General features: G+C 42.1%; 15 protein-coding genes across 21 annotated transcripts; 9 read left to right on the forward strand and 6 right to left on the reverse strand.

Annotated features, from left to right (window-relative positions):
• Nucleotides 1-17,586: 17,586 nt before the first annotated feature.
• tbcd (tubulin folding cofactor D) lies at nt 17,587-40,828 on the reverse strand. Of its 2 annotated transcripts, none has more exons than XM_080511503.1 (40): nt 40,707-40,828; nt 40,266-40,549; nt 40,121-40,171; nt 39,941-40,038; nt 39,736-39,837; nt 39,456-39,602; nt 38,445-38,500; nt 37,324-37,456; nt 36,243-36,288; nt 35,928-36,060; nt 35,635-35,765; nt 35,492-35,552; nt 35,324-35,398; nt 34,939-35,033; nt 30,231-30,387; nt 27,248-27,305; nt 27,132-27,161; nt 26,663-26,748; nt 26,042-26,122; nt 25,896-25,969; nt 25,678-25,795; nt 25,452-25,512; nt 25,337-25,359; nt 25,225-25,256; nt 25,072-25,134; nt 24,912-24,988; nt 24,674-24,755; nt 24,365-24,483; nt 24,180-24,268; nt 23,799-23,939; nt 22,985-23,068; nt 22,206-22,364; nt 21,953-22,091; nt 20,221-20,342; nt 19,513-19,590; nt 19,341-19,427; nt 19,160-19,247; nt 18,023-18,132; nt 17,851-17,935; nt 17,587-17,768 (listed from the first exon to the last, which is right to left on the reverse strand). In XM_080511503.1, exons 2-40 carry the CDS (start codon nt 40,447-40,449, stop codon nt 17,760-17,762), a joined length of 3,564 nt encoding a protein of 1,187 aa, XP_080367629.1. In that variant the 5' UTR covers nt 40,450-40,549; nt 40,707-40,828; the 3' UTR covers nt 17,587-17,759. The 2 variants fall into 2 exon arrangements, with proteins under 2 accessions (XP_080367629.1, XP_080367628.1); XM_080511502.1 differs by having other exon boundaries at nt 17,587-17,771.
• Nucleotides 30,990-34,847, forward strand: znf750 (zinc finger protein 750). Of its 2 annotated transcripts, XM_080511512.1 has the most exons (3): nt 30,990-31,213; nt 32,637-33,902; nt 34,006-34,847. In XM_080511512.1, the coding sequence occupies exons 2-3, from the start codon at nt 32,653-32,655 to the stop codon at nt 34,553-34,555; spliced, it is 1,800 nt and encodes a 599-aa protein (XP_080367638.1). In that variant the 5' UTR covers nt 30,990-31,213; nt 32,637-32,652; the 3' UTR covers nt 34,556-34,847. The 2 variants fall into 2 exon arrangements, with proteins under 2 accessions (XP_080367638.1, XP_080367637.1); XM_080511511.1 differs by lacking the exon at nt 30,990-31,213 and having other exon boundaries at nt 32,500-33,902.
• A 1,093-nt stretch (nt 40,829-41,921) lies between the features above and the next one.
• Nucleotides 41,922-43,836, reverse strand: fn3krp (fructosamine 3 kinase related protein; the record flags this gene model as incomplete). The annotated part of the gene is made up of 6 exons (XM_080511516.1): nt 41,922-42,562; nt 42,670-42,792; nt 42,917-42,999; nt 43,146-43,237; nt 43,314-43,465; nt 43,696-43,836. The coding sequence occupies 6 exons, from the start codon at nt 43,834-43,836 to the stop codon at nt 42,224-42,226; spliced, it is 930 nt and encodes a 309-aa protein (XP_080367642.1). The 3' UTR covers nt 41,922-42,223.
• A 306-nt stretch (nt 43,837-44,142) lies between these two features.
• On the forward strand, nt 44,143-45,519 carry arl16 (ADP-ribosylation factor-like 16; the record flags this gene model as incomplete). Its single annotated transcript, XM_080511520.1, has 5 exons — nt 44,143-44,220; nt 44,743-44,796; nt 44,866-44,982; nt 45,088-45,203; nt 45,347-45,519. 5 exons carry the CDS (start codon nt 44,143-44,145, stop codon nt 45,510-45,512), a joined length of 531 nt encoding a protein of 176 aa, XP_080367646.1. The 3' UTR covers nt 45,513-45,519.
• A 719-nt stretch (nt 45,520-46,238) lies between these two features.
• epn3a (epsin 3a) lies at nt 46,239-57,161 on the reverse strand. 4 transcript variants are annotated; one of them, XM_080511505.1, is made up of 12 exons: nt 56,888-57,161; nt 56,688-56,786; nt 54,270-55,019; nt 52,072-52,190; nt 51,352-51,429; nt 50,802-50,897; nt 49,143-49,226; nt 48,881-49,010; nt 48,564-48,725; nt 48,372-48,455; nt 48,055-48,291; nt 46,240-47,225 (listed from the first exon to the last, which is right to left on the reverse strand). In XM_080511505.1, exons 3-12 carry the CDS (start codon nt 54,856-54,858, stop codon nt 46,930-46,932), a joined length of 1,875 nt encoding a protein of 624 aa, XP_080367631.1. In that variant the 5' UTR covers nt 54,859-55,019; nt 56,688-56,786; nt 56,888-57,161; the 3' UTR covers nt 46,240-46,929. The 4 variants fall into 4 exon arrangements, with proteins under 4 accessions (XP_080367633.1, XP_080367631.1, XP_080367632.1 ...); XM_080511506.1 differs by lacking the exon at nt 56,688-56,786 and having other exon boundaries at nt 48,564-48,722; XM_080511504.1 differs by lacking the exon at nt 56,688-56,786.
• A 4,802-nt stretch (nt 57,162-61,963) lies between these two features.
• Nucleotides 61,964-63,096, forward strand: rasd2a (RASD family member 2a; the record flags this gene model as incomplete). The annotated part of the gene is made up of 2 exons (XM_080511515.1): nt 61,964-62,477; nt 62,588-63,096. 2 exons carry the CDS (start codon nt 61,964-61,966, stop codon nt 63,094-63,096), a joined length of 1,023 nt encoding a protein of 340 aa, XP_080367641.1.
• A 1,182-nt stretch (nt 63,097-64,278) lies between these two features.
• Nucleotides 64,279-67,186, reverse strand: rsad1 (radical S-adenosyl methionine domain containing 1; the record flags this gene model as incomplete). The annotated part of the gene is made up of 9 exons (XM_080511947.1): nt 66,954-67,186; nt 66,729-66,862; nt 66,419-66,623; nt 65,980-66,345; nt 65,590-65,653; nt 65,366-65,513; nt 65,013-65,067; nt 64,751-64,854; nt 64,279-64,432 (listed from the first exon to the last, which is right to left on the reverse strand). Exons 1-9 carry the CDS (start codon nt 67,080-67,082, stop codon nt 64,279-64,281), a joined length of 1,359 nt encoding a protein of 452 aa, XP_080368073.1. The 5' UTR covers nt 67,083-67,186.
• A 1,024-nt stretch (nt 67,187-68,210) lies between these two features.
• Nucleotides 68,211-69,557, forward strand: LOC308141379 (GTPase IMAP family member 7; the record flags this gene model as incomplete). Its single annotated transcript, XM_080511513.1, has 2 exons — nt 68,211-68,229; nt 68,533-69,557. 2 exons carry the CDS (start codon nt 68,211-68,213, stop codon nt 69,555-69,557), a joined length of 1,044 nt encoding a protein of 347 aa, XP_080367639.1.
• Nucleotides 69,558-69,973: 416 nt separating this feature from the next.
• On the forward strand, nt 69,974-73,936 carry btr02 (bloodthirsty-related gene family, member 2; the record flags this gene model as incomplete). The annotated part of the gene is made up of 8 exons (XM_080511948.1): nt 69,974-70,065; nt 71,288-71,560; nt 71,647-71,724; nt 71,824-72,072; nt 72,152-72,278; nt 72,359-72,485; nt 72,859-73,192; nt 73,829-73,936. Exons 2-8 carry the CDS (start codon nt 71,291-71,293, stop codon nt 73,934-73,936), a joined length of 1,293 nt encoding a protein of 430 aa, XP_080368074.1. The 5' UTR covers nt 69,974-70,065; nt 71,288-71,290.
• cldnk (claudin k) lies at nt 73,349-75,980 on the forward strand. The gene is made up of 2 exons (XM_080511518.1): nt 73,349-74,100; nt 74,924-75,980. Exon 2 carries the CDS (start codon nt 75,115-75,117, stop codon nt 75,760-75,762), a length of 648 nt encoding a protein of 215 aa, XP_080367644.1. The 5' UTR covers nt 73,349-74,100; nt 74,924-75,114; the 3' UTR covers nt 75,763-75,980.
• A 2,268-nt stretch (nt 75,981-78,248) lies between these two features.
• On the forward strand, nt 78,249-88,002 carry hgs (hepatocyte growth factor-regulated tyrosine kinase substrate). Of its 2 annotated transcripts, none has more exons than XM_080510710.1 (20): nt 78,249-78,381; nt 79,845-79,929; nt 80,016-80,091; nt 80,201-80,293; nt 81,677-81,794; nt 81,916-81,968; nt 82,123-82,191; nt 82,296-82,420; nt 83,834-83,945; nt 84,037-84,135; nt 84,225-84,320; nt 84,424-84,462; nt 84,548-84,712; nt 84,823-85,036; nt 85,255-85,427; nt 85,507-85,647; nt 85,816-85,999; nt 86,124-86,260; nt 86,342-86,524; nt 86,636-88,002. In XM_080510710.1, the coding sequence occupies exons 1-20, from the start codon at nt 78,345-78,347 to the stop codon at nt 86,735-86,737; spliced, it is 2,301 nt and encodes a 766-aa protein (XP_080366836.1). In that variant the 5' UTR covers nt 78,249-78,344; the 3' UTR covers nt 86,738-88,002. The 2 variants fall into 2 exon arrangements, with proteins under 2 accessions (XP_080366836.1, XP_080366837.1); XM_080510711.1 differs by having other exon boundaries at nt 84,826-85,036.
• Nucleotides 88,003-88,216: 214 nt separating this feature from the next.
• LOC308141736 (methyltransferase-like 26 B) lies at nt 88,217-90,990 on the reverse strand (the record flags this gene model as incomplete). The annotated part of the gene is made up of 6 exons (XM_080511949.1): nt 88,217-88,267; nt 88,347-88,425; nt 89,337-89,404; nt 89,507-89,566; nt 89,654-89,816; nt 90,791-90,990. The coding sequence occupies 6 exons, from the start codon at nt 90,988-90,990 to the stop codon at nt 88,217-88,219; spliced, it is 621 nt and encodes a 206-aa protein (XP_080368075.1).
• Nucleotides 90,991-92,161: 1,171 nt separating this feature from the next.
• Nucleotides 92,162-95,864, reverse strand: LOC308141737 (cytochrome P450 2K1-like; the record flags this gene model as incomplete). The annotated part of the gene is made up of 9 exons (XM_080511950.1): nt 92,162-92,361; nt 92,444-92,585; nt 93,253-93,434; nt 93,521-93,662; nt 93,741-93,920; nt 94,582-94,607; nt 94,728-94,877; nt 94,962-95,118; nt 95,688-95,864. 9 exons carry the CDS (start codon nt 95,862-95,864, stop codon nt 92,162-92,164), a joined length of 1,356 nt encoding a protein of 451 aa, XP_080368076.1.
• A 966-nt stretch (nt 95,865-96,830) lies between these two features.
• Nucleotides 96,831-100,072, forward strand: mrpl12 (mitochondrial ribosomal protein L12). Its single transcript, XM_080512075.1, has 5 exons — nt 96,831-97,015; nt 98,701-98,899; nt 99,003-99,077; nt 99,226-99,363; nt 99,488-100,072. Exons 1-5 carry the CDS (start codon nt 96,957-96,959, stop codon nt 99,602-99,604), a joined length of 588 nt encoding a protein of 195 aa, XP_080368201.1. The 5' UTR covers nt 96,831-96,956; the 3' UTR covers nt 99,605-100,072.
• Nucleotides 100,073-103,943: 3,871 nt separating this feature from the next.
• Nucleotides 103,944-114,070, forward strand: slc25a10a (solute carrier family 25 member 10a). The gene is made up of 11 exons (XM_080511648.1): nt 103,944-104,297; nt 104,773-104,892; nt 104,987-105,101; nt 105,225-105,273; nt 107,440-107,481; nt 107,588-107,631; nt 107,784-107,854; nt 112,122-112,214; nt 113,091-113,168; nt 113,365-113,421; nt 113,507-114,070. Exons 1-11 carry the CDS (start codon nt 104,208-104,210, stop codon nt 113,606-113,608), a joined length of 861 nt encoding a protein of 286 aa, XP_080367774.1. The 5' UTR covers nt 103,944-104,207; the 3' UTR covers nt 113,609-114,070.
• Nucleotides 114,071-140,848: the final 26,778 nt, after the last annotated feature.

A 140,848-nucleotide genomic window follows, 5' to 3' on the forward strand; every position in this document is an offset into this window, starting at 1 on the left:
GGTTCATGGCGTATACTGGTGGAGTATTAGAATGCACCCAGTCCACAAAAGCCCACAGCCAGCCTTTATTCACTGGAGGAGTCCATTCATAATTGTATTAAGTGATTTTCCATGGAAGAATTCATATTAATCATGCAGGGGAATTTCTAGACATTGAGAAACGGTTTGAGAGGATGAGAAGGAGCTGGATACAGTGAGCGTGGTTGGGAGATACTGCAGCGTGATAAAGCTTTTTATGGTAGTGCACCATGTGGTGGAAGGCAATCAAACTTCCTGTGCGGACCTTGATGTGACGGGTAATCGTCTTTCAGCATCAAAAATGGGTCTGGAACTCACTAGCGACAAACTTCACGCATGCAGCTTACACGCACATCCACCCAACCACCTTAACATTGACCTAACCCCATCTATAAACCTGCTTCTACTATGCTCTCCGTGTCCCGAACAACGCTCCCTTTGTTCCCCATGTGAGGGGCGGAAAACGGAGGAGTCTGTGGTCCCATGCTGTAAATCATTCCAAACAGACGGGGGTCACAGGTTTGGGGTTGTAGTTTATAACAGCTATGCTTACCACGTATCAGCCCCGGGAGCAATATCTATGAGCTGAACGCAGGTCGCCTGGCAGGGAGCACATGCTCGGCCCCGTGGCATGTCAGAGGTATTTATTTGAACACACAAAGCAGCTCTCTGCAGAGGATTCAGGGCAAAACATGCAGCCATACATCTCCTGATATAATCCCCATGATGAATGGTTGAGGACAAATTGTACATAAGGCACGTTATTTAAGAAGTTTGCCTCCTCCTGGATGTGCATTTTAACTTTTTTTTTTAAGTACTTATGTAATCTTTAAACGGCGGTAATAAATGTATTAAAACTTATGTACGAATACTAAAACCACCATTGCAGGTTCACAAAGCTCCATAGTGTCTTGTTGTGGATCACGCATTTACAGTTTTTGGGTTCGTCTCACAGTTTTCCAGTGCCAAAAAGACAGATGGAGCCATTAGTGAGTGCATTTCATGAATGAATGAATGAATGAATGAATGAATGAATGAATGAATGAATGAATGAATGAATGACAAGTACATAAAGACTAAAAGCACCGGGAATATTTGTGAAAACTTGCATCAATTTCATGAGTTTAACGCCTTGTCCAAGCCATATTTTCACCCATGAATTCTCATTGGTTTCTGTTTGTTAGAAAAAGGTTATATTTTGCGGGGGGGATGGTGGAAAATAGGAGAATCACAGTGGTGCAGAGCAGGAAAAGTGACTTCAAGAAGAGCAACAAGCAGAGACAGAGAGAGAAAGAGAGAAAAAAAAAAAAAGAATCAACGTGAGCACAGGAGACAAAGTGAGCAAATCCAATTTAGCCATATGTGATCCGATCTCCACGGCAACTCTTTGTGTCAGCGGCGAGCCGTTTGTGGGCTTTGGCAGCGAGCGACTCGTCTCCCCATGTCAGCCCCTTCCTAACGACCATCCCCGAAAAGACGAGCGGACAGATCGAGGGGACATGATGAGGGGAAGAGATAAAATGTGGGGCAATGTCGGGAGCGGGGGAGAATGAGACAGTGCGAGAGGGGAGGAAAAAATAAAGAGTGAGTGGGGGATCGGGGAGGTGATGAAGTGAGTGGAGACTTGAGAGGGGAGTTGGAGGACATTCCTGAGCCAGCTGTGGGTTGGAGGGGGAATTCTCACTGAATGCCTGACAAATAAAACAAGACACAGGCTATTTCAGTATTCCAGAAACCCACTGGCACATCGCAACGCACTGAGGGGGAAAAAGAGATTTTGGCAGGAAAGAGAGGGTGGCTAATGAGAGAACCAGCAGGCTGCACGGTCCGGTAAGGCAGGCCTGTAACCGCAGCGGTCCAGCGGTTAACCTTTTGCTGCCTCTCCCTCTCCTGTCTTCTCCAAAATGGAAGCAAAAAAACCTGGCAGTGGGAGCGGGGAACGGTTTCTGGGCTCTGACAGCGCACACATTCCTCATGCACAGACAGGTGGTGGGGTTGTTTAATAAATACGGGATTTAGTGGAGGGGGTCATGCGAGGAGGGGAGGAGTCAAAGGCCATCGCCGACTGTAAACAGCAGAGCCGGGTCGCCATATTGCGGCTACTGCTTTTCAGGAGATACATAATGCACACAGAGGTCGTTATTAATGACTCACATTTCCGACTAAAGCCCTTTCGACCGCCTTGGTGGGATATTGTTCTTTTGAAATGATTCACGGTTCACTTTAGTAAATACCATTTAAAGCCTTGAAGGTTGACTTCCTTCCACAGCTTAGCGGCTCATCGACGTAACCAGTTGGGTCAGGATGTGTCTTATTTTCACTAAAATAGCTTAAAACCTCACAATTTATGGAAAAAAAACAACCTAATAATATATTCAATAACACAGTTTTAATTGTCAGTTGAGTTTCTGTTATTTAACCTTGTGCTTCTCTCGACTTAAAGCCCACGTTGTTCAAATTGACAAGCTTCACTTTATTAGGAATGCTGAAGTTCCTGTAATTTGACTGCAGCCTCATTGCCTCACAGCAGCTGTCATGATAAGATAATGTCATGTCATCCAAACTGAATCAAAAGACTATTGTAGATATATTACATGCATTATATTTACAATATATTTTTACAGTTAAATGCATCATTTTCATCAACAGGTAGTTAAATTACAGCTAATATGATTTCACATCAGTTCTTAACTTCTTGATACAGATTTCCCAATTCAGGTGGGACACGCAGCAATCAATACATTATTTTTACAAGATTTGTTTTTAATTTTGTATTATAAATATATTTGAAGCTTGTACAATCTAATACAAAACACCAAGACAGCCAGCAAATAATATGAACCACAGAGTTTGTTTTGATGCTGTATCAGAGGTGAACTTGGCTCTGAGCTCACAAGTTTTCATTGTTTCAGGATGTTCACAATGCTCTTGTGTCCAGGGAGCATTTCGCCAAACAAAAGTTGCTCAAACCCTCGTATAACCACAAAGATTTAAAAAAAAAAAAAAAAGTAATGAAGAAAAGCTGTGCCCAACCTGGGATCATGCTAAACTTATTCTCATGTAATTCAGTCCAGAGCTGCAATAAATGTTCTCCACTTCCCCTCATGTGGCGCTTCCTACCACCTACACAACGTGTTCACTTTCACACCGATTCATCTTGAGAATCAGTCAGCGTTTTTCCCCGTTTCCCTTCACTTCACTTTTGACATATTTTTAATCGACCTTGTTTTCTGATCACTCTTCACCTTTGTAAATGTACTTTTTCCATTCTTTCTGTTTTCTTGTATTTTGTCTTGTCTATTTCACTGTGAAATGCACAAACTTGCATGAAAGGTTATATAATTCAACTTTCATTGAGAATTACTGCTAAGACGTACTCACATTGTGATGTCATCCAGCTTCAGTGAAGCCAACGCGCTTTGCCATCAGAGAGCATCAATATCAAAGTTTACACTCAAAGTGAGGAAGAAAACACACGGAAAGTCAGAAGGACCACACAAGAGGACAAGTGTTTGTATTTTCATCATCATGGATTTCTCACCATCATAACAAACACTGTGAACGCAGCCGTTGTTCCTCTCGCATGCGGCGACTTGTCTTTTTTACCACAACTAACAGAGAGCGCGCCAGCGCGTGCAGGAGAGGTTAAGCTGACAGCATTAAGATGAGAAAGCCACAACAACTTGTGACAGGCTGACTGCACCTGAACAACAGCCGTGATCTTACAGATTTATAGGAGTGACAGAGTTTAATTAATGGTTACAGCAGCACTGTGTTGTGTGTGTGATTTATATCATCAGCACCAGTATTCAGCCTATAAAGACACTCTGCTGCGTCCGACTGAAGCCTTTTAAATTCCACTTTAGCAGTTAATTGTAGCTTCTGGAAATGCCATGTAAATACGCATGTCATTGACTATTTATTTATTCATTGATTAATGTTGTTTGAGGTTAGACGAGTGAAACTTGAACATGCAAGATGTAAGATTGAGCTGGTTTCAGTGTAACCGACTGTAGTGACAACCTGGTGGAAGTTTTGTGCACTTTTGTGGCAGCAAAAAGTTTTATTTTATGTTCGTATGGAATGAGGGACGATCGATTCACTAATATTTTACTGTTTCCAAGGAGATTACTGAATCATACACATTCTACTTTTTCAAGGAATAATATTTTTATTTCATTTTTTTAATTATATTTTTATTTATATATTTATACTTTACTTGTTTTTTTGTTTTAATTGTATTTCTTTCTTTCTTTCTTGTTTTATTTTATGTAAACGTTTTTATTTTACATTGCCTGAAATACGAGACAAAACCATTCAATTGTACGATGCCACCTGCTTGTCACTCCTTAGTTTTCATTTCACTGACTGTATGCTTGATGTGTAAAAAAATACACTAAACAACAGCAATGTAGAGTTACATCACTGTATCTATTAAGAGCTATAGGTAAACACATTTCATTTGAATAGCATTTTTCACAAATAAATATCACAAACTACTTCACAATAGAACAAAAATAAATACATTACAGCATTTCAAAAAAGTTAAGTTTAACTAAGTTAAGGTTCTCTGTATAAATTGTCTTAGTTCAGGTGCTCAGCTGGTTGTTTTTTTCTTTTCCAAAAGGTAATTTGGTCCAATCATGTTTCTTCAATAGTGTCTCAATAACAGCTTTTTCCTTCTTTTTTTTTTTTTTTTTAATCTGGGAACTGAGCCATTGTTTATTGACATATTTATCAGTGAAACAATACATGACCCACTAAAGTCAAAGACACTACTGAAAAAGGAATTAGCCACTGTAAACAGTCATGAAATGTCTGTGGTTTCTAATTGTAGTTATTTTAGTCAATTAAAGTGATATAAATCACATATTGTATAAAGTGATGAGCTTGTCAAAACATTTTAAGGCGAAATATATTCGGAGGCATATTTTAGAGCGTAAAAATGGTTCTATTTGTCATGAAGGTTTCAGACCCCGGTTCTCCACTTTGTCACAAAATGATGGAGACTGTTGTGTTGTGTCACCTCCAGTTGTTTGTATCTTCACACAGCTCTGAGGAGGAGCGCGGACACAGCTCCAACACTCTTCTGTCAGGAGGTTTTGGGGATTTCCGGCTGAGCAGAGCTTTGCTGGGAGCACTCAGAGACATATAACAGTCCCCATGTGCAGCCTGCCGCCACATCACAGCCGCCCTCCCGCCAAAGTCTCTGTGATCTTCCCAATGGCGTGCGCGCTCACCCGTGCTCCGGCACACGCTTTTTCCTTCCTCTGCTCCCCCGTTAACCACATACATGAGAGGACAAGCAGGAAGAAGGAGGATTATTTCATGGAGGTGGGGTGGGGTGGGGGGGTGTAAATCCCACATCCTGCAATTTTATCTTTCTTGTCTTTCTGAGGAGCCCCACTGAAAGAAAAAAAAAAAAGTTAACAGAATAACAGAAGGGGTCAAGAAGAAGAAAAAAAGTGGGGTAAAGAAGACGTCGGTCAGGGAAACACAGTTTAGCAGAAAGAGGAAGAAACTGATAAACTACTGGAGTAAGAGCAATGTGCACACTTCCTTTTCTCCGGACTGTATGTCAGAAGCCACTTCCTGGAGTTGAGTCACTCATTCAGGATGACAGCAGCTGGTAGACCACTGCGACCGCATCCACTGTCCCTCCTTCCTCCGTCCACTCATCTTACAGTCTGCTCTTCAGCACTAAAATGAGCCAGAACACGTTGGATTGCGTGGCACTTCAGTGACAATTTGCAAGCCTATTCCAGTAACAGGAGTCGTGCAGAGGTCTCCACTCAGGACATTAATGACGATGGTAAATGTGCCTCATGGAAACAGCACAAGAGCACAAGAGGAGTTCGTCCCCCGCTACTCCGTCTCCCACATCACTGATGGCAATGATTAGGTATATTGGATTGTAATTTCACCCCCAGCGGTCTGGCTCTTAAAATAGTGGGAGAGAGAGGAAGGCGGCTGGTCGGGGTTCATGTCTGAATTCCCCTGATTGGAACAATTTCTTATTAGACTGATGACTGCTCGTAACCACAACAGCCGGGCGATCTATGTGGAGGCGGGGGTCACGTCATCAGTGACTCAAAGGTCGCACTTCTACGCTGAAACTCTCTTTGTTTTATTTGCAATGAAACTTGGTGGTTCGTTTGTCATGTTCAGAACAAAAAGCAGAGGCATTGATATGTACTGTAAATGGAAATGTGACACTATGCTTATGGATTCAAATACAAAGTCAATGGCTTTAGGAGTCATGTTTTGGTTGGTTCTGTGTCACTAAACATTCATTTCATAGGGCTGCATTTTATAAAACATGTGTTTTAGGGTTCCATTCACAACTGCGAGTGACTGGCGGTGGCGTAACCACTGTGACATCTATCATGTTAATAACTCACACAGGTCTGGCTCAGCGTAACGGCTCTGGTTATTGTGCTCATTGAAAGCTGGTTAAAAAAATGAGGTATGGAACTTTTCAATGGAAACGATACTGACTGAGTGCACTGCAAACACCTGAAAATGCCAGCACCAGCCCTATTATCTGGACCACTACACAAGAAATAAAAAAAAAAAGGGGGGGGGGGGAGTAAAAGATTATTTTTAAAGCGAGGATTAACAATGTCAATCAAAGCAGCAATGTTTAGAATGTTATAGTTCAAAGAAAAGCAAATAAGACTGAACTGAGATAGGGTTCTGAAAGCATATGGAGTATCACTTCAAACCACCAAATGTAAACTCAGGGCTTTTGCAAAGATCGCCTGTTTGAGTCAGATGAGTTTTGAGTTTTGATCGTACCTCTAATGGCATGGTGCAGCAGATGCACCCAACCACAGGGGGAAAAAAAAAAAACGTATTTGAGAAATGGCTTTGATCCGCCCTTCAGCATCGCACTGGGCTGCAACGACTCGCGACCAGTGAGGGACACTGAAATGAGAGAAAACACTTGAATTTGAAACAGGTTTCACCTGCAGCCACACTGAAATGGTGCTTTGTGAATGTTGCATGAATGGTGCACACACTCCAGGTCAGATTTGACATGTCACACAACATTTGCAGGACCTTTACACATTATCCATTCAAGGTTCACCAGATAATAGAGGAATTGCAACATTACTAACAGTCACGTGAATTCTCGACACTACAGCTTAATGTGTCAACTGAGAGATTTCTTTTTTTTAATAATTTTATTAATAGATCTGGTGAAAGCAAACAGGAAGACCAGACTGACTTGCTGGAGACTCACTTTTACTCGCACTTCCTAATTTGCTAAACTAAATTAGGAAGCATTTCACACAGGTTTAAGACATCTGTGACAAATTCAACACTTCTTTGCAAAAAACAAAAATCTATATTTTTAAAACATGTTAAAAATCTAAGAGGCTTTATAAATGTTTCAAGATATTTGAGGAAATCCTTTGTGAGTTCTGTTTGCAATTTGTCGCATCCCAGTGAAAAAAAAGAGCTGGATGATTTTGGTTTTGTGACCTTTAACAAACAGTTAGAAAAACATAAAAAAAAAAATTAAAAAAAACACTGGAAGCATCTGTGATTTAAATAACAGACATATTGATAATATTGCGACTTCCTCCCTGCATCACATGATCGAAGATTCCAACAGTGGAAAATGCCGTCAACATGACATCAAAAAAGACTTTAACAACCAGGATATCATCTGATCTGTGAGTCCTGTGATGATCTTCAAGCCCTGCAGTCGTGAAGCGCCGGACGAGATGCGTGTCACAAGTTCACGACCAGCCGCGGTTCGAGCGCCGCCCCGGAGACACCGACTTCTTTGGCTGCGCTGCCATCAGATACAGTCGTTGCTGAAACCTCATCACATGCTCCGCGCAGCAAACAAATATCTGCCTATGACTGCTTTCACACTTTTAATTGCTAAATGTAGAATTTGCCAGAAAACAGATTTATTGCAAGCCGGAGGCCTCAGGGCTTTCCAGCTGATGTGCGCACTGATACAGAAGACGTACGAGCGGAAGATGATTCATATCACCTGAAACCTGTGAGCGACACAGTTCCCGCTAACTGATCTTATCTGATGTGATTCATCTGCCACACTATTAATTTCTGGTTAACTGCAGCATGTTAGAAAATATTTATTGAATTTGCGTCAGAGCAGAGCTTTTTAGGACAGCTTTTCCTTTTAGGCTTCATTTATCACTGTTTTATGGACATGGATGTGTTTTTGTGTTAATGCTGGCTACTTTTAGGTTGTTTCTCACACAGCGCACAGATACCGGAATATCACTGGAAGTTTTCACCAACTGGGAAATGTAAGAAAAAAAAAGAAATGCAAACACCAATTTAAGCCAAGACCTACTCAGGATTGTCAAACACTATTTGAGAGAAGTGGGATGAACTCAGTCTGACCAGGTATACTTCTTGGAGATGGATGGTGAAACTACAATCAACCAGTGTTTTATGTTTCTGACCTCTGAATGAAGTGGCCAAGAGCTCTTTAAATGATCAAGGTGGGTCCAGAGTTGACCTCCAGGATCAAAATAAGACCTTCCCAACATGACAGATGTTTCTGATCGCTTTTTCTTTCTATTTTTTGTTATTTTTTTGCAAAACCACAACTTGAAAATACACCAAATCATACCCCGGAGAAACACCTCTTAGCAGTGCACACATGAAATCCCAATCTCTCACAGAAACAAGCCTGAAATAACTTCAGAACCTCATACGTGGTCCGATGGTCTGGAGGGCTCCCACCTCCCTGTGTGCATCACATCAAACTGATCCGCGGATAGTGTTGTTGATTTAAGGGGACGGTGGAGAACGTCTCGTTTTAATTATCAGAAAAGTCCAATTACATTGGCTAATGAAGTCCAAATGGTAAACCTGGGCAGGAACGGGTGAAGTGTTGAAGGCCACGGGGGGAGCGCGAGATCAGGAGGAGGAGGAGATATGACTCCCTCTCAGGTTCTGACCTCTGGCTGCCCTCATGCTTGTGTGCTTTGCCACAGATTGAGACCAGATTGACTCTGTTAGCCCGGTCGAAGACTGAGTGACGGAGGCCTGCACACTGCTCGCTGGAGCTATCCTCCCCTCAGGGGCCATCGTTTTGGGGCTGTTGATACCTTATATGCTCCAGAGATCTCTAAGTCATGCTGATGTGACTGATAGTGCAGCATTTGGCAGGTAACGTTGCTGAAGCTAGCAGCTCAGAAAGCTTTTCTCCAACACAAGAAACTCATCAACATTTATCTCAGTGGAGAGAGCTGAATGAATAATCGTTTGTGAGCTGTCCTCCTCTCTATTCCCAGGACATGCTGGGTGCTCAACAAAGACAGAGAGATCTTAAGGACCGAAGGCTTAACACTAAAGCAGAAACAACAGAATCACACAAAAACAAAACACAAGCTAATCATCATGGCTCCAAGCACATCACACATACATTCACACGCATGGACTACAAGACCACCCCTGAGAGCTGACCCGGCCGTGCCCCCCACCGCTCAGTGCTGGCGTGTGTCCAGAACAAACTGGGCCTCTCCGTGGGGAACGGCGCAGGCCTGAGGCCGTGCTGCTTAGCAGGCGCCGAGGGGGCGGCAGGCTGCCAGTGGTCAGTCCGTGGCGGAGCTCCTGGGAACCGTGTCACACTCGCAGTAATCCTCGCACCGGCCGCCGTGGCCCGGTCGCAGGGCCAGGTGAAGGGGGTCGAGGAAGAACAGCGCTCCTACGGCGGAGCGGCAGGACGCAGCATCATGGGTGAGCTCATTCTGGCCAACGTCCAGACGAGAGGCGGGCCAGACCCCTGACGTCTGCGTCGTCCCCACGAAGACACTCGACAAGCACACATTGACAAAGAGCCTCAGCGGCAGCAGGACTCCTGCAGACGGGCTCATAAACACTGTCATGAAAATGCTGGAGGTTCATCCAAGGCCAGAGTGATGACAGGAAGAGGATGAACTGCTCTACCGAACAGAGACTGAACTTAAGGAGATGACACTGGTGCGGAGAAGAGAAGTGACTTCACATTGTTGAAGGAGAAAGGCGGCTTATAACAAAGAAAGCTGCTTGTCTTCCAGGTTACTTTAGTCTTATCATCTCCCCGACCAGGTTTCTCCGTGTGAACTTAACAAATCTCTTCCAACACGAAAGCCTTGACAGTTTGTTGTTGTTGACGTTAAATAAGCAGCTCTGAACCTCTTTCACCAGGGGAGGACGTTACCCAGAAGGCAGCAGCTCAGTATCATTTCAGCTGTCTGACACTTTCCTCTCCTGCTTCAAACAACAGATCAGACAGGTATTAGTGCACGGTAAGCACGAGTGCACCCAGAAATCCATCAAAATGTGATTGAGGAATCTGGGAGGTGCCGTGGGTGATAGTGGCTGTCAGACTCCTCCAGGAGAGCAGAGATAAGGAAGGAAGGATAATCAGGTGCTGCAGACTCTCTAACAAGGATGGTCAGAAAAGAAAAAAAAAACAGAAGGTTAAGTAACTTAAAGAGAATGAAGTCACATTTTCTTTTGACAAGTCATGTAATAACATGGTCAGACCCGAAATAAACGTCCACTTCAAAATTCGGAGAAAGATACACTTTGATTTGTCTCATCTTTGCTGGTAGCTGCACTTTAAAAGAAAGACAACTGCAGCCCTGCTTTCTCGGGCAAAATGAAAATAATACCCTTTCATCCAATTAGCCATATAATCTCCATGCATTTGTACGTGTTGTTGATATGAAAGTGAGCCGACCATTAACCTGCGGTCTATAAAGGGATCACGGGCTCCGCAATTAACCCACATTCCCAAACTTATCCAGCTGCCTCCATGACCAAATGACTATAATTTCAAAGAACGTGGTAATTTCCGAGGCAGAGGACACATGCCTGGTGTGTTGCTGATTATGGCTTTTTGGAGACTTATAAAGACCGTGGTTTCCTGGAGGGAGACCACATCAGCTGTCATATTCATAATTATAGCATTTCTGCTATTTCTATCAATCATATAATTATTGTATCTCTGCTATTTCTATCAGTCGTGTAATTTTCATTTTGGGTCATGTCTTCTTGTGCAGCTTCCAGGGCTTTTTGCAGCATTCGGCAGATTACGTGATGCTGTGCATTTCTTTTTCATCTTATTTTGAGTGCACTTTGCTTTGATAGTGACAGATGTAAATCCGATATTTGAGGATTGTAAAAACTTCCCTTTCCAAATCATAATAGCGGTTGAGCTGGAAAAGCTCTCTATAAAAGTTGTCATAAGTCCCAAAACTCAAAGCCAAAGTTGTGGCAGCCGCTCCGCACCACCAACTCCACCCCATAAATGTAGGACAATTAAAGTCTGAGCTTTGCTAATGAAGCTGAGTAACCGGCAGGAGGAGGGAGGCCTGCTGCTCCGGCACCAGGTGTCGAGTCCATGAGCAGGAAGTCCCAGCAGGAGTCACACCTGGGAATAATAAACTCTCCATTCAGACATCAGCTCCAGCTCTGGGCCCGAACACAAGGAAAACATGCTCCAAGCTCCAAGAAAACACAGTAATGAAGATAAATACCTCGGCCGGTTCACTTTAACCACAATTAGGTTACAATACTGGGAACAACAGACTTTTTAATCATGGAGTGATGCCTATTCACTCTTCCTACACTTGTGCCACGACATATTTCAACTGCCCGAATGCCAAAATCCCCACAGATTGAACAACAGGTTGATCAATCGCTGCACTGTTGTGATCATTTAGTCATTAGCAGGAACATTACAATTCTAAAAGTAAGATAAGAAAATGGTTTTAAAAAGGTGTTTTTTTGATTTTGATTTTTTTTATGATAATTCTTTGTAACAGTTCAGTGCATTATACAAAATCAGACAGTAACTCCCCTCCTTGTTCTGGGCCACGACTTAATGTGAACAATATAGTCTGATGCAAGTTCATGTCAAATTGTAATTAAATTTTTTTGTTGAGTGAATTTTACTGAAATAATAGAATATGTTCTATGAAGTAAATGTTGTTTTTATGGATTTAAAAAAAAACAACAACTTTGCTTCTGTACATTTCAGAACTGGTACTTTAATTGCTTCATGAATGGAGTTGACTTAGTAATTCTACGGTCATCACAGTCCTATTTAACACAATTATAAAATAATGTGAGTACCAATGACTCCTTTGACGATGATACTTTGTGACATCGTACTAAAAAAATAAATAAAAAAAAACTACCGGGAAGTCATTTATCCTAGTTACTCATCCATCTAACTAGTTTTAAGCAATGAGTAAAGTACACTACCACTCAGGTTTTAAAACACACCAGTTTATCGAGTTATTTATTGCAGTTCAAGTCATTCAAGTTCAATGAGTTGCTTGAACTGGCACAAATGTACATGGTGAACTGCCAGAGGTCTAAAAAAGGTAAACTGTCAAAAATAATGCGCATTTCAGAATTTTACACAAGAAGCCATTTTCAGGTAAGAAGAAACTGGTTTACGACTTAAAGAAGTTCTGCAGCAATGGAGGCTGATCAAGTCTTGAAAGTTGGTGCTTCTAGTTCCTCCAGGTGTCCCAACTGGTTTACTTACAACCCCCTCAGTCTGCATAAAAGCAGAAAAAACACTGTGGGACCAAACCCTTATCTGTTGAGCAATTCCAATGGAAGAGAGACAGAGCAGCATAACACCGAATACTGTATGTCGGTTTTTTCCCAGGGAAATGACAAAGAAAGTCAAGGTGTCAAAACAGTTTCCTTTGATAAAAGAAAATCATTCAGAAACTGTTTGAAACTGACGTCTGATGGAAAACTCCTGGCAACCCCAAAGCCACAGCCCTCTGGTATGAACCTATTGGTCAGAGCTTCATCCCACAGCAACACAACGACCCAGAGCAGAAGCCGAAGCTATGCCACAACTACATTAGTAAGAAATATCAAGATGGTGAACTTGAAAACACGCAGCCTCCAGCTGTTCTATGTCTTTTGACCAGTAGTGTAACTTCACGACTGAATGTAATAAAAGAGTACACTGCTCACATGGCTCACAAGTTGAACTACTTTAACATTTAAGCAAAACTTGTACATATTCAACGAAATACCACAAAGCAGAAATGCTAACAAATGGTCATTTCCTGGGAGTCGACTTTTGTTGGCAGACAGTTCCAACATTGTCAATCTGCATTGTTCGTTGAAAGTCCCTCTATGCTCATTTCTATCTTCAGACGAGTGCAGGAGAGCACCGAAGGGCATTGTGTTGTGCTTTCTCATATGGACCATCATCACCTAACCCAAACTAAAAATATGTGCATGAGGAAAAAAAAAAAATTAAATATGGATGAAAAAACAAAAGGTTGTCCCAAGGGCAAAGAGCATAATATTTGCGCCACAGTCAAGTCATTGATGGCGAAGCGGGAAGTGATTTTGATTAAATGAGCTTCAGCCATGTTGTTAGCAATCACCGGATCATGAGGAGAATTAGAAGCACACAGTTTTTTTTTTCTTTTTTCTCTGAGCAATAATCATAACAAAGTGCTCTAATCGAGCCGGACGTTATTTACAGTAAAGCTGTGCACTGTCCTCCTGCAGGCTGGCTCCGGCGGCGTGACGCACAACACAAGGTATGAACTATAATCGAAATCATTCTCCCCATATTATTCGGTAATCTGCTGTGTGCTGTTAGATAAACGCTGCCATCATCGAGAGCTGTGGCTTTTAAAGCTTTCGTCTTAATTCTGGATAAGAAATCGTTAGAAAAGAAATAAAGCTGTCGATTATCCCATCAAAACATATTTTAGAACCAACATCGCTTTTGTTTCCAAACATGAGTCAACCTGTATATAATTTATAAAGACTTACCAGATAATACAAATTAAGGATATGACTATTATGAAAATAATTTTTTCCCTTTGAATTCCTGTGACATGTTTCAAAATGAAAACCATGAGGAACATGGGTATTGGGACAGATTAGAAACTGCCTGAGAGCTTTGGCTGATTCTCTGTGAGAATCTCTTCACACACTTTGAAAACCGTCGTTCTAGAACGATAGACAAATTCCATACTTTCCACCAATTAAGAAAACACATTCATCATATTAAAGCCATATTCAACCTCGAAAATGAGGACGTTACAAAGAATAGCGTATATACTTTAGTTATATACAAAAAAACCTCCACTGAACTAATGTTGTGTTAATGCTGAACTACAATTTAGAATTATTTTGCTATTTTAGTTACTTTCAGTGTCTTTGTAGCCATTTGAGTTATTTTACCCTTCTTTAACTATTTATTGTGGTTTTAGTAATTTAAGAGCTTCAAATCTAACTTTTTGTTTTTCCTCTTCACAAATCAAACATACAGGTAAACCAGCATTATTACTTTGTTCTTTAATTGCATTGAACCATGGCTGGGATGGGTGGGTTCAGAAACATGCATCAGCTGAAGTGAAAGACTCTGTGTCACATTTTTCACATTGAAAAACAAGATAAGAATTATTTTGACGGTTCTAATAGTTTGGTGTCCAAACAAAATTCCTTTTGTGTGTGAATTTTGAGAGCAAGTTGTGAAAGCTTGCCGGAGCTGCTGCAGAGGGGCTGAAGTAGCTCCAGGGCTGCAGCTTGAAGACCCCGCCCCCTTCTTTGTCTTCTGCCTTCATCTGGGCAAACAGAATGTTAAGAAAGAAAAATTTTCTCAGCACTGTTGACTATTGAAAAAAAAAAAAAGAGAAAGAAATTCACTTCCACTAATACAGGGTGAAGGGGGATATTTCCCGCTCTGGTTATTTTGGTTTACCATGACATTTATTTATTTATTGGGTGGGGGTGGGCATTGAGATAATATGTATTTCATTCTATAACATCACTTTTCAATCTTCAATATGAAAAAAAATACAGCGTAGAGTGAGTCATATGTCGATGTTCAGATCTTGTTCTTCACAGAGAAATCTGCCTTTCTGCAAAACTGCCCCTGGTCCTCTCCATTATCATCAACTTGGGCAAACTGCTTTGAGCTCCACTTAAGCCTATAATAACCAGAACAGTGGAAAGTGCAAGGAGGTCCTTCCTAATATCACACCAAACCCAGTCCATGAAGGAGCAGCCCCCCCCCCCCCATCCTCCCCTCTGCAAACCTCCAAAAAGGCCACCATTGTGCGTGCAGAATCGCCATGGATACTGCCGGCGAACTGTAAGCCTTTTAGAATTATTAGCATTCCTCTCTACCCCGAGCACTGTAGCAAAGCCGCTCGCTTTACCATCAATCCGCCTTAAGAGAAACACACCGTTTCTTTCATTAGCAAAAACAGGAATTTCCATCTGGCTGGGAATTAATTAAAGTCGAATTATGGGCCGCGGCAATATTGGACAACCCAGACAAATTCACAACACCTACGGAGAGCAGGAGTGAATGTGGCCTTGTTAATGAGCTCAGGCTCAGCCGCTTGTCAGGGACGCTGACTCAGCAGTTATTGGGCAAGACAGTGATAAGACAAATGATATAATAGCTTCTTTGTTGTGGCTGCAATTCTTCAATAACCTTTACATGCCATCGTCAATGCAACAGAAGTGCTTTGTGTCAAGGGTCTGCACTGCGTGGCTCTTCAGCTCCCCGAAGCTTTCATAAAATCATTTGTAAATAAACACTTTTTTCTTTTTTTTCATTTTTGTTCTGTTTTGAATGCCACTGTGATTTTCAAAAAGTCTAATCTCCAGGAGAAATCCATTCTGTCTGCTTTAGCAGGTAAAACCGGTAAAAATAAAAAACCCAGAATAGATAGAATTGCTAATATATATATATACAAATCCTCAAAAAACAAAACAAAAATTATTAAAGTGAAAAGATCCACAAAATAATGGTTTAAAAAAATCTAAAAATGGAAACAAAAGTTTCAAATATAATGAAGCATATCGGAATTGAACCTATGATATTTTATGAATGCAATCAGTTTTTCTATGTGTAGCAATTTTGAAAAAATCGTTCTTAATTTCAGAAAATCCTCATGTTTTGCGGCTCCAGACAAATGTTATTTGGTGGGATATCCTGAAAGACACTTTTGCTCATAAATGCTGCAGACCTCTGGTTCAGTGCATGTAAATGGAGAAAACACACAGAAGTAAGGCTCTCCAATTAAACAACCACAAACTTGACTTTGTATTGCCAAATTCTCCAAGTATGTTGACAAGAAAAGCCCACGGAAAACTATAGTTTTCACACCAAGGCTGTACAAATACTTACCCTAGTTTACTTATTGATGGAACATTAACAGAAGGGTGATGACTTACATATAAATGAACTTCCAAGTACGAAAACCATATTCAGTTAATATTGCCGAGAAGGATGACTGGCCTGTCTGACGCGATAACGTCATGACTCAGAGGTTTGGTTTCTGCTTTCTATGGTTCAGGGTAACGAGTAATCTGTATTTGAATCTCACCCAACCCATGACCCCGGAATGCAGGCGGGGGGCTGCAGAATGACCGTCCTCTGTTCCTCAGGGATGAGTTAAATGCAGGAAACAAATTTTGCTGTACGTTTGCTGTAAACATGACAAAAACAAAAACAACAACAACAAAGCGCTTCATGTGTCACAATGATTTCCAAGAAAATAGCATGAAAGAAAAAGTGAGTGTTGCACAAATATGACAAGTGAGGGAAACACACGGACAGATGTTGTGTTTACGTAACTTCCAGAGACTTGAGATTGAGTTACATTCATTTCCTGCAGACTTATTTTAAACGCGGCTGTAACGACTCGCCAGACCGTAACCTCAAAACATGTCTTCACCTAAGAATGTCATGATTCTGAGATTGACCCAAAAGCTTCACTGTGACTGTTGCCGCCCCCAAAATAATACAGATGATGTGAACTCTTTAACCGCCGCTGCTACACCACACACACACCACATACACTGCAGAAACCAACATCTTGTTACAAACACTTATGAAGAAGAAAAAAAAAAAACTTCACTCTCCATAGGAAAAGATAATCGAGTTACATTAATTATATTACACTCTGCAGAGAAATGTAATGCAATCTAGTGATTACCAGCTCGGGGAGTTTCTGACATGTTTGACGAGCAAACAACACCACCTAATTCTGAAATAATGAAACAATCGTATCTTTGTCAGTCGAGCTGTCTGAGACAATGTGGCCACTATCAGCCTCTAATGAGAGAGTCTGGACTAACGCTGACACAACAGGCTCTGTCCCACAGGCCCGAGACTCCTCCAGCTCCCGGCACCTCCACCGATGCAGAGAAAGTAGGTCTGCGCGGGACCTCGGGGGAAACCGGGCCTCAGCGGCATTCCACGCTGTGTGCCAAAACCGCTAAATGGCGAACCATTTCCCCGGAGTGGACGCGAGCCATAGTTTAAGTTTCACCTATCGGCAACGTTCGGGTTACAAGTAGACAGGCTTGAAAGAAATGACTTCCAGAGTGTCACCAGACTGTGACCTGAAATGGGACGCGTAAGGAAAGACCGGAGTGCAGGAAGTGACAATGCCAGCTTTATGCAGGTGTGGCTTGGGTTGCAACAAAGCAGTGATCCAAAATGATTGTTCAAAATGCTTTCTGAGCTGCCAAAAGAAACAGTAACGAGGAAACAAGTGAAATATTTTTGTAATTGAACCTTTATTTTCATTTCAACTGAGAATGAGGCGTTTCTATCGATTTATCTGGACGAAGCGGTAACAAGGAACAACGTCACCGTTCCTCAAAGTCCTGCGTCAGTTCCTCAATGTAATCATTAACCTCAGAATTATCCCTCTGCCCTTTTTCTGCAGGTTTTCAAAGGCCGATCAGGAAACCTGCTGAAAAGAAAGAAAGAAGGGAGTAAATAAAGAACCTTTTCGCTTCATTTGTACTCAACGAATAGTATTGACTGTTTACCTTGTTAACCAGCCGCGGCCTGGGAACTCCTAACCAGTCGCACATCTGGTTTCTGTGTGCCTTTACCGTTTCCAGGTCACTCTCCCTGCAACCCACAAGGGGCACGACCAGCATTTAACACACTGAACCGACCGAAGCTACTTCATGAAGAGTGTGCGGCGTCGCCACCGACCAGTTCGTGTCGCTCAGCAGCGTCATCACGTCGTCCAGCACGTCCGCCTCAATCACGTCGTCGTAGGTCAGGAGCATCTCGTACATCTCGCCGGCCGTGACTTTTCTTATCTAACGGTTGCCGGAAAGAAAACGGTTGCGGTTCAGTCTCGGTTCAGGCTCGTTGCTCGGCAGCTCTGTGGCCGCTAACATCAGCCTGATGTTAAACAGGTATGTTTACCATACGCACTAGTACTCGTAATAAACAAGAAGAACCGCCGTGCCTGGTGGGAACGTCGTGGGATTTGCAGGTATAAACAGAGGATTAGAGTAATTACGTCCTCATGACGGCGTTAAACAAAATGTCAAGTTGTTAAAAGTCACAGCGGGGGAAACACACGTCCAAAGCAAAGCTTTCACGAATTTCAGTGATGTGGGGTGAAACTGAGAGCGCTGAACGCCGCTTATAAATATCATTTCACCCCCGATGTTGACTCTATAGAAGTCAACGAAGTTGAACTAGATAAATATTACTACACTGCTTCATAAACAGTTGGTTGTAGGTAAATGTGGAAGTCCAGGCTACGGCTTCCACTGTGTCCATAAAGTTGTTTTGTGAATGTCTTGTCAATTCGTGTTGTGTCAAATTGTTCGATGTTTTCTACAAACTGTGCTTCACCTTCCACTCCAGTAAATCAGTACTTACATGGTCACATTCTGCATGATTCATTAATTATTTTTGTATCGTGCACACATTTTTTTGGGGGGGGTCATTATTATACACATGATTTTGTCATGTGAAACTAATTCAATTCTTTTCATTTGATGTATAATTTATTTTTCAGTCCAGAGCAACCAGAGAGCCACATGTGGTCCTCGGGGCCCGTACATTCTCCAGGTCTGCTCCAATGGTGATGACTATTCCCACAAAATGTCTGGAAAAAAGCCGTCAAACAGTTCTGGACATATTTCCACCTGAATTGAAGTGGTGGACTGGCTGACGATGTCAGCACAGGCGATTTGCATCCTGGCAGCGTTACTAAAGAACACGAGAGGCTCAAAGCCTAACTTGATCATTTTGAGAAGTGTATGTGTTCCAGAAGAGTTGAGGGAAGTCTTGCGAACATCTGGTACAGATTGGTGTGCACTCCTATCTTACCACGGGGTATGAATGGCAGAGCAGCAGCAGCAGCTGGGTCAAGACTTTCTTCCTGACATCCCCGTGAAACTGCACCAGGCCACAAAAACTGGAAAACAACGAACGCGGCGAAGTCAGCTCCGACGGTTCCTTTTCGCGCTGCACATCGTGTACACATTTATCGATGAGGTGGGCGACTTACACAAATATGCAGGCCTGCAGTTTGGAAATATCTCTGGATTTTTTGAAGTCTTTGCAAAGGGCCAACAGTTCCACACAGAGGGGATGACTGAGAACACCGAGAAAGAAAACGTCAGTCTTCGCAGAGATCCGCATCTTTTTTTCTTTTTACGGTCAGCTGAGATAAAACTCACTTCTCCTGCGTGGTGAAGATTTCAAAGCAGCCGTTAGTGAGCATCTGATTGAACATCTTCAGGAAAGGAACCGACACACTAAAGAAAGAGAAATATGGTGAACGGACAGTTCTGAACACTCTCTACTTGCTTTTATTATAAATAACCCATATCACTTTTCAAAACTCACAAAGGCAGCAAATACAACACACATCCATGACTGAGAGATTGCTGGTTCAAATCCCTGCCCGGTAAGAGGTGCCTTGAAAAGTGAGAAGCAAATGTGTGTCCCCACCTTCACCACCACTACTTTGGGCCCTTGAGCCATGACCTTCAACTGCTCCTATCATGTGACGCTGAGGTTAGCTCAGGAAAGGAAGGGTCAAATGTAGAGGAATATTTTTTGTAAAGGGATCAACAAATAAACTTAACAAATGGAGCGTAATGTATTTTTAAAGCTTAAAATTGGAGGCCGTGGTGTCAAACGCATTTTAGTTCAGAGGCCACATGCAGCCCAAATTCATCTGGAGAGGACCAGAGCAGTAAAACAGTGCCATAATAACCTTTAAACTCAAACTTTAACGTTTTTCTTTGGTGTGGCTCAAAATATATACATGATGAGAAATATCAATATTTTCACAAAACTAAACAAATACTACAGAAAAAGACTACAATCCCATCATAGAGCATCAAACAAAAGCACATATCTGTAATGGGCTGAGTGAGTACCGGTCGTTACGAAGATTGCCTCTGAAGATCCTCAGCAAGGTTTCTCCGAACTGTCCCAGAGCAGCGCTGTCCTGCTGGATGTTTCTCACATAGTCAAACAGGGAACGGGAGGAAAAATTCACCTGAATGAAAGAAGACGTGATGAGAGGTAAAAATGGAAATAAGATGGATTTTGAACATTAGGAAAAAAAAACCCCCGAAAAAACACAATTGTGCACTCAGCGCGCATGTGCAGCAAATAATGACTGTATTACAGTATAAACATCTCAAATGTGACTGTAAAACTAAACTAGTGTGTGGTTATAGCTGAATATTCAAACCTGGACAACACTGGGAAGAAAAAAACTAAACTACAGGGGATTGGTGATATGGGACAGCAGGAAGTGTTAAACTTTGACACTTGGATCATAGAAACACAACATTGCAACACAAGATCCTGTAAACAAATGAAGTTGTATACTAATACGTCAATGGGCTCTGCTGCTTTTGAGTTGCTTTCAATAAATCCAGTCGTGTGTGTGCGTGCGTGCGTGCATGCGTGCGTGCACACGGTCGACTGATGCTGAGATAATTCCTCAAGAGTTGGTAAACACTCCCGTCCCTCTCTGGCCGGAGTGTGTGTGTGTGTGCCTGTGGTGTGAGAACAGTAATCTTGGCCCGTGGACCGATGCAGCCTTGGCTCCGGCTCCTTCATGTAACCCTGTACAAACATACGAGTTTTCCCCGTCTCCGAGGACGTCTCTGTAGCAGAGAAAGGCCGGAGTACTGCGACTTGAAAGCGATCGTCTCTGAGGGAACGGGTCTCAAACCTCTATTGGCAGTCGAATTCAACTTTACTGGCCTCGCTGCTGCTGTTACAGGCCCGCACATTATTTTCTTTATTACACACTTTAAATACTAGAGGGTAAAAATAGCCTAAGCCTCTCAAATGCTTGGGAGCAGGTCCTCTTCTTAATGACATGGGGTTAGGTCTTCGGGGAGGAGGAGGAGGAGGGAGAACCTGATCGACTCCAGTTTCGCGGCTCTGGCTCAGCATGACGTTGAACAGAGTCGGGAGAGAAAAGGAGCAAGCGTATTTTTAAGATAAGACTGCAGATTTCACTACGATGGGGAATTCTTGAGTACACCCGAGTCATCGTTCCAACTCAAGGTGATTGGCACAGACGAGTGAACGCTGGCAGGGTGGAAATGAGTTACTCCGTCTGATATTTGACAGGTGCTTCACACACGCCCGACAAATTTGAGTGAATTTGACAGTAGACACAAGGCGCCCTCTGCTGGTGCAGACACTTCCTGAATGACAATTCTTCCCATCTATGGTCTATACTAGGTTATCCAACAAAAGCAGAGGCAACACAAACTGAAATTCACACTAATGTTTCATTTAGAAACCCCAATGAGGCTTAAATGTATGTTTTTTTTCACTGTGGGAGGAAATTAGAGTAAAAGAAAAATAACAACTGCATGCGCAAGGGAAACATGCAAATTTTACATGCAGAGGCCCCCAACTGGACTCAAACCGGAGATGTTTTCACTGCAGGGCTCACACACTAACCACTGGACCTGTTTGGATCCCAGTAGAATGAAAGATAAGTTGTAAAAATAAAGAATAAAAGATGTACTATCCACACCAGGTGTGTCTTTTCTTGATTTTCTGTGTTTTCCCTTCAAGCCGTCATCAATCTGCACACCCCACTGCTGCAATTCGATGATACTTTACGAGTAGACTCACTGTGGACTCGGTGATCCCTCCCACCGACACGGTGAACCCCAGCAGGGTGTGGTACTGATACTCAGGCAGTCCCAGCAGCTTGGCAATATACTGGAAGGCCTGGGATGGAGCATTCCAGTTCAGGCTGCTGGAGGTCTCACTTGAAACACAAACCAAAAGGAGATAAACTGTCACTGAGAGCTGATGCATCTGAGAACAACTGTTTCACATCAAACTACCATATTCTGAGTGCATTCATCGACAAGAGACTCACACAGGAAAAATATCCAACAGCTCCTCCCGGTGGGGAATGTGCGGTACAGCAGGCTCTGAGCTGTACAGGAGGCGAAGGAAGATGTTGCCGGCGTGGGCTCGATAACGGTCGATCTTCTCTGCTCCCTGCTGAGCAAGGCAGCACATCATAGGCTTTACCCTGCATACAGAGAGGTCAGAGATAAACATGCGCGCTATAAATAACATGCACGGTGTCCCTCCCGGGTCTACAAAACTGTTGGGTTATTTAAATCAGGGCAGAAAACATTATTGTTCTCATGATTTTAATACAATGCTCCTTGTAATCTAATTTGATTGGATTCATTTTAAATTATTTACTACTTATCCTCCTTTTAATTGCCTTTTGAAACCACTTTTACTTTCTTAATATCTTGTTTTATTTCTTTCATTTTAATGTAATTGTATTAATTTCTTTGCCTTTGTACAGCCCTTTGAATCGCCTTGTGTATGAACAGTGATATACAAATAAACTTGCCTTGCCTTTATATTATAAAAATGCACAGAATGCTGTTAATCAAAGTTGCAAAAATATAAATGGTCCTGAAAGTGTAATTTAATGACACTCTAGGGTTCAAATTTCAATGCATGTCCTCGAAAAGGTAAAAAAAAATGGTCTCAGTCTGCTTGATTGGTGGGCCTCAGGGCTTCGACAAACAAAGCGACAGCACCCCAAATTATACGACCCAAAAGGTGACACCGCGTATAGACTGTACAATCACTATGAACTCCTCGTCAACCATCAATCAAATCACTACTCACAGGTCTGGTGAAAGAATTTCTGGAGCACTGCTGGCCACGAGCAGAGTTACATCCATCAGACCGGTCATTGCAGCTTCTCTTACCCTGGAGAAAGAGACAAACGGAGGACAGATTATAACCCGTTCATGGCACTGGCTCGAATCCAGCTTGTACTCACAAAACAAGGACATCAAATACTAAACAGCCATGTGAAAGGGAAGAGTTTAAAAAAATAATAATCCTAGCGTCTGGAAACCATTCCTTTGTGTGAAATACTGATGAGGACATTCATCTAAAAGTCGAAAACACAGAAACAGGCACAAGTAGCAAGTGAAACTCTTGATTATTGTCACCCTGGCGCTCGATTCAAAGAGAAATGTGGGATTGCTTGTGAGGGGGGAAAAGAAAGATGTAATCTTGCAATTGTATGCACACTAAAGGGAAAAGCCAACAGATAACTGCTTTCCTGTGTGGGTGTGGGTTGAGAAATGCATGTGGCGGTAAAGAAAAGGATAGTGGCGGAGAAGGTGTGAATGAAAATGAAGCGAAAACGCAGATTTGAAAGAAAGGAAAGAAAAGGTGAGCAGAGAGTGTGCGACAGGCAGCCCATCCCATGTTCTGAGGAAAAGTGACAAGCCGGGTGACATTCCTGGCGAGTCGGTAAGCGTGGCCTGAAGCTACTAGTGAGACGGGCATGTGTATCATGGCCCTATGCAGAGGGACAGAAAAACATCAGAGGCCTCAGGCGGGGAGCATTCTTAATCCCTGAGGCAAGTCTAAAGAGTGAGTGAGTGTATGCGTGTATGCGTGCGTGTGTGTGCGCGTGCGCACTCACCAGGCCCCCACGTCCCCCCTGCTGTCTGTCGTGTAGTCGCTCATGCTGCTGAGCAGCACGCCGTACACCTGGGCCACATTCTCGGAGCACAGCGCGGAATCCGGTGAGCCGTGTGCGCTGACGCCGGCCTTCAGGCACACCCTGAAGGGGGATTAAAAGGCAGGAGTTGAAAAAGTATTTCCAGCAAAAAGACGAACTACAATCAGCGAAACGGACCGACGTGCCATTCAGGTCCTGCAGGTAGAGTCAGTCGATTGTTTATTTTAGCATTATTTTAGCCCACACAGCTGAGAGTTTAGACTAACAGACAACACAAAGAACGGGGGGGGAGCTTCTCGCCATAAAATCGCACCATCAAAAGTAAAATATATCAATTCTCACTGAGCAATGGCTTTCACGGCATCCCTCCTGGCTTCAGGAAATCTCCCCTCCTGTGTGAAGGCACACAGCTGCTGGAGGCCTCCGAGAATCTGGCAAAGACACACAGACGAACAAAGCACGTCGAGCGTGAGCGCTGAGGCAGTGAGGCGTAAGGCTGCTCGGGAAAACGTCCCCGCGGTTCACACCTGCTTGAGTTTGCCGTGGATCATGAACGTCGGCAGGCCTCCGAGCGCGAGGGCAGAGCCGCACCGAGTCAGCATCTGAGGATTCTGCAGGCCTTCGATATACTGAGACACCAGGACGTCTACACGCACACAAAGTCAGTCCGTGAAGAGAAACCACACTGTGCAGAGGCTACTTGAGTAAAATCAGAGATCGCAGAAAAGAAACTCAACCTGCTGGGTCAACATAGTATCAACACCTGCTTCTAAATGGATTCTATTTTTTCGTTGCCGCAACTGCTTACATGTGACAGTTTAATAAAAGGAACCTACCTTGCATTTGCGAGTCTGCCTGACCGTCCTGGGTCTGGTAGTTCTCCTCACACAAGGCAGTCAAGGCCGATACTACCGCGAGCTGCACAGACAATGCCGAGTCATGAAAAGATCAATCTTCTTGTACAACACCTAAAAAGGGCTCAAAAAAGGGCTCAACTGCCATGTGAAATAAAATATCTTTATTCTCTGTCCTGTGGTAATGCTTTGCTTCTATATAAAGAACTACTGCGTTTACCATGACAACGTCCTTCGCTTTACTAGAAACCAGATGAAGAGTGTTTATGGTGTCGTCGATGATTCCCTGCCAGCCGGCTGAAACACAGAGATATTTTAGCTTTGGTTTTACTAAAGAAAACAAAGAAAAACAAGAGCAGCTGATTAAAAGAATTACTTACTGATCACAGGGTCATTCTTAAAGGGCATTTTGGACAGCGACAGCTTTTCAATGAGGCTACATACTGTAAAAAAAAATAAATTCAAAAGTCATAGTAAGTAATCATACCGCACTGCATTGTGGGTAAGCAGCATCTTTTGCAATTGACACTTACTTGCTGGTCTCATTAGCTCTCCACCAAAACCCCTGCGCAATAAGTGCAACACAAACGTTAGTTTATTTGAAAATCATGCCAGCACAAATCAAAAGTGACAATTTCTGCGTACCTGTATCGTTTTTTGTCGTGGAGCTGAGAATGTCAACAGATGCAAATTAGCAGGACTTCCTCTTCACTTTAAAATCAACATTTCTGTTCATTCTGTCACTCTGTGCTCCACTTACTTTCTGGTGAATGAGCTTCAACGCTTCCACACATTCTGGAGAAATAAGGTCCACCACAGTCCTTTATGGAAAAAAAATAACAAGAATACAAATGTGGTCAACATACCACTATTTATTTTAAATTATTTTGTGTATTGCAATGGCTCCATTGTCAGCAATCATCACCACTGCCCACTTTTAGTTTTCGGTTTAAATAATGATGTGACAAATGTATCTACCGACCAACCTGTTGGTCTGAAGGCCCACTTTGTACAGAGCGTGGATGATCTCACCACACGCCAGGATGGCTCCATGTCGACCGTGGAGGTCGATCCCCACCGCCAAGGGCAACAGCTGTGGCAAAACTAAAAACCAACAAAGGAGAAGGAGCTAAGTGCATGCGCATGCATGTCAATTATCTGTTTCAGCCATTGACTGGGGAACAGGTAAGGTGACATTGTTTACCTCTGGTTGCCATATACTCGGGCGCTTGAGGCGTCAGGTTATGGAGGGCTTGAGTGGCGCGCTCTCGAATCACGCTGCCGGAGATTTCAAAGTTGTATTTCTTTGCGAGCGAGGCAAATTGACCACAGCACAATTATAGCACTCACCCATCCCAGTGGTTGATCTTCATGGCTACTAAATGGTCGATCATGGCGTTGGTGTACTCGGGGAAACCAGCGATGTAGACGCTTTGGGGGAAAACAAAAAGCCTTAGCGGCATCAAAAAACAGTCCCGGCTTTGGTCACATCGCCATAACCACTCAAATCCTTTGAGCCAGCATTAATTAGGTCTTGCACGCAGTTCAGTGTGCATTCGTACCCCGAGGCTATCATCTTCCATGTGTCCTACTTAATGACTTGCTCTGCTGCATGCAACAGTTCATGTCAGAGATGATGATTGCTTCTCCTTTAGCTTTGAGTCACACATTTCAGACATGTATGACTCAGCAAAAACTTAAATCCTCGTTTACTAAATATGCTCTCAATTATGAGTAGTTCGAGCAAAAGCAAGGTTTGTAGGAGATCGCTGGGAGACACACAAGGAAACAAGAATCATTTCTACCAGTGACATTTCATACCAACATTTTTTTTGCTGTGCCGATAACAAACCAAAAATCTATTGCAACTCCACTTCAGTATTTAGTCACTGTAGATCAGGCGTTGTGCAGTTTAAACTCGACTTGGTCAAACCCTCAACAAGTAAAAATGTTGTAAAGACTGTTTCTCACCTGATGTTCAGATAGCAGTTGGTGAGCTTTCCAACAGCATAATAATCTGCTGCTGTCACAATGTCAATACCGTGAGGAAACGTCCCCTGTTGACATACAAGAAAATAAATGGGTTTTATTTTCTTTTTTTTGTTTAAAGGAAAAAATAGGAAAAAAAATGTAATATTTTTATTGCATTATATTTAAGCACAATCAGTACTTTTGAACAAAAAGCAAATAATCATGAGGCATTAAAAACAATTTGTGCTTTAGTTCCAAATGTATCAAGCATTCAGGATTCTGAGGGGTAATGGCTCAAGGTCAATTGGCTAATTGGATATCCGCCACAGGAAGACTAATTCCTCTGCTTCGAAAGCTTTCCCGGACAAGGCAAGTTGTGGCACGACGTGGAGATTTGGCAACAAATAAGCTTAAAATCACAGTCATTCTGTTCACCGGCATTCAGGTCGTCAATACTTCAGTCACAAACCTGTCTGCCGACATTCTCCTGGAAGGCGGCCTGGGACAAAATGAGACATAAAATGAAATCCAGGAAACTGTATAACCTCGGGTAGGTGAGCCTAAGATGTTGACTGGAGAACTTACAGAAGCGGCTCTGCGGCAGTTGATGTCCCGGTCGAACACGGCAGTGATCAGTAAAGCTCTGCAAACCAAAAAAAAACACAGAGTGACGGGAGGAGACCTTTCGCTTCCTTCTAGTGAATGATTATTTCATTATTTATTTTTGGTACTTTCATCATTTACATGTAAATTTGGCTATTAGGCCTTTGTTAAAATCTTGTTGCCACGTTATATAATCTTTGGTCTGAGTCGGAGGTTCAGCCACCTACTGAGACACCGACAGGCGTAGTGGTTAACCTGCTTGTCTCACATTGAGAATGTTCCCGGTTGGAGTTTGCAGGTTGTCCCTGTGCGAGCGAGGGTTTTCACCCGCTTCCTTCCACAGTACTCTGATGTGGTATCTGCACAACAAACTCACAGCAGCCTACTTACTGTAGTGACACTGTCATTATTTCTGCACTTTTCTCATGCACCAACACTTTACTGACAGCTTATTAATTTGATTAAAATTGGTGAGTCAGAATGACATCGTCTGAGTTTGGATTGCATCATGACCACAGCGTCGATTTCTACTGAGACACGCAGGTTTCCAGTGAAAGCAGCCACATTGTGACAAACCATGACTCCACTGCGGTGCTGCAGGTTGTGATTACTCACATGTCAACCTTGACATCCCTCCACAGCTCTCAATACAAATGGAGACACAGGCCAGGGATTTACAAGTTGGGCTTCACACCCTGAACCTAATACTTTTAACTTAGCATGAACAAAACATTTTTTGCAAAAGGGAGTCGTCCTGCAGACGGAAGCACGCTGAGATAAAGGTCAAATAAAGAGCAGTGTTGGCCTCGAGGTTATAGAGGCCAATTTGGGATTAGAAGTTCACAGGTTCAATCCCTAATGTGGTGCCATTAACATTAATATCCTATAATCATGCTATTTGAGGGAAATTGTGAACATCTCTGTTTGAGACTATTCATTTCAAATGAGGCCTATACACCAGCATGTTTTAATTTTATTGCACAGCATGGATTTGGTGTATTCCCCTGCTTGAGACAGCTAAAAATGGTAAGAAAATGTCTGTGATTATAATTATAGTTCTTTAATTTCTTGATTTCAACAAAAAACCTGGTTTCACTTTACAAAACAAACCAGGAAAAATGTAAAAGATGTGTTATGTTCATCTTCAGGAGTGTTTTGCAGCTTCAGTCGATTTAGATGTGGTGGGAGGGGCAATTATAATGAGAGGGGGGGGTGATGGAGATTGGAATCTTACAGCAATACACTGAAACTAACTCATGCTGGCTTTCTTCATCCCTTGTATAGCTTTGTCAAACATCATTATCCAGCCGTCACTAACTGAATATGCCTCATGAGCTTGAAAACAACACACCTGATAACTTTCTGAACAACGCTGAAAAGCATTTTCTCACTTTTCTTCAACTGTTAAGAATAAAAACCTCTGTGTTTGTGCGTGTGTGTGTCTTCAAGTCACTCGGTCCCACATGCAAAAAAGTGAGCTTTCTGTAAATGTCATCAAGCTGTGACGAATAGAGCAGGAGCCAGCTTGTTTTTGCATTTCTTGCCAAACGGCGACCGAAACCTACAACAGCAGGCGAAACCCGGCAATCCTGCAGGCTGGGGAGAGGGAGGGTGTTGTCGCGCCTGCTGATGCTAATTTGCTGGGGTTCAAACTGACGCCGCAGAGCTGGTCTGCACAGTTAGAAGCCGCAGGTCTGTACACGCACGGCAGGAGGACCGAAAATCTGGATGAGGCAAACCGTTACTATTGACAAAGACTGAACATAAGTCGTTGGATGATGGTGCACTTCTTTGCACTGGTTCAGCTCGCTTTTGAATCTTTCGTTTGGATTTTTTAAGCTGCCAGCACGGAGAGGAAAATACTTACTGAAAGTCAGTGTCACACCTTTGGGATATTCTGAAGGAAAGTTCACTTATAACAGGTTTAAAACTAAAAAAAGAAGACTGGAGTCCCAGCTATCATAAATTCACACACAGTTTTAGACTAACATTAAGGTATTTCTGGTGCGGGACTAACGTGCGTGATAATTCTATCACAAATGCAACACAACACAAGTAAAAACTGCACACTTGAGCATTAAATCGAAAGGAATCAAACCCAAAGATGGATTGAAATCCTCAAACTGTTGAAGTGATTTCAATAAATGAGTTAATGTTCTCTCTACCACAGGACCCATAAAGGTTTTTTTCCAAGCAGTTTAAATGTGACTTGCCTAAAAATGTCGAGATGTTTTATATTTGGTTGTCTGCTGTTTATGTATGACTGGACATTAAACAATACAAGACCATATGTTCTAGTTACATGGGGACAGGCAATACTATTGCGGCACAGGGAAAAAAATTACTTTGAGTGAAGTTCTCATGCCAATTGTAAATGACGTGTCGTTCACAACGAGCTGCAAACAGAGAAAATCCTGCCTATTTCATCGGCTGTTTAGTAAATGTTATGATCTTTTGATAGTAGCACTTGTTTTAAGCAGCTAAGAAATGTGCAATCAGTTTTAATAAGTGAATTCTGTTTTCAAGTAAAGAGTGAACCACTGTTGTGGAAAAAGACATATGAGATGATATTGTGCGAATTGTGCAGGTGCGGTAATTGTAAAAGAAAAAAATTGTTTCGCATCAACAAAGTGTTTTCAGAGTGGCCAAAGCCAGGAAGTCTGATTCTCATTGGTTATTCAGAAATATATTGGAGTGAAATATGCTGGAAACATGTAAAAGGACAGGCTGTGTTCGCAAACTGACAAGACTGTGAGAAACTGTGTTTCCATCGACTGCAATTCATTCAAATTAAAAATGACAGAAGTTGAAAGATTTAATTATGAAATATAAGTGAGACTAATTGCAACCATCCGCACAGATTGCACAATTAATTAAACCTTTTTTTTCATGGAGCACAAACACATTCTTGATGGAGTGAAGCAACAAACACTACAAACAAAAGTGAAGAGAGAAGGGTGTTTACCTGGCAATCTCCGAGACAAAAGACACAAGCTCCTTGGGTTCGTACGCCCTGGCGAAAGACCAGCACACATAACAGGCGGCATCCCGCACGTTGGAGCCGACGCTACACGCGCCCCGCTTTTCCTCGTAGATCAGTGACTTGATAATGAGCGGCACAACTGCAAACAGAGTAAGCAGAGATACGAGTTGATTGACATCAAAAAAAGATTTTTTTTGAGATTTTGCTCCACAACATTATCGACTCAGAATAATTTGATTCTTAATCTGACTGAAGTGGCTGTTTAAATCATCATCAATCTATTGAAACAACTAAAGCAAATATGTATGCTGGTGGAAAATTGTTCACTGGGAAATTTTTCTATTAAAGAAATCGTTTTTTTTAATCAAGCAGGTCAAAAGCATGTGTTCATGATTGTGTTCACGATCATGAACACAAGCTTGTGCCTAATTTCTACTGCCGAAGCCATCAGTAATACACATTTCTGATTTCAAATCAATGAATCAGAACACAATTTATGATGGTAATAAAATGGACGATATTCACAAGAAAAGTGCACTTCTATCAACTTTTAACATTAAGCATAAATATGCAAATATGTTGTTGTCAGCAACCTCAGGGGAACTTTAAACATTGTCATCAGACAGAGGAGAGAGTGGTCAGTCCAGAAAAAAAGACAAAGATGGAGCGACAAAGAGCAAGCAGGAGAAAGAGCCCCCCCCACCCCCCCCCCACCCATGTAAATCATTGCTTGAGGCCTGACTAATATCGGGTACATCAACGTTGCCCGAGGGCGCTGCTGTTTGGGCTGAAACTCCGCCCACGACTGAGACAACACCTCAGAGAGAGGAACTCACCACACAAGTAACATCAGTCACAAACGAGCTGTGTGAACTCAAGAGTTCATATTGAGACGGGACATCCACGCTCCGACACCGGTTGTGAACCGGAGAGCATTCTTCTGCTTCTCCTTCTACAAAAAACAGGTAATCTTTTGGGTTGGTTTTTTTTCCTATTCTTGTGCTAATTTGCTACCAAAGAAGCAAAAGTCAGATTTATTTATGGACTGTCGATCACCGTTCAAGCCTTTCTGTGTTGTCGGATGAGACATTTGCAGTGGTTCTGTTCAGCAGTTTGAAAAGTGTGTTCATGTGCAGGTGGAGGCTCGGCGTGCACCTGTCGCTGCTTCTTAATGAGCCGCTGCTTGAGCTCCTGAGCTGACTCCACAACATTAACTATCGGGCACTGCTGAATACTTTCTCACAAAGGGAGAAATACTCTGATTAAATGTTCTTCATTTCAAAATGACCAGTTCATACCAATAGAGCTGAAAATATACAGAAATATTTTTAAGGGAATTTTTTATTATTTTTTTTTTTTTACTTTAATTTAGTTTTCAGAAAATGTTATAAAAGAGAATTTCCATCTGAATTGTATGTTCTTACGAGGGGAGTGGCTCTGCCTTGCTACCACAGTTGGAGAGAAACTTGAGTGACAACTTGTTGCGACAGCACATGACAATCAGGTTCCACCATGCACACCCAGAAACACAGCTTTAGGTGATATTTCATTTCAAAAGAGGGCCCGAGGGGTTTCGGATGCCATTGCCTTCCTCTACTGAAATGGCTCATTTCAGGAGCGATGACTTGGCTCTTTCAGCTTAATGAGAATGGTGTTACTGACATAACATCAGACAGTTACTTTAAACATTTTCTGTATTTCCACGGCTGGTGAGCTCATCAAATGATGAATGCATCCCGCAGGTGTAGTCATGGGAAGCAGGTGGCTGGTGGTTCCCACGCCGACAGCGCTGAGTTTAGTAAGGTTGAGGTGGAAAGCAAGTCCCTGCATGCCCTCCGGGGTCGGTGCTCGTGTGCGCAAAGTCTGCCTGCCTGGTGCCTTAGTGCCTTGGCAGCTCTTTTAACATCTCTGGACAAATGAGCCCAGCGATACCCAAACGGACTGACAGGTGAACAAGCAGAGCGAGCGGAGCCGTTCGCGGGCTGCTGCCAATCAAGTCCGAACTAAACTCAGATCCTATTGCACCTATGCAAATGAGCAAGTGACTATTTTGCATACAGGTATTCCTATTTAAACACTTCTCTGTTTGGTACACAACCCTGTGCAAAGCAACAGTTACAGAAATACATTAGCCTGAGGGTGCAGTGTTTTTGCAGCAAGAGATTTTTTTTTTTTTTTTGCCAAGCAGCTGAAGCAGGACTCGGAGACAAACCTTATGAAAGTTTGATCCTCCTGAACCAGTCAGACGACTCTGAACAGACTCAGTATTGTCAAGCTCAGTGACAATCTAAAACAAAAAGTGCAATGATGTGACGCTGCTCGTATCTTTCACTTCAGCCGAAATTCAAACATTTACTAACGCGGTCACTGTATGTCTTGCCTTCTCAGAAACTTTGCCATTCAGATGGAAACCGCCAAGGAACGCAAGCCAAAAAGGCCCCACTACATTCCCCGACCGCCCGGCAAACCCTTCAAGTATCAGTGTTTCCAGTGTCCGTTCACCTGCAATGAAAAGTCCCACCTCTTCAACCACATGAAGTATAACCTGTGCAAAAACTCCATCTCGCTGATGTCGCAGAAAAATGGACAGACAGCTCGACAGATCAAAACTGTAGCTAAGGCAGCCCCAGTCAGGCCTAAGGATTGTAGAGACACATCCCCAGCAGCTCAGACTGACAGTCCTGAGGAACAAGAAGTTGTGGAGGACAAAGACGAGAGCCAAGATGACACGGAGGAAGTTGATGTTGGGCGTGACAGTCCAGTAAATAAGGACAATGAGAGTGTGGCAAAATCAAATACGGCGACAGACGGTGAGAACAGGGAGTGTGACGACAACAAGGATCTGCCACGGCCGTCTGCCTTCTCCCCTGTCACGCCCAACCGTGACGGGGCAGAAGTCTTCAAGCCGCCAGTGCCACATGCAGAGGATTCACAAAACCCCGTCCCGACTTTCAACCATCCAGGCTTCCCTTGGGGCCCGATTCCACCACACCTTCCCTTAAAACCCCTCCCCGCTCTCATGGTACCCGAGTACCCTCCGTACCTCCTGCCTGACCGACCCCTGTACCCACCATACTACCTCCCAGGAAACCACCACATGAATGAGCCAAACTCTTCTTCCTACCCCACGGAGTTTCTGAAACATCAGAGGGCTGTGGTTCAACAACCCATCACACAACCTCACACTGCCCCGTTTCCCCCTTACCCATACAGATACTGCCACCCGCTTCACCCGGGAGCCCCGCTCCCGTACACGTTATACAGACCCCATGAGCTTCCATTGCCAATTGCAGGACCTAGATATCTTTCTCTGGATGTGTACAGCCCAACCCTTGGCCCTAAGAATTATGACTTGTACATGCATTCACGTTCCACTGACAACCACCCACAGACTTCTCCACCTGAAGATGGCCACCATGGCCAAAGTGGAGACAAAGCGACGAGGCTGAGCCCTAAAGAAGGCTGCTCCGCACTGGGGTCCCCTGATAGACCCAGTCAAGCACACATCATCCAAAGAGACACAGAAGCCCCCCAGTACACCCAAATGGGTGAGTCGCAGACTCCTCCTCAACCAGGACACACGCCGGCGCAGCCGCTCAAAAATGACAAGAGAGAGGATGCCTCAGTGGAACAGTCGCTGCAGGTGGATGAAGGGTGCGTGAAATCTTGAGTTCTGTTCATTTTATTGAGCACAGGCGTTCATTATCTGTACTTGAAAGATTTTGTTTAACTTTTGGTTTTATCGTTTCTTTTCCAGGTCAAGTGAGAGCAGACTATACTCCTCTGTTTCTGACTCAGGTCCTCACACACGAGTGCAAGAAGATTACGCGGACGGCACGGACGACCTGGCCCCCCTCAACCTCTCGACAAGGAACCAGGACAAAACAAAAAAACCTGATCAGGCATCGAGGGGCTCTGACGCAGAGAGATTAAAGGAGAATGAGGTGCCTCTGAACCTGAGCCTTCGAGCTCCTTACAGCAGCCCCGTGCACATCTCCGCCCTGAGCGGAGCAGGCAACGAGCTGCAGGAAGAACCTTGTGACCAAAGGCAAACTGCAGCTTTGGCACTTTGTCAGCTTGCCATCGCGGGCTCTGCGGTTTCTTCATGTGACTTCGGCTCTGTGGCGAGGCCTTCAGATGATGCCGTGAGCGCTGCTTCAAAACAAAACGCCAAGCAAAGGAGCAGGGTTACGGGAAGAGGCCTGAAAAGAGCAAGAAGTGGTCATGTTGAAAGTAAATGCCACAAACCAAACAAGAGAGTCAAAGCACACGGGAGGGCTCTGCGGAAGAGGCCTCGCTGCTGTTAGCAGAGCCTCACTTTGACTCGTGTGAAGGACTGAATATCTCTCGCTTTTATTGCTGCAAGCCTCAACAACAAAAGATTCCAGACTGCCTTCATGAAGCACTGAACATTTCTATTAGTGTAGCAGGAGTTGATGTGACATGTCAACAGCACTGCCACAAGGATATACATTAAAATGATGTTGGTTAAACACCTGCTCTCAGCTCGCCTGTTTTGTTAGCAGTAGAATCCATTTTCCAGAAGTGTAAAGCTGTTATTGTAGTGTAGAAAACGGACCAAAAAAAAAAAGTGTAGTGTTGTATATCTTGTCAATATGTTGAATAAAATAAAAAAAAGTTTGAAAGAAAAGCAGTCTCATTATTATCCATCCATGTTCAGTGAACATACCGTCTTTTAGTCTGGAGGGCAGCAGCAGTCCTCTTCTCCCAAGTTCGGCCAGTGCCAAGCAGCCTCCATGCCAAGCGTTATCTGTTTCCTGAAAGCTTTGAAAACAATAAACATGCAGAAGCATACAGCATGTTAGAGAAGATCTGGGCACTGCACCGCCCGCAGGCTGCGTGCAACTCTTTGGTTTCACTTGGAAGTGGCCAACTGAAGGTCACAGAGAAATTAATGCATCACATAATTTGTGCACATGATGCAGCACAATTGCTTGGCCTGACATACACTGTAATCTGTGCACCTGTCAGTGTTAGCTAGTGGCACCCACAATTAAAAAGTAATCAAAAAAAAAAAAAAAAAAACACCAACAAGCCTCTAGCATAAAAACTACCTGAAGCAGTCCAGCACTGATCCAACCACCTCATCGGCCAGCTCCTTGGGAAGCCTCCCAGTCACCCGCCCAATGCTGAAGGGTTAGAAAAAAAAAACACAAAATAATTTCAGAGGATAAAAAGAAATGTCAAATATATGGAGTACCATGCAATATTTGAACTGTTACCCCTTTGCTGCAGACCAGCGCACAATTGTTTTCTTATCTTTCAGTCCCACCAGGAGATGCTCTGTAAAATAAGTCATCAAAGGTTTGTTTTCTTTCACAACATTGTGTAAACATTTTGTAATTTAGTGGAGACATATACTGACCAATAACCATCTCCAGTTCCTCAGGAATGTCATAGTCCTCCTCTTGTTCTTGTACTTCCATGTCCGGACTCACAGCAGCCGACTGAGAGATGGAGAGGTTTGCTGCAAGGGACCGGCTGCCTCTCTGGTACCTGCAAACAAAAGTGTTCTGATGCACTTCTTTCAGATCCAGTAATGCATCAATGAAGAAAAAGATTTTATGCAACAATTATAACCCAATATGAGACACTGCCACAACCATCACTAAGTACTGAGGCGTGGCCTTGCATGTACTGTATAGTGTGGCGTCTGACCTCCAGCCAGCCAGTCGTGGCTTCAAGAAGGTGAGGCCGAGCCTCTGGATGAGTTTGATGCCGAGCTTCCTCAGCATGGCCTCACTGCTCTCAGAAAGACGTCTCTGCTCCAGACACTGCAGCACTGTCGGGGCTAGGAGAGCAAAATACCCATAAGCCATTTACATTGAAGGAAGTTTGTGAAAGTGTATCAATAAAATATAATAATATACAATACAAGAAACAAGATTTACATCCGAGTTTTTTTAGTCTGTTGCATGTAGTCTTTCTTAAATAAACCATTGCTGATGAATAAAAGGCAAAAGAGGAACCTACCATGGGATAGGAGGTCATCCCGTTTTCCATGTTTGAAAAGCTTTGCCTGTAAGAAAGAAACAAAACTATTGAAATGAACTGAGGGAGAACGTGGGAATAGTAGCATTAAAGGATGAGTCTATCCATCTATCCATCCATTGGCTATGTCTAACTCAGGGTTGCAAGTGGTTGGAGCTGCTCTCTCCGGACAATATGCAAATTGTACAATGTGTACACCCTAGACACGTTGTCAGTCATTCACAAGGCAACCACAGGCAGTCGCACACAATTTTATTTGTGCATATGATGAATCTAAAGACGTAAATACACCTTTATTTGTACTGAATACTCCGGGAAAACCTCTCCTTCTCCAAGTAGAAAGTGCAAACGCCAAACAAAAAGGCACCACAGCGTAAAATCAAACTGGGATATTCTTTCTGTACAGCACACATATAAATGTATGGTCATAACTTAGAAAAAAAGTATTTTAATTTGAGAATTCACACCCTTTCTAAACATTTTTTTTGAAGGTGTGCTGAAGCACTGATGAACTGAACACACGGAGCCTGTTTTGAATGCCCGGAGCAACACATAGGCACCAGGGTTCATATCCAAGACATTGGGTAAAAGAACACTTTTTAAACATGTTATTCAAGTTCATGTGCCAACATTATGATCACAATGTCCTCGCTCTAGGGCTGCATTACATTAGATTAGCTTACACAAATCAAACGGAAAAGATGCACTATCATTTACAAACATATGCAAATAGGGATATTATGTGGCACAAATATGTTTTATAATTATACTACGAATCCTCCATGTCAATCATTTAGCATTGGAACAAACGCACATCAATAACTTGAAGCAACAGATCCCACAAACGCAACAGGTGCATTACACACCTGTTAAAATCCCATGGGGTGTTGTAGGAAACATACCAGTCATGTCAGCTCTTGTAAGCTCCACAAACTACCGTCTGCATATTTGAATACAGCGCCAGCAGATTACAGTGGCTTAAAAAAAACACACACACACGCACACACAAACAACTGGGCATGCAAACAAGACTGCTGCATGACTCCAGGGTTTCTGTGTTTACCAGAGACTGCAGAGCACCGTCCAGGACGCTAACGGTGTTTATTGAATCATCCTTCGCCTGGGAAATCGTAGTTAGACTCCAGTCCAAAAACTCCCCCAGGCACTTTTGTTGCACGTCAGGGCGAGCCAAGAACCTGCACAGTCACACATAATGAGAATACCTTAAAATGATTAACAGACACAGGCAAAGACATTTCAAAAGCAATCCTACCCTCTACTGGCCAAGAGAATTAACTACATGTGACCGGTTCAGATCTGACGAGAAGGTTTTTTGCGGGACATGAGAGAAGCCAGATCACCTGTAAGAGACCCAACAGAAAAGCTCTCGACAAGTTTCAAGCCTGAGCCTTCATGTTGTGAGGCGACAGAACAAATTAACCATACTGCTGCACTGATTATGCAGAAGATAAGGAACTATGTCCCTCCATCCATCCTGGGTGATAGTTTAATTAAGTGAGGGTTGCAGGATGGTTGAGGTCATCCCAGCAAACAGTGGTGAAGATGGAAAAACAGAGAAGTCAAACAATACCACAAACTGTCATTCAGCAGTTTCCACAGTAGGCGCAGAAGACATAATAATAATCATCATCATCATCATCATAATAATCCCTTGCATTCCAATAGGGTCTCGCCCAGCACGGCTTGGGTTTGGACCCAAATCATCATAAGTGAAACAGAGACACACTTCAGTGTTGTCAAGTTTCTACAGAGTTTGTCAAAAACCTGTTCAACATTAGACTTAATGCTTATGTCGACGCAGCATATAAAATGGAAAGTCCAATGAGAAAATCTAATCCAACTTCAAACAGTCAATTATTCTAACATCGCCTATTTGGATTTTAACCAAACCAAAACAATCACACAGTCACAACTGATTAAACAAAACGAATGATTAATGCCACAAACCTTGTCCACGTTTATGCATTACATCACACAAAACTTGACATAATCTATTACAGGAGCTATAATTTCTATTCACTGGCTTTGTGAAATGATCGACTAATGTAAGTTAAAAGTTGTATAAGACAACACTTTATATAATCCCCATGTTGCAAATAAACTCTGACGTGACTCGAAATATTACTTTATAGTTCATTTCCAGTCTGATATTGAAGCACTTACTTTGACACCAGAACTGAGGCAGCGTCTCTGGGAGTGTCGACCACGACAAGATAATCCTGTAAAAAAAATAAAAAAATTAATCCACACAGTATGAAAACAACTTTGTCAAAATAGAGTGATACATGTACAAGCTGGTACATAAAAACAAATATATATACAGACTTTGTAAGGAATAAATACAAAGCTGGTGCATTGTTATTAACTTACCATAAATGTTTATTTGATCACTTCAGTTTGAACAGATTTACTGTTGTTTTGTGTCGGATACTATTGAGAAATGTGTTGTTGTTTCTTTAAGGTATGTTTTCTTTGAAATGTTTACAATTGTCTTGGTGGTCAGATTGGAGCCTCTTAGATTTTGTCCCACAGGCCTGATGTTTGATACCCCTGTTTTAGGCTACGATCATATTGCAGGTCTTGACGCTCAATTACGATTTCTTGCCGAGATCCAATTTCTTTGTGTGACCTCCAATCCGACTGCAGTGTGAACATTGTTCGAGGTGTGACGTTACTCCCGATTACTCCGTTTACAGAAGTAAATATGGATGGACAATCTCTGACACAAAACCTCACAATTTTTCCAAAGACTAATCATGTCACCTGTGTCTACCATGTCCGATTCTTCGTTTTTTTCCCCCTCTCAAATTTTGGCAGTGCCGCTTCCTCAGGCAGATTTGTGTTACGTCTCATGTCTAAGATGTGGAAGTGGCATACATGTGGCTCGACCGTTCAGATGCAGTCACATTGAAAGACTTCAGCTACACATCTGATTTGGTAGGACATACAATCAAGGCCTGAGTCGGGGGTGTAGAAATCTGAATTGCAACGTTCACACTGCCACACAACAGATCGGACACGTCACTTCAGAAAATCAGAAAATCAGAACTGGATCACATTTGTCTGCCGTGTGAACGTGGCCTAGACAGTTCTTTCAATTGTTGTTGAAAACGCAGACAAAACAATAGCTCCAAGACAGGACGTGTACATTGAAGACATTGTAACTAATCTTACCTTTGCAATAGTTAGAATACGACCCATGGTTGTCTCCCTGGGTTTTCCACTGTCTGACTCCATGTGACCGTCCAGACGAGAAAGATCAAATGGAATGAGGCACGTCATGGACAGCCACAACAATAGCATGTAGCGAGTCTCCCAAGTCTGGAAAAAAAAAAATTGATGAAGAACTCAAGAACTGAGAAAAAGCACACTAACCCAGGATGATGAAGTTAAACTATGCTGCAAATGCTTAACTTGAAGAGTCTCTTTTTAATGTAAAGAATCACAGCCTCACCTCAGAGTGTTTGGGATCCTGTCTGGACAAAAGGTCCAAAACTGGTTGTAAGTCGGCCACTTCGTGAGGGAGAAGCTGCATGAAGACTTTATAGCCTCTCACCTACACAAACGCAAATAAGAAAAGTTTATACAAAGTGATGGCAGAATTTCAAAGCAGGGACAGTGAATAAGATGAACAGTGTTTAGGGTTATTCATGACTGACCTTGCAGATGATGTAGAGAAACTTGAATCCCAAATGTACCAATGGTGGCGGAGACTGTTCATTTTTGATGATGTCTAATATCATGCTTAGCATCCACTCTAAATTAAATATGACAGTTAAACAAATGAATGAAAGGCACTTTATCACACATGCAGCACGCTGTTAGTAACAGTTGTGTACCGAGATGAGGATCCAGGAGACGAGGTTGCTCCTGGTACCTGTTCAGAATCACTGTTGGGGGAGAGACGAGAGAGATCTATCACCAGCAGCACTAATATTGCGATGCATCTTTTTTATTTGGGGTTTTGCAGACTGTGTTTCTCACGTAAGAATGTCTGTGTGGCTATCTCGCTCTGCACCATGTCTCCGTGAACTTCCGGCAGGCTGCTGATCAGAGCTCGTGCCTCTGCGCTCTCACTGAAGCCGCCCAACACACAAGTCTGAACAATAGCATCCTCTTCTTCTACTTCACCACCGGAGCACCCGCGCTCCATCTCCGGCAAGGCCATCCCTGATCGCTTTTCTCCGCCACACAGAGTGTTTCGATTCCTTGACGTTCAACTATTTTTCTCCCCCAGTGAGTCAGTTAGTTGTGGTCCTGGGAGGATGCTAATATTATTAGCATGTATGTCCCACAAATATACAAATCCGGATGAAAGAAATCACAAAGAAGCAACATTTAGCTACGAATGAGAGCTGATCTGGAAGTTATCGGTTTAGAAAATGACTTCAGTAAAATTTAAATGAAACAAAAAATAGAAAATACCTGTCATGGGCGTATTGATGAAGCTAACTGCTTGAAATGCGCATGAAATGCCCCAGTACGGAAAGAGGCGAGGGCCATCTGGAGCGTCTGTCACGTGACAAAACAAATCATACAAATTCAGTATTTCCTGTTGAAATCATTCCGCAACTTATCTCTATTGACGAAACAACCTGGTCGGCAGTTATGAAGGAAAGAAACGAAACTAGAGGTTTGCATTTCAAGAAGAAAATGCAAGTGTGAATGCTGAAAGTGTAAACGTTGTCTTTCGTCTTCCTCTTCACCCGAGCTCAACTGCAGTTTGTATCCGTGAATTTGCACTACCGCCATCTGCTGGTTCCAGCAAGTCCATGCCATTCCCACAGCTCGAAAGAAAGAAAGAAAAAAGAAAGAAAGAAAGAAAGAAAGAAAGAGGGAACAGTTGGATATGGAGAAAATATCTTGAATGTGTGCAAACTCAGGCTTTCCAATCAAAATACATTTTACTTATTTTAATACCTTTTTCATAAAACCTTTAATTTATTTATTCTCCTTTGTATTCCTGTCTTAATCACTCCGTTTAAAGTATTGTATGTTCTTAATAGTGTAAACACAATTAAGTGGTTATTTTAACAGTTTAAAGTATTTTCAGGTCATTATGTTTCCAAAAATACATTAAATACATTAGTAGTTACTGTAGTAAATCACTCTTCTGTCCACACTCTGGAACAGGTTAAGAGATTGGTACAAATACATCTCAAATTTCTTGTGGTTGGGGAATTGGTGAAAAAATAAAAACGCATATTATAGTGACAAAGACACAATGTAAAACACATCATCAGCTGCATCAGAAAACAAGAACATATGGTGAAAATTGTCAAAATAGAGAGATAACGAAGTCGACAAGAATGTTATCACAAAGCATTGGGTGTATTATATATTGAATGATAAGAGGTATGCCTAATTATATATTGTCATACTAGATAAATATGAGTAAAAAAAACACTTCTCTCCTAGAAAAAGACATTATATCATCTCAGGATTTATTGATTAAGTTGTGGACAAGCAGGCAGATATAAATATATTGGAAGAACTGCAAACATTCAACATCCTCTTCACAGCTGCAAGTTTTAATCTGGTCAGATGAACAAGGATTAAATTATAACTTCCTTGTACAGGTTTCTATCCTTAATATCTTGGATGGTGTTGAGTATCTACTTCATTTTCATTAAGTACCTAATTAGTAACTCATTGATACACTTTGTAAAAACAAACAAACACAATAACAGTTAGTGACTGATAGAAAACGAACCTTTTCCTAAAACTGTATTTGGTGTAAGGTGAACAAGCAAGATGAAGTTGCTTATACAATATTGGTTTTGTATTAAATATGCTCTAAAGCAGACATCCCAATGTTAAAATGCTATGTTTGGTATGTTAAGAAACAAGCTACATTGTTTTTGGTCAAATTTGCAATATATACATAATACTGTGCTCAGTTTTAAGACTGTAAGGTTTGCTACTACTGACCATCAGCAAAGTTATTTCAGTAGGTTCTTCATGATTCTGACTGAAGAGCCTCTGTAGCTCCCACCAAAGTGGTTCCAGTGATTCAGGTAGTGGAATAGTTGGTAAAGCTGATTCCTCTCTTCAAATCCTGGTGCTTTAGGGATCTTTGCATGATACGCAGAGTAGAAAGAGCTGTTGAATCCACCAAACATCCCAGCAATACCCAACTCATACTCTGAATGACCATAGAAGCAAGCAGGATCGAAGATGACTGGGCCATCAGTGCACTCTGCCACATTGCCTCCCCATAGGTCTCCATGGAGAAGTGCGGGGACAATCGCCACATCTTTGAATAACTGAGGGATCTTTAGCTGTAAATGACAACAACAACAACATGTACATTACACAATTTGATGAATGATGCAAACAAAACAACTTGTGTACAAACATTTCTGACAGAATAACAGAGTAGGTATACCTGTAGCTTGGACCATAGCTCCCGAGCCTCCCTGTCTCCATACGATTTCTCCACCATGTTAAGCTGGTGTTGCAGCCTCTGCTGGGAGTAAAATGTCACCCAGTCATCTTGCCACTCGTTTTCCTGGAAAGGCACAGGAAAAAAAAGACCAGAGTGTGATGTTCCAGAGGATGCCTGTAATGTCACAAAGAGAGCATATACAGATGGCATGGCACATGTGTATTTCTTTCAGTATTTACCCACGTACCTGTGGTAAATATCCACAACATGTAGTTACACTGAAGCCAAATCTTTTGACAACAGCCACATCTGACTGAGCATGTCCTTTTCCTGGACAGTCAAACATAGAACTTGATCAATCAGTGGTTAACTATCATCTAAAAACAGCATACAATGAGTAGCAATGATAATAATATGTTTACATTTGTCCAGCATTTGACTTTTCTATGTATTAATGCCAAGTCTAACGTAATTACCTACAGTCTGCTGCTCTTTATTCACTTTCTCCATTTGTGTCTTGTTGTGGAGGTGGAGGTCTGCCAGCTGCTCTCCAAGCTGTTTTGAATACCTGCTCAGTGAAGTTAAACATTGAGTAGTTCATTGGAAACGTATCAAGAGGCTACAGTTGAACTGCAGGCTCTTACTTGGTGAGACCTCTCATGTCCACATGTTCCATCACACACACGCATCCGCCTGTGTCCAGCACAATCACTTTAATAGGGGTGGGCACTTTGACAGTTTGTGTCTTAAGAATGGCATCCAAACCGGCCATCTCACCATCAAACATCAACTTGGCCTGGATTACAACAAGAAAAGCACAATCGGTCAGAAGCAGTATAGTTGCAGCTGCAAAGTTAATAAGTCAAAACACGCAGTTGCATCACATCGTCTCAAAGTCCACTATCACTGCAGTGCCGTAAGAAACACCACTGAATGGAGACCGAGATTTGCACAGTTGGACTGGATAAAGTAACAACCCAGTGACATTGCATTCTCACTTAAGTAACGCATACGCAGATTTAATACCTCGCTCTTGTGATTTATCTTCACGAACACTCTCCCGGTGTCCGTGTCATAACTCTGGCCCTCGCTGATGCACCCGCCTCCAGAGTGGCCTGTGGATTTCAGCAGGGTGGTCCCCAACTCTTTCTTTATTTTTGTCTCCATGGACGTTCTGAATAATTTCTCCCAAAAAACACTTTACTGACGCTCTACCAGGTTAACAGGGGGCGAGACATTTCAGAGCTTCCGCCACGGGAACCAATAAGATGTCTTGCTTCTGTTTATCACCACGTCATTTTCATATGGCTGAAATGTAACCAATCAGAATGTAGTTAGTGATGATTGACGTGAGCTTTGCTCAATTGCTGTGGAGTATCATGGTCACGTGAGCGTCACCATGGTACCAAGCGAGGCTACTCATGCTAACAGGCTAATATGAGCCTTTGCAATAGTTTCCTGTGTAGAGACGAAATGAGCAGAAAAGAAACGTGTTTACTTCTCGGAGCGACCGGCGTTGGAAAGACATTGTTGATCAAACGTCTACAAAATATCCTTTGCGCACGTCTGAATGTTTATATTGAGAATGGGGAGAAGTAATCCGCACTAAGACGTAGCTGAAATGGACAGCTAACGTACTGCTGGTAAAAGCTAAGGCATTTTAAGGTGCAATTTAGCCCCGACGTGTGACATATCGGCGTGAATATAAAGATCTTATGTACTATATGACACTTTGCAATGGTGTATCATTAAAAAACAAAACAATAAATGTTGCTTTTAGCATTGACTCGTGGCTCAACGTGGTCATATCGGTACCAAAATCTACCTCAAATTCATACAAATTACCCCAAAAAATACAAAATTACTAAAGAAAAACTCACTTTTTAAGTTTAAAAAAAATAATAATAATTACCGCACAGTATCTTACGATTGGCCACAAATGACCGAATAACTGCAGAGACGACAAACACGTCAATTTACATTTCATCTTTCTGAAAACCCGCCTTATTCAAAAGCCGTATCAAGTTGAAGTTGTGACGGTTGTTTATTTTTCCTCATGGATTGTATTCACAGTTTAGTAGGAACAGTTCAGGTGAACTCGAGTCAACTCCTCCAACTCTGCCCACAGTAAGTAGGGGTGAATTGTATCTTGACACTTCAAGTTAACTGTAACACCTCATATATGTTTTGTCTCAGGTTGGAACCAATCTGACAGACCTGACAATGAAAAAGAAGAAGGTGACTGTGAGAGAACTGGGAGGCTGCATGGGCCCCATATGGCCCAGCTACTTCAAAGACTGCTCCTCTGTCATTGTATGACCTATATGTCTGTACAACCATTTTGCCTTGATACTGTAAATGAAATTAATTTGTTCTAAAAACATTTTTTTTTAAATCTCTTTCTTTCCTATTTCTTAGTTTGTGGTGGATTCAGCCCATACAGCTCAGATTTCCTCTTCTTGTATCCAGTTATTGTCAGTCCTCTCTGCCGAGCCTCTGCACAATGCCCCGGTGCTTATTCTCTTCAACAAGAGGTGATGCCGGCTTACTAAAGAAGTGACAGTCAATATATGTTTGTCTTATCACGAGTTTATTGTTACAATAAATTTTTTTCCACAGGTAATCCTCAATGTTTTTGCATTTTCTGATATTCGTTTTCCATTGCAACTCTTTTTAGGGACATGCCTTGCATTATGAGCCTTATAGAGATAAAGTCACTGTTCAGGATGGACGATATCATCGCATCTGCAACTCAGCCAATCACAGTACTGGAAATGAGTGCCCGATCAGGAGAGGGACTTAAAGAGGTGATGAGCTGGTTGGAGTCTGTTGCAGTCAAATAATGTTTTCTTAACAAAGTTGTGAAAATGTTTTCAAGCCTTCTGTTCAGCTACATCAGTATTATCCTTGAAGAACAAAAAGTTTACAGTTTTAAAAGGATTTAATAGTGTGCTTAGTGTTGAACAGTATCACACTGTGGCAGAGAACATGACGATAATCATACTGTATGATTGTTAATTTGGGTGATTAGAGATGTGTAAGAATTTTATGGATGGTAGTATATGGTGGTAAATTGGCCTTTCTGACAGTTGCTTAAAACAATATCACAAAATGTATCGATTGAAGTCTGATGAAATAAAAATGGAATTTCAGTCGAGGAAGTCAGAGAACTTCCTCTTTGACATGATTTTGACAGAAGCAGAAAAAGATTTTCCTGCTCTGCCCTTGTAAATATCAGATTTGCACATCAAGTGAAAACATGATATGGTTTATATAATCTCCTACAGACCTGTTGCAGCTTTTGTGTATTGGTGGTGTCCGGCAGCGTTTGTTTCACTCTGATGGTTTGGGGACAAAAGGAATCTGCCACATTTGTCAAATGGAATTTGTGAGGAGCCCCATTGAAAGGAGGCTTGGGGCTTCAACTGTATGACGATGTATCACCAGCAGGGGGAAACATGCACAACAAACACAGGAACTGTTGCTGGGTGTGTGCTTCATTTGTGATGACTTCATATGAAATGTATTGATACCAAGAGAAATGACAAAATGTGAAGAATGAAACATTTTGTTATAATCATACCATTGTATTTGATGAGAATCAGTGGTTCACAAGCAATGAATAAAACTCACATTCAAATAACTCTCCAATGCAACTGTACTTACTACGAATTCAGAAGCACTTACAATCTCTCCCAAACTTTAATTTCATTCAGCAATTGATTTCTTGATAGTAAAATTGCATATACGCTGATATTTTTTCAGCAGATCCGAACTCCACATAGTTAACAGTGTTGATGCAGTCACAAGTCAGGCACTGGACAGGTGTTAAGTAACTTTTCCCTTTCACTTCCACAAACAATTCGCCTATTTGGGTACATTTCGCAAAGAGTGGTCATCTGAGCCCATCGCACATATGTATGCCTACTATCTATGGCTGAGTTTATTGACAACAAATTAATCTGTGCTTTTGTGTAGTTTGTAGTGAGTAGTTAACAGGTTATGGTCTTGGAAGCAGTTTTACATGACGGTAAAAGTTTTCGGTAAAAATTGTTATCTAGTTGACACATCATAACTGCATTCATTAAAATAGAAGCAGGATATGTTGTAGCTGTGAGGCGCAGAACCATCTTGAATCGATATGTTACCGTATTGTCTATAAAAACACTGAGGAATGGATTATTGTACAAGTCCTTAGATGCTGCAGAACATGATGGCGTACCCCTTTTTAAAGGACGTTTGCTCCAATCCAGTCGGCCCTCACAAGAAAGGGTTCTGACTGCTCTGTGCCAACTGTGATCCCTGAGTACTGGACATGGAGAAGGGCAGCAGGGGCTCCGGCAGCGCCCCCGGCAGGTCCAGACCGGGCTGCGTGGGGTGAGTGAGAGACGAGGGGAGGCTGGCACCCTGGTGGCTCATCGGCAGGGGCAAGGAGGTGCTGTACGGAAGGGAGGAGGCCTGAGGAGCCACAGTGGCAGAGGTGGAGCCCATCTCATTCAGACTCAACTTTGGCTGCTCCAGTTGGAAAGGGTTGGTGGTTGAGGGGGCATTAAGGCCTGAATAAAAAAAAAAAAAAAAAGTTTTAGAAGTCTACTCGAACCATCCTTTCAAGAACACTTTCAATTCTTCAAAATAAAAATTCCAGGGTTATATCACAGACGGCCACATGGGAGAAATACAAAAAGCAAACTAAACTGTTTTGTATTATTGTTCCATCTGTTGACAAAAAAGTAAAACATGTCAGAAGATGACATTTAAAAAAAAATAAGATGCAAGGCTTTTTTTGAATTCCTGTACCAAGACCTTATTTTTTAACAATGTGATGCAAATAGTAGGAAATATTTGTCTTATTCCTCTGACTTTATACAAGCTGTAATACAGGATTAGGAAAAAATGAGAGTACAGTGTACAGGTCTTTAAAATGTTCTAAAAATCATGACAATGGTCATCAGTAAGTCAGCGTCAGAAAAGGCTCCCTGTGGCCATCAGATAGGCCTCGCCTGTGGAGAGTTTTAAAGTCAAACTAAAGACCAGCACATTTACTGTTAGATTTCATCCTTAAACTGTGTTTATTGTCTTTTGCTTTGTCTTTTAAACTTTTTTTTTTTAAACAAGTAGAGCACTTTGAAGGTACTTTATAAACAAAATATTACATGTAGAATGAGTTAAAATTCTATCAACATATTATATCAGTCTCTGAAAGCAAAATGTATGTCATAAAGTGGTAAGTAGGAAACAAGTTATTTATTCTGCACAGTAAACACAGACAGTTTCCTCATGTAACAATGTACACATAATTTCCATGTTGGAGGCTCTTTTAAAGACCAGCTTCAGGACAATGTACCCATTGGCTGTTGCATTTGGAGTCGGTAATACACTAATTACCTGATACAAAGGGGTTCTTGGCCATTGCTGGGGGGTTTCCCGGGATCAATCTGTCCAGGTCCACCAAAGAGGCGGCTGTGGGGTCCAGGAAAGTTTCAGGGGTCCGACATGTGCGAGGGGCGGGGTCGGCGAGGCTTTCTCCGAGACGGGACAGGTCGAAGAGTTCAGGACTACCGTCTCTGCGACCGTTCATACTCAGCAGACCGCCGTCCATGGCCTCGTCAAACAGATCCCCATCTGGCAGCAGGAAAAGAGATCATTATAAATAGTTTGCACAAACCCAGAGTGAAAATATGACTATATGTTTTGTTACCTACCCGAGGGGCTTCCAGTTCGTGGAGAAGGTTCTCTGAAAGGGGTTCCTTCTGATGGAGCCGAGAACGGATCAACCCCTGAAGAGGCTATAAACATATGAAATGACACCATTTAGCTTTTGATACTTCTCGTCTTTTCAAGCACTGGTATGATGTCTGTAACGCTCAGCTGAGCATGTTCGCACACACGCTCACCTGTGTTTGAGGCCCATGCTCCGCCCACATTGTTGAGGTTGGAGACATTGTTTTGTGGTGCATCCCAGGGGTTGGCCGGCGGCTCCCACGGTGGGGGAGGACTGTTTGAGGGCGGAGGTGCCATCCAGGGAGAATCCGCTCTCGGGTTGTAGGCACTTCCTTCTTGTACAGCAAAGCAGAAAATTACAGTGAGAACCACATCTTTAAACCGTACACTGTATAGTTACATTTGTTTAGAAAGTAGTCTTATCCTTGTGTATCTGACTAGGAAAGACTCCAAATTATGACACTTGGCTCGGATCAAACTCAAGGCTCACCCAGTGAGTCCCAGGGGTCTGTGCCTCCAACGGCAGCAGCTGCCTGGTGTTGAGTATTAATCCAGCGGTTGTCACTCGGAGGTTGCTCTGCTGGCACTGCAAACACATCTACTAGGTCCATGAAGGCCGTCTGAACACAGAAAGAACAGATTATTTCAGTATATAGCTCGATATAGTAACCTTCATTCATATCTATAACATATCTGTGTTTGTATATGTTTGCGTCCATTTCTTCTCGAGTGTCTATTGAGATGTTTCGTACCCCGCCTTTCGACTGCATTTCACGTTTGCTCTCCTCCAAAGCCTTCTGGAGCAGAGATTCATCTCCTTGGCGACTGAGTTGCTCCTGTCAACACAAAAGGAGCGAGAGAGACACACAGACGCCATTGGGCATAATGGCTTTTGGCTAAATTCACATATTGTCACATCATTTTATATTTATGACTCAGCAACCAGCAGAGAGAAACCAGTTAGCTTGCATTCTCCCAATGCACTATCTATGCATGCCGTTGGTACGATCCAGAAAATTCTCTGGTCAAAGAGAGGAGAGAGCGGAGCATCACTGTGGTCCCTAACAGAGCAGTTCTTTTGTGCTCCTGTATATTAGCATAAAGAGAAAATAGGGAGGGAAGAGACAATGTGCCAGAATGAAAACAGGAAGGGGATTACAAAGGGTGCAGAGATAATAACACAAAAGGATTTATACAGCGATTTGTGGGGAAAGAAAAGTGATGTTTTATAAAGACAAAAAGCAAAAAACAATAAAGTAAAGAAGAAAAACTGTTGGCTAAGAAATGAAAACAGTCCATTATCTCGGTTTAATTTAAATTCTTAAAAACACTGGCTGATCTTAAAAGGGAGATGTGACAACCAGTTGAAACAAACCCACTACATGTCCTTCAATTTTTATTTATTTCTTGATGCTCTCTGAAATGCCAGTGGCAAACTCCACTAACGCTATTATTGTCACAGGTTTTCACATGCAAACTTCTCATAACCATTACACTGAAACAACTTACAATATCTAATTGGTTAAAAAAAAAATAGACCTTTGCTTCATTATAATAGCCAATGTGGACTGCCAGTAATATCACAGACAAGACTCGTCTAAACATCTCCGTCTGTCAAATGACCGACTCATACCATCAAAAACACAATTATCCTGAAAAGCCTTCTGATACTGAAAGTTACAGTGAGCTTTTAAAAATAGACAGACACACTTACTCGTACTCTTTTAAAAAAAAATTCTATCACTAGTGAAAAAGTGTTCAAAGCTTGAGGACCACGACTCTCCAACACAATGTGAGAAGTTTAAAAAACATATATTTAAAGTTGCTGCGAGAATAATCCTTTTCGCTCTACATTTTTTTTTTCTCTCCAAACATTTGTCAGTGTGTAATCTTTAACAGTGTAGGTTTAAATTAACACACTTTTTGTTTTCCTGTTTAGTGATCCAAAGATAGACAAAGATGGCATAAAATTCCCCACTGATAGAAATACAAACTCGGATTAAGATTCAAAAATGCTCCTGCTCTTTAACTTAATCCTCTGCCTATACAAAGTTTGTGTGGGTTATTCATGGGTATAGTTTACAATAGAATAGAATAGGTGTTCTCATTGCAGGATCTTAAAGGTTGTTTAACAGCTTCTCTATTGTCTCTGCTGTTTTAAAATGCTTGTTATGGCTTTGTACAGAGTTGAGTCAGCTATTCAGGTTTTAAGTTTCATCAGCAAATAATAGACAATATAAAGCAAAATCAGCAGTCTCTCTTCTGTCTCCCCAGGTAGTCAGTATTGAGGCTAGTTCAGATAATACTGGCTGGCGGTCTGCTCAGCTGTAAGGACACTTGTCTAAAACGTCCAGCATTACACTGCATTTGCTCCCGAATTACAAATGCAGCCCCCGCCCCCCGGACTTTACCTGCTGGTGCTCCTCCTTGCTGAGGTTCAGGGCTAACTGCAGCTGGGAGTCATCGTCCGTCCCCGGGTTGCCAGCTGCTGAACGTGGTGGAGCTGGCTGCAAGTGTTAATCAGTTAAAGGTCAATTAAGGTGCCCATGATGCTGAGAAGTTCTTAAGAGTTCTCTTACATGCAATTTGATAAGTACCAATGGAGTCAGTAATGTGTCATTTGTTTGTGGTTATTTTCTTGACACTTCACTCAGTCAGTGTCCGAGATGTCTACCTCATCCAATCCCGCTAAGAAGAGAAATCTATTTGTTAGTAAAACGGAAGAATGAAGCCACAACCTGTTAATTTCCGGAGAACAATAAATGTTATTTTTCTGTTCAAAAAATTTGAAAATGGAGGAGGTTATAGGTCAAACCTGGGGATGAGAGAAAGCGAGTTGTACATGCATTTTTTTTTTCTCAGAAGGGAAAAGATGAGAATGTAAAGTTAGTTTCATTGCACAGAGCAGGAGATGTGCTGGAAGCAAAGGAAGGGTCATTACTACTCCCAGTGTACTGGTACCTTCTGGGCCTCCTCCTTGCTGAGGTTCATAGCGATCTGGAGTTGTGTCTGTTCATCAATATCCAGTGTGGTAGGTGGCTAGGGTCAAGCAGTAACAGTCATGAGGGTAATTATGAGGAAGACCAGTCTTGATTTTGCGAGAATAAAACTTTGAAGACGCATCAAGATCGTAATAATCAAAGTTCATTCTAAACTGACAATTTGTCATTAAAGTGCCAGTTGATTCCAGAAGAAGAAACTGCGTTATAGTGTAATGTTTCGACAGTATCTGAAGGGGCAAGTCCGAGGACTGCAGCTGCCCTTGCCACGGAGACGAGGGCAGGCTGAGGATGCACAGGAGTGGATCAATGCACACATCCTGTCTGCCTCCTCAGGCTCTCAGTCACAGCTCCCTTGCTCATCAGCATCGCTCACGCCGTTTGGTCAGAGTGCTATTATTGATTACATCAGACATAAGGTTGATGATATCACTTTCTGTTAACGGTTCTTGGAAATGGTGGCCAAGAAGACATGGAAAATAGTCGTGCTTCATCACCATGACCAACGGGAATTCAAGAATGTTTGCTCGGGAATCTTTTACTGCTTTTCTACCGCAGTACATGTCAGCAACAGTGCAGCTGAGAAGCCTCTTCCTGTCAGGCCCACGTGCTGCAAGATGAGAAGCTTTGTGCTCAGTGGGAGTGTGTGAGTGTGTGTGCATGTTATCTTGATTAGAGGTACCTTTTCACTTTCTTCTCGGCTCATGGCCAGGGCCAGCTGCAGCTGCAGCTCCTCTTCTCCGCTGGTCGCAGGCCGAGCTTGTTCCAGGTCCGGAGCAAGTTGGGGAGAGGAAGAAGACGCTGCAGTAAGCAGAGAGGAGCGGGTTTTAAGGGAGGAACGGCGAGCAAATGGGACGAAGAGGGAGAAACATTAACAGATGGAGGGGATGGGAGGAGATGGGAAAACAGAAAGAAACACTTTAGGCTGATTTTGAAGGTCAGAAAAGAGCTGGCACTGTTGTGCATGTTAATTTTCCATTGCCTGTTGTTCGAAGCCTTCGCTGGCATGGCTCGCCACAGTCTGCCTTACTCGGCCGGCACTGAGAACAATGGCGTGGCTGTGTGGAGTTAGGTTGCTGGTGGGGGAGAGGAATTGACAGATTGGATTGGGGCCCACCTTATTACCCCGAATCTTCTAGATACATTGCAGGACTCAGGTCCAGGTTTGTGGAAGCGAAATTGGGGTTTGGGGGGGGGGGGGGGGGGGTTGAACCAGTCTGGGTGCCAGGCTGTGGGTCAAATGGTATAAAAAGCTGGGAGTGGGGCTGCCTATATTTTGGCAAAGTCCGTTTTCAGAAACCATCAATTCTCACTGTGCTGCCCCAACAATACCCCGTGATTGACAATTAATATTTTCCTACTACTTATCAGCATTGTGCTGAACCATCCTCCTGCTCTACTGTCCAGGAATCCCCAAGAGATGCACCTTGCCCTGTCATCCCTGAAGACACTGAGACCACAGGAAGTGAAGTGAGGCCATTAATGTGTGTAGTCAGGCTCGCACCAACACACACACACAGACACCCAGACACACACATAGTGCAGATACCGACAGAAATATCATATCCCCATTTGAATTATTTAAACATCTGCAGCTTGTCAGTGAAAAGGTTTCTTTTCATCTTGCAGGGCTTTTAGAAAACTATTCCATCTCGACAAATTTCATGGCATAACTCCTGGCGGGTAACACTGATGAGGGTGCAACATGGTCCAGCAATTAGCTCTGGTCCCTCAAAGCAAGAAGTCCTCCAACTTCAACCCAAGTCTGGATAAAATATGTCTCCACGACAGTGGATATTGATATGGGTACACAGTATGAAACATGCCTCAGTCTAATACACCATCTGCTCTTATAGCATTAATGAACCACAAATCCAGAGCTTAGAGCTGATATCTGTCCACATGTTTCCCACTGGCGCTCATTCAGACTCAGAAAAGTATGCGCGTTATGCCTTTAAAGTGGAAAATGTGCTGGACAAAAATACTTTTTACTGAGGAGTGATAATAAATCAGCAAGATAACATCTGTGGATATAAACGTTTCCTCCATGAAGCACTCTGAACGCATCAGAATATTACAGAGTAATTTGTGTATTTATAAAAAACCTCATCTCTACTACTGACTGACACCCAGAATAAATACCACAACGACCACATAAAGGCTGAGGTAGCAGCACACGCCATCCAAACCACTTCAAACAATGCACACAGCTGCATTATGTGCTTCCAAAATGTGTTCTTTAGTTGAAATTAATCAAGAATACTGCCGAGAGTATCGCCGTGAATAGACATCGAGTCTTGCTGAAGTTTCATATTATAGAGAACAACACAAACAGGGCCTCCTCTCTTTTGTAAATCCAGTTGAGCTGACGTGACTGTAGAGGAGAATGAAAGGAATGCAGACATCCAGCCGTCAATACACAGAAAACTTAAACATTTTCTATTAAAACAAATTTAAAAAATAGCAGGGATTTTATTCCTATTCATCATTGTTTAGATGTTGGAAATTAAACTGCATTAGATCCTGTGATCAAACGTAAAAGGGGAGAGCAGAGAAGGACAGTATGACAATTTGCTGTGTTTTTCCACTTTTCTATTGCCAGTTTGAAAATATTTCCAACATCCAACGATAATTGTAAACATCCCTCATTTACTTATCAGTATCAGATAGTTCATTATTATCTGACACAACTCATGACCTGTCATACGTGTCATTCTGAAAAACGACGAGTCATACGTGACAAGGAAACATTTGTGTACCTCAGCTCACTGACTATTTCACGGAACAAAATGAGTTGCATTTCAAGACAACCTCACTTGTTTAACTCGTAAAGGGAGTGCCCAGTTACTGGACAGAGTGTTAGGACTTCCCGTTACTCACAGTGGAAAGAGGATGGCGAATCTCGGCACCTGCCGAACTCATCGTGCATCGTTCCGGAACCTCCAGACTGGCGTCCCGGGTACGGAGGGGGCATGGAGGCCGAGCCTATGCTGCTGGTGACGCCCGCCATGCGCGTCTTGGTCTTCAGGGCCTGGGTCCTCTCCCTCTTCAGCTTGTCGTCGTCCTTCAACAGAGCCACCAGTTGCTTGGCCTTCTCTCGGACGTTGACGCCCTGATCACGTCCATCGCGGTCAATGTACTGGAAGTCTCGCAGTGTCTGAATGGTGAATATGTTCTTGCTGCACTCCTGCGCCACACGCTCCGAGCCCGTTTTGATCAGGTAGTCCAGGAGGGTGAGCGCCTTGTAAACGTGGCGCCAGTTTTTCCCGTGATCGTTGAGCCTCCTCCAGATCATACCCATAACCTCAGCGAAAGCCACGACGTTGTAGGTCAAGTCTGCAATTTCAGACATGAGCGAGCTCGGCGGGCCCCAGTGGTCGTTGGAGGTGGCTTCCCGCACCTTGATCTCGGCCTCCGTGTAGTTGTTGACCATATTCTTCATCTGCCGGCGGAGTGATGAAGTCTGCATGTTGGCGGTAGTGTTTCACAGTTGGCAAATGGAAAGTCTAAGAGTGGGTCTGTCCACTATGCTGCCTCGGGCTAGAGAGAAGCTGTTCAGGTCAGTGAAGAAAAGAGCAATGAAGTACAGGCCTCTTGGAGACTGCAATGACGTCCACAAGTGTGCAGCAGCTGGAAACACACAGAGATGTTCCGAGTCAGTTCAGGTTTTTATTATTCCTACACAGCATATTATTAGAAAACTTGTTTTTTGTTTTTTTCTTAAACAACAAACACATTCTGTCTGTATATGCTCGTACCAGCAGCCTGAATGACCACTGTCTAACTCTCACACACATTTTCATTCATTGAATGTACTTGGAAGAAAAGAGGAACCTCAGCACCTCCATGCAGTGAAACCAAACACCTGGGATCAGTTTTCCTTCAAACAACTTCCAAGAGATCTGAGCGGACACATACAGTGAGGTGATCATAAGGCCCTTAACAGCTTGACAGCTACTTTCTGAAATCAATTTAGAAAAAAAGACCGTTTCCTCTAGTCAAGAGCAAATATTTGTTTCCGAGTGCAATTCAACGCAGGGGCGATTTTTCTAATCAGCTGGTGTAGAAATCTGTGCTTTACCTTTGAGAGTCATCAGAAGCGGGAGGGGCTCTACCTCATTGTGTTGTTCTGACCCCATTACGTCACCACAACTGCAGAAGGGCTCCAAAGCATTTAAATGCTCACAGAACTGTACGTACACAGCTCGATTACACAGAAATGCACAGGCAAGATGCCAAGGATTGTTTTGTTTTGCTTTTTTACTGATTATTGTTTGTGTGCTGCGGGCTAGCTAAGGTTTTGCCTTGGACTTTGTTCTGCTTTGTCTTGTGGAGTCATTCAACCTGATAACCATCGCCTCTGCCTCAGTGAGCACCCAGCTGCACGACCACGGAGGAACAATGTCTTACCTTCAAAATCAATATGCTGTGTCATAAGGAAGTACTTCCAAAATTTCAGAACTCAGATGAGACAACAAGTTAAATGTATCAACCCTGTGAGTCAGGGCGACGTTGAATAAGACAAAAAGGAAATGCCCCAGTGACGAGTGTAACATTTCCTGACTGGAACATTGATCAAACGTTAACATATACCCTGAAGAACTGACTAAACGTGTACCTGTGGGTGTACTCTGAATGTATGGTGACACACACAGAGGAAGTGTCATGATAAGATTGTAAACACATTGCTAGGGAAAGTCTAAAAAGAATGTGGTACAGAAGACCACAGTTTGAATCTTTGCTAGTGACAGATTCAGCTTCATTATGTCCTTCAAGATTCCTGACATTTCTCAGCTGGAAGTCTAATGAGGAATAACCAGACACCAACTGACAAAGCGTTTTTCCTGTTAAGACCGGTTACTTGAAAGTTGGGGAAGTAAACAGAAGGGTGCTAATTAGATAATAACAGGGAAAGCAGGGTTTTTTACAGTAGGATCAAAGAGCCGGTAGAAATCTCCCCCTCTGGGTTAAATGTTATACTCAACGTCTTTTTTTTGCGCTCACACTAATAATCAAAACATGGTGAAGAGCCCATTTCTTACTACCATACGTCCACACAAAGCAAACATGGCTTTCAGGGAAGGTTTAACTTGTGACCTTGACTTATTTCTCTTCAACTATCCACCTGGGATTGAACGAGCCATGAAACGATCCATTACCATTAAAAGCACAGTCGCCTTTTAAATACATAAAACCAAGGTAGGAATCGAAAACGCTTCCAGATCGGCGTGTTTTTAAAACAGCCCAACACCCTGTGTAAATAAACAGCAGAGGTTCTGGGCGAGGTGTGGGCTCAACTTGTTTCACTTGTCCTTTCCGTCCCGGACCAGGACGACCGGGGCCATGATTGCGTCAAATGGGATGATCGGCTCGGTGAAGTATGTAACCGTGACTCAGCTACGTTTTCCAGTTTGGAAAAAAAAAAAAAAAAAAGTTAAAATCTCGACACGAGAAAAGGAAACACTAAATCGGGACGGTGGATTTCTTCGCCGTCTTACCTTCATGCCATAGCGCGTCAGAACGGTCCCAAACTTGGGGAGGCTTCGGGTGGACGAAGAAACGCCTCCGCCTCTCGACCCGTCCCGTGTGCGAACAAGAAGAAGTGTGGTGGGAGGTATTTCAAGCGCAAATGGGAAGCGTCCGCCCGGGAACCGTTGCGTACTCGGAAACAATCCGAAAGTAAAGCGCAGCGCTGCACTTTTGTCATCAAACTATAAAGTTGTGTGCGCGCGTCCCAAATCCAGCCAGGCGCAGAGCCTGCAGATGGCTCGGCCCCCCTGAAAACACAGTAAAAAATGGATGGAGAGAAGAGAAGGGAGGGAGGGAGAGAGGGAGGGAGGGAGGGAGGCCTGCCTGCTCGGTGCATGCAGAGTCAGACTTAACCCTTTCACTGCTGATCTCAGACCATGCAAAGCAGGTGGCCTTGAGCACAGAAACTGAGGAATCACAATTACGCACACATTATTCCGAGTACAGCATGCCTACTTTCTCCCGTCTCATGTCCCGGAGAACAACAGTGGTTCTCTATTTAAAATATACATGTTCACAAACACCACCTCAACATGCAGAATAATTCCAGCGCAGCCCACTGACAGACAATACATTATATTATCTTCAAAAAATTGTGTTCCCAATCACGACAAGATACTCGAACACACTGATATAAAAGCTGGAACAGTTTGTAAGTCCGTGTGTTTTCCCACAGGAAGTCACTTCCTTTTCAGCAGCTCCATCCTTCCATCTCTTCTCTTTACTTATTTATTATCACTAATGGGATGTTGTCTGTAAGTCACCTCCTAATGCTTTATATACTGCCTAAATCTTTTCTGGATTTAGGTTGGCACAGATTCAAGTAAACCTGCAAAAGAAAATTGAAGCTGTCTGTATTGGAGAGCACAAGGATCAGTGTCCGATCTTGAGTGAATAATAACTAAGGCAGCAGGAGAGAGCAGTTGGTCTTGTGGTTGACTGAGCAGGATATACAGGAAATACCAGCTCCACCTTGAAACAACAAATGCACTCCAGAAGACGACAAAAGCGGGTAAAGTGCACAGAATTCCAAAAAATCCATTCAACCAACAAGTTCTTAGGAGCATGCTGGCATTTGTTATGTTCTGAAAAATGACCGACTGCAAATTTGTGAAGTGCATTCTGGATTGTGGGGCTGTTGGCTGTTTCATTTTCATTTGACTGTGATCAGGTCATTCAAGCTCAACTTCATATACTACCTCCTCCGATCCTCCTCCCCGCCTTGGCACCCTACGTTTTTATTTTTCCTGAAAACAGATGCCTGGGCATTCTTTGTTTCCCAACAAAGGCCTGATGAGGTCAGCACTGGGGGGTCATGCAGGCCACAGCCGGGAAAACGAGGGGGGGGGGGTGTATGGTGACATCACATGGGAGAGAGGGAAACTGCATGCTGGTGTGTGTGTGTGTGTGTGTGTGTGTGTGTGTGTGTGTGTGTGTGTGTGTGTGTGTGTGTGTGTGTGTGTGTGTGTGTGTGTGTGTGTGTGTGTGTGTGTGTGTGTGTGTGTGTGTGTGTGTGAGAGAGAGAGAGAGAGCGAGCTTGTATTTCACATGCTATATGAGGTATTCTTTTTTGACTCAAGTTTTGGGGGCATGCCTGCATTGAGGGACGTAATACTTGTAATAGACATGAGTAATGATGTGGGTTAAGCCTAGAATGACAGAGTGTCCAGAGAGTTTACATGAGTAACCTAATTGTTACACCCTCTGAACAGCTGAAAGTGTATGTTTGAGTTGAAACCAAGAGTGTGAGAGAGAGAGTGAAAAAGAAAACAATGGAGAGACGAATATAACATGTGTGTTCAATATTAAGGTGAATGGTTATTTTTTTTAATACATGGCTGTTTACAATGTAAACACTGATCATATCAGGATCTGTTTATTCAGGCATCGTTTGAGACAAACCTGAGTTAATCTGCTTTTCTTCACTGCCCTCTAGTGGTTGTGTGTGTTGATACTCTCCCTGCTGTAGTGAACGGCCAAACTTACTGATCCATCATCTTCTCCACTGTCGCAGGGCGCTCGAGCCAATCCCAGCCAACGCTGAGTGAAGGCAGGGTATACCCTGGAGAGGTCACGAGTCCATGACGGAGCAGCGAGATGGAAACACCACACACACGCCCTCACACCAACTTTAGGTCACCAGCATACCTCCCATGCATGTTTTTGGACTGTGGGAGGAAACCAGAATATCCCTCTGCAGTGGTATTATTCTTTATATTATAGACTGACCAGCTATAACATTATGGTCACTGACAGGTGAAGGGAAAGCTGTTTCAAATGTTAGAGGATATATCAGGCAGTAAGGAGACACTTTGTCCTCAAATTAGATGTGACGTATGAAAGAAGTGGGGAAAGGACAAATTGCGATTGTTTAGATTGTCTTTGAAATAGCAGCTCTTGTGAGTTATTTCTTTTCGGCTGTGATCAGTGTCTATCAAAAGTACCCCAAGGAAAGGAAAAGCAGTGAACAGCAACCAGAACATGCAGAGAAATGATGAGGAAAAACTGTGCGTGTTCTCATCCAACAGATGAACTACTGTAGGTGAAACTGACACACCTCTATTTGCTGGTTCCTTTTCTGATAAAACACAATGAATTAAATGGGGGACTTGTTATTGTTTTGGCATTAACTGACAATAGTTTGCCTCTTGACAAGCTAAATGTTTACAGAGAGGAGTTTGCTGCACTTGGAAGTCATACGATAGGAGAAAGCACTTGATGTGGGCAGTCTGTTGATTCTTATATAACTTAAAAACAACTTCATGGCACTTTTTAAGTTATTTTCAGTCAATATTGTTGCTTGTGCTTATGATATACGTTGCACTGGATAAAAATGTGCGGTGAATAAAACCCATGCGTCTCGTGAAACAGGGGTGACAGACTGCATCAATTAATGCTTCTAACATTTAACTTTATAAATATCTGCATAATTGTTGTATGAGCATTCGTGACATTTTTTACGAGATGGACCAATTGAAAGCACTTACACACAATGTTTACCTCCGATGAAGACAAACAGCACTTTTTACAAATGTGATAAAAGGATGTTTTAATCAAGGGTACTAAAAGCGTGTGAATGGCACATTAGAATGTTTTGCTGGAACTGACTCTGTTTATCAAGAGCAAAATCAGACAGCTCAAAAGGTGTCATGCCATTAGCAGGTCAACACATCCAGCTTTGTTTACTGGGAGATAGAAAAGCAGATTCGTCAGAGACATAGAGGGAGATGAAGCTGAAAATAATGCTCTAACCAGCAAGTGTGCTGTTCAAAGAGGGCTATCAAGTGGAGGTTTCATATATCAGCTTGTCTGAACCACTTCCCTGTCTTCCAATCTGTATTAGTGGATCTCCATCAGCTCCATCTGAGTGTCCCAAGTTGCTGAAGCCAATCTCAGCTCACAGGTGAAGGCAGGACACACTGTGGACAACACAGAAATACACGCAAGCGTACAGGAAACTTTAGAGTCAGTGGGAGAAGACCTGGAGAGAAATAATGCATGTACACAGAGAGCACGTAAGGCTCACTGTGAAGCACTCACTACCCCGTGACACCACTTGGCTGTCTCCAAAGGTGAAATAGGGTGAAACACTCATGTGAATAAACACACAAAGGAATTTCATATAAGACGACGAGTTGTCAGTATTGCAAATAACTATACAGTCCAACAACAGATTTGTGCATTTCTGTGTTTATATCTGTTTGTCGATTTGTCATTTTGGGGGCAAAAACAAAAAGTAGATGCCTCGATCATCGGCTCCATCTTTTCAGCTGCAGCACCACACTGCACCAGTTGAAACAAAATTGCCTTCTCCATGGCGATCAGCCAGTTCTTTCTATATGCCTGCACATCCAATTCTTCTGGTTTCCATGAACAAATGTTATGTGGGCTGAGTGCCCTTGGTTTTTTTTTTTTTTTTATAGAATAGTGTTTTCCTCTGCAGTTGACGAGCAAAGCACAGGCGGTTCAATAGCATTCCCTTGTTAAACTGTCACTGGAAAAATAACTGTACACCTCTTGATTCACCTTTGTTGAGTCTTGATTCTACATTCTAATGGTTTCTATATTGCCTTTTTGCAGTGCCAGTACATTGGAGAATAACTTCAAATGTTCGAGGTTGGAGGTACTGCAGAGTACTCATCTGTGAATCATAGAGCAGAGAGTGAGCCGTGTCTCCAGTAGCAAGCAAGTCGTGAGCACTGCACTGAATCAAGGGGGCTCATATGCAAGCAGAATGTGTACAAGCTTCATGAATATTAAATTCCTCAATGGGCTGAGTCAGGCTAAGTGGCGGTTTCTTTGTGTGTGTGTGTGTGTGTGTGTGTGTGTGTGTGTGTGTGTGTGTGTGTGTGTGTGTGTGTGTGTGTGTGTGTGTGTGTGTGTGTGTGTGTGTGTGTGTGTGTGTGTGTGTTTTAAGTGGCTTCTGTCCTCAGAGAAAACAATGTGTGATTGTTGAAAGTACATAAGACACAGAAACTGAAGAGACACAAAATAAGTCTCGTCACCATGGCAGCACTGCAGGAGAGAAACATTAACCCAATTAATAGTATTTGCATTTCACACCACCATCATTCATTATGGATTCGTGCAATTATCTGGACTCTCACCACACACTATTTTCTAAAAATAGAGTGGTACATTTGATCAGGTTTGAATAGACCTGTTTTTTGTTTTTTTTTCCGGATGTCTCTCTCTCTTTATATTATTTTATGCTCCTGGGGGTTACGTGAATCCTGCTGATGGATTTGAAAATATCACAAATAAGATTTCAGTTGTAAATCCCAAACTGCAAAGTACCGTTTATTTCCATAATTATATCTGGCATATTCGAGAAGGTAACTAGATTACTCTCTATGTCCCAGCCGCAGAGGTAAGTGGGGGTCTTCACGTGTCTATAAAAGGACTGTATTCTGATTAGACTCGTGACGCACAGAATGGCTTCAGTGTGAGACTATAAAAGACGGCACTCGGCTGTGTCGGTGCACACGCGGTGAAGCAAATGGGCTGATTCTGATTGCCTGTCGGTGACTGGAGACAACATAGAGATGAACACAACTGAGAAGTTTTACCTTCCCGTTGATGGCATCTTCGAAATGTTCAGCTCTCTCACCGGGCATCATCACCAATCGAGCGTTACGCACGCTGCGCTCACCTCCGAGCACCAGCACCCCAAAGTCAAAGGCATGGGGCTTATCAAAACAGTCAAAAAGTGCTGGAGACAACAAGATAAGAAAATAGGGGAAAGCAGATCATCAAGCTCCGGCAATCGGCAAGTATCGACCGATCGCCTGTCAAAAAGGTCCGTGGATCACCTGGAGCTGGGTCTGACCAAGCCGCAAAACTGCCACAGAATAGTTGTGCTTGGTGCGCCAAAAGTGGGTAAAACCAAGATCTTGCATCGGTTCTTGGGCAAAGAATTTGAAGAAAGCTATGAGCCCACCACGGAGGACTTCCATCGAAAGCTGTTTCACATTGGAGGAGAGACATACCAAATAGATCTTCTGGACGCATCAAGTGAGAGGGACTTCCCTGCAAAGCGGAGGTTAACCGTCCTGACAGGTAAATTAAGTTACAATACTAGATAGAACTACCGGTACTTTTTTCTTTAATATAATGCATGAGATATTTAGTGATTTCTTGAGCTAATTCTTTTTCTTCTTTCTTTTCAGGTGACATTTTTCTGCTCGTCTTCAGTTTGGATGACAAAGAGTCACTGAACGAAGTCCACGAACTGCTCAACGAAATCAAAGCTGCAAAGGCGAAGCTACAAAAAATCAAACCCCCAGCGAGAGTTCCCGTCGTGATATGCGGGAATAAAGCGGACCTGGACTCTCGGCGGGCGCTCCGACGCTCCGACGTGGGGGAGATCCTAGGTGAGGGGGCCACGTTCTTCGAAACCTCCGCTAAAACCGGCGCCGGGTTGGAGGCTATGTTCAGGGCTGTGGCCACTTTGGGGGGACTGCCCGACGAGACCAGCCCGTCGCAGCACCAGATCGTCCCCATCCTCACCTACCAGTCGCTGTGCGGCCAGCAGCAGCAGCGCGGCAGGAGGAGCGGCCGCGCGCCCTGCGCCGCCGTGGACCCGCTGGCGCGCCGGCCGAGCTTCACCAGCGACCTGCGGCTGGTGCTTGGATCAAGCACCAAAAAACCAAAACCCGAGAAGTGTCAGATTCAATGAATCGTGAGGCTTCCCGACAAAACAAAATTGTAGTAGTATGCTGCAATGTGATACAAGTCAAGAGTTATACTCTGTAGCACCTGGCTGGTCCAGTGCATTCTTATTTTTGTACATTTGTCATTTTCCCTGTAATAAAAAGTGAATATTTCTAATCGTCATTTATGTCTTGTCATCACTTAGTCAATCGGCCACTTTTAGACAAAGACGCTGTATCCCTTTAAACACCAAGGACACGTTTACTGTCAGATTACGCGCATGGACGTAAGCAGTCCGTTGAAGTTGGATGATGTAAAAAGCCGGACAGAGCATGTGGGAGGGAACCGAGCAACTTGAGAGGATGACTCCTACACTGATCCTCATTGGACGTCTTCTTCTATTGTCAGACACGACTGATTGTTCATGTTTCTGATGAGAAATAGGAGGGGAGGGGGCACTCTCATCACCATGGTAAGTGGCTATTTCGAGCAAGCAAAAAAAGGAACATCGATTATTAAAGAGGAGGAGGTGGGCGAGAAGAGAGAGACAGGATGAAATCAGCACCATGGAGAGAGCCCACTCATTCTAAAAAAAACTGGCTTTTTACTATTACTATGACACAGAGACTACGTTTCAACTTAATCTAGAAAATGACATGGAAACATTGACAATTAACTCGAACTTTTATATGTTTCTGCTCATAAACTATTCATCAGAGACTTATTACTAAAACCCAATTTCCAAAGGACAAAAAAGAATTCAATGTAAATAAATAAGTAGATAACTCAATCTACACTCACAATAAACACAAGCCATTTCCTCTCTATTGGCAGAGTAATAATTATCTTTGTTATGATCATGGTGTAGGAGCGTAATTAAAAATATTTATGTGCCGCGAGTAATTCCATCACAGAAATCAGAATTAAATAATGCGTTGCAGAGTGTTATATTTTAGTCATTGGAACTTTTGTTGAGCACGCTGTGCTGAAAGATGAACATCATGATAACAAAGAAAAGGAACTCCAACACTGAAAAGAAAAGAAAAGGGTGTGCAAAGATACAGCTTCTATGCAGGAGGATGAAACAGGGAGATTTGTGGATGAGCACTGATGCTCTTGAAGACATCCAGACTTTTACACGTGTTTCAGCCATAAACAATTTATTTTTATTTTTTTTACAAAGTTATCAGTCCAATAAATATCACTGTCATCGAGGGCTTGTGGTCCTCTCTGGGTGTCGGTCACTCGAATTAGGATGGTCCTCGTGTGGGCCTGGATAAACGTGTTTTTCCAGCTCCACCAGCAGAGTGGGAAGTAAGCTGTCCAGGACGGCCAGTCCATCCCAGGAGCAGCGCAGGCCCCTATACAGAGAAGCCGCAAATATGTGAGAGGAGGTTGTGAAACAAATAACCACATTGCAATGAATGTTGCGTTGTGATTTTAATGATGGTAAGAATACTAAATCAATTTATAGTTGGATTAAGACCAGGTAAAACTGATTGTGATTTATCTCGGAGGCTTTTCATCTGCTACACAAAGATTTATTTAACAAGTCATCTTCTTCTAACTTTCATACAAGTTCGTATTGCGGGGCGCTGGAGCAGTCGGCTGCTGAGGGATTGAGTTTTACTCCATAAAATCATTTTTGAAGAACAGAAAACGTTAAAATGACACGTCACCTGTCGTCAAGGATCAGCCGACCGCTCTGCAGCAACTCTTTCACATCAGCAGATCCACCAAACACTTGATGGAGGTTCATTTGAGGGCTGAACAGCTTCCAGTGCTAGTAAATACCAAACAACCCACACATCAGCACGTGCCATGAGAACAATGACTAATGAAAAAAAAAAACACGTTCTGTAAAAAATAAATAAATAAGAGTTTGCATGAACTGAACAGATTAGTGCATTTCATAGAAATAGGTAGAGACGGCCTTGTCACCTTGTGATTAATGCCCTTGGTCATCCTCATCCCCATCACCAGCACCTCCTCCAATCTGTCAAGCCAACATTTCTCATGAATGAAGTTCACACTGGCGAGACATTTATAAGAACAGGACAGAGTCACGGGGCTAAATATAAGTCTGATAATTGCACTTCTCGAGGACAGAATGTTTAAAAGAACAAACGCACGAATGCCGTTACTCATGACGTGCTGGACGGCGCTCGTACTTTTGCCGTCAGATCTCACATGGTCAGAAAGTCGTCGGGACACTGAAGCCGCCCTCCCATTGTTTCACAACACATGTTCATCACAAGCACACAACACGACCGCCTGTGAGTGTCAGCGCTCACAGTCCAAGACGGCCGAGTGGGATCCGCCTCCGCGTGCCATGTCCCCTCCGCAGGACTTCACCGATCCACACGTCAGGCTCCAGAGTTTGGGTACGAGCCTCCCGCACGACGCCCCCGTCCCCGAGAGGAACGAAGCGTCCGTGCGCTCCTGCAAGGACAACAAGACGACTGTTTTATCAAGCGCAACCGAACATCAGTGAGGGCTTCATTGTCGATCGGATTACCTGGGCCAACGCCGATGTACTGCTTTCCTTTCCAGTAGCTCAGATTGTGAAGACTTACTGAATCCTGCACGCCGTTAAAAAAAAAAAAAGATTAGCGTTCCTCTCAGAGGAGACGGTGAGGTAACTTAGGGAAAATTCATTAGTATTAGAGGCGAATACCCTTTTAACTTTTACTCCATAACCGGACTAAAATCTAATCACAGTAATTATACAGGATGCTGACAAAGCAGAAGGAGCAGTTATACCACACTTTAGGATTTTTTTTCATCCTAAAGTTAAAGAGGTCAGAAGAAGTATTGTCAACCTGCTTTTAGTGCCGACCTGTTCTCCCGCAAACCAAAATCAATCAGAGGGCCACATAATTGCTGAGAAATCCTGCTGGCAACTTACGTGGCGTGCGAAATTAGACACCTCGTACTGCAGGAAGCCTCGCTGCTGGAGCTTCGTCCTGGCACACTGGTACATCTCTGCCGTCACGTCGTCGCTGGGCACGGCGACTCGGCCGCTCTGCACCTGTTTGAACAGCTCGGTGCCTCGCTCCACGGTCAGTTGGTACAGAGACACGTGGTCGTCGCAGACCTCCAGCAGCTCGTTCAACTCGTTCTCCCACGATTCAAGCGTTTGTTCTGGACGCCCAAACATCACATCCACCGACACCCGACCCGGACACAGCCTGCGGGCCTGGTCAAGGGTTTGCAAGGCCTCGTCACAACTGTGGTCTCTTCCCAGAGCTTTCAAGTCCCCGTCCTGCAGAGACTGAAGAGAGGACAATGTCACTTTAAAAATTTTAAACTGCAATATCGTGTCATGATAAGAATTTGAAGGTTACCTGAAGTCCAATGGAGAAGCGGTTGACCCCAGCGCTACAGTAATCCTCGAGCTTCGACTTTCCTGCAGGAGTCGGGTTGACCTCCAGCGTGACCTCCGCCTCATCCGAGAGATGGACCCGGCGGGAAATCGTTTCAAGGATGGCAGCGATGGTCGAGGGATGAGCCAAGCTCGGAGTCCCCCCGCCAAAAAAGACAGAGGTGACACTGCAAATAAAAACCAAAGGATGGTCGAGGCACTTGTTAAAAGCTGCAAAGTAAAAACAGCACGTTGGCTTTTCATGGGAGGTAAAACAGATAACAATAGAACACCTGGAGACTTTACTCAGCTGCAACAAAGTCTCCGTCTCCTGCTGAAGGCATCTGGTCATGAGCTGGTCTTTGTTTTCTTTGGGGATGTACTTGTTGAAATTACAGTAGGTGCACCTCCTGAGACAATAAGGCCACTGGGGAGAAGAACACTCATCAGAAAACACTTATTTTTTTAATGTCTGTAAATTCCTTTGGAATCAGTGAAGAATGATGAACCCAGCTCACGTGCACATAGAGAGACGCCTGTTCTGTGAGCTCAGCAGCTCGTGCCCAGTCAGATCCATGTTCTGTGAGCTCGCGCGTAGAGAAGCAGCGTGCGCGACTCAGCGCAGCGCGGAGCGTCACTTTTATCATCCCGATGACACTTCGTGTCCTACCGCCGGTTCAACGGCATGGCGGAGGCTCCGAGTTCCACGTCAACGTGCACACCCGCGTCAGTCATTCATTAGTGTCGTATATGTGAACACGGAGCAGAGTTACACTGAAAGTCACGACATATTTACAGTGACTTCCAGTGACGTCACTAACAGGAAATACGTTGTGTGATTTCCTGTTTGTCTAGCTAGCCACAGGGAGGCGCTGTTTTGTTACCTAAAAACAAAAACAAAAACCTGTACCAAAAACATACGAGATTTTTTGTGGATTTTTATTGTCTAATCTGTGAAGAACTCAAATATACTTTCTTTCTTTCTTTCTTTCTTGTTAAATCACAATCAGCATAATTATGTTAAATATGGAGAATCGTGTTTATACTCATTCTCGATCATTATTATGCAGTAACTGCAACCCTCAGTATATTTTCAAGATCACAAGCAGGCATGTGCTGTCTGAATATAATGTATAAATGCTGAGATCCCTGCAGTCTTTGTAAACTGTGTTTGTTGTTGCACTGATACAAACAGATACAAGTCTATATTTGGAATAAAATTTCTGCTCCACTCACACATGATCAAACATATTTAATGAGGTATTGATTTTCCTGAATGTTGGGCAAAACACAGTCTGGTGTGGCGATATAACCTTGTAGAGTCTCTCTAAAATCATAATGCTTTTGTTTGTTTTGTAAAAACAAAATGCAACATGTATTACGAAACATTTTCTGATGTCAGATATACAAATTACCCAAGGCTGTGAGTCTGTATGCAAGTAATGATCACACATGCACACAGCAGCAGCCTATTAATTCCCAAATGTCACCAAAGTAATCAATTTAGTAGTAGTAAGATTTCACCAGAGTTGTCAATATGTGTGCATGTGCATGGTGCCAGCTGCTCACCCTGAGGACATTTTCCACTTAATATTCAACATGGTGCCAAATTCTCTAATCATCAGATGTAGATGGACACAGCAAGGGAGAGGACAGACAGGGGGAACAGAGATACAGAGATAGAGATTTTCTCCCTGAAAATAAGTGCATGTCCAGTTCGATGAACTCTATGGTAAACCTTGTTGCACAGCTGAATCTCTGCTGAAATCTGACCAATGGAAAAGAGGAAGAAAGGTAAGCTTTTCAATATAGAACAATAATAGCATGTAAACAATGGGGTGGAAATGACTCTTATTGCGCTGTTTGAACTTATGTTACAAAGATGTGCGTATACATCGACACTAATGCCTTAGGAATTGAAGTACCGGTACCTGTTCAATACACATATATTTGAATGACCTCTCTGCAATAAACACATTGTCATGCTGCTCTGATGCCAAAGAATAATGGAAAACAAGTTTTAAAAGCTAAAAGCTGTTTAGCCATTGAAGGTTGTTGTTTTACACCTTCAGTTTCCGTATTCTTATGTTCTCTCAGGATCTGCTATTGAATTGAGGCTTATGGTGATCGGGAGCAGTGGAGCATCCCAGTTTCTCCTCACCAACGCCATACTTGGAAGGAAGGAGTTTACTCAGGATGTCACCAGCCTTTGTAGCAGCTTGAAGAACACCGGAGAGCTGGCTGGCAGGCGAGTGATGGTGGTCAATGGTCCGAACATCTTCGATAAGGATATGTCTCGGGTCAAGAGGAAGATAGAGCTGAGAAAGTCAAAGTGCTTATGTATACCTGGCCCTCATGCTTTCCTTGTTGCTTTTGACATTGAGAAAATCTCCCCAAATGACATGAAAACCCCCAGACTGATGAAGGAGCGCTTTGGGAGACACTGTCTGAGACACTGCATGGTCATGCTGGCCTATGAAGGAAGCCTGGACGGATTTGACTTGGAAGACAAATTGCTGAAGACAGATTGGCAACTGCGAGAACTGATCGAGAAGTACGGCGGACGCTTTCACGTGTTCAGCAAGAACGGGCGAGATCGAAGTCAGGACAGAGAGCTGCTGAGGAAGATAGAGCTGATGGTCGCCTCGTTGGGTGGGGGTTGCTTTTCCAGCAGAACTTTCCAGAAAGCGGAGGACACAGTAAAGAAAGAGGAAAAGAGGCTGAGGAAGCAGCGGTCAGCAGAGATTGAGAAGATGTGGAATGAGATGGAAAAGCAATGCGTGGCGGAGGAACTGTGCTGCAAGAAGAACGCGTTCACTGCCAATGTCAGCGCTGAGATCAGAGCCAAAGCTGAGGTGGACAACGAGTGGCTGAGAACGTCCTTGGCCAGAGGACTGGGGACGGGGATTGTGGTTGGGGCTGTGATAGGAGCACTGGTCGGGTCTATCGAGGGACCAGGCGGGATGGTTCTGTATGGTGTCATCGGTGGAGCGGTTGGCGGATCAGCCGGGGGAACCGCCCAGGTGGCTATCGAGCACATGGACAACAGAACCACACCACCTGCTCGACTCAACTTCAACTCAATTTTTATTAATCGCTTCTTTTCAGCTCCTCGAGCTTGACAGCCTGGTTGATGGTCTCCTTTTCAAACTTTTTCAAACTAAATCTATATTTGAGCTCATTGTTAATAACTTTTGAGACGTCTCAATGTTGAACCGACATTACAGTGAAAATCATTTCCCATTCTAATTGGGTTTTTTTCCAACTTTCATGTAAAATGCATTTTGTAAAATAGACTCTGATTTAATTGATGATAAATAAAGACAGTTACAGAGTTACATTGTAGTTTCAGTCAATTCTTGTGCACTTTGGACACTTTCAACACTCGTGGTCCACCAATGACTTGTCTTTGTCTAGTTAATGTGTACAGTAGCTCAGATAACATTCAGGGTGGAGTCTCACTGAGCACACCATTGTCTGACGCACTGCCCCTTTTCATGACAACACACATACCTCAGTGCACCTGCTGAAAGCAAACCACAGCCGTCTTTTCATATTGTCACCTCAAACTGTGAGAAGAAGGAGTGAAGCCTCACGGCAGTGTTGCCTGGCAGAGACCAGCTGGAACAGGTAAGACCACATTTGTATTAGTATGAACTTAATTCTCTTTAGTCGTAAAATTTTTAAAGTTTGCCACTGTCTTTTAATGTCAGTCTGAGGAATCCTTTCTGAAAATACTGTGTGAAAGCATGAAACTTTTTCTATCTGACTGCAATGGTGTCAAAACTAAGAAATTACACCTGGTGTGAACAGCAGACTTTAGTGTGTAACTTTTGTGTTGAGCGGTATCTCCCTGGTGATGTAACAGGATTTGGTTGCTTCCTGTTTGACTGCATATTTACCGGCTTCAGTTCTCTGTGCTGTTCATCATTACAAAGAACCCACATGTCTTTAACAGTGAGACTGCTCAGCCATGAAAGTAATCACGTCAAAAGTACTTTGTGTCAGTAAAATCAATGTTTGACACACCTATTAGAGGTCAATGTCAAACTATGTGCGAGTAAGTGGTGTTTTTGTTCCCTAATAAACAAAGAATTACAGGAATCCAAGGTATGTAGCACCAGAGTACATAAGTCTAACAGCACAGCATATAAAAATATTTCAGTAATTCTGGTAGTACGCACATTTTTGCCTCTATGAACCAGGATTCGTATCGAAATAGAGTCATAGACAGATAAAAGATTAGATGTTGACATGTTATGATGCAGTTTTACATTTTGTCAGTAAGCTTTGAAATTTGTTTAATCTTCCTATTCTTCCCATTTATATTATGTCTCGATCACTTAGCTCTACCTTGTGTACCTTTGGAGGGGGCGGAAACCTGAACTCACGTGTTTGTAACACACTACACAACCAGTAAATAAGTGCTGCTGATGCTGTGCTTGCGTGGGTTTGTGTGCGCGCGCCTGTGTGTCTCGCCAGTTGCTCGTATACTTTGGAATCTAGAATCTTAGATAATTTCACCTCAATGAAATGGATCTTCATACTTTCTAAACTTCTCTCGACACAAATATACCTTCCAATATTTCTGGAGATTCAGTTATTATTCTTTTATAAAGTAAAAATCATCTTTTAAGCTGTCCTTGCCAGAATAATAAAATAAAGATTTGGATATTCATGAAATGACAAGCACCACTTTTGCTTTGTTTTCTGTGTTCTCTTATTTAACATTCAAACACAGCACTGCTTCCAGTGTCAACTCAGTGTTAAACTACTTTGAATAAAAAGCTATGACAGGAAAAAAAACGAAGCTTTGTTTCTCTCTTCAATACAAGTTTATGATTCTCTTCAGGACATGGCCTCCACCATCAGTCTCCTCCCGGAGAAACACTTTTTGTGCCCTCTGTGCAAAGACATCTTCACCAACCCTGTGACTACACCATGTGGACACAGCTTCTGCTTGTCCTGCCTCTGTCACTACTGGTCTCGACATGAGTCCAGGTACTGCCCCACCTGCAGGAGAGTGTTCGCCGACAGGCCTGACCTCAGTGTCAACCACGTACTGGCAGACGTCGCCGACAACTACAAGAAGATTCGACCCCCGAAGCCACCTGATGAGAAAAAAGTATGTTTTGCTTGTGTGAGAAACAGATGATATTGTCCCCAATACTTTATTTGTTTATGCTTAAAGTCAATGTTGCACATGTGCAGGCCTTAGATGTTGAGCAACTGATCCAGGAGAGGCTCCAGAAGATAGAAAGACTGAAACATTCACTTCAGCTTCAGAAGGTGAAGTAGAGTCGTTATAAGTTACTTAATAATTTACGAGACCGAAACATATTGATTCTTAAAAGTGTTTCTGATTTAATTATGTTGACGTCGAATCAGACCTCCTATCTCAGAGAGGTGCGAGAGAGCCAGAAGACGTTCTCCACCCTGGTGAACGCGATGGAAAAGAGCCACAAAGGGGTCGTTGCTGCCATCGAGGTGAGACAGCAAGAGGAGGAGAAGAAAGTAGAAACGCTGGTGAAAGAGATTGAGGAGGAGATCCAGCAGCTGAGGAAAGAAGCCATCGAACCTGATCCTCACGTCTCTGAGAATATGAGTCAGAGTGATGACACTAAGAAAGTTTCCCTGGTGAGCATCTTCATCCGGTACAGACAAAATAATGACCAGTTATTGTTTTAATGTCACACTAAAAACTGTTTCCATGTAGCCCGCTCAGATGAAAGACTGGACCAGGGTTACCATAGAAACTGACCCTTGTATTGGGGTCACCCGAAGAGCATTGTCAGATATTCTGGAGAAAATAAATGCCGAAGTTAACAGAATCTCCAAAGCCGGTGTGTCATCTTTATCTTCTTAATTCAATCAGCATGTTGCATTTGTTTTCTCATGTCGTTTTCTCTTAACTCTCCCTCAGAACTAAAGAGGATAGAGAAGTACACAGGTAAGGATACCATCAAATTGCACACATTTGTTTTCTTATTCTATGTTTGCTTGGAAGTCTGTAATTCTACTTTTAACACTAATGCATTTGCATTACACAAGTGGACTAATTATTATTTTCATAAAACTATGAACACTGAAGATAAAACAAACGACAAATTAATATATTAATATTTAGTTAGTCATTAATGAGTATTACTGCATCCTAGTGGTCACTCAACCTCAGCCTCTCACTTATTACAAGACATCCTCTTGGATTAATCATTTTCATTAGTTTTAATTATGGATTGAATGGTACATACCAAAATAGTGAATACTGGAACTGAATAAGCTCATTTTGATATTGTCTAATAAGTGTAAATGAGTTCTTGTTCTCTGAGTCTTACTATTGCTATTTTTTCCTCCCTCCTTCATAGTGGATGTCAACCTCAGTGCTAAAACAGCACACCCCTTCCTCTTAGTCTCAGACAACAGGAAACAGGTGAAGCACCTGGATAAACTCCAAGAAGTGCCTGATCACCCCAAACGCTTTGACCGCGTGGCAAACGTTCTGGCCAAAGAGAGCTTCTGCAGCGGCAGGTGCTACTGGGAAGTGGAAGTTGGGGAAAAGGTGGAATGGAATCTGGGTGTTGCCAGACAGTCCATCAACAGGAAGGGAAAGTTCACTGTGTGTCCAGCAAATGGGTTTTGGACTTTAAGCCTAAAGGCTGGAGGTCAGTACATAGCAAACAACTCTCCTGCTACTTTGCTGGCTCTGGAGGTCCGACCTAAGAAGGTGGGCATCTTTGTGGATTACACAGAAGGCCATGTATGTTTCTACTGCGTGGATTCTGGAGTTCACATATACACCTTCACAGATACCTTCACAGACAGACTTCATCCATTCTTCAGTCCCGGTCGACTGCATGGAGGTAAAAATGCAGCTCCTCTAACAATCGAGTCAAACTTTTGCAGCATTTGAACCTCATGGACCTCAACAATTGTTGCAAATATTTTGCGAAATAATTATATATTTATTAATTGAAAAAAAAAAAAAACAACTGTTTGAAAATCTGCAATGAACCACATGCTCCCTGTCAGTGCGTTGAACATGAGGTTGCACAAGGACTCCTAACACTTGAAAACTTCAATGAAACTCATAAACAGACTGAAAAAGAAAAAGCAGCGAGCAAGAAAAAAACAGAAGGCTCTCATAAATGAACAAGTGAGTCAAAGAGGAATAAGAAGAGAAAGAAAAAAAAGGGGGATTGCTGAGTTGGATGGATGTGTGGGGTGGCAGGGTTGGGACAGAGGTTGACGAGGAGTGGGGAGGGAGGGCATAGACAAACAGCGGGGCATTGTGCCCGTACACCAGGCACTGGGAGACACACTCAAACACATTCACGCATTCACACACTGACACAGTCGTGCACACAAGCGCATGCTTCTGCCCACTGCCACACAGACTCGCGCTGGCATCTCCGAGGGCAGCCCCATCTTCAGTCCAGTCCTGGGTGTCCGAGCTGATCGCCCATCACCACAGCAGATCCCCCGCCCCAGCCTCTGGGATTGAGCCTGCCCCTGGTGTCTGGAACGTCTGCTGAGCCAAGTGTGTTCTCAGGGCTGCCGTTCACCACTGCAGGCAACTACAGCTAAACCAAGCCCGGACCAGCCAGCAAACCCTAATCTGTGGGTCATCTTCGGGGGGGAACAGTGAACCTGTGCACATCTTTTGAGGTAATTATTTTAAAATCTGCCTGAAATCTGCCAAGTTTCCAGATAACAAACGGATGCAGATCTTTTGTCACGTGGTCATACTAGTTTTGTCTGTGATATTTTCTCCTGCAGCTTTGTGGAAAAAACATACTGTAGGCAGGTATGTAGAGGGTCATGAGTAGCTCAGGAGGGGTTGGAGAGTTCCAGTAGCTTCAAACTGATGAAAAAAATAAAACACAAACATTCAAATACAATAATAGTTTTGAGAGGATGACAATTTCAAATTGGACAATTCATTTGATCCATTGCCTCTCAGCTCTCAAAGTTTAGGTTTATCTCTTTCAAATGTGTTATGATCTGCCACAATCTTATTTCCAGCCCTCATATTGGGACCAGATCAATCTTGTACATGCTGGACTTTATTCAGAGAATTATGAGAGTTGTGATAAACAGATGCGACAGGTCCTCCAGGCCCACTCTACGAGCTTTCATGAAAGCTGCTTGTGTTCTGAGTCTCCTCATGTTTTTCTGAGATAATCCACTCACCCGACAAGGCGTAGCTCGACACCCACAGCTGTGTCAAAGAAGGCTATTCTCTGTGCTTCTTAGAGGAATCCACTAAATATGGGCCTCACAGCCTGTTTCCAAATATTTATGATAAATATATGCTCAATGAGTCTCTTCGTCCTTTGCTAATGCCATCGTTACTGTTGTCAACAGCTCCAGTTGGAGATATAGTTTGTTTATGGAAGTTTTGTTGCAGAGATTGTTTACATTTAAAAAAAAGAGAGAGAGCGAGAGTAATGCCTTCTTGTATGCCTTCTTGTCATTTTCTTACTTTCAGGATATCAATCATTGTCTAACCTGAGCTGACCTCGTCATCATCTTCATTGTTGGCCAGAAGCTGAGGATCAAGTGGATCTTCTACCACAGACTTGTCGCCCTCCTTCGTTGGACTTTGAACTTTGTCCTGTACTGCAGAGACTGATATAACACCAAGACAAATCATTGTGAGATCAGACAACAGCTTTCACCATGGCAACCACTGGAATGCAGTTGCTGGGTTTGATCCTCTCCTTAGTGGGTTGGGTGGGTGGGGCTGTAGTCTGTGCCATCCCCCTGTGGCGAGTCACAGCCTTCATCGGTAACAACATAGTGACGGCTCAGATCATTTGGGAGGGCCTATGGATGAATTGCATCGTGCAGAGCACAGGTCAGATCCAGTGTAAGGTGTATGATAGCTTGCTGGCTCTGCCCAGCGACATGCAAGCTGCCCGCGGCCTCACCGTGTTCTCCATCCTGCTCTGCGGCCTTGCCCTGGCTCTCGGGGTCGTCGGAGTCAAGTGCACCAAATGCATCGGCATAAACAGCCTCAAGGCCCGCCTCGCTCGCATCTCTGGCGCCCTATTTGCCATTGCAGGGTTCCTGTACCTTGTGCCTGTCTGCTGGACTGCCCACTCCATCATCAGAGATTTCTACGATCCACATGTGGCAGCCCCACACAAGCGTGAGCTCGGCCCTGCTCTCTACATCGGCTGGGGTGCAGCTGCCTTGCTCCTCATTGGAGGGTCTCTGCTCTATGCGGGGTCAAGCCCTCCCGGCATGCCAGGCTCCCCCACCTTTAGCAGTGGAGAAAGCAGTCCTCGCAGGGCTCCTGCCTCACAGGTCAAAGGTTACGTCTAAGCTCTGAAATGCCTGAATGGCTTCACACTTCAGAAATTCACCCCACAATATATCGACCCTGTGTATTCTCCTGAATTTTCATATTGTAATTATTTTGTATTTAATGATGCTCCGGTTATTCTCTTTGAAAAGCCACAGGAGGCTGCTTAGGGAATCTGACAATAACCCTTTTTCTCTTCCCGCGTGTAAAATTCAATAAAAGTTGTATCCTCCACTGAGGAATCTGGTGCGTGTTCACATTTTTATTTTATTTTATTTTAAGTACAAACAGATGTCACTAAGTATAGACGGTTCAAATGAAAAAAAAAATAGAATTACTGTAAACACTACTGGAGGTTTTCCTGAATGAAGAACACAATAGAACAAAGGGGAATTGTGTACGTGTGTGTGTGTGTGTGTGTGTGTGTGTGTGTGTGTGTGTGTGTGTGTGTGTGTGTGTGTGTGTGTGTGTGTGTGTGTTACATCTCCTTTTTCCATATCTACCTGGCAGGGATAAGGACAAAAATCCTTTTTTTCTTCTCAAACATGGAATTCTTAAATTCTTTAAATAATAATAATTTAATAATAATATTCAAAAAGATAAAGCATGAAAAATAACAACATTTGTATTCACAGATGGCCTCATAAGAATTCATTGGCCTACATAGGTGATCAACATCTTGGATATGGTAGGTGATAATTATGGTACAGAGCACTCAGACAGAATGTGCGGGCGTGTACTATATGTACTCATGCCTCAGTCAACATGTACTGTGGGACGTGACAAGCGCCAGTGAAGACATATTTATTCATGAGACATTGTTCAAGAGTCTACAGATATTTCACTGCTTTACTTTGAAATAAATCATCAAAAGTGAATATCTGTCTCAGTGATTTGAAATTCCAAAGCCCTTCCATTTAAGATATTTGAAAGGTTGTTGCTTCGATACTTCTTAAATCCTTTTACTTAAATATTACTTAATTGTTCGAATCTCTTGCATGCAAATTTAAAGGAATCTTCTGCAAACTGTGAATTTGTCATTGTTGTTGTGAGGGCATACATTGTTTCATTAGCTTATTGTCTGAGACAGCAGAGGACAGAGCAACACAATGCCACTTTACAGAGCATTACAGCACCTCAATAACAATGGCCACCAGTGTACCAAGTGCCAGATAGTGACTCACACATGACCTAAGTAGGCCTATACTAATGCTGGTAGCGTAATGCATTGAATACTGTAGGTCTGTGCTATTTTACTGTACCATTGTGATGGGGGAGAAACTTGAAATGAGACAATTGCACCATTTAGACTATAAATAATCAGCACAGTGTTTTAAAATAAACTTTAACGTATGGGGTCAACTCAGTTCTTAATCTAGGCCTGCTGAGGTCTCAAACTTAGATCCTGGAGGGCTGCAGCCCAGCATGTTTTCCATGTCTCCCTTCTTCAACACACCTGAATGTGGTGATGGTTCATCACCACATTCAGCACAAATACAGATAACGAGCCACTCATTGCAATCAGCTGTGTTGAAGCAAGGACACATGGAAAACACACAGTGCTGTGGCTCTCCGGGATCTGAGTTTGAGACCCTTAGGGCAATAAAAACAAATTATACAATTACAATAAGTGAAAGTATGAATAATCAGTGTCATTCATAAAACCCAAAAACTAGTCACAGGTTGGTATGTTCAAGTATGGGGCAACTCAGTTCTTAATCTAGGCCTCCAGAGGTCTCAAACTTAGATTCAGATTTCCCATTTAGACATTTGCCACCTTCCATTACCTTCTTTTCTATTATGCCTTATATTTTATTTACTAATGCCAATAATCTTCAATAAAGAGTATGTTACATGAATGCAAATGTTAGTCAAAGTCAAGGTGTATGTATGTATGTATGTATGTATGTATGTATGCATGTATGTATGTGTATGTGTATATATATATATATAAAGTGAGGGTCGCCTATTAATCTGAATTCCTTCAACTGAACACAAGCTGAGCTTGACACTGCATATTGCAAATTTCAATAGTGCAATGTTTTCTCAGAATACACACAACTATATGCCGAGATATGCAAAAAAAAAAAACTATACCCTTAATTTAATCTGCAATATTGCTGCAATAGGTTTAGTGTCTGTATATATTATGTAGAATATGCACACGTCAAAAGGTCATTAAATAACCATAAACATTTTTGCACTAATTAAAAAATAAAGACGAAATAAAATGAAGAAGAAGAAGAAGAAGAAGAAGAAGAAGAAGAAGAAGAAGAAGAAGAAGAAGAAGAAGAAGAAGAAGAAGAAGAAGAAGAAGAAGAAGAAGAAGAAGAAGAAGAAGAAGAAGAAGAAGAAGAAGAAGAAGAAGTTTTGTTGTTTGCTGGTTTTTTCCTTCAATTAAACTTGTGATGATGTTGATCCGTCACTAGGCGGCGGGGTCATTCGTGTGTTGGCGCTTGTGTGGCGGAAGAGGGAAGCAGGAAGAGCCGCTGCTACCTGAGCCGTACAGCTGTGCAGCTCCGAGGCTAGCGGACGAGCTAACAGGCTAAAAGCTCAGTGGACAAAACAAGACGTCTCGACCCTCTGACGCTTCTCGGCAGACATGGGGAAAGGTGGAGGCACGTTTGAGAGGCTCCTCGGTGAGTTAACAGCTTGATTCTAACGCTGACATTTTGTTTCTGAGCTCAGGGTCGAGGTTTGGGGTTTCCCAGCATATTGTTTTGACAAACTGGGGCTGTGGCTGTCGGGCCAGCTAGCTGCTGGTAGCCTGCTAACCAGTTCGCTGCTATTGTTCGCAGGCCCAGACGGGCTCACAAAACTCCTCATGACAACGTCTTTCCGCATCACTGCTCTGATAATCGGAGTAAACCAGCCTAATGACTCAATTCCGTTGTTTTTCTGCTTGTTTCACACATATAAATATAACCCCGTTAGCAGTAGTGATTCGTATACATAGTGGTAACCCTTACTGGGTTTCATGTTTACATGTTTTAAACAGGCTGCATAACACAGGATTGTCATCTCTCAGGGTGGATTCTGATCGTTTATCCAACAAGAGTTCCATGAGATTGTTGTCAAATAGATAGAACTGCCAATGTAATTAGTAAGCCCAGCATAGATCTGTTGTATCCTGAATTAGACACGTCGGTAGGGTTTAATCAGTCCCTCCAACACCTCCACAGAAACAGCTTTGTCATACCGCTTGAGTTGAAACCGGCTCCTCGTGTCAAAATGCCCCTAAAGATCACTAATGTTGACATGTTACGAAGAGCTTTCTTAGCCGAAATTGATATGACACAACTGGATAAATTATTTCAGCGGAAAGCCCATGGATAGAAATGCCTTACACCTTTTTATTGAACGTTATTACAGCCTAAATGTTTGTGGTACATCGTGCTTTAATCATGAGTTTTTAACACTAAAATGTGACCTTTTGCGACATGTGGATATGGCACTGGGATCTTGTAAAACAGGATTGGCTGCTGGTAGCTGGTCTTAAGAGCACTTGAATGCTTTTATGCTGTAATCGCCTATTGTTGCACCTCTTTAAATACAGCCTTACAATCTAATGGGATCCCCCTCCCCGAATGCATCTGCCAGGAAAAAGTCTACAAGAGGTGTATTTGAGAAAAAAATAATTACTCCCTTTATGGTACAATGTAATGTAAGCAAATGCAGTTGGATTTTCATGAAGTATCATTTTTGAAATAAATGACAAACACCCCACCTAATCATGTCATTCACACAAAGTAGGAGAATGTCTTCTGTCAAGGCAGGTGTGGTTGGGCTTCTAATCCATTATAGCACTGGTGACAATTTAAAAAAAAAAAAAAAAAAAAAACAATCATTCAACATGCTGAACAAGAAACATTTAGTATCCTGAGAAATGAAAACAATGAATGTTATTGAAGATTACCGGTAACATTTAAAGAGACCAAGATCAAAACAAAACAGTGAAGATTAAAAAAAATATTATCACAAACAATTAAAGAACAACCATAACAACACAATAAAAATATGTCTTTAAAGGTAATTTTAAAGACGTTAATGCAGTTATCTACGAAGTGGATATCTTAACTCGAATCATTTGTGCTAATTGCAGATAAAGCCACCAGCCAGCTGCTCCTGGAGACTGACTGGGAATCCATTCTGCAGATCTGTGATCTCATTCGACAGGGAGACACACAGTGAGTGATCCAGCTTCAACTGGCCGATATTATCATTCCACTCAAGTAGTAACACTTAAAATGTTGTTTTTTTTAAATTCTTTCAGGGCTAAATATGCTATTGGCGCCATTAAGAAGAAATTGAATGACAAAAACCCACATGTGGCTCTTTATGCACTTGAGGTAAGACATGCACTGTGCAAGTTTACATGATTATGATAGTATAAGACAATAACACAATAGTGTTGTCATGTTTGTAAGCATGTATAGTAATTATGTGCCTTTGCTGCAGGTTCTAGAGTCAGTGGTGAAGAACTGTGGGCAGACGGTGCATGATGAGGTGGCCAGTAAGCAAACCATGGAGGAACTGAAGGATCTACTTAAGGTGACATTATCTTACCTAATATTCCCTATTTCAGGTTTAAGAACGCTGTCCTCATTGTCGTTCTACACTGGTTTGGCCAATCTAGTTTTCTCAGCTTTTATTGGGCAAGTGATCCATTTTGTTAACTCCCTGTTATTCCTGTTCTAACGAACTAACAATGATCAGTTGATGACAACCTCTTTAGTCATGAGAAAACAAGAGAAAAGGGCAACAGTGAAAATTGTGCTGATTTTAGACCAGTAGTTCTGAGTACTGTGTCAAACCTGTACACAAGGTTTTATAAACTCTTCTCGCAATATAGGTCTGTGCTTTTGGTAAGTTTAACGGTATGTTCTGGTAGTGTTGTTTTTCTTTTCTTTTGCAATTTCCAAAAAGTCTTGGGTGAAAATTGACATACACCTTCATTTGCCACTTTCAAGTGTTTACATCCTATAAATATGACAGTATGGGGACAGAAAAAGTTATGGCAATTCATGATGCGCCTATGATTGAGCAACTTGTTTGTTTCTTGTTTTTTTAATCAGTCTTTTAATTATCCAGCTTTGAATCTGCAAGAATGAATCCTGACACCTATGTCAATTAGTTTAGAACATGCTTTTTTGTGTTCTTTGAGGGAAAAACAACAGTCAGCTGGCAGTTGGAGTCAACAGGAGGGTATCGGAAAACATTTTTGGAAATCTGTGCGACATTAGTTCCATATGAGGCTGCTGAGCACTACAGTGTGGTTCCTCAAGAGGTTAAAAAAAAAAAAGGTGAAAACTAACAGTTTCTGAAACTCATGGGTAATATATTCACATCTAATTTATTGTGCCCAAGTATCACAAAACCAAAAGAATTCATAGTGGTAAGATGGATAATCTACAAATACGCCTGTGATCTTTGTATTTATGAAACAGAAACTAGCATTATTAAACGACCTATTATAAACTGATGAAGTTGAATGGCATCTGGATTTCTATCGCCCTACATAAAGTACAATATCGCTCCCTGTTGAGTTTGGATTGATTGTTTTCCCTCTCCTCTGTACAGACTGGATAAGTTGTTTTAGCACACTGGCTGGGTGCCTTATCTTCGCTCCCACCCTCCCTCTGCAAAGCAGCATGAGCTAGCAGGATTCCATTGGTCCCTTGCTACATCATGTGACTCAGGCTCTGAGCACTGTGTTGCTTTCCACTTCCTGATAGCGTCACAGTCTTGTGACCCAAATGTTTTCATACCAAAGGATTGTACTTCCCACCTGACTTTGTGTCATCAAACACAGCACTTCAGAATCCAGTGTCTGTTTTCTGATGAGAGTACATTTAATTATATGAAAGGAGTAAAAGGAAGGAGAGCCTTTTTCTTTTTTTTTTTCATTGTTGGGTTTTTTCCTACCAGAAACAGACTGAACCAAATGTCAGAAACAAGATCCTGTATCTGATCCAGGCTTGGGCTCACGCCTTCCGAAATGAACCCAAATATAAGGTGGTTCAAGACACTTATCAGATCATGAAAGTGGAAGGTGAGTGTGCATATGCCGTGTTTTACAAACTAAAAAAAATTATATATATATATATATATATATATATGCCAATGTTTACATTTTTAAAACGAGGTTGTGCTTGGTTTCATTTTCACCACAGGTCATGTTTTCCCCGAGTTTAAAGAGAGCGATGCCATGTTTGCAGCTGAGAGAGTAAGATATTGTTCTTGCTTTTATCTCGGATACATTTATTGAGCATTGCATTCTTTTTGTGGTTAAAAGTTCACCACGAGAGAGGCTGAAACACTCTCTACACACACCGATCCGCACTGCATGCGTTGTAATGTGTGACATCTGCCTCGTCCAGGCCCCAGACTGGGTCGATGCTGAGGAGTGCCACCGGTGCAGAGTCCAGTTTGGAGTTATGACAAGAAAGGTGGGCTGCTATTTCCTCTAACTGGGCCACTCAGACCTATGTGGGGGTTTCTGCTTGGAGCACGTGGAGAAATTGACCTGGATTCGTGTTGTGCGATTTTGCAGCACCACTGTCGAGCTTGTGGCCAGATTTTTTGTGGCAAGTGTTCGTCCAAGTACTCCACCATCCCCAAGTTTGGCATCGAGAAAGAAGTGCGTGTTTGCGAGCCCTGCTTTGAGCTGCTGAACAAGTGAGTCCCAGATATGATGATGATGATGATGATGCATGTAACATAGTCAGTGTGAGAACAAAACACAGAGTGTTAAGTGGGATTGAACGATGCAGCTATTTTTGTCACGGTAGTAAAAAAAGTCGACTACTGACTGAGTTTTGTAACTTCTGTCTTTTAGTCATATTTACAAACTCGGCTGTGTGGGCATAATGGCTCTGCTGCTCATGGTAGTTTCAAATATTGGCTGCTTATATGTGAAGCCTTCTGCACACAGATCTTCACGTATTCAGCTGCTGCCTTCTCAAAGGGGTGAACACATCAACGTGGACTGTAAACTAGTTTTTATGATCGGGTGCATTTTCATTCTTTCAACGATGATTTCAGTGATGCTCCTTTAAGCAGACTGGATTGTCTTTGAAACAGTTTCATTCAATGCTAAAAGCTGGATTAAAATCCCATTTTTGTCAAACTTTCACTCATGATGGATGTGAAAATCTGTACTCCATTGTATCAAAAAGCTTTAGCAGAATTGTAATAAGTGTTGTTATACATGGGCTATGGTTTCATATAAAAATGCTTGAGAGACAAGTTTGCTAAAATGGCGAAATAAATCTATTCTGGTCAATGAAACTTGCTTAAGAGTAAGAATTAGTGTCCTCGGGTCTTTCATGGTCGGTGGTTAAATGTAAATCCATACATGAAATGATCATAATGGAATAATTGAATCAAATTCTTCAGGTTTCACTGTACATTGATGTATGTTTTCTTCTTTTTATAGTTTAGGCATGTTTCAGTTTGTTTTCTTGATGGAAGCATTTAATGTTGTGGTTCTTTCCTTTTTTTTTGTTTTTAAACCTTCCGTGGAGAACCAGAGTTCAGAGTCAGACAGATGTGGTTACACTTAAAGAACAACTTATTAGCACATACCTTTAGTGACTTTACTGAGACCGGTATTTAAAAATGTGGTTTTTAAAAAGTGTAAGGCAGACATTGGCAATTGATTTGTATTCCAGTGGTAAAATGATGGTCATTTAAAGCACATTTGATCCAAGTATCAATAGAAAATATTCTAAAATACTGCATCACTGGCTTAATGTCAAGATGGAAATAGCAAACTGCATGTATGTCATTTAACATTCAATGTGGCTTGCAGATAATTAGGATAGAATTATTTTCGACTGTTATAATGATGGGAGTTTAACAACCCTGGTGTAGGAACCGGAATAGTTTGGGTGAGATTAAAGCTCCTGCGAGTAATCCGAGTACAGTGGTCTTGGAGGTCTGTCTGTAATTGAAACCAATTGTTGTCCTTAACAGTGTTCATTAATATGTTGTGCTGTTGTTTGTGGAGAGTTCTTGGTGTTTCACACTGCATGCTCTCCTTTTAATTCACAAAGTTGTTTGTCCTCCCTGATCCCTCTTCTTTACCAGCCACCCGACCCTGTCTCCTCCCCTGAGGAAGGCTGAAGGAAAAGCTCCTCCCACCGGCACTGCTGAGCTGCCCCCCGAGTACCTAACCAGCCCATTGTCCCAACAGTCGCAGGTACACATTCAGAAACAATAACAACAATCTAGGGGTGATTACTTTCCTCATTTCCGCTTTGTGAATCTTACTATTCATTGACCCTCACTAGATGCCCCCTAAGAGAGATGAGGCAGCCCTGCAGGAGGAGGAGGAGCTGCAGCTGGCCATCGCCCTCTCCCAAAGTGAGGCGGAGGAGAAGGAGCGGATGGTGGGTCCCACAGCTGACATTTCAATTTATTGTTTTCACATCCTGTTTAGAGAACAACAACTGACCCCGAGCTGCGTGTTCACTTACAGAGACATAAGGGCTCGTACTCGATGTATCCCAAAACTGATCCCACCCCGGTGACTTCCTCAGCACCGCCTGTCAGCACCCTCTACACCCCCCCTGTGGTAAGACTTCATTGTTTTTTGCTTAACCCCCCCACCACCACCACCACCAACAACATGTTTCAAGGTTAGTCTCTTATTAATATTTTCATGTGTTTTGCTACAGAACTCCTCTGCTCCTTCAGCTGAAGATGTCGATCCCGAGGTGTGTTTATATCGATCCTCTTAAAATCACAGTCAACATCCATAATTACTCCCTTTACTGACAACCATCTGTTCTGTCGTTCCAGCTGGCGCGTTACCTGAACAGGACGTACTGGGAGAAAAAACAGGAAGAGGCTCGTAAGAGTCCCACCCCATCAGCCCCCGCCCCGGTGCCAATGGCTGAACCCCTCCCACCCATCAGTCAGCCCGTCGAAAGTCATGCCCCTGTTCAGCCTGTCAGCATAGTGGAGGTGTGCTGAAGCTTTAGAGATCACGAGAAAAGAAAATGGTTTTTTTTTTCTCGGTGAAACCGATCACGATAATGCACAGATGCCTCATCGGCACTCGTCTCCACTTTCAGCAGCAGTACCAGAACGGCGAGTCGGAGGAGAACCACGAGCAGTTCCTGAAAGCTCTGCAGAACGCCGTCACCACGTTTCTCAACCGCATGAAGAGCAACCACATGCGTGGCCGCAGCATCACCAACGACAGTGCCGTGCTCTCGCTCTTCCAGTCCATCAACAACATGCACCCACAGCTGCTGGACATCCTCAACCAGCTCGATGAGAAAAGATGTAAGTGTGTGCCTCTCGCCGACGTCCAGACCAGGTCGAACACGCATTATCTGGTTGTGCAAAAAGTACTGAAGCATTGAACAGTCGGACATGTGCATTCAAAAGTTAAGAGAAGGTCACATTAAGATCACCTGATTAGACCGAGTCTGTAATTATCTCACTGTGATGTGTTCCTACCTGCGCTTCTTGTCTGAACTCCATATCCGTTGTCTCGTCAGTGTACTACGAGGGGCTGCAGGACAAGTTGGCACAGGTGCGTGACGCTCGGGCCGCCCTCAACGCTCTGCGGGACGAACACAGAGAGAAGCTGCGTCGCGCTGCGGAGGAGGCCGAGAGACAGCGGCAGATCCAGCTGGCACAAAAACTAGAAATCATGAGGCAGAAGAAGCAGGTGACGAAATGGCCAGAATCCACACCGACACTCTTCTAGGGTCACTTTCCATGCTCAGGAGTGTGTCTTTGATCTGCAGGAATATCTGGAGATGCAGCGACAGCTGGCTATCCAGCGCCTCCAAGAGCAGGAGAAGGAGAGGCAGATGCGTCTGGAGCAGCAGAAGCACACAATCCAGATGAGAGCGCAGATGCCTGCTTTCTCTCTGCCGTATGCCCAGGTACATACTTTATTTTCTTCCTCGGTGGCCAAGCTAAACTATCAGCGAATTCAGAATGATATGAACGAGTCACAAAACTGCCCTGCTAAGGCATGATTTGCTGGTAGCCACTGGCTTTCTGAAATGCCTTTTGTGAAAATCTAACGAACAATATTTGCCACTATACAGATGCAGTCTTTGCCCCCCAATGTTGCGGGAGGGGTGGTGTACCAACCCGGTGCCCCGCCCAGCTACCCAGGCACATTCAGCCCCGCCGGTTCAGTAGAAGGTTCCCCAATGCACAACATCTACATGAACCAGCCCGGGCAGACGGCTCCTCCACAGTACCAGGCCATGCCCAGTGGCGCCACAGGTAAAGCAAGTGCTGTCAGATAACTTAGTTGCCTTCAAAACCAAAAAAAATATGGGGTTATTGGTTGACTTGGTTTGTTTTTGATGAAAATGCATTTCTGTCTTCTTGTTTTTTTTCCCCCCAGATCCAAATATGGTTAATGCGTACATGTACCAGGCTACAGCCGCTAATGGGCAACCCGCTCCTCCTCCTGGCCAGGCCCCTCCCAATACCAGCCCACCCTACTCTAACTACCAACCCACACCGACACAGGGCTACCAGGTCTCAATCACTCTACTATAGTTTGTGAAAATCTGCTTAACTATAGCTAATTTAGTTGCTAACTGTTGTTATTTTGTGCAGAATGTGGTCTCCCAGGCGCAGAGTATGCCCCCCATGTCCCAAGCGGCCCCCACCAACGGTATGGCTTACATGAGCTACCAGCCATATAACATGCAGAACATGATTACAGCGTTGCCAGGACAGGACCCCAACATGCCCCCCCAACAGCAGTACATGCCCAGCCAGCAGCCCATGTACCAGCAGGTATGTACATTTGTAATTACCTCCAGTTTTAACACATTTCAGATGCGGTGTTGTGTAAAATGTTTCTGCTTTTTACTTGGACGTCATAGCCTTAATTTCGTCCCTTGTCAGGTTGCTCCCCCTGGTGGCCCCCCGCAGCAGCAGCAAGCGCCGCAGCAGATTCCTCAGGCTGCACCAGGCAGCGCAGAGGCACAGCTCATCTCCTTTGACTAAAAGCCCACAATGCTGCATGGTCTGACACACTACACCCTCTCTCCCAGTCTCTTCAGTCCCCCCCCCCCCCCCCCCCCCCCCCGCCCCCTCCCGCTGGACTCTGACGACACCCTCTGGAAACAATGACGTACTTCTCACCCTCCACCTTGCTGTGATGTTGTGGCAATGTGAAATATTGTGATGATGTTGCAGAACTGTTACTCTTCTTGCCTCCCCCACCCACTGCAATTGTGGGACTACGGGGTCGAGCCCGCAATGGAGGGGCCCACCACGCTTCACCTTCCGCCTGCTCCTCCGTTTCCTCCTTTACAGCTGATATGTATGTAGTATTTCCTTATTAAATGCATAACTGATGCTCAGAAAATAGTCATTGATATTAAAGTTGAAGCAAATAAGAAAATATAATAATTTAGGAGTTAAAAAACAACAACAAAGAAAACAAAACCATCCTTTGTCTCATATTTTTCTAAAGCAAATTTTGCATGTTAACTTTCAGTTCTTTTTTCTGGAATGGAAGGGAATTATTGCAGCCTGCTCCAACTGTGCGGGTAGCGATCGACAAGCGTCTGTACCGATGTTGACAAATTTTTGTTATGTCGAGAGAAAGAGCGAGAGAGATGCCGGAAGCGAAAGGCCAAGAGCAAACGGCATTAACCCACATCTTCGTCCGGTTCCCAGCTTAACATTCCAGTTGTTTTCAGGTCATCCCATCTCAATCGGGCGTCCAAGTTTTTGGCATTTATCCGTGTGGTGACGCTTGGACTTTGGAGTGTGAGACAATTAACCAGGCGGTTGTTTAATCCCCACCGACTTTACATTCGTAGATAAAAAAAATAATTTAAACTCTTTACCGGCTGCTAGAAAATAGACACACTGAAGACAGTCCAGCAACTTTACTAGTTTTCCTGTTAAAGTGACTTGCGTTGCCAAACATTCAGTAAAGGACGTCTGAACTTAACACGTAATCAACTGGAAACTCCAGGTGCTGCAATCCACGTCCATGTGGTTGTGATGGTTATGACGAAAGAGCTCCATGGGTCTGTACAGGTGGGCTCTCTTTCTAAAGTGTACTTCATCTTCCAGAAGTGCGGGAACGCTCCCGGAGCGAACACGGCGTGCTGCATGTATGTATCGACTCACCTAATCCGTGATCTCTGTAACCCCTTCTGTTGCCATCTGTGAACTTCTTTATTCCATCATACTGATCTGTCTGACTTTAAAGTAATTTTAAAATTATATTTAATAAATATCTGGTTCTTATTGTCCACTCGCTTCAGCTTGAGTGTGTTTTCTTCACACACGTTCAACAGATTCAAGAGCAAAGGTCTTTATTCATGTGCATAACTTCACATTTAACACATTCACAGTCAAGATCTCCACAAGAGCAAAGGCCATAACGTTGAAATAGGGATGGAAGTGCAACTGATTTATACGTTTAAAAAAAAAAATCATACATCTTTTCTTTTAAGGGATTTGGCTTCATTGAATTTTTCTGAAGATGAGGCATTTGTAGTAATTCTCCATCTCGATCTGAAAAGTAGAACATTTGCAGTTACAAATACAATGTTGTTGATATAGTGACATACTGAGAGGAACTAGTATAACTTACTATCCTCTCCAGGCGGATTCCGTTCCCGAAGGCCAGCTGTCTGAGCACGTCGAGGTCTGGGAGACCCCACTCTGGATTTCTGTGGAAATCCCAGTTTACACTGAAACTTTGACGTGCACCGTGTGCAGAATTATTGGACAAGTTGTGTTTTTGACAGCTACAAGCACTCTCTCAATGCAAAGTGTTAATAAAGCTCAAACGTGACTATTCAAGAAAGTAAAAGTCTGGTTTTGTCTGCCTTAAGAGAATTTCTCGGCGTGCACAGTGAGATGGCAAATATGGACTCTGTCTATTTATTTCTGTTTACCATTAACTTGTTTTTGTGCAGCAGCAACCAAAGGTTAGTGTTGACAGGAGTTCAGCCAGGCTTTGGCCGTGTCTGAGCACTGAACGCTTTGTACTTTGTCTATACTAAAGATTAATCGAGATCGAGAACATCCCAGCAGGAGGACAATGTTTTACTTGTAGCTTCACTCAGATTTTTCATTCATGTTTGACAGTTATTTGTGTCTTTATTTTTTTCTCAATGTGTTTCTTTCAAACCAGTTGACACCCCCTCTCATTACACCAATACACATCATCTAAAATGCTCAAATCGAATAAGCAGCCATGTTTTGTACAGTTCAGAGTTAGAAAGAAATGGTTAAATGCTCGAGTTAAACTTCATGCGGAGGATTAAGTCAATATGGTTTTTAATGAAAATGGTGATTTCATCTCGGTTGTTTTCTTCTGACCGAGTTCTGACATGTGCATGCGTGGGTTGCAATCCAAGTGCACCGGTGTTCTATTAGCAGCAAGTTAAAGATTAATTCAGACTGTAGATTGTCCACAGGTGTGAGTTTGTGGTTGTCTCTTTGTGCTCGCAACCTGTGCATGGCCAGGTGAGTTCATCTCCAGTTGGATAAAGCCGTATGAATGGCACATGAGGGTAAAAAACCAATTTCACGAGGTACACAAATGGAGCTCTTGTATTATCTACGGTTGACTCACATTTTTCGAAGCTCCTCGTCCAGCTGTTCATTGCAGCTGGGAGCAATGATTCCATTAACAGCATAGACCTGGGAAGTGTTTTGCATTTGAAGTCGTGATGTTGGCAGGCCTTTAAACCCTCACACTTACACAATCGCATGATGAGTGTTCCCAATCCCCTAAGGACGTACCCCATATGTCACCAGAAGGCCGTTTAGTTTGAGGATCTGACCTGCTCCACTGAAAACACCCTTCAGAAGCCACAGGAACAATGTGTCATTAAGGATATGGAAACAAGCCGGTCATACCTGTCGTTACTGTTGTACTTTTGTCACAACCTGTGCTGTTTTGAACGAGCTGTACTGCAGCAGGTTGATGGCAACAATGACATCACCGGAGCTTCGGCTCAAGCCCGCCCATTTCTCCCACGGCTCGCTGGCGTCCAGATGAACGGGTTGCAACACAGTCTTCGCTTGAGTCGCAGCAATGTACGCCTTGATACTGTGAACACGGTTTGGAGACCTAATCTCACATTCACTGATTCACATATACTTAAAATATGTGCACTCAAGCACACGTACAATTACAGTTGATTAATATACAAAGGGCAAAAGAGTAATTAAGTGTTTGTGTTATATTTATCCAACCTCATTTAATTTGGCTTGTCAAAACCAGGGCATTTAATTCAATGAACCTGTACAATACGTCTACATTTGTTTTGTAAACATATTCACACATAAGGCAGGAATTGTCTCCACTAGATGAACAGATGAAATTGAATCAAAACTCAAGGAAAAAAAGTAAAATAAATAAATCAAATTAAAGACTTATCAGTCACAAACATCTAACTCGTTATTATCTGTAGGCTTTTTCACAATTTAGATCACTCTTCAAACACAACATTATGCATTTTTTCATATATTTAAAATCAGACAAGTCTAAAAATGACCAGAATCAGAAAGATCTCATTTCTGGCTTAAGAATTTCTGCATAGAATATCTCTGGACGTCTGTGAAAGACTATTAACTACTGCTACATTACAATCTAATGCTGGACAATAAGGTGCCAGGAAATTACCAAATATATTTACTTGCCTAGCTAAGGGTTGAGTAAGTATCTATGAAAAGATACTCTTAAAAGTAATAGGTACTAGTTAAAAGTACATTTAACACTAACTACAGTTTTGTGAGTTTGCAATGTCTTCTTCATTGAAAAGTTCATTTTTAACAGGTGAGCTTTTCATGCTTCAAGCTGTTTCGAATGTTATATAAATACTAATTTCCTACAACTTATGATGAATAATTTCTATTAATGTTCTCATAGTTGTTTGTAACTCCTTCAGTCATGGGTAAAATCTTTGACTTGACGTCACTGAAACCTTCACAAGGCGGCTTGTTTGAATGGCACCAAGAGATGTTGGGTGAGTCTCATCCACACATGACAAAAACAGTATTGATTTCCTAGAACACACCAACCTTTCCAGGGACTCCTCCTTGATATCTGAAGGCTGCCATGTGACAAAGGGCAACTTCTGGGCGAACCGGATGACGTGCTGCCCGGTTCCAGAGCCCAACTCCAAGGCAAAGAGCTGCCTGTGTGACTGCTCCTCCAACACGTCCTCGAGCATCAAACAAAGAGCCTCCCAGTTCCTCTCCGCCTGAGGTGAAAGCAGCATGACCTGGAGGACAGAAAAGTCACGTCATTTCATCTTCTCATCTACAACCAGTAACCTATGCAATGATGCTATGCTTACTGTCACATATGCAGGGTCTCTGAGGCTTTGAGGGAGAATAACGTGTTACTGTAGAATGGAGGTGGTGGTTGACTGTAACAGCAGATGGGTGCACAGATTACCTGGTTAAGAGGATTCCAGGCCTGCTCCTCCCAAGTGTCCAGCATGGGCACAATGCAGGAAGGACACACACAGGTAATTCATTTAATATCCATCAGGGGTCGTCAGTAAAACAAGCAGTAAAACAATTGTTGTATTAGTTACTGTTACTGAAGATTAATAGAAATGTAAAGGCAGTATAGGAAGTGAAAAGTAATAATAGCACTGTAATAGCACTGTGGCAGAAAAGGTACAAACTATTTTTACCCCAATGTTCTAAAGTTTAGCTCATCCTATAATGTCATGAACAAATCAGCCACATACCAAACCAGAGAGGCAACAGGGTCCTCCTCCTCCTCCTCCTCCTCCTCCTCCTCCTCCTCCTCCTGGCTCTTCTTGCCCAGTCCGGGCTTCTCAGTCATGCTCCTTGGCTTGAAAGTCCATCATCCAGCCATGACAGCCACCACTCGTGTTCCAATTCTTTATTAACCTCAGTGTGTTCTCGGGTATATGCATTTCTGTACGCCCTCCACTCCAGCTGCCATGGCCCCCACCCACCCTCCACCTGCTCCAGTGTGCTTTGGCGCTTGGGTCCTAAGTACATCACACCATACCAAGTAATTTAGATAGAGACTGAACACAATTAAGAAAAAAAAAAAACCCTAAGAAGTAGCTCTCTTGAAATTAATTGAAAAGTATTTATTCATCACATCAAATATTACAAATAGTCATTTCTTTGGTTGAATTTCTTTTTTTATTAATTGGAATATGCTTTCGCTTCCTTACATGTGCTGCTATCGGTGTGACAGTCAGCCGGAGTCGGCTGGTGGATGGCCGAAGGAGTTTTGTGGGTGGAGGAGGAGGAAAACCCCCATCATGAGGTGAACATGAGGATCTAATCAACAAAACTACAAATGGAGCAGTCGGTAGATTTGATGTTCATTTTATGACTATTCTATTTCATTCCTGATGATTAAGGTTAGTGTTTTGATTGTTGTTGATTTTTTTCGAAATGTCAAAAGTCAGGTTGAATCCTTTTAATAGCACAGAGGTGATGTGGTGAAGGTGACAAAGAAAGGCCTGGGACCCTCGTGAGGTCCAGGTCTTCCTTGTTCACTCCAGGTGGAGGAGTGAACCGAAAACGCTGGAGCAGCGAAGCAAAGAAGATGAAGAGAGTCATCTTGGCCAGACTTTGTGCTACACAACTCCTTGGTCCTGTATCAAAGCCAGAAATCTCTCAATATCAGGTAAATCAAATTTTTTCAGATGCCTTGGAGATAATCAAAACCACATTTACCCTCAGAAAATGGGACAAAAGCGTCTCTTCGTTTTAGATTCCCATCGGCATCGAGAAAATGTCCAGGATTAAAAGTGTGCGGCTTTTCCCATTCGTCTTCATCGTGAAGAACAGTAGACATTACAATCATTATTGAAGTTCCCTGAAACAGACAGGAAGGAGATGGTGAGAGACTTGTAAGTAAACACTGCAAATATAGGATTCCTCACACAAATACAGTCCACCTTTGTTACAGCCCGTTGGATTTAATGCCTCTGCTGTTGCATTGGTTTGTCAATGTAAACATGAGCCATTTAAACATGAATGTTGGAGCCATTTTAGCCCCACTTTATTTGCCAGTCTGGTTAATTTTTGACCACAATCTGTTTGACCTTTTTGATAAATAAATGGGAACGTGACCCAAAGAAACATGCTTGGAACTGGATGGTTTGTATGGCCACGCGTCAGGAACATCACGCCATCCACACCCGAGGATTGGCCCCTGCAATTAATACATTAAACATCATATACAAGTATATACAAATAAAAATGACCTTGACGGGGAGAATCAGACTGCAAGGCCAATCCGAATATTTGAATAAGATGACTCTCATCAGAACGTTTGACACGAGAAAAGTAAGAGTTCAACCCTGTGTTAAACTAAACTCCAAGGTAGAGTGGAAGCAACAGTTATTCAGGATTAAATCTTTCTGCACAGAATAGATCTCAGTAATGTAATGTGTGTTTTTTGTTTTTTAATGCGGTTTCGTCTACACCAGAGAGAGAGAGAGAGAGAGAGAGAGCGAGCGAGCATGAAAGCCTTGTTTTACCTTCTTGATGGTATAGCCTTGGAAGGACACGTCTTTGCAAGCAAAGTGACTGAGCAGAGGGAAAACACTGAACAGTCTCTGGGTCTCGTGAATGACAGCCTGAGTGAAAGGCAGGGACGTCACATCGCCTGCTCGGACTGTATGGTTCCCCACGACTCTGTCCAGTTCCACGTGGACCTGGTCTGAGACATGAGTTACAAAAGATGATTGCACTCGGTTTTGATATTCATATACCGGGTCCTTTTTTTGGATGGTTACATAATGTTACCTTGAACATCTGGGTACTTGGCCATGAGCAGTAAGCCGTATCGCAGCGTAGATGATGTACTATCTGTGCCACCAGCCAGCAGGTTGATAGTAGTCACGATAAGGTTGTCGTCATGGTAGTGAGAATTCCTAATACCGGATTCCTTGAAATGATGTAAACAGAATAACTTTCAATGTACTTTATTTTACATGGGTTAGTTTTGTGTTCCCGACATTTCTACCTCAAGCTGCTTCTTCTTGAGCAGGAAGGCGTCGACCAGACCTCTACACATGTGTGGCTCAAGGGTTTCCTCTAAGTGATTGATTAACTGTGTCCCATGACTCCTGTTAGCAAAGGAGCTCTTCATCAGTTGCTCTCGCTCTTTGATATTCTTGAACAGCTTTGGAAAGCCGTTATATAGCTGAAAAAAACCCCAACAGATTACAAGCGCAATCACAGACAAACACTGCAAGTGAGTAAATCAGTGGACAACAGTGTTTTCTAAATTCTAATTTAGAAATGCATTATGTTCATGAAACAACAATTTCATTTCTGAGTAGGTATTCAGTAATGTAATGTGAGCATAAAATTTGTCCTCTTCCTCGTACTTATGATAATATTTGAGAGATGTTAAATAGAAAACTGATTCATGACTGCCATTGTGCCCTTGTTGTCGCTCATAAGGCAGCAATCCTCAGTAAGCAACAATGCACATCCAAAGGTCCACAACTGATAACGGTCCATAGGATATATAGGTTATTTCCAACTGACCTCCACTGACCCTTTTTTCTGTTCTGTTCAGTCGCTGCCTCACACTATTTTTATGCTTTACAGATAAGCGAGTAAAAGACGTTGCAAAAAGATTGAGATCGGACCTCCATTCATGACTCCAATGCAAGCTCAGGTAACACCACGGTTCCATGGTAACAGGGTGATTGTTGTAATACCTGAATGGAAGGACAGCCCAGGAGACGACTGTTTGTGCCTAATCTTTCCACCATAGCGTTGAAAGTTTGATCATCATAGTCAAATCTGTGGCCGTAAATGATGGAACAAATGACATTTGACGCAGCTAAGCTCACGGGCAAGGATGTGTCGAAGGCTTGGCCTGAAAGCAAGAAAGCAAGAAAGAAAGAAAGAGAGAATCAAACAAACAAACAAAGAGGTATTTTTCAAATACTACCAGAAACTTTAGTTAATAAACATAATTTTATCAAAGATTGATCACCTTGTTTTTCTTCGAAAACTTCCATCAGATACTGCACCTCCTCCAATATCCTGTCTTCATTAATGTTCTTCCCCATGCCGAACTGTTTCAGGTTTGTCAGAGTGAATTTCCTCATCTCTTTCCATGACTCTCCATTGGCAAAAACAAGGCCTGGATAAGAGACATTTTGCTTTTCTGGTGAAAAAGCAGAGGGGTTTGTTCTACATGAAGACATGACTTAGTCTTGCTCCTCACCGTGAGTTAAGCGTAAGTCTTGGATAATTGGAGAGTGGCCTTTGTCAGTTAATCCATCCTGAATGAACGCTGTTTTGATGGCTTTCGCTCCTGTCACCACCACAAACTTTTGGAGCCCCAAATAAACTGTGAATATGGATCCATACTTCCTGGACAGCTGGAACAAAACAGACCCATTCAAAGAGTCAGACGTTAATAGATTCTTTTTTCCACCACTGTTAAGAGTGAGATTATTATTATCTGAGAGAATAAAGAAAAAAAAAAAGGTTGAATTGATAACATAAACAACCTTGTAATCATATTGTTCATTTGGGGATTACAACCCTTGCACCTCACAGCTTGCTTCTCACTGGATGCTTCATATTCGACAACTAAATTTGGGATGGACTTTGGCCTGAGACCAGTCAAATCTTGATTGACCAGAAGTTTTGAAGTCGATCCTGTGACACATATTTGGCCTGGGCAGAGATTGAAATTCAATATTGATCTGCTGCTCTCTCTTTGTGTTGGTGAGTTCTCTGGATGAGCTGCAGCTGATTACCAGCCTTTTTACTGAGGCCATCTAAACACACCGTTGCAATAATCCAGCGAGCTGAAAATAAATACATGTATAACTTTCACTGGATCTTGTTCATGGTAGTCATTTGCACACTGTGACACTGGTATTTGTGGCACAGACGATCCATCCTGGAGCTTCCCAATCCATCCACTACTTTATTATCTTACCTCTTTTAGACGTGTTTCAGGTGACTGTCGATTCTTGAATAGCACATCTTCGATGAACTGAAATACCCCGGGGCCAGGGGGCTCGTTCTTCTGAGAGAAACGGCCCTTAACAAAGACATAAATGACACCCAGCAGGGTGATGCACAGGAGCCAAGGAGAGAAAAATGTGTCTCCCATGTTGACAGACTTTCATTTGGATACCAGTGAGGTCTTTGCAATTCTACCGCCTCTCTTATCTATCTTGGGAGTTGTCTTGGGTATTTTTTTTTTTTTTTTTACAAAGTCTTACCTTGAAATTAGTGTCTTTATTTGGTGTGTGAATGACACCTACTGTTGATTTTTACGTAGTGCACTGGCATCCGGCGTGCAGTTACAGAGGGATATGACGTTCTGTAAAAAAGAAAAGAAAAAGAAATACAAAGAACCACAGCAGCTTCATACCTCTGTTAGATTACAGGGTCTTTTTTCAAAAGAGCCCTGGATAAGACGACAGCAGCACCAAGTTACAATTACATTTAACATTAAAAGATATACAAACTTTGTAACAAACATTAAAAACATTAAAGCAAACATAAATCGGCTCGGAAGGAAAGCAGTGACACACTACAATAGATTCTGCCTCCATACTATTCAGCACATTTTTTTAAAGTTCCTAATCAGCTCTTGTTACTTGCCCTACCATCGATAAAGCAGCATAGAAAATTGATGAATATGTGTTTGTATAAAATAATGTGTGAACAAAAATATGATAATACATCACCTATCTTTGGATAATAATCGTATTTTTTTTTTTAATTGGCTATTTCAAAGAAAATGATTACAGATTTGTTTTGGCATTGTGGGGGTAAATTGGACACAAACCTGCTCGTTTTTTGCCCACAAACTTTGATTGACAAGTCATTGTTGTTGTTCCAAATTGGGGGTCGGTCCAGCAGAAGTACAGGTCCCCTGACTTTATGATACCCGGGTCTGGTGAAGAACAACCCAGAACACTAAAAAAGGAATCATGCAAACTCAAAACTGAAATGAACTGATTGGGGATCGAACCAGGGTCTTCGCAATTGGCGTTTTCGCCTCCATTGTCCCTCCGTGGCTGCCGTCGTCCTTCTTGAAAGTTCAGGTGGTGCATTGTGGGTAGGTCAGGACCGGGGAGGACGCCATGTGCTTTTGAAGCAGCGGTACTGTGGAGGGAGACCGGAGCAGAGACAAACCTTCAGCTGGGGATCAGGAGGACACCGGGACACGCGGCTCTCTTCTCACCCCCACAACATGTTCTGCACCACCCGCTGCCTCCGGACCGCGCTGCGCGCCGCCGCCAGCACGCACCGGTACGTAACGTGCAGCCCTTCTGTCACGTAACAGCGGAGCAGCCGCTCGCTGTGAGTGTGTGTGTGGCTCTTCAAGGGCAGACAGCCGCAGACTCCGGCTGCTTCTGGAGAAGCTGGAACATCACGCTGCCGCTTCAAGCTGCTGCTGGAGGCTCCGTGTCCGTGGGTCTGTTGACGGACGATGTCGGTGACGGAGCGGGAGTCTCCTCGATGACCTGCAGCAGTTTGACTCCGTGTAGCGTTTTCTTTTCAACGTGGTCGTAAAAGACTGGGGGCTGTGCACGGAAGGTCACAGCGGAGAGAAGCAGAAGTATCAGAAATCCAGTAAAATGGGCAATTTGTTGGTCGTTATTCACTCCGTGGCCTCCATCCTGCTGTATGGTTGCTGCTTCAGAGGTCACTGACAGGGTGGTGGATCATGCGTGGTAATTCCTGAAAAATGAATGAATCCTTATTATTTTTGCATTTGTCATTTACTGGACTGATTTCTAAATCAGTTTTTTTTTTGGTCACACTCCCAATATAGATCCCATAAGCATTACCTGTCAAAATCTGTCAACACTACCTATTTCAGTCTCGAGGAAGATTAAATCACGATGTAAAAGAGAGGGATTTTAAACATTTTAATTGTTTTTAAGGGTGAATATAAAGCAGCAGTTCATAAACCACTCAGATCACCACACCACTGATGGAGGAAGTTGGCTATACCATCATGATCACATTCAAATACTCACTTTGGGCACAATTTTCCACAGATATTGTCACAATTACTTTTCACAACCAGCTACAGTAGAATATTATATGACTATCATGATTCATACAATGTGAAATTTGTATTTTCAAGTTCTAAAGCTGATCAAAGAAATAGAGCAGAAGTGGACTTGACATGGGGGGGGTTCAGGTTTGATGCCCACATTGGACAGGTCGCTGCTGAGTTCAACTTTTGATTCTCCATCAGTTCCCCACCACATCCTAGAAGACGGATGGCTAAATGTGGAAAATGGAATTTATCCAAGAGGATCAATTAAGTATGATTAGTTTAGTTTGGTAGATTTAAGCTGTAATATTTGTGGGTACAGAGGCTTGGCTTACCTGCAGATTATATTTGAACTCTTGTTGCATTTTCCCTCAATCCAGACCCACAGACGCGGTGTCCTGTATGAATGAGTTCTAATGCAGAGCTACTGAGTGTTATTGAGGCAATATATTTATGTAGATACATTGCCTCCCAAAAGTACACGTTGCCGGTTTAACTCAAAGGAAACGGGAGAATATCTGTTGGGGTCAAATCACTGTCACCACAACAGAAGTTGTAAAATCCACTCATGACTGAGAAGTCGACTTAAGATGGAGGTGAAATGGACATTTACAGGTTCTTGGCACACAAATTGTAGTGCGGCCACATCAGATGTATAACAAATGTACGAATTTGCGACGCAGACAAGGACTTTGCAATGCAACAGTTGAGATGGACGTGCTCCTTTCCACATGCATGGGAAAGTCTCCAGAAACTTCTGTCAGCTGCTCACTCACCACCTCAGAAAACCTCAGCTTCAGTGTCTCTCACAACTTTGGCAAGAATACATGTAGATGTGGTGAGCTGAGGGAGACCAGCTTCAACCAAGTTGGATTCAGCCTTTGAAGTGGTCGTTTAATTCACTGACGAATTCCTGCTTGTTTTCCAGGCAACAGCTTCAGCGACAGACGCCGGCCTCTTGTGCCCTCAGACTTCTGCAAACCAGCGCAGCCACGCCGTCGGATGCCATCGCCACCCCTCTGCTGGATGGAGCCCCCAAACAGTATTCCCCCAAAATCCAACAGCTTGTCAACGATATCGCCGGCCTCACCTTGTTAGAGGTGTCGGACCTCAACGAGCTGCTGAAGGTTTGTGGAGGGAAAAAAAAACCAACCTTTAAAATCTAGGCACGAACACACTCTGAACCTTCCGAGGGCCGTCGAGTCATGTTCTCATCTTGGTTGATTACAGAAAACTCTGAACATTCAGGATGTGGGCATGATGCCGATGGGGGCGATGGTCGGATCCGCTGTACCGGCAGCTCAGGTTAGAATCAAATCAGCCCTTGATCCTCTTTGTCAATTACTGCTTTTACCGAGGTTTTTCTTTTTTCTTTTCAGAATGTCATTTCGCCGCTGATGGTTGTGATTGCTGACTTGTTACAACTGTCCATCTGTCTTTCTTTTGACCCCAGGCTGCGGAGGAAGAGGAAGCGCCAGTCAAGAAAGAAAAGACTCACTTCATTGTCAAGCTGACAGAATTAAATGCATCTGAAAAAGTAAAGCTCATAAAGGAAGTGAAGAACTGCATCCAAGGCTTGAATCTGGTGCAGGTAAGAGTCTTCATTTAACTCGGTTTTTCACCAGCGTCTGTCGCTGTGTCAGTGACACGTTAGACAGCCACCAATGTGACGTGTCGCTCAATTAACTCAAGTTTTCCTGTCTTTACCCACACAGGCGAAGAAACTGGTGGAGTCTCTTCCACAGGAAATCCGGGCCAATGTATCCAAAGAGGAGGCCGAGAAGCTCAAAGCAGCTCTGGAAGCAGCAGGCGGCACCGTGGTGTTGGAGTAAAGTCCGTGTCCTCCTGCTCTCCAACACGCACTTCATCCTTCATTCTGTTATTTTTTTTAAATTTCTTTTTTTTACAAGACAACAAAGAAGATCACGAGAGAAATGGAAACAAAGGAATGCCTTCTGACATTATGGTCTCCTCTCAGCGGAGCGGCGGGGCGTTCCATCCCAGACTGAACTCAGCAGACACTCTGTCTGCACACATGGCCGCCCCGCTGCCTGCTCCACACCGTTTGTTTCTGTATACCCGTGTGGCAAACACGTCTCAGAAAGACTGGCCTGGGTGCCAAGTGAGTCAGTTGGTAACTCTGTGTGTGTGTGTGTGTGTGTGTGTTAGACTCCACAGAACGAAATCCTGCCGTGTCGGAGCACGACCATCTAACTGATGCAGATTATGAGGAACATCAGATACTGTATCCAGCTCAGAGTCCTTATATTGTTCATAGAAGTGTTATGATTAAAACTGAAATATCCATGTTTCCTCTCATTTGTCTTCTCATTGATCTTATTGTGGGACTTCGGTACAGAGGAAACGAGTAGAAACGTCACGATCAGAATTTTAAGGGTTCGCGTGACATTTTTTCAGAAGTTGATGTCTGGACTGAATGTGTGCAGCTTTGTGCAGGTCAAATACATGCATTTTATTTTTATGTTGCTTTGCAAATAGCGTAAACTTGTTTGTTGCTCAACTATTCATCTCATGGATAGCTACTTCCACTTGCCCTGCTGTAACTTCTTGTTGCAAATGACCTTTTGCATTGCCGCATGCATATTTTTGCAGCTCCAGTAAGGCAGTGTGTGTGAATCGTAATGTCCAGATCACCGCACATAGAGCCAATCCAGAAGCTTTAAAAGCACTATGGTTAAGGTTGTTCTACAGAGCAGTTGAACCTCCTCTCCACGGACTAAATGTGGCATATGCAACGGTATTCCTGTGTTGTAGAAAACTGCCTTCGGATCAAATCTTTGTTTCTTCTGCCAGTGTTTTGCTTTCACACCGACTGAGCTGCACTTTAGTGTTTTTACTTCAATTCCGTTGTAGTGAAAACAGCTGATGTCAAATCGCCTTTTCTGCTTTTCTCGTTGGAAAAACACGCCGCTTGCATATTGGCTATCGATTCTGCCAATTTGGGGTAATTGGACCAATTTGCAGATCTTTTAAAAACAACAAATTAGCTGATGAAACACACTGTTAAAATGAGAACATCCAGGGAAACAAAGAACTGCGACTGAACTCCACTACACTCAATTGTTTAATGCTAAAAAAAAAAAAGTCCCCTTCCCAAAAGACTGCTATAAAAACAGATTATTTTAGTTCAGTTTTTCTATATAAATTTCAATTCAATAGTTAATTTCATGAATTTCACCCTTGGAATGCCAGTTCCACAAAAACAAAATTCTATACACATTTTAGGTGATTTCTTGGAGGTTTATGCATTAGATTCTGTGTAGCATTTAAGAAAAATACTATCAAGTCATCAATCAGAAATACATGGGTGCAGAAGACGGTGCTCCTCAGAATAGGAACATGATTAATACACATAGACGCCACTAGGTGGTGCTAGAGTCTGCAGTTTGATCTTGGACGTTATGAAAGGAAAACGCTTGACTGAATGCAGGTCGCACGCTGGACCGATAGTAAATCCACGACAAACGCAGAGAGACACAGTGATCAGTTCATCTTGAACACGTGTTTTTAGTGTGTCAGCGGGATAACCCACACAGACTGAGTGAACATGTAAATTCCAGGTTTTCTAACTGAGGCGAGAGCACTAACAACAATGTGCAGCCATAGCAAACTGTTGATATTATTTTGGGAGTAACTATTTGGCTAAAGGTCATGATTCTTTTAGATCATCTCTGTATATCTTCTGCCTTTGCTCTGTCTCTTTCTTTTTTTTTTTTCAAAAAGACTAATGGGATTATAAACACATTAATCCCAACCGGCTTCATCAATGGCACATGAATTACCACAGTATTTATTTCACACAGCTCTATATTTTTCCAGCTATTGATGGATAGATTACACAGGTAATAATGCGATCAGTTTATCTCCACTGCAATAATCAGGATATTGAGTCCTGATGGTAATCACATGCTTCTGTGCTTGTTGGGAAATGGTTGGTTTGGCAGTGTTGATTTATGCTGTTAGTAAATACAATCTTCAATCTGATACTGAGGATTTTTTGTTTTTGTTTTTGTTTAACAAAACAGCAAATATGTACACTTCTTTTAAGAAACTGTGCTAAAAATATTAGTTTTATTAAACAGAGGACACGCACCCCTCGCCTACCTCTACTTATGACAGCTGGAGATGATGAACCAGGACCAAACTGTCATGAAAAGAAAGTGGACTCATGTATGCCTTTTTTCCCCCCACTAACTGAAATGAACACAAACAACTAATATAACAACCAATGTGTTTCATAAAACTAAGCACCAGAGGGAGTGTGGACATCACTAATCGGGCTGTAGTCAGGTAAAGCGGCGGCAGATTCAAACTTTTGGTTTCAAGAGTATGAGAGTTATTTCATTAAGCTTTCTATCTTTCGGTTTTAGATTTCAAAGAACAAGGCTTATTGTTGCCTGTGAACTGTTTTGCGATGGATGATGAAGTGATCGTAATGAAAGTGATGTGTGATCATGAAAAGACCGACTGCAAAGGTTTACGCACATTTATCTCAAATCGTTTCCTTCCATATTCTTTCAGTGTGAAAACGTAACTCTATAGAATTGTTCTAACTGTTGGAGTATGGAGAAAACGTGTCCCTGTTGTGTTGTTGACGGTGGTGTCTGGCTGGTTTGTCAAAGCAAGTCAAGTGAAACGTTAAAGCCTTACTCAGATTTCAATATCAATTTCTTCAAAAACTGTTGACCAATCAATGAAGGTAATTTAATATGTGAGCAATATGAACGATTGCAGGCTGCAATAAACATTATCCCGTATCCACTGGAGCTATAAAGCATCATCAGGATGAAATCAACATCAGCTGCTTCTGATTGTGATTAATTCATGGATCTCTTTCCTCCAGGAACCATTAACATCCAGATTATAAAGAAACTTCCTCCGACTGACTGATCTCACTTCAGCTGCACTAAATGCTCTTTCAATCAGCACACTGAGCCTGCATTCATTATTCAGGCATCTGTTTTCTATCCTTACTGTTGTGCGTCTATTGGTTGACACTTGAGGTTCTTGGACAACTTATCAGACATCCCATTTTCTGGACTATAAGTTGCAGGTGGGGGTGGGGGGGCATGCAACTTATATGAATTAGTGACTTTTAGACCATCTGGTATGTTTCTGCTTGACTACACAATGCTGCTTTATTGCTACCGTATTGTACTGAGAGTGCAAACACAATGTCAAGAGAAAGAAAATGGAGCACAGCAGTCTAAAAGCATGACGGCCAGAGCTGCAGGAACAAACTCACAGATGGTTCAGGAAGAGCAGCTGCATGTCTGACAACTGTTGATGGTGCAGTTACATCACTGTGACTTGTTGTTTTTTTTTTGGGGGGGGGGGGGGGCGGGGGTTCTGGACTTATTGTCTGCAAAATATGATAATTGCAATTTGGACTAATTTCTCTGGTGTTGGCAGAACACAAGACCAATCACTTTTTTTTTTTTTTTTTGATTGTCTTCCCCATTAAGACAAAAAAAGAAAAATAATAAGACGATTCTTTTTGTTGCAGTTGGATCTACCTCACGCATCTTTCTTAGAAGGGAATCACAGGAACTAAATTCTGGCTATTGATGATTATTTGTGTCTTCAGTGTCACATCCCACATTTCCAGAGTGTGCGTTCCAGCCTTGCCTGCACTCTGCCTTGCAGAGGGTATCCAGTTTCTGTTTCTGTAATCTGTCAGGAGTCCCTCCCACTCGGCCTGCCTCTGAGTCAGCACACATGCTCCACTGCCAGGCTGCCCATTCATACCACTGCTGCACCGCTCATTTAAAATCATGTCATGCTTAACAAACCAGAAAGTCACTTGGGCTTTACAGAGTGAAACAATCCTTTTTTTTTTTTTCTGTCTGTCTGTCTGTCTAAAATAATATTCAGTCCTCATCTTGGAGCGCTGAACTTTTGACCCCTTGCATAAATCTTTTTCCTTTATTCTTTTTAATTGGTAAAGCTGTTGTTTAATCAAGACAAATATATATATTTCATGACCTTTGATCAGTGTTAGTTGAATCCTCGGATGCTGGCGTGCCACATTCACAAAACTATAGCAGCAGTCAAGCTGACTTACTATTTTTATATTGGTCACGTACTCTTCCTCCCTCAAACCAGCTGCACCCCGCGTGTTGCCACACGAACACCAAGTGTGAAGGCAGTGCACTTGCTTGACCAGACCAGCTCAACCTCAAGGTTTTCTTTTTTGTTTTTTATTTCCAAAATGTCCAGTTGTTGATAAGAAACTAAACTGCAGATTTACACCAAAGGGATTTGCATTGACTTTACAATGACCGGCGGTCCAAATCTCCGGCTGCACTGACAGAGGAAGATGAAAAGCAAACCTCGGACAAAGTTGTTCCGGCGACCCGTGAGGAGCTGATCCTTTGCCTTATTTTCTCGTGTGGAGTTCTTTTCTCATGCAACATGCAGCAGAAGCGCATTTCTCGCTGGTATTTTGGTGGAGTGTGCTCCAGCGCAGCGGCCTGTTTAACACACCCTCTGGATTTGATTAAGGTAAAAGATAAAGCTGATTCACATTTACAATTTTACCGCTTTTTTTTATTTATTTATTTTTTAATGAAAAACATATTCAGACTGTCCACATTGATTTGTTTTAGGAGTGTTTCCTATTTCCTTTTTATTATCCTATTTGGACTAGTCTGTCATTCAGTTTAAACTATTTTATAATATCCCACTTGTCACATAGTGACATGGCGATAATATGCTTTAATTGCTTTGATAATAACTGTCATTGTGATTTTTGTAAAGCTTTAAGGCACTTTCAAAAAGGAAGAGACATCTGTGGCACAGCTGTTTTCCTGTTGTTGAATTGCTTCCCTCAAGTTATGAGCTAGATAGTTACTAATAGTTGAATTAATATTGTTTTCCTGCAGATACTTAAGTCAGGCCCAGACTCTCTTTGTCTCTTCACACACATGGATTTGGTAGCAGATCTAACTGCATGTGCAACTTCGTTGTCCACGTCCAGGTGCACTTACAGACGCAGCAGGAGGTGAGGGTGAGGATGATTGGGATGACGGTCAATGTCGTGAGGAGAGAAGGTTACCTGGCTCTTTACAGCGGCCTCAGTGCTTCCCTCTGCAGACAGGTGGAAAACGACACAACCAAATATTTACAGTGCACTCTTTCAAAGTGATGACATCCTTTTTTCTTTTTTCTTTTTTGGGTTTCTTTTAACTCAGATGACTTATTCCATGTCACGGTTTGCCATTTATGAGACTGTCAGGGACAAGATGTGCAGAAAAAACAAGTACCCAATGCCCTTCTACCAGAAAGTTCTGCTGGGCGCATTTGGAGGTTTGATCTTGACATTATTCGATTTGAACAAGACACAATTTTCTTTTATTTCTCCCACAATGTGGAAATGAGCATCAAAGTGGTTAGATTTCATTCATGATATGAGTTATTTCCCCCCCACAGGATTTACAGGCGGCTTCATTGGAACCCCAGCTGACTTGGTGAATGTCAGGTGAGTAAGATGTTCTGATTATATACTTCATTGTTTAAAATTTCCTACCCTTCAATAACCCTTTCTTTTCATGTCGGTACAATCCAATAAATATTGTATTTCTGAGAACACTGGTTCATATTCACATTTATATAGTTGCATATGCATGTTTGTTAAGTTGTATGTGTTCAGTGACGTTGGTAACTTAAAGAATAGTAATTTTATAGAAATACCAGTAAAGGTTTTATCAAATGGAGATATATTTTCTTTTGCTGATTACAAAAAAAGACATGCAATGGCCCTCATTTCAGCAATAATACTATGAGCCAACCAACAAAAGTTTTAATACTATAAAAAAAGATGCAGACAAGTTTGGACTCTTGAGTTGTACTACAACATAATAGCAAAAGAGTTATTTCAACCTTCAAGCCATGCCACTGTTGTATAATAAGTGGCACTGCTGAGTCACTTTAGTATTTCTGTTTCTCAAATCACTTGAAAAATATTCCCTTCAGTTCCCACCATACTGATCATAGAACAATGCAGCGGACAACAAACATACCTAAACTAATATAACAGAGGCTTTCTTCACTGCCTCTAGTGGATTCATGTCTATTGTAGAAAGAGGTCATAACATGATCAAATAAAATAATTTCTTGATTTACAACCATTGTTCACACAGTTTGATTGTACTCATGATAGAGGTGGAGAAACGGCTCATGTAAAGAGGGTGTTTGTGGCTTTTATAGCTGACATAAACCCATTATAAATGCACCCAAAAAAATGGGTTTAAATGTTGTGAGTTATCCATTCATCTTCGGTATATTCTTCTAAGGAATCTACTTATATTACCACAGGGAAAAAACCCCCCCAAAACAAACATTCATAACAGACAAACAAATCATCCAGATGAATCACAGTACCTCAGCATCGCTGCCAAACGCAGGCTGTTATTCACATCCACACTCTTCTGAGACACCAAGGCAAACGTCTGTATCCATGAGGGCTGCAGTGCATTAACTTGAGGTTTTTGGCTTTACAATCACATGAAGGTCTCTGTGGTAAATGTCATACAGAGGCTATGTCATTTGCTGTGGTGTGGGAGTTCAAGTTGTCGCTCTAACCCAGGAAGACAAGCCACATACGGTTATGTGGTGCAGATTTGTGGCCCATCTGTGACTGCCTGTGAAGCTGCTTCCTTGTTTGACGGCTGATTTTAAGCAACATGCCTACTGAGAGTGCCCGTGATTACGTCGTGGTATACCAACTGTTGCATCTGTCACTGAGGTGTTTGACCTGTGGTTTGAATCTATGTGTTTGTTTTTCTAGTTGTTGCCATTGTCCAGATTAAGGGACAATGTGGCAAATTGTGATGCGGCTCAAACTTGTGTCTCCGAGTTGATGCTCTATCATTAGTTTGGGTCGTCTGAACACAATCGTCTCAAACTATACAGTGTCTCAGTGGCTAAATGGTAATATGGGGCAATTCGTTGGTGGGTGTAGGGTATATATGCTTATAATATAGGCTACATCTCTGTGTAGTACAGAAAAACTAACAGCTCAATACACCATCTGGTGGATAAATCTGGTGGCGTCTTGCACGAATTGGAGCAAGCGACTTGTAATATTGTGTTTGAGATGATATCAAGATGTCATTTTGTTACATATGGTTGATTAATTTGGTTCATTTACAAAACATCACATGTACCTTTGAAGATAGTGTTCCCATTCCTTCACATTTTCACAATTGAATGATGCTAGCACTAATCTATAATTAAAACCATATGGACAAATGACTGCAATGTTCTGATATCTGGAATTTTGTTACAGTGTTTCCCATTTCATTTTGTTGTCTTTGAACTATTTCAATGTCCTGGAGAGAATTCTTAGAAATATGTGCGTTTGAATATGATTCAGAAAGACACACAACAGCTGTTACAGCAATAAAATGTTGTTTAAAAAAAAAAAAAAAAACAAAGAATGAAACAATACAAGTCAAGCTGTGTCCAAAAAGGAGCATAAACAAATAAGAGAAAGGTGAAGTGGTCTGACAGCTCTCAAAGTGCCCTGAAGGCTTTTCATGCTCACTGCTCTGATCTGGTGGACCAGTTTTCTCTTAATTCAGAATCGGGTCATTCACGTTGACATCGAACTGACTTTGCAATCTTTCAACCGCTTCTAATGCAGAATGCAGAATGATGTCAAGCTGCCGGCAAATCTCAGAAGAAAGTAAGTACATGGAAATATGAAAATGGTTTCTGTCATATTTGCAGAACATTGAAGTTAATCTGTGCAACCAGCTCCAAAGATTTCTTTTTTTCTTCTCTCCTCTCAGCTACGCTCATGTGTTCGATGGATTATTACGTGTTTGGAAGAATGGTAAGATTCATTAAGAAAACATTCTTCACTTGATTATGTTTGTTTGTTAGACAGCAAGATTATAATATGCAACAGCGTAAAAAAAAAAAAAAGGTGAAAAGTTAGAAATTAATTCTTCAGATTATGTCTTGATTCTAAAATTTCTGTTGCAGAGGGGATCAGGAAAATGTTTTCTGGTGCTACAATGGCTTCCAGCCGAGGTGCGCTGGTCTCAGTCGGACAGGTAAAGTCCCAACAGACAGAAAATGATGAAAAATGTTTTTCCATCTTCTATAGATGGAAAGGCATCAGTTCTAGTTTGCCTTTTTGTTTTCCTGCTGGATTGAACTCAGTTTATTTAAGGTAATGATCAATTTGATGAAGTTCTTTCTGGAAAACTCAAGATGAAGATGGTAACACTTCTCGGGACAAATATTGTGTGGCTTGAAGTCCTCCAGACGAATGTTAAATAAAGCCAGCAGCTTCTTTATACGCACTATTTCAACAAGAGTCAGCAGCCATTCTCATGCTAACAATGGTCTGACTTTGAATGCTGCATCTGTACATCCTGAATGTTCATTGTGAGTAAACCGAAACAGCAGTTGCTCTTAATGAAGATCATAGTCACTAATCTGTGTACTGCTCCCTAAACCCAATAAACAATCCAACTTTATTCATGCAGCACATTTAGGACACCACAGTGGACCAACGTAGTGTTGAAAGAATAATCATGATGGAAAAGAACACAGGTCACACACATAAAACATGTAAAAGATAGACAACACAATAAAACCATAGACGGATTCTGTGGAACAAGAAAGTAAATACTGATGGGTGTGCAAGGTTTATGGTTGACTTTCTCGAGAATTTCGAAGGTAAATGGGTGGTGATATCACTGTCAGGATCAGTGATAAGATTAATCTGTAATTTGTACTCAAATAATGTGGGTGAGTCTTTGGAAGACAGCAGCGTCCAGTAGCAACAGAAAAGGAGCTGCCACTCCTTAAATGTGAAGTCGACTCAGATACAAGTGCAGTGAAAAAGTATTTACCCCCTAAACCTATTAACCAATACAACTTTATTTATGAAGCACATTTGAGATGCCACAGTGCACCAAAGTACCATTAAAAGCATAATTAAGATGTAAAAGTGCAGAGTCCCCCCCCCCCCCCCCCCCCCCCCCCGAATCCCACACTTTGCCCTCTCTAAAGGAGCATAGTTTGAGACCTGCTTCTTCTTCTTTTTTACCTCGCTTCACTTCCTGTTTTCCATTTTTCATCTAAGCATATGGCGCCATGCACATTGGCTGACTCGGCATGTTGGTGTACTCTTCGCACCAACTGCCAAAAGTTTTTTGCTGTACCTGTACAATGACAATAAGTTCTGTTCTGTTCTGTTCGATCAGTTCATAGAATATTCTCCCAAAAGTTTTGTGGATCATTCAGACGTTATATCATGAACTTTGACCTTAACTGAGACAAGAGAGGCCTGCAGTTCTTTCGATGTTGTCCTGGGTTCCTTGGTGACCTCCTGGACAAGTCATCATTGTGCTCATGGCGTCATTTTGGTCAGCCAGCCACCCCTGGGAAGGTTCACCACAGATATTTCCATTTGTGCATCAAGGCACCGCGGTTCATCCTTAAAGCTTTACAAATGGCTTGTTCCCCTTAAAATATTAGATCATCATTTAAAAACTGTATTTTGTGTTCACTTGCATTATCATTGTCCAATAGGGAAATCATTTTGATGGTCTTGAACTCTAAAGTTGGGGAAATATTACAATAAATAAGAATCCAATGAGGAAGCAGATGCTTTTTTTTTTTATGGCATCGTATAACCACAGATGGATTCTGTGGAAGAATAAACTAAGTCTGGGTTGAGCAAGTAAGATTGATGATTGACAGAGTTCACAGGAATTTCTCGAGAATTTCAAGGGCATATGGGCAGTGAGTTCACTGTCAACATCAACGATGTGTTCTGTATATAAAGACGAGTGATTCTTAGAGAGGACAGCAGCATCCAGCAGCGTCCAGCACCGTCCAGCAGACTTCAGACCAACAAACGTAAGTTTTCAACTACTTTTTACTTTACTCATTATCTGGTTTCAATAATACCCTTTACCATCATTTTAATGCAATTTGACTGCAACCAACTGAGAATTTTCATTCAAAATATTAAAGGTTGATTTTTCAAGGAGTCTATCAAGACTACTTTAAATATTTGAGGTTTTTATCCAGGGAGCCTGATGTTTCAGAAAGAATGCACTCTGTGGATATAGATGTTATCAGTGAAACACTTGAAAATCAAACCTTTCATTGACTTAATCAATCCTGCCTTATTAATAGTGACTCTTGGGGAAATTCTTTTTATCCCCACACTGACCCATCAATATTTTGGGAGGGATGATCCATTATTTTTTGGGTCAAGGTGAAGCATTTTGTCCCTAAGTGGGCAATTAGTGGTACAGCCAGCAGGAAAACATAAACGTGAATATTTCACATGAAACCTTGTGTTTACCTGCTGCTTGTACTGACTGGTGTCTTTCACCCAAATCCTATTCACTTTCACTGGCAATTTCTTTTTTTTTTTTTTGCGATTTTTTGAATCGTGAACAAAAGTCATAGTACACTATTCAGAAATTTTCTTCATGATGTATATCCTGAGCTTGACCTTGACTGTTTATCATAATGTATGAATTAGCCAAGTGTGTTTGTGTTTTGTTAAGTTGTTCAAACCTAATAAATATATATTTTTTAAAAACAAAACAACAACATTTTCTTCATGTTTTGATGCGCATGTCTAAGTGCTCCCAACGGTACTGGACTAGTTTCGCACTAGAAATCTGGCGAAAGAAAAATAAAAAGATTTCAATAAAACAGGGTAGGCTGTAAACCTTCCACCTCATCTCCTAAAGAAGCAGGCACACGGAATAACAACGACCGAGTTCCTGCATTCCACACAGTATTGTAACTTTGATATGTAGAATGATCCTTTTTTAACATGTACTGTACGTTTCCTCGTGTAAACACACATTTTATATGACCTGATGTTCACTCATGAATCTTTTCACTTGTTTTGATGCAGGAACTCAAAATGCCCATCACTCAGATTAACGTTTCCCTGAATGGAGATGAGGAGGATCAGCTCAGTGCAGACGGGTTCACTAAGGTTGAGGGCCCTCTGAACAAACTACCCGGAGGCAACAAGGTCTACCTCTGGTACAAAGCTGAAACTGGTGTCCAGGCCATCACCAGGATTCAGTTTTCATACTGCAATGAGATGGCAAAGGCCCTTCGTGAAGCGACTTACCGCTCGGTAGACAAGAACATCAACACTGGAGGACAAGGATCCGCTATCTATGTGTGGTTCTACAAGGGTTCCACTGATGCTGATGTGGCCATCAAAAGTCTTCACGTCTCCAACGGCGTGCAGGATGAAGCCAAGATGGTTCGACAGCACTGCGAGAGGCTGACCTGTGATCTGAACCAGAACGCTGGAGGAGCCTGGGCCTACCTGTGGGTGGAGAGAGAGGCCCCGGTGTTCATTAGTGACATCAAGGCCACCTCTGCCTGGTGCCAATATGATGACCTCTTCAAGCGAGGTTACATCAGAATGGATGACTACACCAACAAATTTATGAACCAGGAACGGGTCTTCATCTGGTACCGCAACACCACCAACAGGCAGATAGCCATCGGGGATCTGAAGCTCCAGGATCAGGAGGGTTACATCAAGGTCGACATGGATCTGAACATGGGGACCGGAAGAGACCCGCTGTTCCTGTACTACAAAAAAGATGGGAATAACCCCATCACAGGCATGGGGCTCATCCTCGAGGAAGCTCTCACCCCATATGAGCAGGCTGGGGCCCAGGCCATGAAGATGTTCCACATCTCCAGCGCCACTGGAAGTTACACCTTCCACCTGTGTTTCCACCGCTGAGAATCTCTCAGAGAATAACGCAACCAATCCAACATATTACTCTATAACCACTTCATTCAATGAGTTTTTCTTCTTGATTGCAATAATGTTTGAACTGAAATTCAAATCATGCCATTAATCAAATTGTTTCACACATGATGAAATGTTTATCCCATTGTTTTCACGACTTTCTGTTGTTTCTCAATAAAAGTCTTGTTTGCATCTGAAATATGACTTTATCTAATTATTTCCACAACTTAATTTCGGTGAAACATTGAAAGACAACATAGTGGTGGACAGCTACACAACACACACTGAAGTTCTGTCTGTATTTGTCATTTTTACATTAAATCAGATCATCTCATGAACCACATTACATCATCAGATGGGCCGGTTTTGACCTGCAGGCTGTATATTTAACACCCAGACTATATTACACATTGAAATTAACCCAAACTATGCTCTTTCTTTGTGATAATGCGTTCATTCCAACAGCACACTGCATTTTTTCAGGTTTTTTTTTTTTGAGTCATGAGGATCATTTAAGCATTTTTTTAAATGTACTGTGTTTATGTGTTTTACACCTTCAGCTGTCGTGTTATGACCAATCCAAGCAGTTGTTTCTGGCTAATGGTTACCTAACCGACAACATCCTCACTCATGTCCTGGCCAGTGTGTTTGCAGTAAGTGGTTCATGTGTGTCATTATATACAGTGCCCCCACCCCCTACACACATTCTCTTTTAATACAACCACACATGTAAATGTATTTTATTGGGATTTTATGTGATAGACCAACACAGCATGCAACACAATTGTGAAGTGGAAGAAAGGTTATACATAGCTTTACATTTTTATTACAATCACAAAACTAAAGAGTGGTGTGCAAAACTAACCATCCTGAGTCAATACTGTGTAGAGCCACCTTTAGCTAGAATCCCAGCTGTTTGCTGCAAGTTCTTTGGGGTTTATCTTTTGAAATCTGACATTTTTTGCACATTTATCTTTGCAAAATATCTGAAGCTCAGATGGATTGAATGGAGACGGTACATCCGTCGAGGGCGAGGGCAGGATCCACCTTGGACAGGTCGGCAGTCTGTCACAGGGCAGACACACACACACACACACACACACACAATTATTAAAAGGTCATATAGAGCAGGTAGTGCAAAACCGGTTTTCATTTTTATGTTGAGACGGTGGGAGGTGTTGTCGGTAGCTGTTGAGAGTGACTGAAGAGTTCATTGTAATCTAACTAAGTTACTCTTAATAACAGGTAATCAGTAAAGTAACTATGTTACTTTTTAAAGGAGTCACGACTAATCAGTAATAAGATGACTTTTTCAAGGAAACTGTGGCAACACTGGTCCCCAGATAGCTTGGCCTCCATGATGTCATTCACAAATGTTCTCTAATGGTCTGTCACAGTAAATCCAAATAATATACAGTTACATTCCTGGTTGTAATGTGACAAATGTGGATACGTTTAAGGGGGTAGGTATACTTTTACAAGCAGCATCATTTTCTAGAACAAACCTCCTTTATTCCTCTCTGTAACAGGGCGGCTGTGCCACAGTGCTGTGCCAACCACTTGATGTTGTTAAGACGAGACTGATGAACTCAAAAATGGAATATGGGGTGAGTGCTTGGATCTCTCCATGGTTTTGTCATTTGCTGGTGAAGGAGGGTTGAGGTTACCGGAAGAATCCAAGTTTCCCTTTCATCTTGCTGACATGTATGTTTTATTCATTTGCCATAAGAACAACACAGCTTGCTGTATCTCTTGCGTTTTTTTTTTTTTTTGTTTTTGTTTTTGTTTGTCTCTCTGTTGCAGAGCATGTTTGTCTGTCTAAAAGAAACTGCAAAGCTCGGCCCAAAGGCTTTCTATAAGGTGGGTGTACCTCCACAATTCGAAATACACAAAATTACATTTTCATATGGTCACGACGGATCCCCTCACATATTCTTGTGTGCAGGGTCTTGTTCCTGCGGCTATCCGCCTCATCCCTCACACAGTCTTCACCTTCGTCTTCCTCGAGCAGCTGAGGCAACATTTTGGTCAGGTGGTCCTCGCCTGAGAGCATTGAAACAAAGCCACACTTCGAAGCAGACCTGGCTCCTCTTTTTCAGTTTCCACAGCTCTGTTCTTAGAAAATGAAATGATGCATCAATGTTTTCCAACAAACAAACAAAACTGTCTTTTTTCTCTTTTTTTACATTTTTTTTTTTTAACAGAATAAACGTTAAATTTGCAGTTATACTCAAAGCTCTGGGACAAAAGTAAATGTAACGTGTGTGACGCAAGTTTTTTTTTTTTTACAGTCATCCTGTGGTGTTTTTCTTTGTGTGTGCCATGAACTGTAAAATTATAAATGCAGTTAACACAGTTAAGTTAATACTTAACGTCTTTTACATGAACATGAATGAATACATAAATCATGTACAGTCCTGCACCAGGATGTTACACTCACGCTCGGCTGGCTTTGCCCTCTGGGTGACACTGTTACACAGAAAAACGCACGGCCTTTTTCCACTCTATGTTTATTTGTGCTGATACAAATTTGAGTATATTTGCTTTAGACAAGATTGAGCATGCCTGTATGTTGTATATTTTCATGTTAACAGTGGTCATGTTCTGAGCGAAGACTCTTTTCTTTCTATAACTAAAATATACACTGACAATAAATGTCTGAGACTAATTCTTCCCAATGACATCATTTATATGATCCTTTACTTTGTTAAAAAAACGTTTTGTTTTTTTTAAATAGCATCTCTATTTATGGTTGCACACAGTGTGAGGCCTCCCATCTTTTTAGCAGGAATACTGAACCTGGCTGATTCAGCCTGTTCCAGAGGGTACGAGAGCTCCAAGATAAGAGCACTTGAACACAACACGGCTGTATTTTCCTGAGGACAATCAGGCTTCTATAGAAGAGCAGGAGTGTAGAACCCTGTGGGGAAACTTTTATTTAGTTTCTGAAAAAGATTCCTGTGTCTTTGTGTGCGTGGGTTTGCACTTCGTGTTCATTAATACTCTTCCATGTGGTATTTTTCTTGACTATTACCTTCAGCCGACATGTGCAATCATCCATATTCTGCTTTAACAGACATGCTGATGTGTTTCTACATCCAACAGTTGTCTTGCTTCAGTGTCAGTATTTGAGTGATGATGATTGTCTTCAGGGCCAAACCCGCGACAGCTTCATGTTTAAATTTCTTTCTTTCACGTAAACAGTCATTTAGAAAGACAGATAAAGTTTCTTTTTGCAGTCCAAGGTACTAAACAGGAGACGTTCCGAGGAGGAGATAGACGAGTAAGTCTTAAACCAGTCTTTAGACACGCGTGTGACAGGTTAAGGAATGAGGTTTCTCATAATATCTTGCTTAGAAAGTTACCATGATTTTACAATGAATGTAAATGGTGCACCTTTATCGAATCTATTCGTTGAACTGTACAATTTTACGAAACAACAACAACAACAACAACCAAGAACTAGCAGGTGAGCTTGCAAAATCTCCTGCAGTGACAAACAGAAGAAGAAAGAAATTTGATTTAATTCACCAGTATGAAATATTGATATTCATGTACACAGATTTCTCACACAGTAAAAATGTCACATGGGTAAACAAATAGTATAAAGCAGATACCTCATTACCAAAAGGTTTTAATATTAATTGAAATTGTGGAAGTATTTTCGAACATATTTAATCCTTGAAATAAATGGAGGAAATTACATACAGAAAGTCCCTTTATATACAATTTGTATTTCAATTGTATTGTATTTCAATACAATTGATGTATTTCTAATTTAATTCCACCCTCTGTAATCATAATGTCTTTCGTTCATCAGAGTTTCTGTTACTGATTCTTTGCATTGTGTTCAAAATGTAGATGCATATGAGTTCTTCCTGCAGTAGATTTAAACTTGATCCTGAGGGATTGTGTTGGATTTAAGTTGATTCCCACTTTAAATCAGCTCGTCTGTTCTATGATAACCATTCATTGTTTCATTGTGATGTGCTTGTGTGTTGTCCTGTTTAAAGTGCTTCAGCTAAAACACACGTTTCTGTCATATTCCATCCTGAATAATCTTAATTATCCAAGTTATCTGTTCAGCAAGGAATTTCACTCTCGGTTTCCTGTGTTTTCGAAAAAAAACAGGGGAACACAGAAGATTAAAAAGAATGCCAAGAAAGAAAAGTGCAGTGTAACAAAGAAAAAACCTGCCTGAATAATATCAAGTAAAAGCAGCTCGGCTCATGAAACAACCATGTCTTCATGTATACAGCTCATACTGTAGTACGGAGGTAAGGCTCTGCATTCCCAGGGACCTGGACTCTGGTTCCACCTGTCCATCCATCAGGACTCTAGAAAGGCTGTGTGGCACCGTTACGATAGCTTCAGCTGACATTGCTTCTGCCTTTCTTCCAGTGGATGTATCTCAGTTGTCACCCACTGAAGCCCTGTGAGGTTGAGTGGATGTTGTAATTTGTTACAGGCTGCAAGCAACACAATCGGGCACTGCAGGTGCTCCAGGCACAGCCTGAAGCTTTTTACACGTGAAATAAATACTAAAGGAATATTCAAGATGATACATTTTAAGGTTTCTGTGGCAGTGATCCAGGTTCTCCCACAGAGGCACGGAGGCTCCAAAATCGAATTTTTTTTAATTTTTTATTAAAACAATACACTAAGACGCTGCTGCCTCTTTCAGGCTGTTCTCCCATGTTTGTGAGTTAACCCCTTTGTCTGGGCACCTCCTCCGTTCTCCACCTCTCTGCTACAGTTTCTCTTTCAACATGTCTAGTTTTCCTTAGTTCCGCGACATTTTGAGACGACTAAAAGAAGTTGGAGGATCTGAGCAGTCAAGTTCGTTCATACAGCACTCATCGCCTTGGTATATTTCATTGAACATTCAGATGTTGAAGGAGATAAAGGAGTGGTTCACCTGTCATCTTCATGAAGTGCTGCCGATGACTCTGAGAAGGTGTGTCACTAATGGACAGATTGCATAACCTGTGTCTTGTGATGGCGAGGCCGTTTTCACCTCTGGTTGTCATGGAGTGCGCCAAAAAGGCAGCGTGATGACATGGGTGGTAATGATAGATAATGAACCATAGCAAAAGAGCACAGCTGTGTCTGGCTCCTTTTATAGAATTTATCCAGAGAGGCATGCAGACAGGGTTTGGAGTTTCTTCTTTATCAGACTCTCCATCACTGATACAGTTTGAAACCTTTGGGAATGCAAATATTAAGGATCCACATTTAGTAATTAAGGCATTTCTCTCTGTGTTTCTGGAGGAGAGGTAAAATCCACTTTGGAGACTTTCCGGTTTAAAGTTGAGAACAGAGACTAAATATCTTTCAAAAGAAGTCTGGCATTTATATTTAGGCCACTGTTGTGGGTTTACATCTCAGCAGCGGAAGAAAATAGTTTCTACCTTCAATATGTTTTTTTTCTTCCTCTGGCTGGATGATTACTTCACACAAACGCAAACAGTCACCAACTCAAAACTGTCTGGAAACAAAGCACATTTGTGTTGCAGAAATGTCTGCGTGTAAATATGCGACGACAAAGTGTGGAGGTTGATGAAGAACATGCAAAGATGAGACATTCAGTTTAATGTCGCCAAGACAGCAGCATCAACAAAGTTTCTGTTCTGTTTTTTTTATAAAGGCAAACATTGATAAGGGCTGAGTCTTAATGAAATGTTGCCTTAAAAAAGTAGCGAAGGAGTGTCCAGATTAAAGCAACATAAACCCGGTGTCATAGATTACATTTGTAAGGCTTTCATGCTGTTTTGTTGAAAAGCTATTGAATCGGTGTAATCAGGGATAACAACAGTCTGATACATGAATCAGTGAAGTCTGTTGTGAAATCACCGTCATTGTGACTCTTCACGGTGTGATTTTCCTCAACTGTACTCTTATAAACCCAGTATACTTGGGGATTTTGTTTTTATTGTTCATTTCATTTTCATGGCTGCAGAGCATTTATTAGCGTACGTGAAGCCCGATCATGATACCACCTGCATCAACTTGAGTCTAACATGTGTCTAAAAGTGGAGGTCCTCCAAAACCACTTTCAATCAAACGTGTTCAAAAAAAAGTGTGGCCATAAATCTGTGGACTTATATTTATTTACAAAGGAGCAGAACCAACATTTCTGTCCTCTGGTTTTCTCCTGACAGTCAGTCGCTTTAGATCCTTTGCTGCCCAGTTTCCTGTTGGACGGTAACAGCACTCGTGTCCTTGGTTTGGAATGACGGCAGACTTGATCGGAGGAGCGATGGTTTCACATTATGGAAAAGTTTGTGGGATGCAGAACGGCAGCCAGGTTTTCCTCTGCAGGTCTGACGGTGGAGCTCAGCCTACGTGCCTCTGATCGCGTCCACAGCAGCCTGCAGCTCTCGGCAACCAAGCCGGAGCAAAGAACTTCACGTAAACAAGGACCGAAGCCAAAGGAGACAAGTAAAGTGAAGAACAAGTGTTTTCATGCTGCAGCATCAGAGAGATCAGATCAAGAAATTAGTGTGAAACAAATGATCTTCTCTTGACCAGCTGTGTATTGAATGAAATGTTACTTGATTGAACTTAAAGCTAAATGTCTCGTGATGATAAAATGCAACATTGTGAAGAAATACACAAATCATTTCTTATATGAAAACATACAACTAATCAAGATGAGTCCAGCTTTTTTTATTGACAAAATGATTTTAACAATCATGAACAATTGTGTTAAATAATCTGAAATACCTCAAAAAGTCAGACTTTCAAACCTGTGTGGCATTTGAGTTGAGGGAAACGATGTACAAATTCCAGAAGAACTTATGAAATCTCACCGATATAGATTGTGAAACAAAGTTGTTTTGGTTTTACAGCAAAACCAACACTAAAACCCGAACTGTCGCGTATGTGGTTGCAGACTCCGAGGTGAGGTCTGCTGCTGGATGCTACAGCGATCATGACGAGCATCAGAAAAAAAAAGGGAAAGACGTCGACCCCAGTGCGTCGTATTCTCAGTGAAAACTCCGTCCATGTAGGAGAGGAAGACACAGGCTATTAGTCCGATACATCAGAAGAAGGTCGCTCTGTAGACTTTCTTGTTTTTGTTTTGAGGAGGACTCGTGCAGGAAAGGATATTCCGGAGATTCTGTCATCCAGTCTTCTCACGGAGGTCAGACTCGACTCCCACATCCGAAATATCATCAGCTGCCATATCGTAGAAATGTGGTGTCACTTCCAAATGTTCAGAGTTTTCACTGCCAGAAAATATTATGTTTGCTTTAATTTCAGTCCATTTTGGCTCACGCGGCTCGGAAGGAAAGCAAAAATAATGGGTGAACTGTGGAGGTTTTGCATTTATCATACTGCTTAATTACATCAGTGGACGCAGTGGACCATGGTGATCATATTGCTCGTAGCCCAATTTAAACAGGCACAGAATTCGTGTCAATGAACGCTGCCACCTCTAGCTTTTCTCTAAAAGAGAAAAGTGGACGATGGAAATATGAAAGCGTAAGTCGCCTTAATTGCAGTGCGGAAATCCACTGGTTTCTCTCTACATTTCACTTCAGCTTAAGCAGAAATTTGTGAAACCTGAAAGTTCACTCATGCAGAGAATTAATACCTCTGAATAAGCCAGTATGCTTTTTATTCACTCCTTGTTTTCCCTCAGGGCAGAGACCATTATATAAAGGGTCACAATAACTCACATACATTTCCTCCGCTGTCGAGAAAAGGTAATTTATTTGCTCAAAAATGAGAACACACTTAGCATTGGGGTTTTTTTTGTTTGTTTGTGTGCAATGCGGAAAGGACTTCTCTTTTTGATTAAATTCTGTAAAACAAAATATGAAACAGCTGCTGCCTCATTACACACTGAAGCACTTAAGCATAATTAAGCTGAATAATCTCCCACTACTTTACAGTGGCACACATTCTTGCACATGACGCCTCGCAGATGTTTTACAGCTTTTTTTTCTGCAGGGATTTTAATGCAGCCGATCTAAGAGGAAATTATGTCCACTTAACAAGTGATTCTTAATCCTCACTTATGAAGCTTTTTTGGGGGGTAATTGATGGCACGATCTCAATACTCGAATGTCGACACTGAGGGAAAATGAGTTGATTCCAGTGGTTGCTTCCAGTGGTTGAGACGGCAACGGCGTCAGATCTGGTTATGGTGCAGACTTCTGCCCCTGTGGTGACAGTGTGGTCAGAGCAATTCTCTCCTGCTGAGGGATACTTGTTTTCACCTCCTACACAAACAAACAGCCACTTTCCACTTTAAAGTCTTTCAGGCATTCAACCAGAAACATGAATGTGCATTAATATAAGAGTTGATGACAACGGTCTGAAACTCTCTGAAGCATCTCTATGATGTAGTATTCAGAAATGCCCCCAAAATATGTTTCAACTTTCACCATATCACCATCTCAGCTGCTTTAATTAACTACAATAGATAGATTAAGACAAAGTAGAAATAGTCTGTAATTCAGTGTGAACATACTACTGATATTTGACATTGAAAATGACCAAAACCAATTAAAGCCAGTAGTATGTATTTCACTACATTTTGTTAATTTTGTAAAGCAAAGAAAATGGCAGAAATAATAATAAAAAATAAAAAAATAGGTAACAAAAGCTAAGCTCTTCTCAACATTTAATTCTAAAGCATGACAAATATCTTCACCACAATGACTACCATCATGATCCCATTTTCCATTCATATTTGGAGATCTTTAGTAGATTTGTATACTCAACTTGTTTTTCAAAATGTTTCTCTTCAGCAGCCACAAGTATGCAACTAAACACAGGCATGTGAAAGAGTGATGGATTATCTATCTACTCTAAATGCTTAAACTGAAGGAATGGCCTCGATGGAAAAGGAAACCAAAACGGTCTAATCCAAGTCCCACAATATAATCTGAAGTAACTTCTGTCAGTAATGTGAAGTCAGTACATTTGGTGTTAAATTGGCCGGAGACGTCCAAAACAAGATGCACAGTTGTTAAACAAATAGCCTCTTTTATTCTGGGTGATGGTAACAATCCCTATTATCAGTTGTTTGATGGGAATAGTAGAGATACATTTTTAATTTAAAAATGATTTATGACAAAAAAAAACATTCATAATGTCATTCCATTGATATGTGCTGTCTTTGAATTGTTACATACGTTTGTCGGGACCTACATTGTAGGTTTTGATCTGTATAGTTTTACCATTTTAAACCAGCAAATTATGCAAATCCAGCTTTATGAATCTTACAAGAGTTTATTTCTTTATCCATAATCAAACCTGAATATTTTCAAAACTCTAATTTATATCAATTTAAAAGATAAAATGATATTTGTAGCATTAAACAACTCTAACTTACTAAAGCACCTTTCTATAAAATGGCATCATTTTCAATTTCTGATATGTGATGCTTTATTCTTACGGCAACGAGATTATGTACATTTAGAAAAAAAACAAGCAGAACCATTCTCGTTCTCTTAAACCTTATTAAACTGGCTTTAAGTTGACTACAAATGTGTTTCTAAAATCAAGTCCCTCCCGCTGTCTGCCCGTCTCCTTACGCTTTGTACAAATGCGCCTGGAGACACGTCTTCATCCATTAACACTTCCAAACAATCAAATGGTATTTTGTGACCACCATAGAAAAACAACCGCTTTCCGTTCTTTTCATTTCATGTTTTTCTCCTGCGGGGTAAATTGACTTGTTTTAAAATAAGCAGCAAATTCACCTAACAATTGATGGAAATAACACCAAAGGTGATCGCGACAGCCTTCTTTTGAAGGCGCAAAACACAGCCGCTTGTTGCCGGTGTTTTTGAGCTCACCATTACAAAACTAATAGGCCTCCTCTATTAACGCGCGGAAGAACGGAGTTAGAGGAATATTGTTTTTCTCACACTTTGGCCTTTGATAAAGAAGCAATCCCGCGGGAGGCGGATGTCGGTGATTAGCGGAGCCACGTGTCAGTGATGGAAAACGGGTTATTCTCTGGGAGAAAAAAGTGACGGGTCAGTGCGTGGGTGACACAGTGTGCTGCAACAGGCCGCGTAAAGGTGACGGCTAATACAACTGTGGCGTTCTTCTGCATCCATTTCACTATTTGACTTGATTTCGTTGTGGTAATGCACTTCCTCCAACGACATGTTTCAACATTTTGCTTTGCATTAAGTTGTCACAGCTGAACTCCTCGCAGCTGAACATCTCTCAGCAGCCCCGCCGTGCAACAAGGCAACAATCGGTTGTACGCTGATTTGGAAATTACAGCCTTTTTTAGTGACCCTCCAGTGGATTTCCAAAAACGGTTGCGCAAGGAGGAATGTCAACTCAACCACATACAAACCCCAAATCAATTGTAATTATTCCTTGAATAATGTCAAGCTGAATTAATTTCAAGGTTGAAAATATCAAACACATGCATTCTGATTCATCAAATGTCAATTACAGGCATTCAGTTAGTTCATTTGGAACTCAAATTGTGACGTCTTTGCAGTACATGGGCTCATTCGACCTGCTATGATAGTATGAAATGTCGTACCCTACCGCTACTTTACACGTACAACAATATATGTTAAAACTATATAGTGGAAATTACATACATTGCCTTCAATTGAACATCCTGATTCACTTGATAGTTATTTTGAGTGTTTTTGGTCATTTTCCTAATCCACGTCAGACAAATGGTCCAGGAAGCACAACACATGTTATATCCTCCACCTTTTTAGTGAGCAAAGGTTTCAAGAGTTTCACCTTGTAAGGGAATCCGTTTTCCCTCCTTCACTGATTTTTACAGACTTATCTTCTCTGACAATGTCACACTGTTTTTCTATTGCACATAGAAAGACAGTGAGCAGTCCACAGCTTCCGCTGCATCCGAGTGAAATAAAACAAGCTAAACCTGTGTTTTATGCACTTCCGTGTGGCGAATGGACTGATTCATTGCCATGTTTGGTTTATGATCCGGCACCCAGGCCCCGTGTTTGATTTTGTGAGCTTAACTAATGAGAAGTACTTTGTGTTGCAGCCAGATGTGGCCAAAAAAGGTGAAGGCATGTAGTCTGCGTGCGTGTTTCCCACAGCGGGCTCTCGATGACAGTCAATCAGATACAGTGGGGATGGAATGGAGGATACGTATGATTGCCTTTGCTGCCGAGCATCAGCACTTACGTTTTGTGCCCGGTGGTTCTCGGATGAAAACGTCTCAGGGGAAAGAACAGAGCCAGTAAATGATCCAGGGAAATGGCACCTGTGAGATCTGACAGAACCTGAATGGGGACACTTATCAGGTCAAGTGAAATGGGATTACTCTGACTCGCAGCACAACAGGCTGATTTACGCACTGCCGTCCAGACGCTATTTCATTGTGGTTCTGTCTCCATGCAGTGCCGGTTAAAACACTAACCTGATCATGGCATTAGAGAGCCCATTAATCCAGGCCAGTGGAGGACAACAAGCCTCTTAAAAAACCCTGATTGATTAATTACCCTCGACGCTCGTTCAGCAAATGAGTGAAAATATTAAAAACACAAACAGGAGGCTGTTTGCATATGTATAAGTGTGGCTCTTATCTCTCCGCCGAGAGCCGGAGCAGAGCTGTCAACTGAAAGTGTGTGAAGGGAGTGCATGATGTCAACTTCAGGTGACCCTCTCTTCCAACTTCTAACTCTGGATAATGACTCCCATCAGGCACCGCAATACAGTGTATTTTACATTTCGTGTGGCTAGACTGCATGTGTGGGCAGAGCGAACAGCAGCAGAAAAGTACTTCCTCACACATCCACGAACAGGCATTATAGATCAGGCTGCTCAGAAAATGAGCTGCTGTACATTATGGTAGACATTTTGAGGGCCGTGAGCCATTTTCCTGCCACAATACTTTTTCACCAATCTGCACACAACTCTTCATATAGATTGTTGGGAGAGTAACAGAAATGACTTTCCGGCAAACTTGAAGCATTTTGGGAACAAACCTGTTATTCGACTTGATGTGTTGCTGCTTCCTGAAAGTTGCATCTCAAACCAACTTTCGCTTTACATTGATTTTTTGTTTGTTTGTTAAATATTTAGTACATTGGGGATTTTCCTATTTCACATTCAGCCTACTGATATTATTCTTATGATTACATTTTTGATTACAACTGTCCTGCTTGCTACTTGAAGTCTTTAATGTATACTCAAACTTGTTTGCTTCATTCTTGAAATGTAAAAGAAGATACATCTGGCTTTTGCTCTTTTTCCTTCATTGGTTGCTTCAACAGTTGCTTGGCTTTGTATGATGACAGAAAATTGGTCATTTCAGGTTTCTCAAATTTTTTCAATTTATTTTTTAGTTAGTTTTTACATGAGATACCCTTCCTGAACCCGGCTCTCCTACATGGCTTCATCCAATGTGCTACTAAATCACAGTACAAGATCATAATGCTCTTTCTGTCACTAGAGAAGTCTGGAGATAGAAAATGTTTTCCATGCATCATTTATTTCAATATTGAAATTGCAACAAAAGTTAAGCATGTCAGTTTACTTTAGCGTAATCGTTACTGTTAATAAAATGCACTTATATGTGCATTTTCTTTCTCTACATGCAAATACAAAAAGACTTATTCATTCCACAGTTTGCATTTGAATAAACTAGATGAAGCCTTTCAGTAGCCCACTAATCATTCTGCACTCCTTCTTTTTAATGGTGACCAAGCACATTACCTTATACCAGAGCAAGGAAGAAAAGATTAATTACAGCGTAACAGCACCCCCACATTCCCGCAGAGCAAGCCAGCGTGCACAATGCTGAACGAATAGAAAGTGCGTCATCAAATGTGGTCTAGTTGACAGGGCAATCATCTCATCAGGAATAATGTTGGTGCTACAGCACGAGTAGCACGGCAAGCCCCAGCGCTCAGAACAACCCAGAGAAAACATTGCTTTAACAACCTTTTAACTTAAAGGAAGGGGCTTTGGAGTGCCTGAAATGGGGTAATGGGATAAGGCTTGTAAAAAGCACAGAAGCTGACCTTTACATAATGAAATGCAGATGAGAAAGCCTGAACAGATCTGCAGGTAGTCGCGGGAGAAATAAAAGGTCACTTAACAGCACTGTTGAGATGTGGACGGATTAACATTTCACAGGCATGTTCACTGCACTCATCTACAGCGTGCGCTTTAGAAAAATTAGGTGCCCCGTGTGAGACAGGTTTTTAATATATACAAAGATACCTATTTTCAAACTTTTTCAATGTTATCATCCCGCAAAACTGAAGTCTGGTGAAGCATTACAAGCTTCAGATTTTGATATTTTAATGCTCGCACCTGAGTCAACTATTCAAGGCAAAGATACCTATTTTCAAACTTTTTCAATGTTATGAATATCACAGTTAAAATGTGTGTGTGTGTGTGTGTGTGTGTGTGTGTGTGTGTGTGTGTGTGTGTGTGTGTGTGTGTGTGTGTGTGTGTGTGCGTGTGCGTGTGTGTGCACTCCTGTTCCACCTACAGTGGGTTCTGTTGTCTTCAGTCCTCCTCTGAGCCTAATGCAACATAAAATTATAAATAAGATACCTTTTCACTAGATTTTTGCAAAAAAAAAAAGGTTTTAATGATTTTATAGAATCATATATGTCATTTGCCCGGTGATACAATGACAGGACAAATTATTTCTGTAGCGCAAACCCAACAAATTCAAACTATCTATTGGTCACTTTCCTGAAATATGTGATACAATTAGTCCTGTTTTGCATCTAAGTACTTTACTCTTTTTAATGTATTTGATTGCTCATGACTCCTTGACTTTTGGTGTTTCATGTCTTGTCTTTGACAATGTTAATACGGTTTTGAAGGTATGTCTGCTATTTTCACTCAACTGGTCTGCCCTGTTAAGTCTGTCTTTTGATTAGTTGGGATCATGCTCTGTGTCTGTCTGTCCCCTCATCTGAAGTGTCTTGTTGCTCAGTGCTTCGTATGTCTCATCTGACCGTTCAGATCAAACTGAGTGAATTTGACTCTTACTGGACTTCATGCACTTTGGTACGACAGTAAGTTTGCCTGCAGATTGTACATTTGGCACTGAGTTGAGTTGACAGCTATAATGCAACAATTACATTATCCTGCATATCGAGTACACACCAGGAAATCAATAAGTTTGCCAAGAATCAAGACGCTGTCGTAACATTTATGTGGAGCAATAGAGAATGTGGATGTGGTCCAGCATTTGACCTCTCTGGGAATCTATAAACTGTTATTATGGTGCAACGCTTCAGCCATCACATGTTTTTCTGCTGCATTTCTAGAAAGCAGCTTTAGCTCATAGGTGTGGTGAAAAGATGGTTGTGACATTTTATACACTGTGGGAAGATTATATTAGGCTATCTATGGTTGGCATTGATTGTCTGTAAACCCTTCTCCCAGTCATGATTGCACATGCTTTCCTTATTTTTAACTGGGAAGACCAGAATCACACAGGTCAAATCCATCTAAAATGCTGTCCTCATCTGTATTGTCTTTGAATTAACGGTTTGGTTTTTACCAAATTTTATCAAATACCTGTGCAGTTACCAAACCTTAGATCTGCTTTGACAGTGGGTTTTGATACTGTTTATTGACAAGCTTCAATAATGATCTTCTTGTATTTATGTCCTCCAGTCTGCACTCTGACAATCCTGATGTATTGCATGTAAGGAAGTTCCAATATAAAAAATCTTGTGTTGTAATATAAAACACAAGAAAATAATAATCAGAATAATTTGAGCCCCCAAAGTTGAATATTGCAATTCTTTTTTAAACTTAAAAATGAATTGATCAAGAAGCTGGCCAGCATTTAGGTCTTCACATTGAATTACTTTGAAATGACTAAAGTGAATGTCAACATCAATTAATTTCTCAGCAAACACATTAAAGGATATTACATAATAATTATAAATTTGTGTGTGTGCATTTTTTCCAACAAGTCTTTCACCTGCGGCACACTCAAGTCTGACTTATAGGCTATTATAACACTCATTACTTTTGTAGATTTTGTGTTCCATCCCATTGTTTTTGGTTTTGTCCTGCACTTAGCTTTTAGTGGGAGCATTGTGACTTTGAAGTGCTGCCCTGTGGCCCTGGACATCTCTGTCCTACAAATGATATAACATGTCTGTAAAGAGCTTTGTCGTCTCTGGTACTAATTTAAGCTAACTCGGAGCTGAACCACACAGGATCAAGCCTTTGAGGGGAAATTGTAGAGAAATACAAAAGACATCCGTTACTTACTGATGTGTTCGAAATGAGCCGGCATATGCATCCACAAAAACAAGTAAAGCTTTCTGTAGACAAATATATTTTGTTACTTTGAATTTGCTTTTGAATTTCATTCAATATCCACATATTGCTATGTCATACTGATGTTAATGCTACGATGCACTGGTGCACTTCACAAGGTGAATCACAATTCTTGTCAATACAAGGTTATTTTCATCAATATTATATGCTTCCATATGATTTGATTACATTTTGGTCGTGTTTGGAAGGTTGTCAAGACTGTACTCCTTTTCAGCAATGTCAAGGGAAGAAAGAATCCGACGCAAAGTCTGAAGTGGTGTTATGTAAGATTGTGTGGCCCTGTGATTCTGTGTGAAGTGGAAAAGTGGCAACAGCCAGAGGTGTTGAGTGTGAACTCTGCTGTTATCCTTGCTACAAAACTGTGAGAGCAGTTGACTTTCCTATTTTTGCATGCATGCGGCGCCAACAGTGAGTAGAAAGCCATCATGTTGTGTATTGAAAGAAAACAGAACCTTTGGCAGCCAATTATTTGAAGGGTGTTTGCACTTACAGGTGTACGGCGCACCTCCTTAGGATTTCTGTCATTACTGGCGGTTGTGGTTTAATGTTGATACAAGGAAGCTGCCAAACCACATATGTGCTCCAGAACAGGGCAGAAGTGTGATGCCAGCTCAAGCTGGAGAAGCTTCAATAGCCAATAAAGGTCTCAGCAAAGCCACATCTGGAATCCCTTTCTCCTGAAGAAAACCTTGAAGAAAGTAAATAGACTACCGCCTTAACCTTGTAATCTGCTGATCCCGACAGCTTTTGTAAGCCCTTGCAATATGTCTGCATCAAATGTGATTGTTTTATTATTACTTCTAGTTCTTTAAACTCGATTCTCTCAATTTTGTATAAATGCACAGTTCATGTCAATCATGTGCTTCTGTGGTTGGAGGGACCTGCACACAACAAATGTGGATGGGCAGCATCTGATAGAATCTGTTTGCACTCCATTCTCTGATTTTCTGACTGGGCATGTTTGATCAGCTGTCGGACATCATCCCTCTCTCCACTTTTCTATTGCACACTTCATGGACAGCTCACCTGCTTCTCCTCGCTCTGCAGCGAGGCGCGAACTGCACCAATCCCTGTGCTGGCGCTGAATATTACAACTCTGCCTTCCAAAGATAACTCTCCTGTTGTCTTTCTCTGCTCCAGTCTCGTTCCCATCGCCACATTACTCCCACATGCCACACAGGACCCAAGCTGGAGAGTCAAACTGTCACAGCTGGGAGCTATTTTGACGTCAGCTTCATGTTGGAGCATGGAAACCACAGAGTCTGAGGATATGGTTGTTTTGCCAGGATGAGGATTCCTGGGAACTGACACTGTCAAGAAGATTAGAACCAGTGAGAAATGAAGCAGACGCTAGAACAGACATCAAAATTCAGATTTCTTTCTCATTTTCTTGCTGCAACAAAGTGGCTCTTTGTATGTCATTGACTTGTGTTTTGTGAGGCATATTTGATCAGTCCTGCAGGATCACAACGACTTTCTTTTTCTTTTTTTTTTGTGTGTTTTTAATGCATTCAGTTTCCTTGAAAATTCCTATAATTGAATATGTTTTTTTTAATGGGATTGTGCAGGGGTAAAATCATGTGAATTGCAAAATAATGTCTGGAGGAGTTTTTTGCAAGATGAGATGAGATATGATCTTTTTTTCATCCCACAGCGGAGAAATTGTTATTGTTACAGCAGTGAAGGGACAGTAAATAAATACTGAAAATCTCATTCTTCTCACACACCTCTGATATTTGGAAGTTTTTAAATCAAGTTAAACACAAAGTCAAACCTTGTAAGTATCTTTGAAAAGAGGGGAAAGATTTTCTCCATACATTCTAAACAAAAGTAATGCTACTCACATTTTAATCTGCACAGATATTTAAAACTTGAGGGAAATACTGATCATTATTGTGTTAATGGTGGGAATCTGACAGATTAAACTTCTAACCTTTGCTGATTTTTTTTGTTACACAAATCTTGTCTGCCAGCCTGAAATCTTCATGACCTCACTAATGCACAGGCCTTTATTGTTTCCATGCACCATTTCCCCAATGAAATCATTCCCTTTCATTGAAATTAAGGTTCCTGATGTGTGAGTCTTTCTTGCTACATTAAAATGCAATTACAATTTTTTTAGATAATGAGAATTGCCATGGTTAACCATTAATAAAATAAAGTGCTGAAGATACCCACTGATAAACCTTAAGTGTAGTGACATTGGATTGTTTTAATGATGTTTTTGGGATCATTAAGCACATTCATTGCGAAGAACCCCCCCCCAAAGCCATTTTAATGAGTGATAACTGTGACTCGGTCACATGTTAATACAGCTAAACTCTTAGATGTGCTGGCTTTTCACAATGTCCCTCATCAGTTCTACTCACTAAAACAATAAATTCCCACCAGTGCCGAGTCTTCACATCTGCTTCCACAACTGCTGAGCCCTGTGGCTGATGTGGTATGGCTGGATTTCAAGTATATAAAAGTAAAACAAGATTTGTAGTAAATTGTGTCACTTAATCTTATACTTCTCACTCTGTAAGTCTTTCCAACATAACTTCAACAGATCAAATTCCACTGTTGCACACACACACGCACACAATTTCCTTCATAAATGGTTGGAAAGAGCAAGAGATTTTTGGAGAAATAATGCCAACATAGCCATGCAAACTCAACACACAAATACACAAGTTCTGAATAAAACCGAGGTAGAAGACTCTGGTTTTATTCTTACTGCTTACTACTTCACCACTGCAATGCCCTATGCACTCCAGTCCCAGTTAAATATAGAACAAATTACATTTAAATAATGCAGCTATGATATGCATGCATGCATGTCATTGATTATTCTTGAAATGCAAAGTGCAACATGAATAAAACACACATGGAAGTCACAGTGGAAATTTAAATTTTATCATAGTGAAATACAAAGATTGTAATGATAATTGTTCTTCTACATTAACTTTTGAACAGTACCTCCATGGCTCATGTTTTATTATAAGCCATCAGATGACTATTTGGCTCTTTTTCATTCAATTCACATTCAATTCCTTTATCTGCTTTTTTTTACTTGAGGGTTTTTCCTATTTTGTTTTAAAATCACATTTCTGAGAAATTGTGAACTTTTAATCTCCTCTTTTTTTTTTCTTTTTTTTTTGTAAATTACATTTCCATTCCATCTTCACCAGCTGAGGTTGAAGTCACTGATCCTCAGTGTGATAGTCTGCAGACTGGAGTGTGTAAGAGACGAGCTTCAGGGCGTCTCCGAAGTTTGCTTGGATGCTGCATCACCTGAGAGCAGAGCAGATTGGAAATACTTAACCTCGGGGCAAAACATTAAACCATACACTCAAACAGAGCTTTGGGGACCCAGAGATAACCGAGTCAGGGGAAGGGATAAACAGTGGCCTAATTCTGTCTGCAATCAAGTGGTCTAAATGCATCATATCAGAGCAACTCCATTACGCTGGTCCTGGTTCCCATGGCTCTTGAAATGCCCCAGTGATGACAGTCTCTCTCAGTGCAGGGGCTTCTGGAGAGCAGACACAACTCCCGGCGCTGAACACTTCAGCTTGGTGAATTTGTGACTGGATTCATCTCTATAATTCCCATTCACTTAGGCTACTTGTTGGATGGGGAGAGCAGTCACAAAGAAAAGAAGAAACACACTCAAAATCCCTAAGTTGATTTTTAAAGGAGTAACCAGTAATCAGTAATTGGATTAGTTTTTGAAAGTAACTGCGGCAACATAGCCTACCAACTATTAGACCACAACAACAGACTTGTGCTTCAACCAGAGCCGCAATGTGTCCGATTGGTAATTCAGACTACAATAATTCATGTTCATAATATTTAAAACATCCTTGGAGGAGACATTTTGCAGTAATATGTGAACTTTTGTTTAGATTTATGAGAGCAGTTTGAGAAAGAATGTGAAAGTGAGTCATCTGGAGAAAGAAAAACACACACATAATTGATCATTTAAAATTTATCAGACTCTATGAGTGAGATGGATGAATGGCTAAAGTCAGATCTGGATCTTGGGGCCTTTTCCTGGTAATTTGTGAATCAAATGACGATGGTGACATTAAAATGCATTAGAATATATAGGGTACAAACTGTTTGATGGCCTATAGAAGTGAGAATGTGACGTAAACAGTGTAACCTCACTGCGACTTTGAATACATTTGTGGTCCAATGTTTCTCACTACGAACTGTTCCTTCGCAGCATCTCATCGGATGTGCATTTCTTGTCATAATTGGCTCATGAGTTTGGGTAGAGAAACGTCTGATGAATTGTTGAAATGAGGAGACGCGATGTGTGTTGTTTTCAACAACAACTGAGCCTTGCTGTTTTCCCTTTCTTTCGAGTGTGTAAATACAGTGTTCACTGATGTATGATGCTCTAATGGCGTAGTGTTAAGAAACAAATGAGAATCTGTCAGTGGAGATTTACTACGCTTTGCTTTTCCTCCATCAAGGTGCGTGACTGCTGCCTGTTGACGGCGGATGGATTCATCCAATAAAGAAGCTCCTTATTTGAGCTGAGTTTTGATGTCCCTTTTACACTCTTACACCCCCCCTACTAGTCAGATATATTTCCCTGCTGCCACTTACAGTCTACGGACTCTCGCTTCACTCCGGGATCCTGCTTGTTTGTGCTTCTCGGGCTGGAACACCTGCAGGCATGACGATAAGTGCTCAAGCATGGCTTTAGTGAGGAAACGGGTCATTAACCAAATAAGAGGTGCTTGGAAATATGCAGTAAGAGTCATACTACTGGGGATATACAGCTGTTTTAACTTTACACATGGTGGTGTCATTTCTCGCGTAGTTACATACTCAATGAGCCTTCTTGCCATTAACCACCCCGGTGACAAAAAAAAAAAAAGCGTTTTCAAGCTTTCTCAAAGTGCCCTTAATATATGTTAGGAATAAAAGTACCATCATTTAGCTCCATAACTTTCGCTGCTTCATTTCAAATTTTCAAATTAGTAGACTGTTGGCCATCATATGGGCTGTGTGCATTTGCTTTAATCATGTGCATTATAAGCTGAGTGGCTGTTGTGTTAAAAGAAGCTCTGGTTCAGGACAAGTTGAAGCGTGAAGCTATCTTCTTCTGCAGGTTTGAAGATGACGCTTGGCTTCAAGGGAAACCCCTCATGCAGCAGTCAAAAGGCAAATGCCATCACTTGGTTTATGACTCTGGGACATGCAGCTTTTAATTGAAACTGAAATATGATTGAAAGCGCAAAGAGCTTTCAGACCACTGAGGTGAAAGTTGCCTGAAGCTGATTCACATGAGACACTCCCATCCGTTGGTTTCCCCTCAGCCGCCGTTCTCAAGGTTTAGGAAGGGCTGAGCTGAGAAATATAGATTACTGTCAGGTAGTTTTGGTTCCCAACTGGGCTGAAAACAGCCATTTTATTACAACGGTAATGACACAGGTCACGGCTGAGGAGCAACTCTGCGGCGATAACAAGAAGCGCAAAGGCTGATAGAGAGAAACGTGTTCCTGAATCCAGTTGCAACCGCAGCTGGGATGTCGGATAAAACGGAAGCTGTCTCGGATGAGCAGCCTAATCCCTCCTCTTCTTCGGATTACACAGACCTGTGGTCAGACAACGCATATGAACCGCACAGATGTTTTGAACACGAAACTAAATAGGGGAATCTGTGGTTATTGGTTGTTGCATTGTGGTCAGCGGAGTGTAATCTCAGAGGTCTTGTGCTCTCTGAAAGCTAGAGCGTTTCACTGATGAAAGGTTTATGCTTCTTTCATAGGAGTCATCTCTTTTGGTAGGAAGCAACATGTAAAGGCTAAATAAACACATCCACCGCAGTAGGGTGCCAGATATTTCAGTCCACTTAACAAGGCGTCAAGACAGGTTTGACCTTTGGTGTGAACCTCATCCCCGAGAGAAAGACTGAAATTTGTAATTCAGTGAGATTTCTTTATTTAGATAAATGTTACTCCTCTTTCTACTGTTTCTGACTCATTTTATCTGTGACTGCCACTCAAGTGAGGAGGGCAAATACTGCTTGACCAGACACTCACAAACTTTCTGAATGCTTTCTGAAACACTCCTCTGCCCTGCTGGAAGTCACCGACTGTGGGGATTCAGAGCAGCCCTGTGCACAGGGGGTACATCGGCGAGGAGTAATGTGGGGCCATGAATTGAAAGCATTCCCCGCTTTGTGCCTGAAACCACCTGATTAGCAGACAGAAATAATCCAACGGATAATCACAACCCTGTTTGTTTGCATCTCGCGGGCGCAGGTGGCTTCGGTGTTACCTGCTGCATCAGTATTCTCTCACCCAGCAAAGGAACATGCAGCGAAGTGGTGAAGCAGCTCTAATGTCCTTATTCTCTGCACCGGTTTCTTCAGGCGGCTCGCAGAGCCGTGTGATGCTGAGTCTCACACTCGACAGGCTGGATGGTCATTACACGCTCCTCCTCGACCTTAGTAAACCAATCAAGGTGCACATGAGACCTTAAACAGGAAGTTACATCGAGTCCTTCAGGCAAAGGGTGATTTCAAAAGGTCACAGTCTGATTAGAGACTCAGATCAGGAAGGTTGCACAGATGTCAAGCTGCACACGTGTCTTCACAAAGCTTTTTGATCTCCACAGTGAATGAAACCCTTTCACCCTCAGAGTGCAAAGTCCCCTGGTTTTGGAGTTTTATTCTACAGCTATACAACCCATCCAAATCAGAGTATTCAATATAGATCACGAGTGAACGGACAAGCTGGACTTAATACTGATACAAAATAGGTTGCAGGTATGATTGTGTCACTTTTAATCAGGTTGATTTTTCAGACAAACTTTTACATCAGCCTCAGCTTGCATAGGAATCATTGTATGACCTGGTTTGAAATACTAATCCCTAAATGATTTGCAAAAGACTCAATGATATTGGCTAAACTTCAAGGATTAACCATATGTAATCACAAAGCAACTATTTACTTTATTATTATATCAAATGTATTTTGTTCCAGTGACGATACAGTTATATTGTCTCCATACCCATCAACATACAGTCAGTTTCAATTGACGCAGTTAAGGAATATTTCACGACCTTGAAGTGTGAAACATACCCTTATGTGCCATGTATATTTTATAAAAGGGTTCAAACTGAAGAAAATAGCCACACGTTTCCTCATTGTGGGTATAGAAGAGGACTTAAATCGTAACTGTAAAAACCAAAATGTAGAGAACCATTGTGTGAATGTATGGATGATTTGCAAATAATGAACTCTATTTTTGCCTTCCTGCAGGCATATTTGAAAAGTGACACTTGATTTATTTAATGAGCTCAAACACTTTTATCCTCTTTCCTTTTATATTTCCAAATTCAATGAATTGATAAAGTGCACTGCCCGGTGTGACTTGTGTTATCAAAGGCAAATGGATAAACTATAAACGCAGGAATTATCTGACTATTTAGCAGAAATACTGTATTTAGTCATGATTTCTGTGCTGAGTGCCATGATATACCAGCTGAGCCATAATAGGCACATTTTCAGTCTTTTTCAAAACGATAATGGCATGTGGCCATTTTTTGTTAATTCCCACTACTCCGTGTTATTTATCACATCAAAGAGCGTATGTTCATGCCCATAATGTCAAAGGCTATTCTAATATAACTGAATCCATAACAGTTAATTTTTTAACAACTAGTGTGGAATGGTCCATTCCCTGAGCTAAAATGTTATTATTTGCGTGCGCAAGTACACAGACAAGCCAAGGGTAACCACTCATTTGACTTAAGTCCTTTTTAATGTGAAACGTCCTCTTACAATATTATAATATTATATTAACTTTGGATGAGCTGAGTCCTCTGCCAGCTAATTGCGAAGATTTGTCTGCGCTCAGACTCATGTGGCTTCATGATCGTGCAAATAGCCCCATACGTTACATCTGCACAGCCTCTGATTCACTGTGCTGTTTCACGATGGAGCACAGCTGCAGACCCCAACTGTGGGCAGACACTCCGCTGTTTACTTTGTCATGAATCTGTATTCTTGCAGGACATTAATCCTCCTGACAGAAGCACAAGTGAGAAGAGAGGAGATGACATGGCGTCGTGAGTGATATAAAGGTGGGAACACCTTCAACGCACCTTTTCATCATCATGTTGACAGCTACTAGATCAGCACAGACGCCTCTTCGGGGCATTGTGAGATTTATAAAAACCAAAAAAAGCGGAGTCAAAGGGGCCGAATGGAGCTAAACAGTCGATAAGCAGCTCCACTTACATCAGATTTGATATGAACCTCTCCAGGAAACTCTGCTCAGCCACCCAATTGATAATGGCCTCTGCCATTAAAGTGCGAAAAACAGCAGCATTAGTTGCTTCCCGAGCTCTGTGGGAGATTTGCCACACACTCTAATTGCTCATTTCTTTGCAGCAAGGCTTTCGTAATTCAAATTTAAGCAAGTATTTAGCGAAGCTGCCAAAAACCTCTGCCTTACTCATGAAAACTGCGGCCTCATTTTATTAGTGCTTCAGTGGTTTCCCAAATAATTAAAAAATAAACCAACATTTATTTTCTGCACTAGACAATCTGATGAAGTGAAATTAATTTGCACAGTGACAGCTATGTGATTTAATTTCATTCATCTATCCAAACAAGAGAAGCTCCTGCTGGAATAACAAGATGTTGTTATGATCCCTCAGATTGTGTCTGAGCCCTCTGGCGATTTTGTTTAGAACAGGAGCAGTGCAAAGAGTGTGGTTGTCAGATGAGCTGCACCTGAACCAAGATCCTGATCTCGGATACTGCGACCTGATATAAAGAGCTGGATGAATCAACTCTGCTATCGGTCATCTCCTGGCCATCGGACTGTTTCCCTCACCAGTGTGAAGTAAATGGTGTGTAGTGCAGTGTGAGTTCGTGGTTTTAATCATTTGCATTAGATGATGTCTGCTTCGAATGCAAACGACTAAAACGCTACACTAGAATTTTCACATTGGCTTAAATAAACATGGCGCTGGTTTCGTTCTGTCTATCAGAGTAAATGTCATTAAGCTTGCAGGCTGTAACCTTGCAGCCTCCACAGACGATGGAAAACCACTGCTCTGTGCCGCAGCCTGAGTTGCTACATTCGGGCGAGGCTTCGCTGATAGCAAGAGGTTGACTGATAAACAGGAACAGGGTTGACTCGGGGCAGTTATGTGGAGTCAGAGAGGCAGTTTCGGCATCAGGAAGCTTTGCTGATGCTTTGAACTGCAGGGATGTTAAAACAATACATCTCTGGCAATTCCAGAATTTCCCACCTGTCAGCATTCATCTTCCACTTTGTCTTTTTGTTGGTCAAACTGAGAGCTCGGGGTGTTTGTTGTATGCTCACGTTTCAAACTTTCATCCATGTTTAACATGAAGCTCCTCGGGCTGACATACACTCTGTTCCCGGCAGCCATGTCAGAGTTTATTTCTCCTTATATGCACTTATGTTGCTGTGAGGCGCGTTACGTACGCCATCTTCACTTCAGTATCTGCGTCAACATCTGCTTAGTCTGTGTCTTTTTATTCTCTTCAGAGTCTTTTCAGCATCAATATAATTCATCCTGTCAGTCGGAGTGAATCAATTAGCGAGTGGCTAAAAAAAAACCAAAAAAAGACTTCAATTACTTGTGTCTGTAAGATGAGCCACTGTGATGAGCTCTTATCCAAAGTTATCAAGCCATTTTTATCATCATGGAGCAAATTGGTCAAACTGTATGTGGACTTTGGACACATAATAGAAGTGAATTAGTGTCTTTTAAATAATAGCAGATAGCAGCAATTGAAGAAACCATTTATAGAAAGCACTAAATTGCCTCTGAGGTTACCAGAAGTTACATCCTGATTTGGTAAATTACTGTGAGGTGCCTCGCTGCCTATTTTCACTTTAATCTCCTTGTGAGATGGTAAGCAAGCAGAGTGCTGGAACAAAATGTCTCACATAATTGAACTGACAGGACATCTGAAATTAAGAACGATTGTTTTGGATGTTAGTAAAGTACAAAAATATCTATATATTAACTTTCTGACAAGTAAATTGACATTTGACAATGGATTCGCCATGTGACTGGATCACTGATGAATACGTTTGGAAAAATGTCGCTCAATTGGTCCATCAGGTTTTCATCCAACCTTTATGAGTTATTTTACTGATTTCAAACTGTTTTAATGGCCCATTTTTCAAACAAGATCACTGGCTCATGGGCACACGGCCATCTTCAGCCCAGCCTCATGTTTTGCTTTATTGGTGGGCCCACATTATGTTCACCCCCAAAAGTCCTAATTTGTTTTCATTCACGTTTAGTTTGTGATTATGCAGGTCTGGCTTTTTATTTGTTTTATTTTATTTGTTCAAGGAAGCCACATGAACCAGGCAGTCATACAGTCAAAGAAAGCACATCTCAACTTCATGTAAGATTCCTGTTTCTCTTGTGTACAAAAAGCAGACGTTTCTCAGTTAAGTGGAGAAGAACAGCAGGAGGCAGCATACATAATGTCTGATTTAAGAGGTATACTGTATGTTCAAATGGGCCTCAGGCTCTTAATGCCTGCTCTCCCTTCTGCGGTTTTCACTGCTTGAAGTTTTTAAACAATATGACACTCCAGTCATTTGAAACAGACTGGTTTTGTCAGCAATGTTTAAAGACTTCCTTCAATAGGAGAGCTTTGGCTCAAAGTTCAAAACAATTTCGGTATCCTAGCAACAAAACAAGTTACATAAGATGGAGAGGAGGTTGAATCCCGAGAGAGTTGATGTGCTGTTGAGTGTTTTGCACCTTTCGTAGCGCCTCATGTACCTACTGCAAAAGTGCAAAAAGGTGATAGGAGGGGTCATAGGAGTGAGGCATTGAGCTGGAGGTCTATCTAATTCACTTTATTGGTGTTGTGTCTCTCCATCCCAGACTGGTCAAATACAAGGTCAGTTATTGCCTCCTTGTTTCACAATCTGTATATCTGATGTTCCTCTTGTAATTCACTAATCTTGACTGAATGTGTGCTTTTATGATGTTACCACACATAAGAGGCGTTGTGCTAATAAATGCAAACTGCATTGATTTAATGTGCCGATTCATTGTGATGAAGCAGAGTTATTAAAAGCAGAGAATGAGAAGAAAGAGGAAGCTGATCAGCACATCCTGCTGATAGCCCATATTTTCAATTATTTTTGGCAGCAATTAATAACCACTTATGTTTTTCCTTAAAAAAAAAACAACAACCCCAAAACAAAACAAAAAATAACATGTGGACATGGGTGATGAATATAAACTCCCATTAGTTTCATGTTTGTTTGGGTTTTTTGGTTTTTTTTTTGGAATTTGTGACTTTTGGAAAAACAGGCAGGCTTTTCTCTCCCTCATTTCTTCTTGCAAAACCAAACAAATCTTTGTGTTGGCGGTAGTTTAAAATTTCTCAATCCTACATGTGGGAGAGTGACGTCCATGCTGTCGTACAAGGATTTCTGAACTGTGGGACGTCTGATGTTGCCTGATGATATCACGCACCGTTTTGAAGCACGCTGTTGAACAAAGCATGGCAACATGCAGTGAAAGCTCTTCTTTTAATCTGAGGGAAGCTTTTGGTTATCAGACTCTGTCAGTGAATTTATCTCGAGCCATGATAGTCATTCTGCCTCAATGCTTCCGCTATAAACCAGCACACTGTCTGAAATATTGGATTTATTCAGCTTATTCTGTGTTTGATGGCTCTAATCTGATTGCACATTTAGTTGATTTAATTTGCTGTGCTTGTGACCAGAGTGTGTAGGGGTGCTGACAGACTATCGGGCCTCGTGCGGGGGGGGGGACTCTTGGATGAGATGGTGTGCGGCGTGTGAGTGAGCGTGCGTTAAGTCTTCTTCATATTACATGGGGATGTAGTAGCTTTGGTAAATTGGGTCGTTTCGCCCTGGAGTGTGTGTACCCATGGGAGTCTGCTCTGCTTGGGAGAGACAATAATGCGACCTCTCAAATACAGCCAATGCGCCCCTGCAACCTGACTAATGACTTTTATGCAATAACCAAACCAACGAATGTGCGTTCTCTCCTTTCCATGCTGCTAATGAAATTAAGTAAATCATGCTAATTAAGCAAAGCAGCATGTCATCCTTGAAACAAGAGTAAAATGTTTTTTCGTGCCAGAGAACTAAGCTTTTAAAAATGAAGCCCCAGTTCCATGCCATGCTCCCACTGGCTGAAATCATGTGCCAAATATTTGCACTTCCAATTTACTGTTGACTTCTCTGACAGTGAGTCTGGAAATTGGAAACTTTGTTCACTGAGCTTATAAACCGATCACATTCTTTATCCAAAGTTCTGTTGCAAGGGGGTAGTATTTAAGATAACACTGAGTGAATGGCACAATATAACCTGGACACATTAGTACAGCCAAATAATACAGTGCCAATAAAGATGCCAAAAAAACAAACAAAACAAAAACAGGACATGAAGCAGTAAAAAAGCCATGAAGGAGCATGGAGCCTGTCAGTAACTTCCATGAGTGCTGTTGGCATTGAAAGGAGGGGAGAAACATACATATTGAACTGAGTTTAACACATAAATATAGTTTTAACTATTTTATCTCTATTCTGCATGTTTCACAACTGTGGCCAGCTATGGAAAACCGACCGACCAGAGATGGTTAAGCGTTTACACAATTATTTATTGAACAAGAACATTCTCAGCACATGGTCAGCCTGCACAGGACACCGCTGTGCCTTCCTTCTTCTTAGGGCAGGAGGAAGAGAAAGAATCAAACAAACCAGCTTCCATTCTTCCCTGGAATCACCTCCTGTGACCGTTTGATCACTTCCTGTCCTCTTCAGCCCAATCACAGCAGAGGACTGCTTGTGTGCTTCCAAATAGTCCCTCCTGTCTCCAAAGACGGGCTTGAGCCTCCAGCCTGAGGTTGCAGACACTTCCTGGGTCCATGTTTATATATTAAAAGGCTATTGTCTCTGAGTATCACTGAAGGTAAAATGGTGGCAAAACTCACAGAAGAATGCAAAGCTGTTGTCTCTGTAACAGTGAGCCTAAGATGGCAGACTGCATGGACAAATCCAAGTGAAAATACTCATTATCAAATACATTAGCAACTGAACTGAAAAGTGTAACTTCAGACAAATAGGCAACACTCTATCAAAGCTCTGTGCAGAAGACCCTGAAACTCATGTGAATCCTCGATAAGTTGTAACACAATGTATGTTAACAGGTCACACAGGGCCTGATCTACTAACAAGGTGCATGTATGAAAACAGGTGAAAGTCTGACATGCGCACACAGTGGAAGCTGATCTACGAACAGGATGCACTTAGGACGAGTCTGACAGACGTGCAGAATAACCCACGGCATCTATTTAGCTTTACTGTCTTCATATATTTGGATGATTGGGCGTGTATTCCGTATCATGTGTTCCAGATGCTAATATAATAATGCACAACACATCTCCCGACATCTAGAAATGTTTGTGTTGTTTAAAATGATGCCTGTTTAAATGTGTTTGTGTAATGTGTAAAACAAAAAGCTATGCTTTACTATACCCTTTGTTGGGATTTGCTTTTGGTCAGTTGATGTTTACAAACCAGGCACAGAGGCAACTTGGGTTTTTTAACATTTATTTATTAAGCCCCCCCACCCCCACCACCACCGCACTCAGGCCACAGGTTTATGTTCTTTGCCGCATGGCAGCTTCTTTTCCCATGTGTGTCTTCACGTTCCCCTTCAGCTGCAGTCTGTCCAGCTTCTCTCGCGGTCCAATCGGTCCCAAATATCAGTGTGTTCAGCAGCTGGGAGCGAACTGCCGCTTTCATCCTGCGCTTTGTCCCCCAAAAAATCTTAGTAACTGTCATTTGAAAGTAATTTGTTCCATTATTATGTTACTGTCTCTAAAATGTACTGTGTTACAATACTTTTGCGTTACTTTTGACTGGCTTTCACCAGAATAACGTCAAAACTACAGTATGACGAGACATTCTCCATTGATGAAATGCAGCTTATTGC

Source organism: Blennius ocellaris (assembly GCF_963422515.1).
Source record: "Blennius ocellaris genome assembly, chromosome: 16".
NCBI lineage: Eukaryota > Metazoa > Chordata > Actinopteri > Blenniiformes > Blenniidae > Blennius > Blennius ocellaris.

What these genes read in the sequence shown, in the direction of transcription:
- znf750 (XM_080511511.1), top strand. Translation starts at nt 32,620, where the DNA reads ATGTCTTGCCTTCTCAGAAACTTTGCCATTCAGATGGAAACCGCCAAG. An exon ending in TCGCTGCAGGTGGATGAAGG is followed by an intron (nt 33,903 to 34,005) that starts GTGCGTGAAATC and finishes TTTCTTTTCCAG; the next exon opens with GTCAAGTGAGAGCAGACTAT.
- tbcd (XM_080511502.1), bottom strand. Translation starts at nt 40,449, where the DNA reads ATGGCCTTGCCGGAGATGGAGCGCGGGTGCTCCGGTGGTGAAGTAGAA. An exon ending in CGCTGGTCTGCAGCAAAGGG is followed by an intron (nt 35,399 to 35,491) that starts GTAACAGTTCAA and finishes CTAACCCTTCAG; the next exon opens with CATTGGGCGGGTGACTGGGA. An exon ending in AGGGGGGACGTGGGGGCCTG is followed by an intron (nt 23,069 to 23,798) that starts GTGAGTGCGCAC and finishes CTCTTTCTCCAG; the next exon opens with GGTAAGAGAAGCTGCAATGA.
- epn3a (XM_080511504.1), bottom strand. Translation starts at nt 54,858, where the DNA reads ATGCAGACTTCATCACTCCGCCGGCAGATGAAGAATATGGTCAACAAC. An exon ending in AGACCCCTGGGACTCACTGG is followed by an intron (nt 48,726 to 48,880) that starts GTGAGCCTTGAG and finishes TTGCTGTACAAG; the next exon opens with AAGGAAGTGCCTACAACCCG. An exon ending in ACGAACTGGAAGCCCCTCGG is followed by an intron (nt 48,292 to 48,371) that starts GTAGGTAACAAA and finishes TCCTGCTGCCAG; the next exon opens with ATGGGGATCTGTTTGACGAG.
- cldnk (XM_080511518.1), top strand. Translation starts at nt 75,115, where the DNA reads ATGGCAACCACTGGAATGCAGTTGCTGGGTTTGATCCTCTCCTTAGTG.
- hgs (XM_080510710.1), top strand. Translation starts at nt 78,345, where the DNA reads ATGGGGAAAGGTGGAGGCACGTTTGAGAGGCTCCTCG. An exon ending in ATTCGACAGGGAGACACACA is followed by an intron (nt 79,930 to 80,015) that starts GTGAGTGATCCA and finishes AAATTCTTTCAG; the next exon opens with GGCTAAATATGCTATTGGCG. An exon ending in TGCTTTGAGCTGCTGAACAA is followed by an intron (nt 82,421 to 83,833) that starts GTGAGTCCCAGA and finishes CTTCTTTACCAG; the next exon opens with CCACCCGACCCTGTCTCCTC.
- mrpl12 (XM_080512075.1), top strand. Translation starts at nt 96,957, where the DNA reads ATGTTCTGCACCACCCGCTGCCTCCGGACCGCGCTGCGCGCCGCCGCC. An exon ending in GCCGCCGCCAGCACGCACCG is followed by an intron (nt 97,016 to 98,700) that starts GTACGTAACGTG and finishes CTTGTTTTCCAG; the next exon opens with GCAACAGCTTCAGCGACAGA. An exon ending in ACCTCAACGAGCTGCTGAAG is followed by an intron (nt 98,900 to 99,002) that starts GTTTGTGGAGGG and finishes GGTTGATTACAG; the next exon opens with AAAACTCTGAACATTCAGGA.
- slc25a10a (XM_080511648.1), top strand. Translation starts at nt 104,208, where the DNA reads ATGCAGCAGAAGCGCATTTCTCGCTGGTATTTTGGTGGAGTGTGCTCC. An exon ending in TCTGCTGGGCGCATTTGGAG is followed by an intron (nt 105,102 to 105,224) that starts GTTTGATCTTGA and finishes TCCCCCCCACAG; the next exon opens with GATTTACAGGCGGCTTCATT. An exon ending in TCCTGGCCAGTGTGTTTGCA is followed by an intron (nt 112,215 to 113,090) that starts GTAAGTGGTTCA and finishes TCTCTGTAACAG; the next exon opens with GGCGGCTGTGCCACAGTGCT.